General features: G+C 41.0%; 3 protein-coding genes across 3 annotated transcripts; 2 read left to right on the top strand and 1 right to left on the bottom strand.

Moving 5' to 3' along the window:
• Nucleotides 1-30,221: 30,221 nt before the first annotated feature.
• Nucleotides 30,222-35,868, top strand: UCN3 (urocortin 3). Its single transcript, XM_017676401.2, has 2 exons — nt 30,222-30,454; nt 35,001-35,868. Exon 2 carries the CDS (start codon nt 35,007-35,009, stop codon nt 35,505-35,507), a length of 501 nt encoding a protein of 166 aa, XP_017531890.1. The 5' UTR covers nt 30,222-30,454; nt 35,001-35,006; the 3' UTR covers nt 35,508-35,868.
• Nucleotides 35,869-42,114: 6,246 nt separating this feature from the next.
• LOC108383873 (tubulin alpha chain-like 3) lies at nt 42,115-52,719 on the bottom strand. The gene is made up of 4 exons (XM_073229447.1): nt 52,433-52,719; nt 48,747-48,990; nt 44,928-45,076; nt 42,115-43,510 (listed from the first exon to the last, which is right to left on the bottom strand). The coding sequence occupies exons 1-4, from the start codon at nt 52,433-52,435 to the stop codon at nt 42,566-42,568; spliced, it is 1,341 nt and encodes a 446-aa protein (XP_073085548.1). The 5' UTR covers nt 52,436-52,719; the 3' UTR covers nt 42,115-42,565.
• A 5,252-nt stretch (nt 52,720-57,971) lies between these two features.
• Nucleotides 57,972-125,114, top strand: LOC118966888 (neuroepithelial cell-transforming gene 1 protein-like). Its single transcript, XM_073229446.1, has 12 exons — nt 57,972-58,327; nt 81,564-81,630; nt 85,582-85,641; nt 115,233-115,340; nt 115,749-115,916; nt 116,313-116,375; nt 116,705-116,801; nt 116,940-117,016; nt 117,729-117,986; nt 118,422-118,592; nt 119,546-119,732; nt 120,868-125,114. The coding sequence occupies exons 1-12, from the start codon at nt 58,200-58,202 to the stop codon at nt 121,176-121,178; spliced, it is 1,695 nt and encodes a 564-aa protein (XP_073085547.1). The 5' UTR covers nt 57,972-58,199; the 3' UTR covers nt 121,179-125,114.
• Nucleotides 125,115-144,179: the final 19,065 nt, after the last annotated feature.

Raw genomic sequence — 144,179 nt, 5'->3', positions numbered from 1 at the left:
AGCTTTTACGGGAAGTTTGGAGTCCTCCCTGGTGGGGTTGGTGACTGACTGCCTCCCACCCACTCACATGCCCCTCTGTCTGGATAAATAATCACACAATAATCCAAACACTTGAAATAGATAAGCTGCATTCACTCTACCATGATCTTCACCACCAATATTTACTGAAACAAGCAAACAGACCCAAACTTTCAAGATGGGGTCTGGCATACATGGGTATCTCAGCATGAATCTATGCTTTCCTCTCGTGTTGGCTATGACATTATGTTAGCCCAGGGGCTTGACCATTAACAGTCATAAGTGTTTGAGGACACCTGGAGACCATTTTCAAATTCCCTTCCACTAGCTGACTTCACAAATAAGGAATCGAGGGGGCAGGTGTTTTGCCTGAGGCACATAGTTGATGACTGGCATAGAGGACAGCAGTGCAGGACCCCTGGTCAGCAGACAGGCAGGGCAGACACATGTAACCCAGGCCCTACACAGGGGGTGTGTCTCCCTGCTGGGCTTTTGGAAATTCATCAAACCGTAAAGCACAGTACTTGTCCTTAGGAACTGGCTGTCCAAAACAAAAGAGAAGATCGTGAGATAGCTCATTAGCTGTCTAACTATGACCAATAACAGGTAGAGAAGCCAACACAGCAGCTGGACAAGGCAAATACAGTCCAGCCATTTGCAAGGCTGAGGACTGAGGCCTCACTGCCAACAGGTTGTAGTTACTCGGGCAGGAAGGTGACCTCTATTCCTACTCAATCGAGCATGGGATAGGCCCTCTGTCTTCAAGCAGAGCTCAGTGAAAGGAAAACCAGAATATTAATGTTTGAATAGTTGAATCTCCTAATGGCAGTCACCAAATGCTTCCTTGTTCTCCCGAGGAACAGTCTGAAAATATGGAGTCCAGGTGAACTAGTCTGCCGCACCCAGCCATCACACACCTTTACGGGATGGGGAAGGGAGCAGAAACAAGCAGTAAACAAACAACCCTGGAAATGGATGCTGATTCTAAAATCCATGTGCACAGGAAGAGCTAAGGAAGTTCTGAGAAAACATGAGATGTGGAACTAGCCCTAAGATTTCAAATATTCTAGAACTATGTGACTAAAGTAGTGTGTTATCAGAACAGCAATCAGCAAATTTATCAGTGGAACAAAACATGAAGCTCAGAAATAGCACTGTCTTTATGGAATTTAGCATGTGGTAAAGATGTCATTGCAATCAGTGGCAGCAGGATGGGGGGCAAGGGGGAGAACTAGTCAGTAGCTGCTTCACACTATGGGCTGTGCTTTTGAGGGGTCAATTAAGTTAAATCTCTTCTTTACAACATTTCCCAAAACATAGGAGATGGATAACATCAATACAATTGGCAATATTAGGCAATATTTTTTAAGCGTTGTAAGAACATACAGGGAATATCTCTAGGAGGAAGATGGGATGCTCTCATAATTAAGGCACAAAAAAGCAAAAGTCAAAAGGGGAAAGATTGACAAATCTGATGACATCAAAATTTTAAATTCCTGTCTTAAAATAAATACCACAAAGAAAGTGAAAATCAAGGGAAAAATCAGGAGAAATATTACAAATATCTGGCAAAGGACTTAAAGCCACAAAAGATAAAGAATTCCTAAAATCAATACAATGACTTATAAAAATAGAAAAAATGGACAAAGGATATAAGCAGACAATTCAAAGAGGAAACAAAAATTCCAATCAATATATGAAAAGTTGATCGACTTGACTGGTGATCAGAGAATGCCAGTTAAAGCAAAATGAAATCTGTCTTCCCATTCATCAGCCTGGCAAAAATGTTAATGTCTGATGACGCTGAGCGTGCAGAACTTGTATATTCATACCCAGCTGATGAAAGCAGCCTGTGTACAGTCAGGTTGGAGAGCAAATTGGTAAAATATACTGAAGCTGAATTCCAAAATTTTCGTTTTCACATTTAAGCAAATGAATACATTAATTGTCATTCTTGTAGTAAAGTAGGTCACTTTGACCAAAAATTAGAGACCAGACATCAGCCTAGGACCCCAGGGAAAGGACGAATGTTTGCATTGGTCTGCATCTCAGCCCACAGGTGGGGCCAGGTTAGGGCAGGAGGATGATGGAGGCCACCCAAGGATCCCACTTCACCCCTCCTCCTTTAATGCCACTCACTCCCCTGGCTGTCCCAGACAGGGAAGACAGCTCTGCCATCAGGTTGTCTCACTTTCCAAACTTCACCAATGGATCTATTTCTGGTTGGCAAGTGAAGCAATTAAATTTCTAAGTGGAGGGGTCACTTAACTAAATGAAAAATCTGACTCTGTCCAGCAAGAGAAATGTATGTCATTAGTCATGGCCAGGTCCCCACAGGTCCACTGTCGTGCTCCTCGACCTTCCTTCCTTGAGCTGATTCATTCTTCATCTCACTTCTCAGTACAGAGTTGCCTGAAATGGTGCAATGAGGGCCCAGATAGGAAGGAGTGTCATTTGAAAGTTGGTTACCCAGGAAATTGAAAATCTGCCATGGTACTGGGCAAGTGCTAAAGAGGGAATTGATTTCCTGTACCGCCTGGATAAATGCAGTTTCTGGAGAAATAATAACAGAACCAGGTGGGGAACAAGGAAGGCTGAACAAGCAGAAGTTAACTAGCAAAGCAAGGAGAGTTGGTCAGGCCCCTGGCAGAATCAGGTGTTCACTTGCATCCCTTGGGAATCTGTCTCTACCTTTCTAGACTGTTCCAGTTTTAAACCTGGACCCTGGGGTCTCCTCTGTCATGCCTTGCTCTGATTCTTGCTGTCCCTGTGCAATATAATGTCATAAGAAATACTTCTTTGGTCATTCATATGACCAAATATATATTGCCCAGGTATATTTGGTCTTCATCCACAGTTTCTGAAAATGCTGCAGTCTTAAAGATGAAATGGGTGTCTTGTCCTTTTAATAAGAGACTTTTGGATCCCCCACCCAAGGGCAGGGACTGGAGGCTGAATCAGCCAATTGGCAATGATTTAGTCAATTATGAGTATGCAATGAAGCCTTCACAAAAGCCCCTGAGAAGAGCTCTCTGCTCTCTGCTCTGCTCTGCCTGTTCTGCTCTGTTAGTTCCTGCTTCTCAGTCGGAGAGACCTTCTATGCTTGGCGCACCAGAATGCCTTCACATGCCACCAAGCCAGGCACCAAGCTCCACAAGGATAGAAGCCTTTATCTGGGACCTAGGTCTATATCTCTTTATCTGGCCATTAACTTGTTTACAATATCCCTTATTAAACTGGTAAACATAAGTGTTTTCCTGAGTTCTGTGAGCAGCACTAGCAAATTAATTGAACCTAAGGGGAGGTTGTGGGAACCTCCAATCTGTAGCTAGTAGGTCAGAAGCACAGGTTAACTGCCTGGAGCTTGTGACAGGCACCTGGAGTTGGCGTGGAGGGCAGTCTTGTAGGATGGAGCCCTTAACCTGGGGAATCTGGTGCTGTCTCTGGGGAGATAACATCAGAATTGAGTTGAGTTTTCCAACACCCTGCTGGTGTTCAAGAATCGCTTGGTGTTATGTGTGGGAGACACCCTTCCACATATTTACACACATTGGAATTAGGTCCAATTACAACTGTGTATAGTATTGTTCTATATATATATATGTAGAAGAACATACCCTCACACCCTGGCTTGATGATCTGCTCCTCACTGTCCCTTACTCCACTTTCTATTTGTGTCCCAGGAGCACCCTGTCCGCTCCTTAAGCGATTCAGTTGTCATTCAGTCAGTACTAGGCTCATTCCAGTCACTTCACATGAGTTATCTCACTTAATAAACTCTGAATATCTGATTTCAGTAGAATGGCCACAGATCCTCTGGCAGTTGTGGCTACACCATCTCACCCACGGGTGTGCCTCAGAATCACCAGGGGACCTTTGTCAAAATATACGTACCAGGACCCATCAAAACTTTCTGAAATAGAATCTGTTGGGGTGGAGCCCAGGAGTTCCCCAGAGGGTCAGGGCAAGTTCTGTTTAAGAGCTGCTGATCTGGGCTCTGGGGAGCATGCTGGTTTGACCCACCACACCAGGAAAAAACTAGACTCCTTATGCCACTGAGCCCCCGCAGCCCTCACCTGGTGTGTCTAGCTTCTTTCTCAGACCTAATCCTACAAGCTACGGTCCAAACTTTCTTTAAAAAGTGATCTAGGAGTTAAGCATTGGTTCAGATAATCATACCCCTTTTCTCTTACACTGTGCTCTGAAACGCCTCTGGCAGAGACCACTGAATGCCCCAGAGACCTTTTGAGTATGTCACACTCATCACTCAAAAGGTCTTCAAAATGAAAATGCTAATGGAAACCAGAAATAGGCATGCTCTGCCCCCAGATTTCATGGTAATAAGGGAGAACCTGTGAATCAGCTAATCTAAAGAAAGGGCAAGGGGCGGGGAAGGCTGAAACCAAAGCGAGCTTGGAATCCACCACCTTATAACACCACCCAACCCACCAATCTCTAACTGAGCATTAAATAGGTAAGTAATTAAAAATCATAATAATCATAACTAGGCCATTGTGTTAGGGAGGAAATATGGGAGATGAGGAGGTGGTGCCCTTGACCTCATGCCCAAGAGAATGTGAAGCATCTTTCTAAATGTGGAAGGTGCCCACTAAGCAAAGTGCTGAGTGGCAACAGAGAGAGGAAGCAACTTTGGTCCTTGTCCTGGACAAAGGGAGTAAATGGCAGACAGCAGAGCAGAGCAGTCAGGAGCAATCAAGGATTCCCAAGACAGACCTGAATAAATCTTAGTTTCTCCATTTCCTTCCTATGTAACCTTCAGCTGTTAGTGGGAAATCACTGGGCCTGCATCACAGGGCAAATGTTGTGTGCTAATAACCAGAACACTTGGCTCATAAGAAGCTTTAATTCAGGTAATATGAGTAAAATATTTGTCCCAGGGCCTAGCTCTGGGGAAGAGCTCAACAGATGGTTGATAATTACTATGACCACATCAGTGTACCCCCTGGATTTCCACTCCTGATCCTTTAATGCATACTAGGCAGGGGCTTCATTACACAGAGCCTCATTTTCTCCACACACAAAAAGAGAATCATTACATCTGACTCCAGCCCTGTTTAAATCTTTATTTCCCAATGGGTTAAGACATGGAGGGCAATATCCAGGAAAAAGATATCGGTGATCTTCAGCCTTAACAAAGAAGGAAATCCTGCCATTGGAGACAACATGGGTGAACCTGGAGGACAGCATTCTAGTGAAATAAGACAGAGACAGGTGCTGCATGATGCCACTTACATGTAGAACCTACAATAGCTGATAATAGAATCGCAGTTGCCAGACCTGGGGATAGGGAGGAGGGATAGAGAGACACTGATGGAGGTGCACAAAGTTCAATTAAACAAGACAGATGCATTCTGCAGATGTAATGTGCAGCATGGTGACTATAGGTAAAAACTGATTTTTTATACTTAAAATTTGCTAAAAAGGTAGACCCCCCACCCCGTCCCACCCCCACCCCACAAAACCCAAACAAGCAAGAGGAAATGGTAACTATATGAGGCAACAGCTAAGTCATTAGCTTGATTGTGGTGATTTTTCACCATGTATGTGTATATCAAATCATCACAATGTACACCTTGCATATTCAATTTTAACTGCTAATTATACCTCAATAACAAAGTACTGATCTTGTGAAAAGGTGTCTCACCTAGGATTTCAGCCTTAGGCAAATTCACTCTGGATTCAGTGAGACTGAAAAATGACAAGGGAACATTTAGGGGTAAAAGGATTTTTACCAAGCTTTACTCTCATGGTGGCATGTCAAGCACTAGAATCCCTTCTGCCTCCAGGGCAGTCTGCGAGTCCATCTCCTTCTCTGCCTCCACTCCAGCCTCTGCCCTAAGCACTGGGCAGAGCTCTTGATAAAGCAACACAGGTAATAATGGCTTATTGCCAACACATGTGCAAGCATGCTTCTTGCAATCAACTAAGTATTACATCATTGCATGTGCACAGGGGGCGAGTAGATTAGGATCAGAGGAGGATCCTCACCATGGAACTTTCATATTCCCTACAAAAGGCATCAGCATTCCTGCCTTTATGTGACTTCCAGACACAAGATGTGAATCCCAGTGAGCTGGCACAGCAAAAATCATAGCACATCTAAAGGACCCGGCAGCTGGAGACATCCCTGGGGAACACTTGGAGTGCATGCCTGATGAGAGGCATCCCTGGAGGAGAATGAAAGACACCTGCCTACAAGGTAATAGGAGCATTTGAGGAAGTCAGAGATGAGCACAAAGACTTCCAGGGACTTGCCTGCAAATTGCTTTGAATTTCAAAATCTAGTATATAAATTAAAGTAGAGGATGGTCGTTCACTACCAAGACCAAGTGTAAGAAATGTGTCAAAGTACAGAAAAAATGAGATGAAAATCAGAGGGAAAGGGAAGATACTTAAAGGATAGCTTCATAAGACCTAATTTTTGATGAACAGGATTTCTAGTAGAAAAAGAAACAGACTATGAGAGAGTAACAGGGACCCCATCTACCCACCTGCCTTAAGCAGCTAGAACACCAATCAGAGCCCATGAAACACACTCAGACATTGGATAACAAACAGCACAGGTTTGCTGTTTCATCTGAGATTGCCCTTGATAAGATATCAATCATTATAAACCCTATCAAGTCTGTAGCATGTATCTTTTTGCTGTTCTGTGTGACGAAGTGGGAAGCATGCTCTGCTGTGTGCCATAGCACAGAGGTTGTTTTAAGGAAACACATTTGTGTGGCTGTCTGCAATGCAGGTTGAACACATACCTTTATCCACAGAGCATTATTCTTACTTGAAGGCGAACTGGCAGACCAACTATGGTTGGCTATTCAAACAGAGGCAAATGGCAGGCATCTTCTCATTGCAAGGGAAACAACTAACAATACTTGTTGCCAAGGATAGTGAGACTAGCCCTGTATTTATTAATGAACTTAACTTCACGGTTAGAAATCTTCATTTTATGAGCCAATTATTACCCTGATACCAAAGCCAGATAAAGATATCACAGATAAAAAACAGAACTACAGAATAACATTCTTTATGAATATAGACACAAACAACCTCAACAAACTGTCAGCTAATTGCATCCAACTATATATAAAGGGGACAACGCACCATGATCACATGGTGTTCTATCCTAGAAACAGAGAGAAAACAAAAATTTTTTTTAATGCCATTAAGTCTCATTACTTGTGGTATCTATGTTTGACAAGTCATGGTGAATATTGAACCATGGCTCCTAGGGGCAGACAGGGGTAGGTTCCTCTCAACATTTTCATCAACTGATCAATACATAACCTTGTTCCATGTGTGTTTCTGCTTAAGGAAGCCTTATTTAACACACATAGTTGGATCATTAATGTTAAACTCATGACCAGCAGTGCTGTAAGCCATGCCTGAAAGAAACTCTAACCCATGTGTTTTCTCTGTGAGGCACACCTCATTCTTCTCATAACACAGGACAGCACTTCAGCATTCTACTTGGGGGCCATTTTAAAAAGCAAAATCACCAACAAAAAGCACAGAGGCTAAAAATGTGGCAGTAAAGAGATTGTGAAAAGGACACTGTTCAGTGTGAAAGCTGAAACAGGAAGGCAGAGTGCCACCGTGTTCAGCTTCAGCTGAGAGAATCAGGTGACTCAACTGAGGAATATTCAGCATTAAAAAGAAGGGAGCCACCAGTCATGAAAAGACATGGAAGAACCTTAAGCACATATCCCTAAGTGAGAGAAGCCAATCTGAAAAGGCTCCAAACTGTGTGATTCAAATTATATGACAGCCTGGAAGAGGCAAAATATGGAAAAGTAAAAAGGTCAGTATGTCCAGAGAGGAGGGAGGAATGAACAGATGGAACACAGAGTGAGATAATTATGTATGCTATTGCAATGGAGGACACATGTGATTAGACATTTGTGCAAACATAGGATGTATAATACCAAGAGAGGCCCTAACGTCAACTATGGACTGTGGGGTGATGATGACATCAGTATACGGTCATCAGTTGTAACACACGTACCATCTAGTGAGGCTGCACATGTGTGGGGACAAGGGCATAGGAGACAGCGCTGTATTTTCTGCTCAGTTTTTCTGTGAATCTAAAACTGCTCTAAAAAACATTTTTTTCAGTTTTCAGGAGGAGAAAAAAGTAATTTTTCTTAAAGTTTCAATTTCTGTCCACTCCAGAGACCTAGTCATGTCAAATTGCATAAATGATCAGATGGAACAACTATGCACCTTATATCTCTTCACTGTTTTTAATTTGGAGTTCGACCCTAAACAAAAAACACCATGGCCAGATGTTGAATAGGCTAACTGAATGTCAAGTCACTTCCAAGTCATAGAACTCTCTCCTAAATAGAGATGAAGCATTAAAACAATGGTTTAGATAAAAAGTACCATTTCCTGAGAAAACTGTAAAATTCTAAAATGGGTAAACCAAGTAGAATGTGAACTCTGCTTCTCTAGACACTGATGAGATGTTTGGGAAATAAATGTTCACACAGAAAGTGCTAGACTCAGAAGGCCGAGGGTTTGCAGATTGCCAGGGGCCCTGGGATTCTGATACCTTCTGAGCTGCCTATGGAGTAAATGACAGGAGGTCTGCCCTTCTGTGAGCTAAGCAGCCTGGCTTATATATGTTTTATATATTAAAATTCTAAGTAAACTTGCATTTGATAAAATAGTTTTCACTGCTTTAAAGAAAAAATAGGAAAGGGGGAAATGGAAAACCACTTACAATCCCATCACCTATTTTTATGAACCTGAAATACTGATTTCTTTTTCAAGAACAAAGCAAAGGAAGTGCTGTGACTTTGCACAGTGGGTAGCCAATCTTTGGAACTTGTTTCTCTCACAGGCATTAAAGATTGAAAAAGTACAGTTTTCCTATCTTGCTCGCATATTTACTGAGTATCTACTCTGTGCCAGGATTACAGTGTCACTGAGATTTGCATGATTACTACTGCATGCAGCTTACATTTTTTAATTGAGTTGAAAGAAAATCATTAATAAAGAGGTCCACAATTAGTCAAGAAGAGATAAGAATGTCTTATCACAAAACATCTAGGTTGAGCTTCCAGAGATCAGAGGCTCCAACAGCCTAGCTGACTCTTAACTGCCCAGAACACCAATGGTAGAAGACAATTCCAGCAGTGTCTGAAATTGGAGCCATCCCTGGACAAGGGAAGCTGATCTGGTTCATCTTGCGTTCACTTTATCTCCCCTTCCTCATCCCAAATGGCTTTGTCCCCTCGCCTCCTGGCTTATCTGTTCCAGGCCTGCCTGCCTGTAATAGTTGGAGGAATTACTCTTTCCACAGCATTTGCCTCTAAGTCTGGGATTCCTGAAGACCAATAAGCCTCAGAGCAGAAAATCTATAATGGTTCAATTTTGGACACCATGATCAGCCAACGGATTGGACAGTTTTGAGCTGTGCCTTCTCCCTGGTCTCCTATAGTGGGGACACAGGGCCATATGGGACTGAGCATAGCACTAGGTGTAAACCTTGTGTGGAGGAGTAAGAAGCCATCCTGGGACTCCATTGCCACTCTAGGCTCTAGGCTCTTCCTGTGCAGCCTTATGGCCCTCTCTAGGCCTTCTGAACCAGACTGCTTCCTGCCCCGACTGAGTGATGGAAATGCCCAGCAAAGCTTGTGACTTCAGTGAGCTTTTCTGTTCCTCAGTGATCAGATCAGACCTGATTTGATTCCAAATGCAGGGAACACAGATCATTGTGCCAGGATTAATACCACTGAAGCCTTTATCTCATGTTGGAGCCACCTGCCTCCCACCCTCATTGGGATCCACAGCCCCACCAGAAGGTGGACACCAGCCTTCCCCAGAGACACGGGGCTCCAGCACCTCCCATCCCTCTGGCTGAGGGTGTAGGCACCCCATGCCTCTCCTGGCTGCTGGCAGCTTTGCAGTGTCTCCTGCCTCTCAACTCCTCCACTCTCACCACAGCTGGCCCAGGGGGTTCTGAATCAGTGGCCACTGGCAGCCACCGGACCCTCAGTGTTTTCCTGTTACCTTTCAGGCACTGTCTCCACCTCCTCCCAACCACTTCTGGCCACATTTCGGCCAAACACCGTAGCTCAAAAAGGACTGCCATGAGAAGCCCTGGTGCCCTGGGGTTGCTCTCTCCCTACCCCTGCTTCTTTCCTAGAACAGGAGAAGGTACTGGGGAGGCACAGGGGACACGAGAGGAGGGCTCTGCTGCCCTGCTGACAGTCAGCTGATCCCCAGACTGGTAACTGAGCCCAGGCTGAACCAAAAGAACCACCAGGCCAAATGGTGACCCACAGAGTTGTGAGCTAAATATATGGTTATGATTTTAAGCCAACTGAATTTTTGGATGTTGCAAAAGACTATTTTTGCAATCGATAACTGCTATTATTCACCAACATTATGTTCAGTGTTTGAATTAAATTTCCTTCTGTTTATAGGCTCCTTGACATCTTTCTGTTCTTATTACTGATTTCTGGACTTTTTTGTCTTCTTCAGAGCAGTAAGCCACACTCCTTTCCCCACCATCTGCCTTCATAAAAGGGCCTAATACAAGGTTCTGAGAATAGCTCAAGTAGCTTATAAGTAAAAACTACTTACTGTTTATATTGAGATTCAAAAGGGGGTCTGGCACTTCTGATCAACACAATTAGAGTAAAGAAATATATGACCCAGAACCTCAAAGGAGCTGAGAATCTGAGGAGCTGAAAATCTTAAAATTCAGGAAACTAAAGCTTGACCACATGAAATGATTATGCAACAATGGCAGCTGATTTACATAATATAGGCTAGATACACAATAGGGGTTTAAGGAGGAGCAACTGGTATATATTAGAATAAAGTGGAAGGCTGTTCTTTGAGCAAGGGCAGAAAAGGCAAGCATTGTTTGGGAAGTGTGGTGGGAACAGCAAAGTCAAAGGTGTAGAAACAGGAATGAGTTTCAGGACAATGAACCTGACGTGTGCTGTTGTCACTGGAGAGACTGTCCCTCAAAAGTACGAAGTACATGCTGGTGGACAGTGAGGACAGAGACTGATAGAAGGACACCAGGTTTCCTTGAGGCGTTTGTGGTATGCACAGTAGCCAACAAGAAAGGCAGATCAACTACAAGCCCTCGCAATGCTATGTTTTTGAACCACCAAACCCAACCTTGTGAATTTATACCCAAGCAATAACTCAAAAGCAGAACAAAGCTATATACTTAAAGATATTTTGTGCCAAGGCAGAAGAGAAAAAACTTTCAGTACACAATGCCCACTAACCTGAAGAGTGACAAAGTATAGCAACTTCAGGGAATATTCTACAGCCATTTAAAAAAGATACGTGAAGACAACAGATACACAGCAGTGTGCTTATAATGCAGTATTAAATAGAAAACAACTAAATGACATATATTCACATGAGAATAAATTAAAATAGTACTTCAATTATTGAAAATAGCTATATGTGAATTTGAGACAAATATTTAATTTTTTTAAATGTTATATAGTTTAAAAATGATGTAATAACAACCAAATTTTTAATTTAAAATGATGAGTTATACAGAAGAAGTGACATAATGAAAGTGGAAAAGTTTAGCTAAACTGATCTGGACAGCTCTGTGTTCATATTTTTTGAGTACTACATACTCATACTAATTGTGATTCAACTTTCCCACCTCTGTCCTTCCTTTTAATTACTTCTGTCCCCTTTCATTGCTCCCTTAAGCACTCTTAAAATATGCTGATACCACAGGACACTCCAGAACTGTACCCCTGAGCTGCCTATTCCTGGTGATGAGTTCAGAGGCACTGGACAACTTCACAGAACTGAATGTCTTTGGGAAGTTGCTCAACTTCTCATACTGGGTTTGGGATATAGGAAAGATTAATACTATATCACAAGCTTCCAATCCTGGAGACCATCCAGAAAGGAAGCAAGCTCCTGTGTCTACAGACAAGGAACTAAGGCTAGAGAAATAGCGAGAATTCAGGGCTACACAGCCAGGTAGTGGCCGGGGTGAGGCTGGCAGCCAAGACCCAGACTCTGAGGCTGGACTTATTCCCCTCTGCAGAGTCTTAGACTCTGGGACATGAGGCACTAAATCAATGCAAGGCTTTGTGCATAAGGCAATTCTGTCTGATGGCAAAGGCCTGTGACTGCGTACAGGGGAAGAGAACCAACAGGGCAGAAACAGGCATGCAGATCTCTCAGAAGGAAGCACAGCCACAGAAAAATACAGGAGGAGCACCGGGGACAGAGCCCTCTTTCTGAAGGTGGTCAGGCAGCCAGGTAACCCCAAACTGAAACAAGGGCAGATGTCTTTCATGTCTGTTTTTAATTCCTACCCATTGATTATTTCCCAAGAAGTCAGTTAGACTTGGCATTATGGAATGAATTATGCTCCCCCAAAAGTTGAATGCTGAAACCTAACCCCCACTGTGGGAAGATATTTGCATGTTAAATGAGGGATAAACAGTAGGCCAGTCTTCTTCCTTTAGTTCTTTCTTGTCTTATGGAACTGATATTTATACTGAATATTTATCTTAATTTAACAAGTGTCCTTGTAGGTAAAAATTTACATTCAATAATTTTGCAATAGCTATTGAAGTGATCATTTTATTCTTCAATCTGTGCATTGATGAATTACAATTCTCAATTTTTTAAAAAGATTCCAGATATATATTAAAGATCAAGTCTACAGGATTTGCTGGTAGGTCAAATGTGAATCATGAGAGAAATGGGAAGTCAGGTATAATGCCGAAAGTTTCAGCTTAAGCAAGTGAGTAAATAAACTTGCCATTAATCCAAACAGGAAAGGTATAAGAAGAACATTTGATTTGGTGGGGACAGGGAGCTTCCAAATCAGAAAGACAGTTTTGAATTTGTGAAATGTGAGATGCCTGAAAGCATTAAATGGAGATGTAGTCAAGGCAGTTGGGTAGATACATAAAACTAGAAGACAAGTGTGGCCACAGGTGGAAATGTGTGGAGTTGGGGCTCATCAGCATTTGAGGAAATTGAGCTGAAAGAAACATTCTTAAGAACCTACATACACAAGAGTAAATATGTCTCAAAATCGCTTGTAAAATGCTTGTCCCTTCTCTTGTTTAGGAGAAAGTGTGCACACAGACAGGACAGCCGTCATGGTATTATCCAGCAAGCCTGTTTCTTAGGGTGTCAGGGTGAGGGAGAAACCTCAAGCTGACAACCACACATGTGAGTTTTTCCTGTGAGTAGTGACTTTGTCTGATAGTTTGCCTTCAAGAGTACATTGATCTATAAAATGTGATGGAAATTTTGCTATTTGGCACTTGACTTGAAAAAGATCACACACGTACATGTCAGTATTACTCTAGGCAAATTTAAATTTTAAAATATTGTGAATGCCTCAACCTTACAAGTTCTGCCTTGGAAGTTTTCTAAAGGCACCAATCAGTCTAAAGAGAAGGAATGAACTCTTCGGGTAAAGAGTAGGTACTGGTATTTATAAAGCAGGGTGGCCTATGACTATGGGCCTCTCCTTTATAAATTAAACTACGGGGAGTCTGAGCCAAAGATAAAGTCCTCTCATCCCACAGGTTCTTGAATCTAACTTTATAGCATCAAAATTGAAGATTGGATGTGACCTCCAAAGATGGCAACTACCCAGAAGTTCACTCCATGTCCTGCCTCTAAGCGACACTGAGCCCTTGTAGACTGAACTGTGTAACAGTCTCGTAGAGTTAGAGCTGAAATCCAGAAGGATAGGCAACAGTTAGGGAAGGAATTCAGAGCTTTATACATGGAAGCTTTCTTTCTCATACCTCTTCTGTAGGTCCAAACTTCCTAACCATTCCTTCCATACAAGTAAGGGCCCAGGCCTGACAGTGCTGGGGGCCCCCCATGCCTCTCCAAGCCTCTGTGGGGCCCTTCAGGCCCACGCTGCGCCTGGCTGCAGTGGCCCTCTGTGCACTTTGTTTCCCAAGCCCAGCAGCTCTGCTGCATTCCTGGTGAGAATACTCTTCCACGCCTTTCTGTGCCCTCTGCTCTCCCATCCCTGAGTGACGTGCGACCTTTTTGGACTCAATTATTGAAATCTATTAGTGCTTTATTGCTTCTGATTGCTGACATTTGCCGATTGTGCTGTGGCGTTTGTGAGCCTGGCCAACGACCACTTCCGTCATTGATTTAAGCTCCAGGAACTAATTTTCCATAACTAGTATCAGCTCAACACCACTGTCCTGGCTAATAAGCTACTAATGAATTTGCATGGAGTTTGCAACAAAGGAAATACACAGAATTAGTGAGTATTTAGCAAAGTGCAAAAGGTATTGAGCTTTCAGAAGATGGGATCTTTCTCTACAGCCTGTCAAGATTTGGGGTGATAAACCCCAGTGGAGTCCAAAGCACTGTTCCATGCAGTCCCTTCTTGTGGGAAGGGCTAGGCTGGCAGGAAGTTGCTTTACCTCTGGGGTACAGAGGTCTCACATTCCCCTTCCCTTAACCCTAACCACCTGCTGTGCTGGAGTCTAAGATGACCTCTGGTAATCCAGAGCCCCAAAAAAGAAAGATATTTACATCAATGTGAAATAGCTGGGAAGTTGAGTCACTCCTGGGAGAAACCTCAAGCTGATCTTCTCACTTTACTGCTTAAGTAGTTTCAGAGAGTTTGAGAAAGAGCTTTGCCTTAGAAGTCAGAAGACCCAGGCTCTTACCAGCTGTTGGGAAAACCACCTATCCACTTAACCTTGGGTCCAGTTACATCTCCAGTAATAGTAAGGGTGCTAACCTTATCTGTGACCAAGAACAAAGTTTGAGCAGATGAGTTCCGCCCAACATCTGCTGGTCAGATATAAACACAGGCTATATGGCAAAGCTCTCAGACTGGGTGCTCCATGGCTAAAAGCTTTGCTTAACTCTCCACTGGCCCTTTTGCTGATTCACTTCCACCTGAAAGAATGACTGACCCATCTTTTTCTGCCTGAGTCCCTCAGTATAAGAAACAGATGAGCTTCTGACAAAGCTGACCATCAAGGGCGCCTGAGAAGAGGGACTCCGCACACACAGAAAGGGTGGCTGTGGAGCAGAGCTGGGGCCAGGAGCTTCTGGAAGGGGGCAAGTAAGCACAAGTCAGTTCAGCTACCTGATCCCCCTTTTCTCATCTCCGCCAAGCCCTGAGGGAGCCCCAGGCAGGGCATCTGGAAATGTTGAAGCCCTAAAACAAGGAATCAAAAGTTTTAGGTCAGTCCCAAAGTGGGAAAAAATTCAGCCCCCATGAGCCCAAATAAAGTGTGTTTAAAGGCTGGGAAGACCAACAACAAGCGCGATTTTTATCTCCCTGAAAGGTCTGTGCACCTAACTGAAATAATAGGATGAAAACAGATGTTGTTGCCTTTTAAAGCCATGGTAGGGAATCCATCCAAAGGACTCAACCCTGCCTAAGGATGTGGAGCATGATAGGTCAGGCCTGGGGGGTGGAAATGGTAGAAAAGGCGATGGCTCCCAACGTCCTGTGTTGGGGGGTCTTCCAATCCCATCCCAGCTACCTCCTCTCCTGTTTTCTTCAACTGGTAATCCAGATCTCCAAGTACTTTCTAGATAGACTGTGATTGATATGTTAAGCCCATGTCATTGTGTCACTTACCCTCTCTATCACACTGCTCCCTGCTTAGTTTTAGAACCAGTTTGAACCAAGTGTGACTCCTGTCCCCTTCTTTCACTCATCACTTATACCCTCATCCAACCATGAGGAAGGAGCCCATCTAGTTATGTCTCAAAAGGATCTCTATATGACCTGGCATGGCCCCCGGGGTCCTTATGTGATAAGGCACTAGGAGGGGCAGCATCTGCCACAGTCAGCCTGCTGTGGCCTGTGCTGAGGGACTGGGCTACTGGGAGCATCTCCTGTGACCCAGGACTGGGGACTGAGGTTTCCACCTGTGCTTTGCCATAAGCATCAGCATGCAGGTATGGAGCTACTTGGAAACAGTGTTGCTTGGAAAGTACTGGCACATGTAATTTTTTACATGGTTAGTAGGACTATATTATCAGTCAAAGTGCTTATATTATGGGCTTACTTGGTGGAAATAGGCATAATTTCTTCCTTAGGAATCCTGAAACAAAAAACCCATATGAAACTCATCTTAAAAGGAATGCTCCTGTCCACTCCCAAAGCCACTGCCCTAGTTAAGACTCTCATTACCTTTCATGAAGCCTGTGGTGCTCTCCTAATGGCTCCCTGCTTCCTGCCTTTGTGCTCTCCAGTATTAATCCTCAAAGTCATCATTCTGAAGCACAGCTATGACCACACCTCAAAGTCTGCTTCTTTGCTGTTAATATCCCCTGTGTTGCAGAAACTGCCCAGTCATCACTCCAAAAATTGGTCTGCAAAAAGAGGTTCTATCCCTCCAGCCCTGTCTATCCATCACCGCACCCTCTGCTTGTCCCAACACACCAGCCAAAATGTGCCATGCTGTCCCATGAACATAGAGCTTTTGTATATTTCCTTCTCTCCCCCCAAGAATATTTCCTATGACCCACTCACACAATCTTTGCCTTTCAAAATTCTTCCCAGATGTCAAGGCCCTGCAAAAACACCCCCACCATGAAGCTTTGATATCTTTTTATTCAAATGTGGTATTTTTTCCATTGAGTCCCCAGATCACTTTTTGGGAGGCTCTCTTGTGATCCTTCTCTTAATAGCTTTGTGACCTGGCAAAATCACTTAGTCATGAAGCAAGAATAACACCTACTTTACATTGTCATTGAGAACATTAGATGAGATTAAAAATAACTGAGTAGTGCCTGTCATGTAAGAGGTATCCAGTCTATAGTAGGAAGTACCCACTGTATGGTAGGAGGTACCCAATGTATGATAGCTTTTCCAGTAGTTACTTTTTTGTCTCTAGTATCAAACATACATACACACACACAACCATAAGCCCTCAAGGTGTCAACCTCTGTTAATATTTGTACCCTTGCAGAAACTCTCATGTGGTATGTCCTGAACTGAAAATGCCAATTCCCACACTGAGACTCCAATTTTTAAAGTCCAGATAAGGGAAAGTTATGAGAAGGGGACTAGCTCACTTACCTTGTCCATAACACCTAACATTTATAAATATATTTCTCTTTTCTCCATTTGTGGGTCAGGGAGGATAGTGGAGTAGCCCCATCATCAGAACCTGGTACAAAATTGTGTTCCAGAAAATTCTTTCTGAATATCATTGAACTAGATTCTCATTCACATTTCTTAGTGAGGCCATCAGGAAGGAGAAGCAATAGATTGGGCTTGGCATGGTGAGAGGCTCAGCAAAGCCTTGGCATTTTCCCTCTTTTTACTTCATTATCCTCAGGAATCTGGTCAGGTGTATTTCTGCATAGGCCAATTAAGGGCAAAGTTCTTGGATCTCTGAAAGACGTCAGAGCTGTATTAAGTAACTAATGTTTGACAGAACATATATTTAGAAGCAGACTTGTTACTCTTGTGTTCACAAATTTCTTCTGTTTACTCATCAACACACCAGAAACTTATTGTAGGAGAGAATATTAAACAGTCCATCACAGGTCTCTGTTTGAGGGAAATCAATCATAATGAATGTATTTGTTAAAAGTGCTTCTGTTCTAAGTACATGATTAAGAAAGGGGGAAAAAAACAATCCCTCCATTTATGCAGAAGACATGGAATCTTATTTTTGTCTAGAATCTGGGTGGAAAACATGAGTCTCCCATGAAACTTTACAGCCATGATCCCAGAACTCATGCTGATGTGGGATCCACATTCATGTACTCTATAGATATGCATGTCATCTGCTTATTTTCATGCATGAAATATGTCTGGGTAGAAGCACAAGAAATGTGTGAGTTTGGTTTCTTCCAGAGGAAAAACTGGATGGCTAAAAGACAAAGGTGGAAAGGAGACTTCTGTCTGTGTTCCTTTATGCAGCTTCTGTATTCTGAAACATGTGAGTTACTTATTCAAATAAACAAATTATTTTTAAATTGCATGTTATATTTGCTCATGATGCAAACAAGTAACACACCTTTAAGTCTGCCAAGAACTCTCACAAGACTTTCCCTGCCTTCTCTCTGGCAAGAAGAATTAAACACAGAAGCCCCTTGTGTAGAGAGGAGCTTTCGAGTCTGAACAAGACAGCCACATCTCTGAGAGCAAGTGGTACGTTCACTTCTGTTGGATATGGGGAATTCTTACTCACTCCTCAGTTCTCATAGTAGGTGTGATCTCTGATGTCTTAGAATCTTTGGGTGGTCCCCAGATTGGATGAGGGGCCCTGCAGGATACCCTCATGCACCCTGGTCCTCCCTCTGTGGTGGTTAGCCATCTCACGGTCCTGCCCATACCCTGTCCATCTTCAGCCCACTCCAGCTCACCCAGCAAGGGACAGACTTGGCAACCTTCACTTGCATTCTCATCTACTGCTGTTAGGAGGGCAAACTGGTGCAATCACTATAGAGGGCAATTGGTAATATGTTTCGATTATTACAATATCTTTTAAAATTACAAAAGTGCAGATCCTTTGATCCAGCAGTTCTTAGACATCTAACCTAACAGTGAACCTGAGAACTGAAGGATGACTAACATTATCCATTCTCAACAGGAAATTAGTTCATCGCTTATTCTGAGAGACACGGTTCAGAGGGCAAGATCACGACTGCCTCACTCTGTTTTCAATCACCATCCAAGACTGTCCCTCACACCAACAGGCATTCAGTAAGTATTTAAGTGAATAAATGACCTTGCCAAAAAATTCATATTTTTTTCATCTTGTAAAAGCTATTTTTAAAAACCTAGCGTGTTCCTCCTCCAAAAAGGACAATTAACCAGTCCCATAATTTTGAAATGACAAAACAGAGCATCTCTGAAGCACTTCCCTTGTTGAAAGTTGAAACATATTTACTGTTGGCATTTAGCTTTCTCCTACCTACTCCCCCCTTTGCAAATATTTCTGAAGAAAATCCCTTTCTGGATAGATTTATCCTCATTTACATCTAATTCTCTTCAGACTACAATCAGTGGAGGAGTGTTAGAAAAGGTTAGGGCATTGGAGAAACGTGACAGTCCAAGAATCAGGTAAATGCAGAGCTTCAATCCACAATTAGTCAGGATAAGAATGAGACAGAGGAACCAGATGCCTATCTGAAAAATCATGTTTTCTTGATTATTGATCATTTTTCTGATTAATACTGTCAACAACTTTGCCATCTGCCTGCTACCGTTATTCTTGTTTAGAGAAATGTCTGTTCCACTCTTTTGCCAATTTTTATGGAGTTTGTCTTTACTATTGAGTTGTAGGTGTTGTTTACATGTTCTGGCCTTTGTTGAATATGCATTTGCAAATATTTTTTCCAGTCTATGGCTTGATTTTTCATGTTTTAAACAATGTCTTTTGATAAGCAGAAGACTTTTTTTTTCACTTTGACTTCAGTTTATCATTTTTTCTATTATGGTTCATGCTTCTCGTCTCCTGTCCAAGAAACTTTTTCCCAATACAAGGTCATAAGGTACTCTCCTATGTTGACAGATAGAATCCTCATACTATATACTGCTGCTACAAGTTCTTTTTTGTGTCTGATGTGAGGTAAGAGCTCGCACTTCTTTTTCTCCATTTCTCCAGTTGCCCCATGTCATTTGTTGAAGATATTTTTTTTCTCATTTAATTACCTTTGTGTGCTTGTCAAAAATCAATTGGCCATACATATATGGGCCTATTTCTAAACTTTCTATACTGTGCCACTGATCTATCTATTGATTCATAACTATATCCAGTACTATAGCTGTATAATAAGTCTTGAACTAACCATATCCAGTACTATAGCTGTATAATAAGTCTTGAACTTGGGCAGTGTAAGTTCTCAAACTTTGTTCTTCTTCAGAACTGTTTTAACTATTCTCAGCCCTTTGCCTTTTCAAAAAAAAAAAAACAACATCAGCTTGTTAATTTCCACAAAATGCCTTTTTCAGGATTTGGATTAGAATTGCATTAACTATAGATAAACTTGGGAAGGACTCATTATTTGTTCAAACATGTTTCCTAGCTCTGTCCATAGAAAAGACCTAAAAACCATAATACCCCAGCAGCAAGAAGCATGCCTGGAGTTCCCCACTAAATACCATTTCTAAGTACCATTCTCCACTAAGGAAACACAGGGCTTCTTGGGGCAATGTTTGATCCCAGGCTTTCATAGTAAAATCATAAAGTAAATGTAGAACGTCTTGTTTTACCAAGAAGTAAGGATGTATATATTTTTTAAAAACTAATGGGTCATCTCAAAAGACATAGGAGCTAGGTTGAAGAGCCATTATTGGACACATTTTACATAACTTGAGAATTTCTAAAAAATCATAGTGATGGATTATAACACATGGAATTTTTAAAAGGAAAAGAATCTGAGTCTGTGGTGATATTCAGAAATGAGAGAGAAAGATAGAAAGTGAGGAGAGAATAGGAAAAGGTGGGGGTGGGTTTCCTACAGAAGAACACGAGCCAATAAATGTAGAAGGAATTATAGAATTAGAAAGTCACTGTTTGCAACCCCTAATGTTATCACTGATTCAATCAAATGTTATCAATAAATGTTAAAACCACTGGGAAACAGGATATTCACCTGCTTTCAAAATATCAACACACACTATTTACTAACTAAAAGGAGGAAAGGCACATTACAATGGAGACATCTAGCAATACCATCTTAACGAAGTGATCAAAATTAACACTACCAGTAATGGAACAAACAGACATCATACACTTCTTGATGTGATACAAGAAGCACATAACATCACTGAAGTAGTATTCTTGCCAAAAGCATTTAACCTGAATCAAAACATGAGGAAATGGACATTTCCAGACTGTGGGGCATTGTAGAAGATTCCTGACCTGTATTCTTCATACACACACACACACACACACACACACACACACAATCACAACATTAACAGTTGGTTAATTTAGGTAAAGAGTACACCAGTGTTCATTACACTTGTAATTTCTACTCTCCTGGAGGTTAGAAATTTTTCAAAATAAAAAGTTAAGATTAACAAAGGACCCATTTGGATGACTCCCTTGTTTTGCAAAGGGGATGGTGCAGTTACCGTCAGGGCAGGGCACTGACAAGCCTGCCAGCTCTTCAACAACAAAGTCTGCAAATAAACCTAGGAGAGAGATGAGCCTGTTGGGAATTATTACTTAGGGAAATCTTGTTTTCACGGTTGAGCTGCTGCAGAAAGACTTCAGAGAGCAGAGATATGTTCTCATTAGCAGCTCAGGTTCAACCCAGACTGCTCTGTGTTCTGTGCAGTATGACGTGAGTGATGTTCCCTGCAACCACCGGAGCCGAGCAAATGCCTGCTGCTCACTGAGATGACTGCTCAAACCTCCTTCCCCACAGGGGGACTTGAGGAACCCCAAGAAACTCAGCAAGCCATCTGTCTGACATACAGAGTATGAAATAATAATTGGAATGGCAGAGTGGGAGAACAAGTCTCAAATGAGCAGAAAGAGATGTAGCTTTCAAATCTTTGAAAATGCGGTGGGAAGGGGGAAAGGCAGAATATAAAATAATATGTATGTTTTAGCTACAAATACCTGTAACCCAAGTTTTCTGAGTCTACAAATCCAGGTGTACATGCCCTCATCTAAATAACATGGGACCAGTGGCACCACACACAATAGGCCCAGTGAGATATTTCAGAGGATTCTTACCAAAATACTGAAGGGTGCATTTAATTCTTCTACTCCCAGTGTCCCACCATGATAACTTGGAAGTCCTTCCCAAGGCTACAGACCCTAAAGTGACCAAGGTAACATATTTCCCCTCAGCTTTCGCTGGGGAAAGCTGCATTCTGCAAAGAGTCTAAAAGCTGATCATTTCTAATCTTCTTGAGAGGTTAACTTTCCATTCAATCACCTGGTTCCTCAAACTTGTCTGCAAAAATATCCTTCTAATAAACCCATCTGCTGGTGTTTCTCATAGCTGCTTTTCTCACCTGAGACTCTACTTAAAATGCAGATTCTAGTTCTTCAGGTGTTGGGTGAGGGCTGAGATCTGGCTTCTCTAACAAGCTCCTGGGGATGCTGCTAGTCCATGACCACACTGAGCAGCAGGCTCCTACAGTAGGTAGTACTAAGTAATATTGTACTTAACACCTACATTCCTCACACTTAGTAGGTACCCAATAAATGTGTTTTGGAGGGATGACACAATATATCAAATATTTCTACAATATCAGAATAAAGGAAAGAAGCTTTATCAAGGTACCTGTCTTTCATCCTACTCATGGTCCTCTTTTTTGGAGCAAAGAGGTGGGGGCATTGTTAGGGGAGGCAGAACTGGCAACTGGCAAAGGGATTATCATTTGACCTGTGAAGCAAAACAAGAACGAGCATCACTAGCTGAGGGCCTTGGCTGTCCTGCCCAGGGCCCTGGCATCACAGAACCAACCTGCTTTCCTACCTGTGGTGGCTTCCCTCCTCACCCCCACACCAATTACTGCAGAGGCATTTACTGCTTCCTCCCCACTGCTTTCCCTACCTTAAACACATATACAAACAAGCCTACTCCTTTTAATTTAATTGTTCCTTCTTCTTCTGTAATGAAAATTAACTGCAGGACCACACTATGTAAAGCAAGCTCTCAGTGGCATGACTGCCTTTTAACCTAGCCCTAGATCTGCATAGGGCAAAACACACATTCTTCACCCTTCCTTGATAAAATGTAATCTCCATGTAATCTGACTCCCTACATTTGTCTTCTTCAATAGCTAATAATCTCTCATTTTTATTTAATTTCAATTACATTATCTTCAATTATAGACTCCATGTCTGAAGCAATGACTCACTCTCAAGCAAAGTTCTGTTTACTCCTCTTGCAGAAATGCAGTAGCACAGTTTGCAGCCAAGATGACAATGGAGAACGTTCGTATCAGGAGGCCTGAGCTCTGGCAATAACCTGTGCGTGACCCTATCTGCGTGAGTGAACTAGACTCAAGGTTTCTTAGGCCAAATGTTCTATGAGTCTAGGGAAGTTCAAAGAAACAAAAGCATTTAAAATACCTAAAGAATATCTATTCAGGTATATGTGACTGATTGCAATTGTATATACATGTATTCAGTATATATAATTGTATATATATATATTCAATGTTCAGCTTAATTATATATATATATATATATGTACACACACAAAAAAATTGCTAGTTCTTCCTTGTTCTAGATATTACAGCTTAAGCAGATTAAAATATATCCCGCACAGGTAGTTCTAGGAGTCAAATGGTTTTCATTCTTCCCTCTCTCTGCCACAGCACTTCTACCACCACCAGCACCACCAGCACCACTAGCACCACCACCTCCACCTCCACCTCCACCACCACAACCACCACTACCAGCACTGCCAGCACCAGCACCACCACCCTCCCTTTAGCAATGTCATTTTTCAGACTTGTGTCTTGGGAGGGTTGTTTGGTTTACGTTTGGGTTTGGGTTTATTTTCTTTGTTACAATAATAAAAGCTTTGTTTTGAACAAAATTTTATGCAGGACCCCAGTATACAAAACAAGAAAAAAGAGACATTCTGGTTAAAGCGTGGAGGGCAATCTAAAACACCCCCGACTCGGTCATGCTCACTCTCATGCCCCCCACTTAAGAAACATGCCACGGAACCAAAAGTTTCAACATCCTGATGGATGGTTATTTCACTGTTGTTTACTCCTACCAGCAGGAAACTTGCTTTTTTGTTTTGTTTTGGTTGTATGAGAGGAACTCTTACAGCTTCAAGACTAAGAAAATTCTGTCCTTCAGTAACTCTTATTCATTAAACCTATTTCTATCAACTGGAATCACATTTTAAAAAAATCTACTCTCTTCTGTCTTCTCCTCTTCAGATAAAACCCCTATTTATTTGGCTGTTGTAGTATATTTTCAGGTGTTTCACCATCTTACTCAGCCTCTTCAAGTCAGACTCCAGTTTATCAACATCACTTTAAATACATAACACCCAAACCCAGTGATGTTCTCAGTATATATGTGTCTTCAATGGCATTCTCAAATAAAATGAATTTTGCATTTTTCATTATCCTATTATCTAGAGATTTTATCTCCTCTCTTAATTTGCCAAATTACACATTTGAAGCATTTATAATAGTAAAACTTTACAAAAAACATCCTGTCTATGGAGGACCTGGTGAGGATATCTTTGCAAGTAGCTATTCTGATACTTGTAGTGCAATTCTACAACCATCTTTCAGATAGAAAACTGAGCTCACTTTGCTCACTCACTGCGGGAGCAGGTACGTAGCCCTTAGGGTTCAGTGTTCAATCTGTGGTGAGCACACAGTCACAAGTCCTGCTCTGCTACTGCTGTCCTACATGCTTGTTTTAGAAAGTAAGGATTAGGGTATGCTAGTAAAAGATCCTGCTTCTATGACAGAGAATTTTCTCCATATCATTTCCACTCTACTGTCCAAATAATCAAGTCTTATATGGAATACAGTACATATTCTTTACCATAGTTACAAGAGTAAGGAAATTCATCACTCTGAAGTCAAATGAGATTTCTCTTCTTTTTCTTTTTAAAACAGGTAATTCCTACCAACATCCATCTGAACCCTCTCGCAGCTGGGTTCTGCTGTCCTGCTGGATTCAGGAGAAGCAACAGGACAATACTGATTGAAGGAAAAATGGCATCTCATGATAAAGAGCACAGATCACTATCAATAAACTAATATTTGGGCAAGAACTAACTACTAATATATGTTTAATTATATGTTAACCACCTGTCTGAATCATTTTATTAATATATCATGCATTATCATAAGCCATACAGAGAAGAGAGAAAATAAAAATAATTAGATAAAATAACATACAGCAAATGGGATTTCTAAGGAAGTGAGGGAGAGAGTTTACTGAGCAAAGGTCTTGCTCCCACACATCCATGCAATAGGTGGAGAGGGATAATATTTTGATGTATGGAAGTCTTTGTGTTTCTCAAGACAGTACATTCTTTCTTTCCCCATCTCCTATCTAATTGGTTGGGCTAGCCTGTTGTTACTCAAGGGAGGATCGGACAGGCAGATAAATGACAAGTGTTCTTGGCTTTGGTTTCAAAGACCCAAGCATAAACCAGAGCAGAGGGGATGCCTGGCACAAAGCAAAATGTTTGGGAGAATCACAGAGTCGAAGTAAAGGAGTAAGGGTCATTGTCACCAGGATTAAAGCGGGTGGTGAGTGGGAGGGAGAGGGTGTCTGGAGGAGGAGGGGCTGAGAATAGAAAGGTTAGTGGGGTCTGACATGAAAGAGAGGGACATTACAGCAAAGAACCACCAGCAACACAGCCTGGGCTTAAGTGAGCACCCGGCACCCCCACCCGGGCCACTCCGCTGCCTCTCTGGAGTGGAGAGCTCATCCACTGCTGGGCAGAAATAACATCCCAGTTCAACCTAGACTTAAACATTCTGACCTGACCTTAAGCATGGAGATTTCGGGGCACAGCCCTGTTTCGCAAACATGTGTCCTGGTCCTTATCTCTGACTTTTTTGGAAAAAGATTTGGAGAAAAGGATAAATGAACTTTCTGAAGATTCTTGATAAACTTTAGGAAAACATTTATACTACCAACAACAGTATCAGAAAAATGACCAGCCTCACTAACACGAAGAAAAGCAAATGAAAACAAACAGGGAAACATTTTTATAGTGTTAATGTTCAAAGCTAAGAGGCATCTGAAAAGTTAGTTTCTCTCATATACTATGACAGTATTGGCTTAAGTTTATACCATCTTCCCATGGCACAGTTTTGACCTCCCCAATATGACATCATTTCTCCAGAAGTGCACTGTCCAATCAAAATATAAGGTGATCATGCTATATGTAATTTTAACATGTTTGGTAGCCAAATTTTTAAAAGTAAAAAGAAATAATTGAAATGAATTTGAATAATATACTTTACCTAACCCAATACATCCAAAATATTATATTCTCTCATACTGCAAGATTGTCCATTTTATGAAAAAATTCAAAACATATATTTATTGTAATTTATTTGTAACTCCAAAGTTAATACCTGTGGCACTGGTGCAGTCATTCAGGGACATGTGCATGTGCAGAGTGGTGAAAAGTTTGAACCTCCCAAAGTGCACATTCCCAGTCACAGTGGAAATGAAGTGCTGCCCAGTGTTCCTACGTGCAAGAAGGCTGACATGCCTCGTGGAGAAAACACGTGCTAGATAAGCTTTGTTCATGCTTCAGGTATAGTGCTATCGGCTCTCAGTTCAATGTTAATGAATCAATGATATATATTAAATAGGGCATCTCTAAACAGAAGCACCTATAAAACAAGGTTCTGTATTGATCAGTTGATGAAATAATGACCACAGGCTTGCAGGAACCTAATTCTTAGGATCAATAAGGCAGTATTTGCTAATTCGTTGTTCCTGGGGACTTTACAGACCACAACCACTTGGAATAATTATAGCCAACTCTATTTCTTGACTCTACTGATGTTCAGATTCAGTGTGAGTTGTACCTTTCCTGGGGGCCCAGTGGTGGATAAAGCTCAGTGTCAAGCCACTGACAGATAACAGACAGAAATAGACCACAACCAGCTCCAAAGCCTAGGCTTGCCAAGGCAAACAGATTAAAATTCACAGCAGATAGGAAGAGACTGGTTTTATTTCTTATTGATTGATTGACTAATGATAGGGCATTGTACCCACTTAACCTACAGGCATGTGGACTAAGGCTCCAAAACACATTAAGTGGTAGAGGTGATGGCTAGAAGGGCAGGAGTGGCAAAGGTGAGCTTATTGCCCTTGGAAGGATTGTATCTTTTTGACCACATTACTACTGACTTCACTGCTCCATGGGGAACCATGGGAGAACTCACAAACCTGGACCTCTGTCTGGGAGCAGGCTGCACAGTCTGTGGCTTTGTGTAGACACTTCAAAGAGTTCCCATTTCCTTTGTCACTAGAGAAAACACATACCCTCTAAGCAGAACTGTTGGTATTGATAACTTTGTCTACACATCAAGCAAACAGACCAGTGACTGGGCCTGAGCGTAGGAAGGCGACAGAGGACAGCCATGCCAGTTCATCCAAGAAAGCACACATCCTCCCTTTCCGTGGGGAAAGAAAGAAAGCTTCTGATTCTGTTTCATGTGCCCCTGATGGAGGCAACTGCATCTTGCCCACGGCCCCCAGGAGCTTTGCTGTATGAATCAATCAGCCATCAAAGAGGACCATAAAATGCCTGATAATTCAGTTGTGCACCTGGCTGTGGAGACGCCCAGAACTTTCCCCACAGGTTTCCACTGCTGCTGGTTTCAAGGTGGATACAAAGTTCATGAAAACAATTTCTGATATGGAAGGAGGCATTAGAGAACCTGTATCAGAAAGGGCCGGAAATGACTGCAGGGTAATGGGTGTGTTATTTCTGCACGAATGCTAATTATGAGCCATTAACCCAGCCTGCAGGTTGGGAGAAACCCGGGTCAAGGCAAGGCTCTCTCCTACTCAAATGACTAGAACAATTTCACCCAGTTATAAGTGGGCTGTATTCATTTTTTTGTGGGATGCAATGAAAGCAGAGCTTAGAGGAGAAGTTGTAGCTTTAAATGCTTATGTTATAAACTAATAGAGGGAAAAATGAAATCGAAGATGAATCAATCAAGCAGAATACAGAAAAGGAAAACAGGAATAAATAGGGGGAAAAAAGGGGGCAAATAGGAAACAATTAAGATGACAGAAAGTTCAAATATATCAGTAATCACTGTTAGTTCAAACATGTTAGAGACCTTGATGAAACAGAGATTGCTAGACTAGATTTTTTAAATTTAAATATATACTTTTTAAATTATATTAAATTATATTTAAATATATTAATTTAAATTAATATAAAAGAATTTTGACACAGAAAAGTGGAAAAAATACACTACGCAAATGTTAACCAACAGAAAACTGGAGTAGCTATTAAGGCAGATTTTAAGACAAAAAGTGTTACTGGGCAAGAAGGGGTTTACAGCAAAATCATAAAGGGGACCATTTTTGTGTACCCAACACTCCAACTATAAAAAGCAAAACTGACAGATCCACAAGAAGAAAGTGACAGACCCACAAACAAAATGGAGATTCACACACATCCTCTAAAAACTGTCAAGTCAACTAAAAATCAGTCAGGGAAAATAAGGAGAGGTTGGAACAATCAGGGTGACAATAATAGTCTGTGTGCCTGTAAAACTTTACCAACTTCCTACAACTACTATCTTGACATCAACCTTGTTGGAAAAATTGGGGAGGTACACTAATCTACATTTTATAAAACAGGAAACAGGAGCGAAGAATGTGATAGTCACAACCAGATGACCAAGCCAGCAACAGAGGCAGAAGTGAGAACTCTTCCTGACGGCAAGGCAAAACCTCTCTCCTACAAATCAAGCCCTGTGATTCCCTAATTCCCTTTTCCTGTCTTTTTCTTTTACTGTCTAGCTCAGGAGTTGAGACAATAATTACGTTATTATGTGTAAGTGCTCTGAGCACTTTGGGGAAATGAGCCATTTCTATTCATATATGATGCTGATCAGCTTTCTCTTAAAACCTTGGCCCTCCACATACTCTCTGAGAATAGTCTCATCCCTAAACAACATTCTCTAATGCTGTCATAGAAGATACAATGGTTCACCAAGGCCAGAGCAGAGTGCCAGAGTAGCAGAACACCACATGCAGAGTGGGAAGGGAAATCATCATTTACTGGAAAGGCCACCCTAGGAGGTTTTGCTCACTAATCACTCTCTTTTTGTCCAAGACTCTTTCCAATCCTCCATCAGATGTAGCCAGATGCAGTCTTCAAATTATAAAGCAAATGGACTGCTTCTTGAGGCTTTACTCTCCAAGGAAGTTACTGTTAGGACCACACCTCACTCCTGGCCCAGCTCTGTGAGGGCCCCACGTGGAGCCCTGTCCACTCACACACTGACAGCACATGGGAACTTTTGCCAGTCCCAGAGCCAACCCAGGATGGGCCAAGGGGCTGAGGGCTCCCACCTCATCCATGTGAAGTCTCGGAGTCCTTCTCCACAAGGGCTTTCCATTTGTCCCGCAAAGTACCCATGAGTATTAGAGAGCTTCGATCATTCCAGAAGTCCACTCACCCTTTCATCTAAAGGGATTTCAGGAGATAAGAGTGCCCCTCTAGGACAGAAGCTGAGATCTTGCCTGAAGGCCAGGGGAAAACATGGGTTCAGCCCAAGGTTCAGGGTGGATAGGAAAAGAGCCCTGGGCACACCTGAGGCCTGGAGTTTCACTCAACTGTCCCCAAGTGCCTCTGTGGTACCCTGTGTGTCACTCCTCTCATAGTTCATGCCCTCTTCTGGAAAATCAGGGCATCACCTGCCTCAATTCCCCTCCACCTACACCATTACATTTGGAATGTAATCCAGATCCCCAGGCCCAGTTCTGGTTCTTTCCGGTGTGACCTGGCCTCCCAACCACCACTGCCCACCCTTCTTCCACTGGTGCCTCTCTTCTTCCTCTGTCTGAACCTCTGCTCTCCTCCCTGGCACATGCCATCTGTTCTGAGTCTCCAGGACAAGGGTACTCCTTCTGTAGGACGACACTGGCCATGCTGAAATTAGGCTGTTTTTACATATATTTCCAACTTGCAAGTGCCTGGGAAGAGCAGGGGTCTCAACTTACTTCTTTGAATCCCTGAGTGCCCTGGCAATACCTGGTATGCACAGGTTCTCAAAATATATTCATCAGATGGACGAACAAAAGTGGGTAAAATTCAAGTGATTTCCATCAAAAGATTAGGTACTTTGTGCCTGCCCGTTTGCGTGGGTAGCTTGAGATAACACTGCAGGTCAGGACCCATGAGATTTATAGGACAAGAGATAGCTTCAGGCTACCTTCTCTACTTTCAAAGGGGTCCTGGCTCCAGCTTTCTAAAGGGAGGTGTAGAGTCATGAGATGTAGGAAAGCTGAGATTAGTAGGAACTTTGATCAGCAGTGAAATCTTCAGAGGCTGCTTCTCAGTTTAATACTGTTCTTTCTGTTCATCAGCGAAGCAAGTTGCTGGGCAGGAGGGAAGGCAGGAGGTAATGGGAGGGTGGGTGGGGACGCAGGTAGGAGGGGTCAAGGATGCACAGTGCCTGTCATCTCCATGATACAGGCAGCTCGTGTGGTTGTATTTTAAACGAAATTGCATCCCCGTGTAGACACAACGTCTGGAATTACAAGCCTCCCTGTGATCTGTCACTTTTATATATATGCTCGAGGGAGCGGAGTGGTTTCCATAGAGAGGAAGTCTCACAGCCCACTTAGGAACAATACAAGAAGGAGCCGTGACCCAGCGGACACAGAAGTTCTGGGGGATGTCCCTGGGGCCCACCTCCTGGTCCTGAACTGCAGCCGCCTCATTGAGCATTTCCACTCCGGAGAGAAGGCCACACTCTCAGGTGAGTCTTGGCTGGGGAGTCTTCATGAAGGATACATTCACTTATCCTAACTGAGGCAGGAGGGGTTGGGGGAGAGATGAGGGTGTCCGCTGAGGGGCACAGTGCTGAGCACCATGGCTGCATGTTAAAGAAGGAGAAACCGGTCCCCAAGACACCAGGGAGATGCTTCTTAGGTGGCCAAGAGACCCTCCCTGTGTTGGGAGATAACTGCTGTGCAAAAGGTAGAAGAGGGGAAGCAAAATGGGCTCAAACAAATGCACTTTCCTGAGCAAAGTTTGGCTGTGAATATGACAAGCCTGTTTGCAAACAGACTTGGGGTGAAGGGTTGAAACTAGGGGACATTATTCCCCATGCTGGCAGGATGCCTACACTGGCCACTTAGCTGCAGAGCCTACAGCCAGAACATCTGCATTCCTTCCCTCCACATACCTGGGAGGCAGGTGGTATCTCCTTCCAGGGACATGGCAACTGGGAGGGTGGGGGGTTCTCCAACCCAGGTCCTCTGCCCCTAGAGCACAGAGTCCTTCCCCCTGGCTATGCTGGGGCACCAGAGGAAGGGGCCAGATACCTGTAATGAACAGGTACTCCCTGTGAAGGGAGAAACCATAACAAGGGATGTTTGACGTCCAAGCTTTCTGAGAAAATGTGTTTGCAGTGTTCTCAAATGTAGCAACCTGGCGCATGCACACACACAGGGACACACATATACACCCAGAATGGCTGAGATAAGGAAATGAATATGAAGACTGCCAACAATCAGTGTTATTTGAAACATGTCAACTTTCTCTGGCTGTTCCTCCCTCCCTAGGGGATAACTCCGTCATGTATGAGCCCTCACTGCTCACTTTGAGGATGAATTGTTAGAATTCTGTACATGTGTGTGTGTTACACATAAATACCTCCAGAGTCTAGAAAACAGCTCATTACAAGAATACCTGTTGAAATGCTTAAAGGTTCCCTAGGTCCTACAGCTAGGGTTTTATAAAATGTTTTTTAACTCAACTTCTTCCTAGTTTGCAGATGAACTGAGTAAAGTGGGGGATGCCTCTGGCATCCTCTGGCTCATGGCCCACCCTCTGCCCACCACCCTCTTCCCTCCTAGGTGCTCAGTTTCAGTCTGATCCCCACCAGCTTGCATCCTAGGGCGTGACTCTGCTGCAGCTCCAGGGAGGGAGTGCAAACCTCGGAAGCTCCTAGAGGCCCAAAAGCAAGGCTGAGCTTCAGGTTTCAGATGGAGCAGACTCAGTGGAGAGCTTCCCCTGGAAATCTAATAGATGGGGTCACCTCTTTGCCGCCAGCAACAGAAAAAGCCTTTAACCTTTGTGTTGCTTCACCAGCGATGATGGCAAAAGAATCCAATGAGTGTAAGAGGAAAAAGTGCCTAGGAAGTAGACTTCAGAGCACAGCAGAGCATGTCCTGTGGAGATGTTCCTCCTTTAACACTGAACCCTAAACAAAGCTAAACGAAAGACAGAGAGAGGATCTGGGACTCAGGCCCTGATACACAGATGGAAACACGGGGACCCAGGGCAGTTCATTGGGGAGCTAATGAGTGGGAGGCAAGACAGAGTCCAGTCTGTAAAAGGGACAGGGACAGAGGGACTAATAGAGAGACGGGCCTCTTCAAAGCTGTTCTGCCAGCATCAGCCCTTTCTCTGTGAATTGGTTTTTGTTTTTTTTTTAAATCCTTTCAGGCTGAACAAGCCCTTTGAAATTGCTCCCAAACTTTCAGAGCCTCCACAGGGTAAGACAGCTAGAGCCACAATTCACACTACGATCTGGATCCTCAATAAAACAGCAAAGCTTAACATCTGGTGATTGAGCACAGCATTTAAAGATAGGATAAGGCCATTGTTCCATAGAGACAGCCAACACCCTGTACAATGTCCTCTGAGAATTTGGCATGCAGTTCTGAGGAGCTCAGAGATGGACTGAATTCTGAGAAAGGTGGTTTGTGTTGCCCGTTAGAGACCCAGATTCCCAGGCCTCATCCCAAACCCACTGATTCAGAAACTCTGGGGATGGGGCACAGTAACCTATGTGTGAACAACCCCTTTACAGGATTCTGAAACTGAGAACTGCTAACTTGGACTGACATCAAGCAAGAAGAACCTGCCTGGGTTAGGATGGAGAAAGCGTTATATAGACAGAAATACAACACAACAAAGACACTGGCGCACAGGATCAAATTAGCTGCCATAGATACATATCTAGATGTAGATATAAATCATTTCAGAAATGGTTGTGTGTGAACCAAATCTTACCCTAATAGAACCTGAAGACTATTTATGTGTAAACAGATATGAATCAGACTTCTTTAAGTGTGGTTCAACCAAGAGCTTTTCCATTTTAATTCAGTTTTTCACTTTTTGAGATAGCTGTCATCCCCCTTTACCTCCATTTTTAAGCTCCAAATTTTTTGGGATGCAAAATAAATGAAGAAATAAAGCAACCTGGTTTCTTAAGAAAAAAAGTTAAAGGAAGGCAGTGGCTGTAATGTGGAGTACCTAGGAAAACAACAGGCTTATATAGACAAGCAGCCAAGTCAATGTGCAGATTGTGTCCAGGGTAAGGGAAAGAGCAAGGTGACTCTCCTCTAGAGAGAACTAGGGTCAGTTTTTTAAAGGGGCAATCCTAGTCCTATCTATTCACAGTATAAAGAAGGTTGGAAAGGGCTTGAGTTCAGTCCCATCCATTTTATGGGAAATGACCTGCTCAAGGCCATGTTGACAATAAGCTGCAGAGTGAGGTGAGACCTCAGCCTCTATCTGCCAGTCCCTCCTGGCCTCTCTGCACTGTCACCACAGAAAACGAAATGACCCTATGCTAGCCTGCTCTGCTTACTGCCCAGAAGAATCCCCAGATGACCCCAGGAATGTCCAGGTGGATTTTACTTACTAAAAATCCCAGTGTTTCTTATTTACTGCAAAACTGTATTAATAAAAGAACCCCCCCCAAGGTCCATAGCTAAAGTCTTTCTTGCTTCCTATTGTGGAAGATAATGATGCCTGAGGCAGAAAATAAATTTCAAGTCCAGGTGAAGCACCACAGTGAAAAAGTTCAGGCTTTCCCCTTCATGTGTCATCCTGACAACAGCACTTGGGAACAAGAGATGCAGGGACTCAGCCTGCTGGGCATGCAGGGCAACCAGCTCTGCCCCCTCTAGGAGGAGGAGACAAAATCCCACACATTCTGACCTCACATGTTTTCCACATGCATGACAAAGGGGGACAGCGAAGTTAATGATTTCATGTCTTTATTTCAGAGCTGGAGAGAGTGTGCCCACAGAACAGGCAAAGAGTCCATGGAGTGAGTTTGGTCCTGGGATACAGGAGATAAATTCTGCCCACTTCATAATTTTCCTAAGGCACAGTGACCAGAGACAAGCCAAATTCTGACCACCTTCTGACACAGTTATGAGCTGTTATTGAAAAGGAGGAGACTGGGCAGGCAGTGTGAATAGCCCAGCACAAGCCTCCGGGACCTGCAGGGAAAGCAATTGAAGTCCTGGTCTGCACTGTGGATAGGTGGCCCAGTGACTACTATGGCTTCAAGCCCAGTCCGTCCAAGTTACAGGAGGGCCACCGATCTGGCTGTTTGCATAGTCCCAACATAAATCATACACTGAGACTTAGATTTGTTTTCTTTTTTCCTTTTTTAAATAAAATAGTAGATTCAAATGGTCCCTGTAGACTATGATCCTTTCATACGGCTCAGTACTGCTGCTAGCCCTGGACAATTGCACAGCCTACGCAGTATCTGGAAACACCAGCAAACAAGCACCTGGACAAGGCATTGACCCACTCTTGGTTAAGCAAGTCTTTGAACATCAGTGTCTCTGCATTAATTCTCAGACCATCGTTCTCATTCAGAATGATGATAACCAGGAGCCCACATGTTCTCAGAGACAACCAAGAGTTTTAGATCGCGGTCCCATCAGCCCTAAACATGAGAGAATATAGGTGTTCTTTGTAAGATACTTAAAGTCCTACATAGAGACCAAATTCACTTTCACTTCATTTATCTCGTAGTGAAACCAACCAAAATAACAAACCTGAAGGTTTCTAAGAAACTCCCATGGCCTGGGGGGAACAAGCCTTAAAACTCTGCCTCAGGAACTCCACTGTGTTTAAGCACTAGAGACACATTCAGTCAGTCTTGCTAACGTTAAGAGAACTGAAATCAACCATTATAAGCTACTAAATGCTTACTTGGCACATGTGATGCTCATTTTGCAGGGCTGGTGGTACGTGCAAGACTGTATTAAATAAACACCAACACTTGTATTGGTTCTCAAGCTTTAGTGATCAGAATCATCTGAAGGTTTGTTAAAACACAGATTGCTGGTCCCAGAGCTTTTGAATAACTAGTTCTGGGAAAAGACCTGAAAATTATTTGCATTTCTAATAAACTTCCAGATGCTGCTGCTGGTTCAGAGACCACACTCTGAGAACTGTTGTAGAACATTCATAAAGCCCTGCTGAATTTAATCCATGTCCTCCTGATCCCTCGCCTCTGCCCCTGCCCACCCTCTCTCCTACTGCAGGGAGAGATGCTGGTGCTGGCCCACTTCCCACTGCTGCTCCTGCTCCTGGGGGTGCCCCAGGCCGGCCTCTCCCACAGGTCCTACAAAGCCAAGCCCCTCTCCAGCTGCATCGATGTGGCCCTGGTTGCAGCCACTAAGAGCCAGCTGGAGGATGCACCCCTGCTGAGCAAGAGGAGCTTCCCCTACCTGCCCGGCCAACACCCATCCTCAGGGGAGGATGAGGAAAAGGAGGAAGAGGAAGCAGACAAGGGGAAAAGGACCTTCTCTGGCTCTGGAGGTGGAGGCAGGGCTGGAAGCACCCAGTACAAATACCTGTCCCAAGGAGAGCTCAGGGGGAGGCTGTACCGGGACAAGGCCAAGAGTGACCGGCGTGCCAAGTTCACTCTGTCCCTCGACGTCCCCACTAACATCATGAACATCCTGTTCAACATTGCCAAGGCCAAGAACTTGCGAGCCAAGGCAGCTGCCAACGCCCACCTGATGGCCCAGATTGGGCGGAAGAAGTAGAAGCAGAGGCCAGCAGGGGGCACAGCACGGGAGGGCAAGGACCCGGGTTGCAGGCCGTGTGGACGGTGAGGGTGTCCTAGGGTTATGGGCTGCTGTCCTGCCTCCTGCCCAGCTCCCTCCTCCCTGTATATACACACCATTGCTGCGGTCACACACAGGCCATCACAGGCTCATCCCTCCTTCTGGGTCTTCTTCCCCATGACAAATAGCAAAGGTCATGCAGACCTGCACCCCACTTCTCCCTGGACCCCATGCCTAAGAAGAGGGTGCTCGGGGCCCCTCTCTGCATCCAGCCCGGCAGAAGCCAGGAGACCAGGATACACACTGCTCACCATCCTGCCACCAGCTCCCTTCTTCCCTCTCACCCCCATTAAAACCCATGGCTTCTTGAACCTGGGCTGGTTTCTGTTCCTTCTTGGCCAGCTGTGTTCAAGGTTCTGCATGGGAAAGGGGAGGCAGGTTAGCTAGGTTCTGGCCAGCGAGTCCTGCCTCTCCCAGAGGCATGGCTCCTGGAGGTCTGAAGAGGAGTAAAGAGCCTGGAAAAGCCAGGCAGGTAGGACTCTGTCAGATGTCCTTGCGTCCAGAGCCACCCAAAGCCTGATCCTACCAAGGGGGTGCTACCTGGGTTCTGCTGCCCCAGGGGATGCAATTATCCCCCTTGTGGCACCCAGACCCCTCTAGGCCTTGGCCGGGTCCTAAGCCTCTAGGAAGTGCTTATAGAGCCCAGCGGCCAGAGACACCCTGGCTGAGCCCTGGGTCAGTTGTTTCTTCACACAGTCACACTCTAGGCTCCCCATTCTCTCCTCTCCTCACACCTCCAGTACATCCTCCCCTATCCAGCCTTACCTAGTGACTTAATTCCTATTTCACTAAAAAAACTTGATGTTTCAGAAGCAAAATTTCACAGAATCCCCCATCTACCTTCCTAAAAGCATCTCTATTATATACTCTGCCTTCCCCCACAGGTCAGAGGAGCTGTCAGGCTCCCAAGGCCTGCACTAGGCTCCCGTCCCCTCCTTCCTCCTCGGGGCATCATGCCAGGACATCCCAACAGCAGCCCATTGCTCTGCTCCTTTTACGGCAGCTCCCGTTGAAGCTTTGCTTCCTACTTTCCCCTCAAGTCCACTGAACCCACCTGAGGCAGCTCTGCACCTATCACTGCACTGAGGCTGTTCCTCAAGGCCAGCCAAGACCTCCATGCTGCTAAACTCAATGGTTGAGTGACAGCCTTCAGCATCTGTGACACATGAACCACCACCTCCCCTTGATACATTTCTTTCTGGCCTGGTTTTCAGGACACTGTGCTATGTCCCTTCTTCTCAATGGCCACTCCTTCTAAATCTCCTTTGTGGGCTCCTTTGCCAGGCTTGTTCTCTCTCCAGATGCTGCATTCTCCCTGAATTCTTCCTTCAAGTCCTTGTCAAATCCTCTTTCTCATTGAGGTCATTTATTAGGTGACCACCCCATTAAAGCTGCAGCCTCCTTTCCCCCTTACCACGCTGTGTTCCTTCACCTTGTCACATGCAAAACAATTCACTTATTATGTTTACTGTCTCTTCCCCCCAACCCTCACCACCACATGAACTCCCTGAGGACAAACATGATTTTTGTTTCGCTCAATGTTGTATCCCCAAAGGCCCAAACGGTGAGTAGTACCTGACAGGCAGGCACTCAGTAAATAACTGGGGAAAATGAATAAATTCATCAGGGACATATTAAAGTTCTTGTGATAAGGAATCTGTACACACTGAGCATTTGAAGTGCAGTGTTTATAATACTTAAGACTATTTGGCCTAATAGAATCACATTCAGTTTTATAATTCCAATTTTAAAATATGTAAATTGAGTAAATAATTTACACTTGTGATCTTAAACAAAAAACTTATTAGTTTGTAGGCAGTTTGGAACACTTTAAACTACTTAATCACCTAATTCATAGTATATTAGATTTTGAAAGAATTACTTAGAGCACTTGGCAAGATTCATCAGACTTTACAAATAAAGAAAATATATTAAATTTGTCAGTGCAGTCCAAGATATTTAAGAGCATTTATCTAAGATTGCTCTTAAAAACCAAAAATTCCCTAATTTTTGCCATTGCAAAGGGGATTACAGAGGGGCCCAAAAACTCATGTATATGCCCTTTAGAAGTGATTAAATTTGCTAAGCTTAGAAATAACATAAGTCTCAAGCTGAATTCTAACAATTTAATCCATAATTATGTTTTTATCTTAATTTTAGTAGATTTTTAAAAACAAAACCTTTAAATGGTCTTTTCTTAGTATATGAATATGCACTCATAAATGCCCTCCAGAACGCCAAGACATATGAACTGAGCAGTGATTTAAGCATTTCACTAGTGCCCTCCAGTGTCTGAAGAGAGAAATAACACATGTACATAAAAGTGAAATAGTTCAAAGCACTATGTGGGAATGAATGCACATGAAACAAGCATATTTCATCAATGAGTATTTATTACAATATTTTCCATGGACAGAGACATTCAGAGTGTTTCTTGACTATCCCTAAATCCTGGGGTAAAAGTAAATGGAGTCCAAGGGGCTCCATGGAAAAGACAATGTTCGAACTGGGTTTGAAGTAGGCATTACGTAACATGGTCACAGAGGGAAAGCAGAGAGGAGAGCAGAGGCACGGGAGAGAGACAACTGTGACTTAGGGAATGGCGAGCAGTCTGGATGCATGGAATGCCGGACCACATGGTAATGGATGGGATTGGAAATTACGCAGGAACTGGTTGGCACAGGTTCTGCATGCCATGTGCAGGAGATCAGACCTTAGTCTTAAGACAATGGGGACTTTTAAAGCTTTGACTAAGTTAAAAGAATGATCCAAGTTCTGCTTCCGAATGTTCAGTCACAGATGGATCAGGAAGACAAAGTGGAAGGGAGAAAAGCATTTAGAGACTGGTATGCCACTTATAGAGAGGATTTGATGACCTGAGCTAGGACGACTGCACTGGGAAGAAAGGGGAGGCAATGGATGCCTGAAACATTACAGAAGTAGAGTTGACAGCACCTATTCTATGTTGAGAGCAAGAAAGAGACAACAATGAAAAGTGACATCACTTAAAATGTGCTTATGAGAGATGATGACACAAATAGACAAGTAAAGAACGCTAAAGGAAGAGTAGATTTCTTCTGAGGAAATTGGTAAATTCTTAGAGGTTTAGGTGTAGGCAATACATCTGGGAGGAAAGGTCTAGCAAGTAGGTAAGAATTCTAGTATAAAACTCAAGAGAGAAGGAAAACTTAGAGTTTACAATGTCCCCCACACAGAGGTCGTGAATAAGATACATAAGAGCCAGAGAAGAGGGCCAAGGTGTCTCCACTAGGAAAAGACAGTGCAGAAGAGAAGTCCGTGGAGATGTCAGATGGAGCAGAACCAGGTAGGGCCACAAGAGTCAAAGGACAAGTTTCAAGAAAAAAGAATAACCAAATGCTTAAGGTCAAGAAATCTGAAGGCTGAGAGTCATTGTTTTAATGAATAAAGTACAATCAGTGGTCTCTGAGATAACAGTTTCTGTAGAATGGCGGGCAAGAAACCAAGTTACAAAGCTTGAGGAGTGAGCAGAGGATGAGGCAGCGGTATGGAATGCATATCCTTTTGCAATGTTTGGCAGAGTGGACAGATGTGACAGCACATTATGGGAGCAGTAAAATCCAGCAAAAAGGGTTGATTTTTTTGAATGAGGAGACCTTGACATACTGGTAGGGAGAAGAAAACAAATCAATGAAGAAAAGGAGAGAGAATATACAAGGGAGACTGAAGGAGCAATCTCCTAGAAGGTAAGTCAAAGGGAGAAAGTTCAAAAGCAACAAATGGCCCTAGAAAGGGGAGCATTTTTCCTCTGCGTGGTAGAGGGTATATGAAGATCCAACCTAATTTTAGGGAGAGACTGAAGAGGAACATAAAATGGTAAAGTCAGATGGGTGGTATTCAATAAAGTAGTGGGTAAGATCATCTCCTGGCACTTTTCAATTTAAAAGACATTTGAGTACCTACCCATGCCTGACCCTATAGGTACCCAGTGAATAAGAGGGTCCCTGCCCCAAGGTCACATTTAATTAGCACGTAAACCCTCATCTCAGGCAATCTCACTCTTTGAATAGTCAAATGTCATGTCCTCTCAACCCCAGGTCCACAGTAAGAGTAGAAAAGGGAATTATTTTGACAGAAAGAAAATGACCCCAGATGGAAGTATGGTAATACAGGAAGGAATGAAGAGTACCTTTGACATAGCAGGTGGGCAAATCTAAGCAAACCATGCTGGTTAAAGCAATAGTAATCAACGTCTTTGGGGTTTAAAATACACAGAGCATCAAACCATAAAGTAGCAATACACAAAAGACAGAAGGGTAGTATACGAAGGTGAGGTGTTCTATGGTCTTTTCATCATCCAGGAAGTGGTAAAAACACTTATGTGTGGCAGATGCTCATAAGTTCAATTTCTAGGATATACACTAAAAGAATTTTTTAATGAATGTTTAATAAGCTAATAGGAAATATGAATAAAGAAAAATATTTGGTAAATCTAATATTTATATATGGCATGTAGAGGCAAGCAGCATCACACATTAATCAATAATTAGCTTGACAAAATCTTGAAACTGGAAAGAACCTTAGAAATATCCTTATCTGAGATGAGGACTTTAAGATATGGAGAGGTATATATTTCAAGATTATATCATTGTAACAGTGCCATGACTTGGATCCATCTTTCCTAATACCTAGTTAAATATTCTCTCCATGTTAGTCATTACCATTTGACAGTGATAAACTTTATTAAAAGAAAGAGCCTAAAGAAAAGTATTTGAGTCTTGATGACTACTCTTTAAGAGACCTAATCCTAAAACTCACAAGTATGTGAAATGTTCATATGCAGGGAAAATGGAAGTCCATGGCCAGGATCCTCACCTGGTCCTAATCTACTCACTGTGTACATGTAATGATGTAATACTTAGCCTACTGCACAGGTGAATGCTTGCACACCCACTGGCAATAGGCCTTTATTGCATTTGTTGCTATAAAAAGAGCTCCACCCAGTGCTAAGGGCAGAGGAAAGCAGCCAAGGAGGAGAACAGAGGCTGGAGGCGAGGGGAGAACCTGGACTGGAGGCAGCACCTGGGGCAGAGTCTACGACAGAGGCAGGATTCTAGCACTTGATCTGCCACCATGAGAATAAAGCTTGGTATAAGCCCCTTTTTACCCCCAAAGGTTCCATTGTCATTTCTCAGTCTCACCAAATCCAGAATGAACTTGCCCAGGGCTGAAACCCTCAGGTGAGACACCATAGTATTTAGGTTATCAAATACCTTTACTTACTACTGAATAAGAGACATGATTTTAAAATGCAAACATGAGAGACACAGGTGAATTGACAAATAGAGCCCCCAGGAATCTGGATACTAGCAGAGGCTCCTTCAAGCACTGAAACAGGTTTTCTTCTACCCTTATATAGAGCCAGATAGTACACTTTCAGATTTGGTGAAAGTGACAGTGGGGTTCAGCAAGTCACTCCTTTTATTTGAAGAAAAAGTATTTTTTACTTTCCTCCAAATGTTTGATCACAGCAAGTCAGAGACATGAGAGTGAGAATCATATTTCTTTCCCCACTGCTATACTGGAAGTCCAGGCAGACCTTAAGGTTAACAGGCCTCAGGTTCCAAAGTGAGCTCTAGCAAGAAGCTGTTTTCATGTCAGCAAAGATTGAGCCCTCGGCAGAGGGCCATGGAAGTAGAGTTCAAAGGGGATGCAGCCAAATGCTGAAAGTCTCAGGATCCAGCAAAGACCCACTGATGGTTGGGTAGGCTGGACAGCCATACCTTTATGGGCACTGGAGAGTACCTGAATATTATTTCTACCAAACTGTGCTCATTGGGTTCCACGGAGACAATGGCTGGGTCTAAAAACAGGCAGAATGGTACATCATGTGACTGGTGCTCTTGAGGCCACATGTCAGGGCGGTGGTTTTCATACAGAAGAGCAGCTAGCGGGAAACTGTTAAGGACAGAGCAGCATTTCTGGGGTCCAGGTCACACTTCTAGTAGGCAGTAGTGTTGCAGCTTGGTACACCTCACACAAAGACACCCAACTGCATGCCCCCAGCCAAGGTGTGAGAGCCTTTCCTCTGAGTGTCCACGGGACCAAAGCACTGGCCGTGCTGAGGCTACTGGTTTTAAGATATTAATAGCTCTTTGTTCTATTTTAAATTCTCACTTGTTTAAAAAATGGGAGAGTTTAATACCAAAAATTAATTCCATTAAGTGTTTTCTGAACTTGAAACTCTCAGGTCACACATGCCCCCTCCAATCCCCAGGGCTTGATGTTTAGCAAGTCTGTGGTGAAGGTCAAGAATCTGCAGTTTATCTAAACCTCTTAAATGGCTCTGAGGAGGGGTTCTGCTGGCCACACTTTGAGAACACCTCAAGGGCAGGGGAGCCAAAAGAGGTCATTTTCACCTTCTGGGCTGCAAGACACAGGTTCACATTTTTAAAAGACCAAGAATATTCCTGTTGTTTCTTTATTTGTTTGAATGAAAAGCAAACTGAGACGGTAAGGCCCACATCTGGAAGAAGGAGAAGAATCACACTGAAAATCTTCATTATTTAATCAATGTACAAAACATAGATATGGGGGAAATAACATTAATAATCAATATGTGCTGTGTTCTGCCTCAGGTGCAGGAAAGGGAAATCATTAACTTTAGGGTTTCATAGTCCCATGGTTAACAAAGTGAAGAATAAAGTTAGGTTTCTATCATGACCAAAAAAAAAAAAAAAACATAGACATAATCCAGAGGTTCAAAGGACTCCAAAACTTGCAGGCTCCCAAGTAGCAGTGCTGGATCCCAGGAACAGAGAAGGAAAAATGTGCTCTTTGTTAACAGTGCCCCTTTAATTTATGGTGGAGCTGGGGATCTTGCTTGATTTGATTTCCTTTTTCTTGCAATCAAGGCAACTCTACCCACTAATGTATAATGTCTTGGAAAGAAAGCATGACCCTTCAGCTTAATGTTCATTTCCATCAGTCACATTGCCTCAGAGACTTTGCCCTGCTTCCTCATAGTCCTTCTCCAGGGCTGCCAAATCTTCTCTGGCCTCTAAGAACTCGCCTTCCTCCATGCCTTCTCTGATGTACCAATGTAGAAATGCCCTCTTGGCATACATGAGGTCAAACTTGTAGTCTAGGCGGGCCCAGGCATCCACAATGGCTGTGGTGTTGCTGAGCAGGCAGACAGCCCGCTGGACCTTGGCCAGTTCTCCCCCTGGCATCACCATGGGGGGCTGAGGGTTGATGCCTACCTTGAAACCAGTGGGGCACCAATCTACAAACTGCACAGAATTCCTTGACTTGATGGCTGCAATTGCTGTATTCACATCCTTAGGGACCACATCTCCTCTGTAGAGTAGGCAGCAGGCCATATACTTCCCCAAGCGAGGATCACACTTGACCAGCTGGTTGGAAGACTCAAAGCAAGCAGCAGTGATGTCTGACACAGAGAACTCCTCATGGTAGGCACTGTCAGCAGAGATGATGGGAGCAAAGGTTGTCATGGGGAAATGTATTCTCGGATAAGGTACTAGGTTGGTCTGGAATTCAATTAGGTCCACATTCAAGGGCCCTTCAAATCGTAGGGAAGCCGTGATGGAAGATACCACCTGACCTATAAGCCTATTAATGCTGGCATAAGAGGGGCGTTCAGCACCAAGTTTATGATGGCAAATGTCATAGATCGCCTCATTGTCCACCATGAAGGTGCAGTCCAAGTGCTCTATGGTGGAGTGGGTGGTTAGGATAGAGTTGTAAGGCTCTACGACAGCAGTGGAGATCCTGGGGGCTGGGTAGACAGAGAACTCCAATTTTGTCTTTCTGTCATATTCTGCCGAGAGCTGCTTCAGTAAGAGGGATGTAAATCCTGATCCGGTGCCTCCTCCAAAGCTTCGGAAAATCAAAAATCCCTGCAGCCCACTGCACTGTTCTGCCTGGGGAAAGTGAATGAGATGTGAGAACTCAGCCAAGTTAACCAGAAGCCAGGGTGGTGGTGATACAAGTTCCTAAAAAAAACAAAAACCTTAAGAAAGGACTGGTTTTACCACACTCAAGTCCAGACAAATATCCATGAGGGAACACATTTGAGGGGCAAGTTCTGTAGTGGGGGAAGCACTTTAGAGTGTTACTCCAAGTTAAGTATAAACATTCAACTCTCTTTCGCTGCCCTCCATGGATTTACCTGTATGTGATGTAAAGCAAGGTCTTTATGAATAACAAAGAAGAGAAAATGACTAGCAAATGTTGAACTATCACTTTCCCTCCCAGTAGATGAAGTACATACCACTTCTACACCCAGCCTACTGGGCTTGTGTGAAGGCATGGCATCGCCTAAGGACTATGCCAAATGCCAAAATGTTTACCGGACAAGGAATTCTCCAGTCAGAGGTCCTTGGAGAGAAGAATTAACTGTTAGTAAACAGAGTCATCTTGAGGGGTGTGCCCTGAGCTAACTTTACAAACAGTGGTCACTATTGGAAATGACAAGTTTTAGCATGCTTTGGAAGTCTTGGATAACAAGATATACTATGAGCAGCAGAAGAGTAGATGGGGCACTGTCAATATGAAGGGGGAAATCCTGCCGTTTGCAACAACTCGGATGGACCTTGTGGGCCTGTGCTAAGTGAAATGGAATAAGTCAGAGGAAGACAAATATTGTACCATTTCATTTATATGTGGAATTTACAAAAGCCAAACTTGTAGAAAGAGAGAGGAGAAAGTAGTTGCCAGGGGCACAGGGGTCAGGGAGACAGGGGAATGTTGGTATAAGGGCACAAATTTTCAGCGAGAAGATGAATTGAGGTTCTTGGAATCTGATGTACAGCATGGTGACTGTAGTTGAAAACACTGTATTATATACTTAAAAGTTGCTAGGTGGGCAGATCTTAAATATTGTCACTACAAATAAAAAAAGAGAGAAAGGTAATCATGTGAGCTGATGGGTGGTTAAGTGTAGTATGGTAACCATTTCACCGTGTGTGTGTGTGTGTATAACACGTGTCAAATCATCACTCTGTACACCTTAAATTTACAGTGTTACACATCACTTATATCTCAATAAAGCTGTGAGGCGGGGAGGAAATAACACGGTTCCTCATAAGTCTAATGAGAGAGAAAAAGAAGATGGGGCTTTACAGTAAGTAAAGAGGGTTCTTTTGCACTTCGTAAGTAGCAAAGCCACTCAAAGCCAACACCAGGACGCCTCCCCACTGTGACAGCCTCAGGAGGCTCCAGGGTGCAGGCTGGGTGGTGTGACGTTGAGGCCAGAAAACACAGGGGCTACTGGGGAGGTGCCTGCAGACCCCCAGGCCCTTGGGTGTGGTCCTGCCTAAGGAGAAGGGAGCCACTCACCAGCTTTCGGATCCTCTCCAGCACGAGGTCAGTGATCTCTGACCCCACAGAATAGCGACCTCGGGCATAGTTGTTTGCAGCGTCTTCCTTTCCATTCACGAGCTGCTCGGGGTGGAAGAGGGAGCGGTACTTGCCAGCACGGATGCCATCTGCAGAGGGAGGGGAGGGTCAGTGTGCTTCACACCCTTCAGCTGCCAGCCCCCTGTTGATCCATGCATAGCCCTGTACCCTGACCCCCGGTCTTCCCCCACATGGTGGGAAAGGGATGGATTTAAACTGCTGACCCAGCCTTCCTCAGGCTTGTGCAAGGAACCAGCATTTGCCTATAAACTGACGGTATGTTTTCCCATCATGCCCCTTTCTTACTCTCTTAGGGCTGCCACAACAAATTACAACCCACTCAAACGAGACATTTTTTCTTTCACAGTTCAGGAGGCCAGAAGTCCAAAATCAAGGCATGGGCAGGGCTGGTTCCTTCTGGAGGTTCTGATGGAGAGACTATTCCATCCTCTGTCCAGCTCCTGGTGACTCTGACAGTCCTGTGGGTTCCTTAACTTACAGCCACATGCCCAGTCTCTGCCTGCACAGGTACCCCCTCTTTCCTGTCTTCTTCTCATAAGGACACAGGTCACTAGATTTAGGACTACCCTAATCCAGTATGACCCCATCTTAGCTAAGTACATCTACAAAGACCTGATTTCCAAATAAAGTCATATTCTGGGGTGCTAGGTGGAACTAGACTTTTGGGAGACACTATTTAACCCACTACACACCTGATGGTACCTTGGCATTCTAAGACAACTATTTCTATCTACAAACAGCCAACTGCACACTGGAAAGGCATGACAATCTGTATTATCCATATACTTTAAAAGAGGCTTTAACAAAGAAGGCCCATATGGCAACTCAAACGCCCACAAAACTCAAATGCAGTTCAAAATGTGTAATGCAGGGAAATTGGTGTTAAGATGTTGGCAGTATTGAATGTAACCAGTGCAACTCATGCTTAGTTTCACTGCCTTCAAACCCTGGGTAGCATGAGAAGACAGCAGAACACAGCGTGTCTGAGGCCTGGGTCCTAATCCCCCACCTTAGAATGCCCCGACAGCACAATTCCTCAGGAGTCACACAGCAGTGTTAGAGAGCTAAGGAGACTACAGTGGAAGTTCATGAATTAGTTTCCTGGGTTCACATCTTGCCTTCCTCATTTGACTACAGAGCAGTTACTTAGCAAATCTATGCCTCAATTATTTCATCTCACTAAGCAGGATATTAACAAGACCTGCCCTACTGAGTTATGAGGATTAAACAAGTTCTCAGGGCATGGTACATGGCCCACATAGCAACAGTTACACAAAGCAATAATAACACTGGCCTCATGGCATGTATTTATGCAGATCTGCCTCCCAGGCCTTGGCACCAGATATCTATAGTTAGTAGGAGAAGCTCACTGCTTAAGAACAAATGCTCTAATTTTCTAAGAGCAAGACAGTTTTCTCAATTCACCGTGCTCTCCTGCATATGACTGAATTCTTAAACCCAACTGTATACTCCCAAAGAAGCCTGCTTCATATGCACACCAAACTGCCACTCTAACTTCCTGCCATTTAGCACTTTGTTTGGAGACTTCAGTGCCTAGCCCAGCATCCTCAACCAGCATCTGCAGGGGCTTTGATGGTTTTTAAACACAATTATTGTATGGCTTTTTGGCTGCCTCACCTCCAATACCATTTAGCTCCTCTCCACTTGATTCTCCATCCCTTACAGCTGTCCCCTGCAAAGTCCTTTCTCTGTCCAAATTCCTGACTTCCCGCTACAAGGCCCATGGCCCAGACTCCTTTCTCATTGCCCTCCTGCCCACACCCTCCATTCCAGCCACACTGAACTATTAGGCTGCATGTTCCTCTACACCTCTGTGAATTTGCAAATTCTATTCCCTCAGGAGTAGACATCTGATGACTACCCAGTCAGCTTTCAAGCACCCTATTTGGCTTTTATAGGTCTGCACCTGACTGTGTGGGTTCTATGAACACCGAGACTATACAGGCCTCCAATGTCAAGAACAGTGCCTGGTACATGTGCTGGACAGAACAAGGAAAACCAGGGCCTCCTCCCTAAACCCTGGACCTTAGGCCTTTTTGTTTGGACAGCTCAGGACCCTCAAAATTACCCTCCTACCAGGCTATATTCTAAAGGATTAGGGAATTTCTTCTGGGTCTTGGCCTGCCCCTTTCTCTTCTCTTACTTGCTTAGCTTCTGATCTTGGGCCTTAAGCCTCCTATAGGCCTAGTATCTGTGCATTGGCACAAATTAAAATGTCTGCTACAATAATCCTAATACTGGGATGTGGCCTCTCACATGGCTCCTTCAGCTACATTTACTGAAATCCTCTGGGGACATATTCCACCTGTGACAGCAGACTCCAGCTAACTCCCATGTGTCTGAAACAAAAACTCAGATATTCTCTGATGACACTTATAACTCAAATCAGAACATACCACAATTGCTCTTCCTCACCTCTGTACTAGTCTCCTCTGTTCTTGAAGTTATCAACACCTCCTTATTTTTAATTCTTTCACAGCATCTACCAGAGTAAACACTAAATCTTTATTTAAGCATCTTGGCCTTGACAATTTGTAACTTCCACCTTTCAATAAAACCTCCTATCTTTTCCTTCACATTGACATCAATCCACTGTTCTGATGGATTGACTTCGTTTTGATAGGGAAATGGACTCCAATCAGTCCAGTATGTACAGATTGCATTTTCCAAAGAAGGCCACAACAAGATTTTTCATCTCACATGTGCTTCTAGAACCTATTTCCACATTAAGAGGTGAGGCTTATACCCCTTCCAGAGTAGATCTTTGTAACCACCTTGACCAGGTGAAAGTATCTGAAGTGACATCATGTGACTCCCAATGCTAGGTTATTACAGTACAATGAACCTCTGCCTTGTTCTCATGGGATGCTTGCTCTCACCATGCTGTGAGGAAGCCTAAGAAGCCCAGAGAGAGGCCCATGTCCTCCACAGCCCTGGCCTGGCTCTCAGCCAACAGCCTGAAACGGCCACCAAGGAGATGAGCCTTTTTCAAAGCAGATCCTCCAGGTCCCACTTGAGCCTTCCTAGCTGATACTACATGGAGCATAGAGAAGCTGTCCCCTCTGAGCCCTGTTCAAACTGCAGATTCATGGACAAAATAATGATCATTATTGTTTTAAACCACTCAGCTTAGAGCTAGTTTATTACACAGCAATAACTAATTAATACATAATCCCAAACCCAAATCCACCCTCCTCTCCACACTGGGGCCACTTCTCAACCCAGGATTGCTCCAGCTCCACTTCAAGTGTTTTTTGCAAAAGATACTACAAAGGCAGCCATTAATCATCATAGAATTGTATTGACTTTGCCCACAATTAGATTTATTTGGCTCCTTGCTTCTGTGGGATCATTTTCAAATATTCTACCCTTTATAAGAAGCTAATGTCAAATTTCAGGTTCTTTGTCAGAAGCTTCTAGCAATTGGCTTTCAAATCCAGGAGAAAATTTAAAGTTTTGTTTTGATAGATGTTTGTGGAGAAATGAAGAATTAATTTGCTTCGCCACACAGAAAAAGGCTCCACCAGTCTTCCCTCTGGGTGTGTTTGCCATGCTGCTCATCATAAGTGCCATCGAGTGATCCTCTAAATTTGGAAAAGGTCCACATGACGCCCTTTAGATAGATTTGTATAATCTGATAATCCCACCATTGGATACTTGGTGTGTTTGTTTTGATTGTGGGCCTGAAAAGTGCACTAGAATGTAAACTTACATTACCTATAACAGTTGGCTCCAGGTCCATGAAGAGTGCTCTGGGCACATGCTTCCCGGCTCTTGTCTCACAAAAGAAGGTATCAAAAGATGCATCCATATTATCCATTCTAGCACTTTCCAACTGATCCTTTTTACTGTTGAGAACAATGCCATCCGGCTGGATTCCATGTTCCAGACAATAGAGTTCCCAGCAAGCATCCCCAATCTGGATGCCAGCTTGGCCAATATGAATGGAAAGGCACTCCCTCTGAAATAAGCCACAGTAAGTTAGCACTGAGTGGGCCTTCTCAGATAACATGAGCTTCATCACTCAGCATTCAGACACCAAGCTAATCTAAGCCAACAAGAGAAATATATTATAAGGCTAATTAAAAGTGTCTCATGGAAGCCAAAAGCCAGGGTACAGGAACAGTTGAATTAAGGATAACAATTCCATTAAAAGGTTTCAACAACATAAACTAAGCACCTATTGTGTAATGGGCTAAGAACAAGTTAAGACTATGTATATATTATATACCATGTATGTATAAAATCAAGCTGTCTTACCCCCCAAAAAATTAGCTAGTTATTGGAAAGGCATAAAACCAAAATCAATGTACAGCCTTGACACAGTTTAAAACCCACTACAGATAAATTAAAGATGTTACTTTTTCATATCTTAAGATTTTTACATTTACTGTTCATATGTGCTCTTGATAAGGAAGGATGGCCTAAGCTTAAAAGTAGTGAAAAATTAATGGGGGGAATCTAGTAACCACAATGTTGCTCATGTGATTGTATATTAATGATATCAAAAAAAAATAAAAAGATTTTTAAAAGTAGTGAAAAATTCACCAAAGAAACATGCAATAGATTTGACAACTCCAAAATGTAAAAATTCTATACCATAATGAATACTGATGTATACAAAAATTGATTTATATACAGCCCTTCATATATAAGGGTTATATATAAAGCAGTTTTATATTCATCAGTTATAAAAGAAACACTTGCGACATCTACTAGATAAACAGGCAAACAACATAAACAAATGAATTACAAAAGAAAGAAATAATCTAAAACACAAAGATTAGGTACAATGGCATTCACAGTATTATTAACTATAAGAGTGAAAACATCTTCTTAACCATTCACCTACTGCTGGGCATTTAAAGGAAAATCATCAATACAGTAGTATGTTATGCATTATTACCCTTAATATTACCTTAATTAATATTATCTTAAATATTTACCCCCAAAAATGTATGAAGTGGGAAATGTTCATAACATATTAAGTACAGAGTACATAAGCTATATGTTGATTGTATATAAAGTATGTCAAATATATTTAAAACTAAGCATAGAAAACAGTCTTGAAAAATGCTAAGTATCGGCGGGGGGGACTTGATAATATGGGTGAATGTAGTAACCATAATGTTGCTCATGTGAAACCTTCATAAGATTGTGTATCAATGATACCTTAATGAAAAAAATGCAAAGTATTAACTCTAGTTATATCTGGGTAGTAAGTGGTCTTTTTGGTTTAAATTTCACGTTTTCCTTCACCCATATGAGCCCCCACATCTCCTATCCCACTTTTAAATCACTATCCACATTTTTTTTAATAGCAAACAACTCTTTTTGTAATTTAAACAGACACAGTTTTAGTAGACATCTAAGAGAGGGAAAGGAAAAGTTAAATCCTAAAAATCTAAAGGGATTACACTCACTGACTTTAATATCATTGAGCTTTGATTGCCAGGGTCATGGAACAAGTCTACACAGGTGGTCTTAGAGAGTGAGAAGGCCATTTTCTGCATCATCAGGGCCCTTCAGGAGGTTTGCCTGTTGATGTGCTAGGTAACCCTACCCCCTTTTCCCAAGGTCTGAGCGTCAGCTACAAAAAGCCTACCAGTCACGGGTGGGAGGGAGCTCTGGCTGGTCACACCCCTGCAATCTGACTTGGACTCTGTTCCTGCTCAGCCCCATCAAACCTTGTACTTGTCTCCTTGATTCTCAAGGTACAACACAGCTCTCTTTCCTCTTTGAAGAATTCAAGTTCACTGCTTGAGCAGAGCTCCCTCTTGTGTTACTTTTCTACAATTATCAGTCTTATGACAGTGGTTGTGAACTCAAATTGCAATGCACTTAGTACCAATCAATACTCCCACCTTTATCTGGCACATAAAAATCAAAACAACACATTCCATCATAAACAGGTTTCTACCACCCCTATCTGCAAAGAACAGTTTCATTCCTTTCACCTGTGGGACTTAAAATGATCCCAGTACATTGTAGGCTACTGTAAACAGATCAGACTCACCTAAATCCCTAGTTGTAGGTAAAAATTTAAAGGTTAGGGGGCATTTTGTGTCTCTACATCATTGAAACCATGTACATGTAGATTTCTCTCACAGCAGTCTTCCTCAGCTGTTTACTACCCAGTTGTGTGTGGTGCCCACATGCCATGTGCTCATAATACCAACATAAAAAAACAACTGCTGCTTTGCATGTGATCTGCTACCCACATAGTTCAGACAGAGGAGTGATACTGTCCTTTTTAATTTGGCAGGAATACTTGGCCCAGGAAGAATCAACTTTGCCCTTCCTGGTTTGAGAAGCAACTGAGCTTACAACATCACTCTGTTCCAAGGTAACGAAGGCGTCTTCACCTTATTCTTCCCTCCTTTCCAAACTATGTGTTAAAATATTAGTCACACTCTAAGACTATAAAATGCCCACTGAATATCAACATTGGTAAGTCACAGCACATTAATATATGCTACAACAAGCTTCTTTGAATTACTAGAAAGGCATAATCTTCTAGTTAACTCTTTTTTTGAGATATACAGGAACTGCAGATTCATACACAGTTGTAAGAAATAATACAGAAAGATCTCATGGGCCCCTTAGCCATTTCCCTCAATGGAAATATCTTGCAAGACTATAGTACAATATCACACCCATAATACTGACATTGATACACTTAAGACAGGATATTTCCATCCCTCATGTGGGAAGGCATAATTTTAAGAGCAAAACAATTTAAACATCTTTACAATGTCAAAGAGAGGGTCCAATGAGGTGAGAAGATCAAAGATGAAAAAGCAGTTTGAAAGGTTTCCATTTAAGAATTAAAAATTCTAAGATGTTAAACATTTGTATGACTGACACATAAGTGATTAAAGGGACAGTGGATCTTAAAAGGTGCCCCCGAACAGAATCACTGTAAGCTGTAAGTAACTATCATCATCATTGTCCCCAAAGAACTCCAGAGAGGACAGAGAAGATGTTGCACTTTACCCTGCCAGGCATTTATGAGCTTAGCAATGGAAACCTGGGTCTGAAGTCCCCAGAAACTCTAAAAGCATAGTTAAAAGTGAAATGATTGATTCCTATAGGAGAATCAGAACACCAGGTCTCAAACAAGCACAGAAACTGAAGGAAACAGAGGTGCTCACTTCAGCACTTCAATTAAGTGAACAACTTCAAATCAACAACTTTTCCAAAAGCAGCAAAAGTGAAGATGAATAGAGGAGAGCCTGTGCAGATCTGCACCCAACATGGATATTGCAAGAACCAAATGTCTTCTCACGTATTAAGAATTAAGTAAAGAATTGTTTGGTGGGAAGAGGGCCAAATATGGAGTCAAACCTGCTACAACAGCAAAGCAACACTGCCAGCACCCTAGGAGTACAGTAGCCACTTACCATGCCCTTGGGAAGGCGCTCCACTGCCCGCAGGAGTGACGGAGAAGTGCACCCAGGTAAGCTTTATCACAGGTCAGGAAATGACCCCACCTGCGGACTGAGACACCTGCTCCACTTAAAGCAGTACAGACTCTTCGCCATTTTGTCAGTTCAGTCTCAGAGTAGTGGAGGTGGGCCTGAACAACCTGAACTAAGTTTGTGCACGACTACAGATGAATTACTTCCACCTTATCCCTGGATTGAAAATAACAAATGCATTTTTAAAAAATTCACCTCATATAATTAAGAATGTACTAAGCATTTATGGGGAAAGGAAAGTGTCTGAGTAGAATCTGCTGTGCCAGCAAGGAGCTCTTTCTATTGCTTAAGTACTGTACGAATATCTATTCCTTAAATAAGATTCAAACAATCCCTAATACATAAGGCAAACCAAAAAAGTGGCCTTTTTACCTCTACCTTTCACCCATGCACCTGGACCACCACCACTTCCAAGTATATGGGGATAGTCTAGGTTTTTATTATTTATTTTATTTTTAATTATATCATACATTTTTTTTTGGTTCATTAATTTCAGAGAACATACTCTAAATAATTTCTCTCTTTATATACTTAAGACATCCTTTATATTCTGCTATATGGTCAGTTTTTTAAAATGTTCTGTGAATGCTTGAAAAGAATGTGTATTCTGGAGTTGTTGGATGCAATGGAGATATATGCATCTCCATTACATCAAACTCATTTATTGTGTAGTCTGAATTTTGAGTACTGATTGTTTTTAAAGATGTATTAAAATTTCCAATTATGATTGTTGATTTGTCTATTATTTCTTTATCTGACAATTTTTGCAGAATGTTATTAAAAGCATGTGAATTTTAAATTGTTATAGTTCCTGAAGAATTGAAACTTTTTGTACCATTTTTAAATAACTATCTTAACTGGATTTTTGCCTTAAAGTTTGTATTATTGAATATTAATAGTATTGAACTACAATTAATATTATTGAATATTAATAAAGAATTACTCTTTAATGTTGTTTTCTTGGTTAATGTTTGAATATCTTTTTCTACTTTTTATATTCTTACATTCTTTACATTTTTCATTGTTCTCACATTTTTTATGTGTCCTTTGTAAACACATTATGATTTTTTTCTATTTTTGTCTTTAACTTGAAGAATTTAGTCCATTACATTTAATGCAATAACTCATATAGTTGAGTTTAGATAGAGTGTTTACTTCTGTGCTGTTTGTCTTCATATCCTAGGTTATCTTTTGCAAGAAAAGGGTAGAGATATTGATTAAATTTAGATATGTAGTAATATCTTGGATAATTGCTAAAAATAGAAATGGAGTGTTTAGCTTTCAAATAGAATAAGGAAAAAGGAACAATAAAAATGCTTCACTACCCCAAAGAAATGAGAACATATGTCCACAAAAATTTGTAAACAAACATTCATAGCAGCATTTTTGTAAGGGCAAAAGTGGAAATAACTCAAATGTCCATCATCTGGTGAATAGATAAATAAAAGTGGTATATCCATACAAGGGAATACTATTTAGCAGTAAAAAGGAATGATAACGATATGTGGTACACCATGGATGAACTTTGAAAACATGCTAAGTGAAAAAAGCCAGACACAATGACCACGTATTATACAATTCTAAATTTTAGCAATTATCCAAGATATTACAACATACCTAAATTTAATCAATATCTTTACCCTCTTCTTGCACAACACCCTTTTCTTAGACCTTAGAATAAGTGAATTCCATTTATCATTCTTCTGTGTGTTTTTTTTGTTATTGTTGTCGTGTATTTGTTTGCAAGGTAGTATTGTTGGTTTAAACAATGTTTTAGATTCACCCACATATTTACCACTTTCTTTGCTTTGCATTCCTTCTCCCATTTCAGATTTTACTTTTCTTACTTGGGCCTGAAGTAAATCCTTTAGACTTTGAGAGCATCTTTCAGTTACAAACTTTTCTTTTTTTTTTTTTTGCTTTTGCCTGAAAATATCTTTATTTCACCCATATTCTTGAAAGGTATTTCGCTGGGTAGATTTCAATGCTGGTATTTATTCCTCAGTCTACTGTTGCATATGAGAAGCTGTCAGTATAAATCTTGTTCCTTTAAAGGTCTTTTCTCTCTGGCTCCTCTGGAATTTTTGTCTTTGTCCTTGGTTTCTTTGGTTTTACATAATGTGTCTTTATGTGGATTTCTTTATATTTGTTCTGCTTTGGATTCGCTGGGTTTAATGATCTGTTGGGCTTAATGATTCATGTCTCTCTTGAGTTTTGGAAAGTCCTCAGTCACTATTTTTTTAATATTGCTTTCTTCCCATATTCCCTTTCCTCTCCTTTTTGTTAGACCTTTTTTGCTGTACCTTGTAGAGTCCTTCACATCTTATATTTCCAATCTGAATGTCTATGCTACATTCTGGTTAATTTCTCCAACTATCATCCTGTTCACTCACTGTCTTTCTTTGGCTTTATATAATCTTTTAAAGTCATGCAGTGAGTTTTCTATTTTAATTACTGCATTTTTTTCATTTCTACAAGTTCTTCTAAGTTCTTTTTCAAATCTGCTCCATTATGCTTATTTTTTTGTAATTGTATACTTCCTGAAGATATTTTCCATCTTGTCTTTTATTTCTTTCGACATAGTAATTGTAAACATTTTTGTCTGATTATTCAGACAAAATCTTTGCAGGTCTGTTTTTTTCTGTCAGTTATGTCTTCTGATTCTTAACCAGCAGTGGTTTCTTTCCTTATCTGCTTGGTTTTTTCTGTGTGAGCTAGTGATTTTCCTTGAAAAATTATTTGAGGTAAGTCTCTGTAGTCTGGGATAAAAGTGTAGTTCTCCAGAGAGCATTGGCATTTTCAACAAGACACTTAAGGGATGTTTATTTGTTTAATTTTCAGACCATCCAAGTGATGTGATTCTGGATTGCCCACTGGTCTTAGTGCCAGCTTGTGGTCATAGCTTCTGAGAGACAGTCCCTCCTAATGCCCAGCCCTGCTCAATACCAAGGAAAATCCCCTTGTGGTCTCATGGGTGTTGTGGAGGTGGGTGGGTTTACCCTTATTCTGAAAGTATTTTGGTGGTTAAACTGTATGGTGAAAAGTCTCCTATTAAATTACCTCGGATCGGGCTCTAGGCATTGATTCCTCTCCCTTGCACCAGTTAAGTCCATGAACACTGAAATTTCCCTGTTTGGAAAGTACCTTTAACATAAAAGGAGTTTCTGGCCTCCACTTATCTTCTCATTTCCTCAAGATTTGGCCCAATAATTCTTTACTATCTGATTCATCAAAACCTCAAGATGATCTTTTGCACTTTAGTCAGCATTTTTTGTTTTGCTTAGTAATCAAAATGGTCTCAATAATTTATTGCATCATATTACTGGAGCTGGAACTCCATTTGTTTATTTTTAAATTTGTTTTGGATGTGTCTTAATATAGTGAGAGTCTCTGTCTTTCAATGGGAAAATGCAATATAATCACTTTTATTGTGATTACCTACATTTGGCTGGGTTTTCTATTAATAGAAGTTTTCTATTTCTTAATGCTTTCTTTTAACTATGCTTTTTTCTTTTTTCCATATTTTCCTCCTATTTGACAGATTGATTTTCATTATACCACAATTTTTCCTCTTGTGGTTTCAAAGTTGTAAGACATTTTTCAGTACTTCTAGCTGTTACTCTTAAATTTTTAATGTGTATACTTAATTATGTATGTTTATATACATATATTATCTCCATCATATGTATTTTAGTCCTTTAGAAATATTTTCCCTGAAACACACATATGCGTGCGTGCGCGCACACACACACACACACACACATTTTCAATACTCCCTTTTTAATCTCTACCCTTGCCCCCATTGCTTCCACTGATAATATTTTGGAACTTTAGTGCCAAAATGTTATTAAAATAAATTTTTTACCAACTCCCTAGTGGACATTTCTGTATTGTTTTACTTTAACTGCTACAAAGCAGTATTTCCTTCTTAATTTGGGGGGAAGGGTCTGATAAGGCAGAACAGAGATAGTTCTCAACTATGGGCATCTTACTCCCTAACTTCTTTCCCTTTTTAAAACTAAACATTCTTTACCTTGTGCTATAAATGTAATATAAGCTCAATACTTCACAATTAAAAAATTATAAAATATAAGTAAAAAAAATTAATACCCAAAGTCTGACCACATGGAGACATTTTAATTCATTTATCTCTTTTTCCTATTAAATCTCTTATAATTCATAACTCTGAATATACTAGATATACCTATACATTCCATGTTTTTATTTAAAAATTACAACATCTTATTTTATTCCACACTTCATAGTTAATTTTTATTGGCTGAAAATATTCTTTCCAGTGAATCAACCATAATTAACCATTTCCTTATCATTGGTTTTTAGATTGCCTTTATTTACTCTTTCTGATATCATAAACAACCATGCCATTAATATCTTCATGTTGTAGGAGAAACAAAACTTCAGTTCTACCCTGTTAGGGTGTCCAGCTGGGCATGACAGTTAAAATGACAGAAGACAGATTAATAGGAGAAAAGTAAAGGGATTTTCACACAAACAAGGGAGCTCCATAGGACAACGAAGACCCACAGGAGTGGCAAAATCTTAGTGCTTATTTATATACTAGAGTAGGTGAAGAGAGGCAATTGTGGGAAAGTAACTAAAATATATAAAGAGATCAAAGGAAGATGTTATTTTAATAAAGTCTGTATGTACATTATTCTCTCTCCCTTGACTTCTCCCCATCTCCAGGAATAAGAATGTTTCTTTCCTCCTGGTATAGAAAGGGCAGTTTTCACACCAGAACTTCATCTGCTTTCAGGAAAAAAAGGAGGCCAGAATGCCCTCCCTGCACCTGGTGTTCTTCAACTGTCTGTAGCGCAAAAATAATCCTAATGCCACAGTAGCATATTAGGATGGCATATTCTGCCACCCTTCAGTGCCTATGAAATTTTATTTCTTAGGATAGATTCCTAAGTGTCAAAGGAAAAGTTATTTTTGAAAGACTTTGATACCAAAAAAAGCAATATTTAAATTCAAAGAATGTGCTATTTAACAACTTCATTATTTGAGAAGGTCCATTATTTGACGTTGTGCCTTTTGCTGCCTTCTTATAATTAAGAGGATGAAGGCACTTTCACTCCTCCCCATTGGGAAGCAGGAGGGCTCAAAATTAGGTTTTACTGGTTTCCTAGGCAGCCCTGAGAACACATTTCCCTTTCCTTTGATAACTGGGATTTCTCTTACTTTAATAATTTGGTGTGTATGCGATCACCACCACCACCTCATATTCGTTCATTACTTTCTACCTCTCTTCTCCTCAAATACTGAAAAGGAATTAAAACGCTTGCAATTTGTCTTGGCCTATGATGAAAGCCCTAATAAACAGTGCAATAGGTATTGGGCTTTGGGGATTTAGGAACGGAGTTATTTTTAAACCAAGGCCATCCACTAATCTGGGGGACTGCCAAGGGCACCACCTCACTCTTTAAACTTCGGTCAGGCGCCGGAGAGCCTGGGCGGGTAGAGGGCGGGACTCCACGCATCCTAGCAACGACCTGCTGTCCTCTGATTGGCTGGCCCCTTCACGGCCACCATTTTCAAACCCCGGAAAATGGTGGCGGCGGCGCGCTCCTGACCGGAACTGCTGTGGGGGCAGAAGCGGCCGCGCGCGGTGCCCGTCCCTGCGGGTCTCCTGGGCGCGCGGCCACCTCCTCCCCCCCACCTCCGCGCCATGGAGCCAGAGCAGGCAACCCAGAAACAGCCCCCGCCGCGGAGGCGAAGCCGCCGGGCCTCTGGTCTCAGCGCTGGCGGCGCCGCGGGGCCTTCGGCCGACACCCCAGACCCCAGGCCGGAAGGCAGGTGAGAGCAGGAGCGGCAGCGACCAGGAACCCGGGCGTCCGGTCCGAGGCTCGGGGTCGGGGGAAGCCGGGACGGGGAGGGGCGGGCTGCTCACTCCCTGTCTCCTCCCGCTCCTCCTCGACCCCAGCCCTTTCCCCGCCGGGGGCTCCTCCTCCTTGGGCTGGGCGGGGACGGTGGAACGGGTCAGCCCGGCCCACCCCGCGCCTCTGTGCTGGGATGTGGGCGGTCCCTGCAAGCAAACCCAGGGCCCGAAACTGTGTGGGAGCCTGCTGGCGCGCGGAGAATTGTCACGGGAGTCGGAGGACTCCTAACATGCACCAAACTTTTAGCCTAAAAGCGAGCGTTAAATGTTTTGCCGAGGCCAGAATCCCACCTTTCCGAGAACCGGCCAAGTGGGGACGGAGCACACCGCACAATTCCATCCTCCCGGGCAAAGAGATGGGGGAGGACGGTCGCTGACTTTTTCGCTGTTTGTCACATTTCATATTCTGCCTTGCCTGTCTGGAAAAGGTCGACACTAGCAGAGGATTTCAGAAGGCTATATCTGGAAGCGGAACGGTGTAAAAATAAAAGTACTGAGGACATTGCTTCCCATTACAGTGTTGGAGGTGGTAGGTCCCAATGACTGGTTTTGGGACCTTCTGTCTTTAAAGCTATGTCCTCATCTGTAAAATGGGGTCATAATAGTATCCACTTCCTATGTATAAATCGTTGTGAAATTCATTGAGATAATGCATGTAAGGTGCATACACATACCAAGTGCTTGTACACAAAGAGCTCTCAATAAATGTTAACTGTTGTCGATTTCTATCAGTTAGATATCCGTATCTGCCCCATCTTTTTAAAAGTCCCTATGGTCCGTTTCACAATATTGCTTTAGATAAACTACAATCCCTTAGATAATTTGCATTCCAGTCATGCCTGGATATGCGATCCCTATTTGAGAGAGAGGAAAACCGTACTTTCATCAACAATAAGCCTATTGTAAGTTACTCTGCAGAGAGCTAGACTTATCATCATATACTGAGTCTTATTTTGAAGTTTAGAGTCATCCTTGCCTGACTATACCTTTGTGAAACCTTTATACTGATTATAGCCTATACTTTAGTAGTCAAAGAGCAGAGAAGTTATCATCTCTGACAATGAGAAATGGGAGAACCAGAAAAGGCTAGTGAAGAGAGAAGGAAAACATGTCAAAAACAATGAAGAGAGGCAGTGTTAGATTCTACACTAATTCAGTAATACTCTTCAGCTCTTGCCTAATGTCAGATATTATAGATACTGGGAGTTCTGGTGAGCAGAACAGATAAAGTCCCTGCTCTGATGAAGCTTAAATTCTGGTTGCGGAGAAAGACAGTAATCAAATATCTGCTGTGAAAAAAGTTAAGGCATTGTAAGGGGGATAGAGATAAGGGGAGGATGGTGTTGCTATTTTTAAAAGCTCACAAGGAAAAGCCTCTTTGATGATGATGACATTGGAGCAGAGATCCAAAGAAATTAAAACTAAACCACGGGACTGGAGAGAAGCACAGCAAGTGCAGAGGCTTTGCAGTAGAATCATCTTTGGTGCGTTTAAACTGCAGAGAGGCCATGGTGATTGGAGTGGAATGAAACAGAGAGGATGGTAGATGAGGTCATAGATATGGCTGGACCGAGACCATCCAGAGGACGTGAAATTTGAATTAGTGAGCTGGGAAGCAAAAGGAAATAATGTGATCTATATTTTAAAAGAGTCACTCTGACTGCTATGTGGCAAGGATAGAACAGGGACACCAATTATGTTATTTTAGTTGAGACATCATATGAGATGTGGATAATATTCATTTTGGGCATATATTTTGAAAGTAGAGCTAACAAGATTTGTAGATGGATTAAATGTAGGATTAAGAGAAAAGGAGGAATGAAGGTTGAGTCCCAGGGTTTTGGTCTGAGTACTACTAGAAGAGTAGGTTTCCATGGTGTCAGAAATGAAAGACTACAGAAAAGGTTTGCTTTGGGATATGTTATAAGACTTCTGTTAAGAGCTCATGACAATAGTTGTTTTTCTTTTTTCTTTTTTTAACCATTTATTGAAGTATAGCACTCAAATGAAAGAGTGTATGGGTCATAACTGTTTAGCTCAGTGAAATTTCATAAAGTGAACGCACCACATATAAATTTGGGAGTTATCAGCAAATACATTTGAAATCATGGTACTGGGAAGTCATATAGATAGTGAATATCAATAAAGAGTTTGAGGAATAAACCCAGAGGCACTCCCAACATTTAAAAGGTCAGGGTAATGAGAGTGTTCTGGAGAACCAGGTGAGAACAGTATCCAGGAGGCTAAATGAGGAAAGGATTTCAAGAAAGAGGACACGATAACTGTCAAATGTTATTTATAAGGAAGGACTAGAAAGTTTAAATTTGATGAATGAAGAGATCATTAAATCTGGTAATGGGAAGAGCATATTCATCTTAACTAGTTTCCATGGAGTAGTAAAAATATTGTATTTACAGTGTTTGCAGTGGGTATATGATTTATCTGGGAAATACATGAATGCCATACACTAGTAACATGGAGATGGAAAATACTGTCCTTAACTCTATAAGAACTTGTCATCTTTCAGGGAAGAAAGATAAGTTAATAATTATAATAATGTGTGATAAAAGTTACTATATAAGTATACACAGGATGCCATAAATGCAAATAAAAAGGATACTTAATCCTGATGGAGAACAGGAAACTCATCCATTTATGTTGCCAGGCAGCTGTGTCTGGGGAGGCCTTTCCCTGTGCACTAGGTGAAACCTCACCCAGACTAGGGAAGTGTCCTGAGGATGAGTGTAGATAAGGAAGGAGTTCATAAAGTAAGAGGATTAGTGGATGTTAGCAGCTATGCAGACAGTCGAGCACAGGAAAGAGCAGAGGGAGAAAAGGAAAGTTCACTGAACTGCTAAAAACTCCTTGGCAATTCCTAAAGCCAAGGTCACCTGGCATCTAGTGTCCACTTGATCTGCACAGTGTGGGAACTAAGTAAGCCCTTACTACTCCAGAATTTGAGGGAGCTGCAGAGCACTGGATGGAGTGAGATTTTGTTCTTAGAACTTCCCAAATCAAAGAACGATTTTTCAGGCAGGCTATAAAGAGCATGATCATGCAGCCACAGTTCTGTCAAAGTCACCCAGGTGACAGAAACTTGCAAGCCCAAATCAGAGATTTCAGTAGCCCTTTCCTACTTGTTTGCAGCAGAATAGAGAGAAGACTTGTGTTTAAGACTAGAAAATTGAATGAAAAAGCAAAGTGACAAAGACATTTACCTCCAGAGGAGGTCATTAAGTTCTTGTCTTTAAAATGAAGAGTTCAGAGAAGTGCAGCAGGCTTCTGCAGCAAGAAAGTTTGTTAAGACAGTGCACACTCCGGCGGTTGTGTAGGTGATCTCAGAGAGGAGGTGCACTTAAGTTTTAGGGTTTGGGTTTTTAAGGATTTCAAGAATAGGGCCAGGGGAGCATAGGCTGATGTGTGGTATCATGATGTTTGTCTCCAATGAGAGACATTACATCACCGACCATCATCAGCCCTCTGAATATTCTGTCAGATAAACTTAACACAAGGAATTTATTAATCCTGTTCTTCTGCAAGATAATGGTTACCCTCAAGCAGTGAAAACACATCACTGAGAACTGCTTACCTTGCATTAGGATGGGGTCTTTTGTTGACGAATCATGATAAAATATGTTAAGAATCTTACCTCCTAACTCCCTGGTTTTTAAAATAGAATCTTAGCCTTAAGATGGAGTCCCTCCTATTCTTACTATACTAACCATTATATCTTGGCATTTCTCATCACAGGCAGGAAAAATTAATCATGATACATGTCCCATGTCCCTGCTCTACCTCACTTTTGTAATCTCAGTTTAGAGAATAGGTTTGAATGGGTGATTTCATGTAGAGGAGGAGAAACATGCTAAAAGGCCCTAAAGCAAATGAGAGTTATGAATTCTAGGTATCCTAATAATTCACTGTAACTAGATGCTAGTAGTGTAGGGGAGAGGACTGAAATAGGGGTGGGGAGGAGGTAGGTAGTGATGAAATACTGTGCTAAAGAGGTAAGATCCACATTTTCATGGAGGGGTTTGTGTTTTGTTTTCAAGGTGATGGCGAAATACTGAAAGACAAGCCAATGACATGATCATTTCGCATTCTTAAAATCGCTTTGTTTTCCATAAGAAAAATAGGTAACATATTGGCATCCTAGCACTATTTAAATTTTATGAAAATGACTCCTGAAAAAAGTGCTCATATATGTAAACTTTCAAATTTGTGAAACCTTGCAGCCCACCTGTGCATTCAAATTAAAAATCTCAAGTATAGATGATAAGTTCGTGGCTAGTCAATCTGCAGTAGCCTAGATGAAAAATGATGCATGTTTAATCTGAAAGCTCATAGTGACATTGGAGAACAAGAAACTTTGTGGATTACGCTTTCAAGAGGTTTCACTGCAACAGGAAAGCAAGAAAGAATAATACAGGGAGACCACCCAGGTTTGTGGGCAGACTTTTCATAAGGGACAAAGTTGATATGCTGGGAGAAATAAGTAAGTAGAGAAGAGGTTGAAGAGATAGGAAATGGCAAGTGATTAAACAAGTGACCAAGAAGGCAGAGAAGTATCAAGATTCTCTCCAAATTAAGGGTAGAGAATTTAACCTGGGTAAGAGCTATGGATGGTCTAGTTTTAGGTAAGTTTGGGGAGTCAGGTAAGTTGTGAGCTGTAATTTGAGGGTTTTCACACCAGGTTTCTACTTTTTGTGTAAGGTTGGAAATCATGTCTGTCGGAAAAAGGGTGTTGACATAAGCAGCATGAGAGTACTGACTTGAATTAACAAGTCTTCTGTCTTTTTATCTTGGTCAATATGCCTAAAGATTTATCAATCATGTTGATCTTTACAAAGAACCAGCTTTGGGCTTTATTGATTTTTTTTCCTACTGTTTTTTCTATTCTCTATTTCATTTATTTCTATTTTAACCTTTATACTATCTGTTCTGCTTGGTTGAGGTTTAGCTTGCCCCCTTTATCCCAGTGTCTTAAGGTGGAAGGTTATTATTTGAAATTTTTTTCTTTCATAATATAGACATTTATAGCTATTAATTTCCCCATAAGCACTGCTTTAGGTGCATTCTAGAAATGTTGATATTTTATATCTTCACTATCATTCATCTTAAATTATTTTCTATTTCCCTTTTATTTCTTTTTTGACCCATTGATTATTTAGGTGTGTTGTTTAATGTCCACATATTTGTGAGTTTCCCAGTTTTTTTCCTCCTGTTGATTTACGATTTCATTCCACTGTAGTTGGAGAAAATAGTTTGTATTATTTATATCCCTTTAAATATATTAAGGCTAATGCTCTAGAATGTGGTCTATCAAGGAGAGTGTTCCATGCATTGAAAAGAGCATATATTCTGTTGGATGTCATACTCTATAGATGTCTATTAGATCTAGTTGGTTTATAAGATTGTTAAAGTCTTGTATTTCCTTGTTGATCTTCTATCTAGTTATTCTACCATTATTGAAAGCAGATTTTGAAGCTATTATTTTTGAAATGTCTATTTTTACCTTCCTGTATGTCAGTTTTTGCCTCAGGTATTTTATTACTAGGTACATATGTATTTGTAATTATTAAACTTTACTGATGAATCAATTCTTTTATCATTATAAAATGTCCTCCTTCATCTTTGATAAGTGTTTTTGTTGTTTTAAACTCTATTTTGTCTGATGTTAATGTAGCCAATCTAGCTTCTTGCGATTTGCTGTTTATGTGATACCTTTCTCTATCCTTTTTTCAAGCTGTTCCTATCTCTGAAACTAATGTCTCTATGGACAATATATAGTTAAGTCATCTTTCTCCCTCCCCTTCTTCTCCTCTCCCCTCCCCTCCTCTCCTCTCCTCTCTTGTCTTTCTGTCTTTTGACTGGGTTGCTTACACCATTTACATTTTATGTTATTATTGATGTAGTTTGATTCATACTTGCTATTTTACTTTTGTTTTATGTCTTTTGTTTCTCTATTTCTCCTTTATTGCTTTCTTTTGCCTTAAGTGAATGTTTTCTTATTTATAACATTTTTTTTTTTTTGCTGACCTTTTCATTTAAATCGATTTTATTGGTGCTCTCTTTTGTGTGGATTCAGATTACATCTGGGCTGACTTGCTTTTACCATAAATACTGCCTTTCGTACTTCTCCTAAGACAGGCTTACTGGCAACAGATTTTCTCAATTTTTGTTTATCTAGAAATGTATTTATTACACCTTCGTATTTGAAAGATAGTTCTCCTGGATATAGAGTTATTGGTTGATAGTTTTTCTCTTTGAATACTTTGGGTTATCCCACTGCTTTCTGGTTTCCATTGTTTCTTGATGAGTCAGCTGTTGATCTTCTTGGAATTCCATTTTAAGCAGCAAGCATTAAAGGTTTTTCTCCTATTATTGACCATTTTTACTGTTTAAGTCTGTGCATCTCTTTTTTATGGTACTTGGAGTTCATTGAGCTTTCTGTATGTGTAGGTTATTGTTTTTCTGTAAATTTGAGAAGTTTCCAGTCATTATTTCTTCACATTATTTTTTCTGTTCCTCTCCTCTTCTTCTAGTGCTTCTGTTACATAGATGTTGCAGGGAAATCTGGCAAATAAAACACATTTTTAATTATGTACTTAAAACCAAGCAATTTCTCTTAAGGTAATTGCACCAGCATATATGGGTGTATGTACATGGAAGTAATCATGTTTTTTATTAAGGTGTAATTGATACATACTCTTATGAAGGTTTCACATGAAAACATTGTGCTTACTACATTCACCCATATTAACAAGTCCCCCTCACACCCCATTGCAGTCACTGTCCATCAACCTAGTAAGATGCCACAGAGTCACTACTTGTCTTCTCTGTGCTGCACTGATTCCCTCATGACCCCACACACTATATATGCCAATGATAATACTCCTCAATCCTCTTTCCCCTCCCTCCCCACCCAGCCTCCCCTTTGGTAACCACTGGTCCCTTTTTGGAGTCTGTGAGTTCCTCTTTTTGAATCTAAGATCTTCTTTCCTTCGGATAAATTCCTAGGAGTGGAATTCCTAGGTCCAATGGTATATCTATTTTTAGTTTTTTGAGGAACCTCCACGTTGCTGTCCGCAATGGTTAAACTAATTTACATTCCTACCAGTTGCCTAGGACGGTTCCCCTTTCTCCGCATCCTCACCGGCATTTCTTGTTCCTTGTCTTTTTGATGTTGGCCATCCCAACTGGTGTGAGGAGATATCTCACTGTGGTTTTAATTTGAATTTCCATGATGATTAGTGATGTGGAGCATCTTTTCATGTGCCTGTTGGCCATCTGAATTTCTTCTTTGGAGAAGTGTCTTTTCAGATCCTCTGCCCATTTTTTAATCAGGTTGTTTGCTTTTTGGGTGTTGAAGCATGTGAGCTCTTTACATATTTTGGATGTCAACCCCTTATCGGATATGTCACTTATGAATATATTCTCCCTTACTGTAGGATGCCTTTTTGTTCTGCTGATTATGTCTTTTGCTGTACAGAAGCTTTTTAGTTTGATGTACTCTCATTTGTTCATTTTTGCTTTTGTTTCCTTTGCCCAAAGAGATGTGTTCAGGAAAAAGTTGCTCATGTTTATATTCAAGAGATTTTTTGCCTATGTTTTCTTCTAAGAGTTTTATGGTTTTATGACTTACATTCATGTGTTTGATCCATTTTGAGTTTACTTTTGTGTATGGAGTTAGACAATAATCCAGTTTCATTCCCTTGCATGTAGCTGTCCAGTTTTGCCAACACCAGTTGTTGAAGAGGCTGTCATTTCCCCATTGTATATTCATGTCTCCTCTATCATATGTTAATTGATCATATATGCTTGGGTTTATATCTGTGCTCTCTAATTCTGTTCCATTGATCTATGGATCTGTTCTAGTGCCAATACCGAATTATCTGGAGTACCGTGGCTTTGTCGTGGAGCTTGAAGTTTGGGAGCATAAACCCCCCAGATTTATTCTTTCTTCTCAGGATTGTTTTGGCTATTCAGGGTCTTTTGTGGTTACATATGAATTTTGGAACAGTTTATTCTAGTTTGTTGAAGAATGCTGTCAGTATTTTGATAGGGATTGCATTGAATCTGTAAATTGCTTTAGGCTGGATGGCCATTTTGACTATTAATTCTTCCTATCCAGGAGCATGGGATGCATTTCCATTTATTAATGTCTTCTTTAATTTCTCTCATGAGTGGCTTGTAGTTTTCATGGTATAGATCTTTCACCTCCTTGGTTAGGTGTATTCCTAGGTGTTTTATTCTTTTTGATGCAATTGTGAATGGAATTGTTTTCCTGATTTTTCTTTCTGCTAGTTCATTGTTAGTATATAGGAATGCCACCAATTTCTGCATATTAATTTTGCATCCTGCAACTTTGCTGAGTTCAGTTATTCCAGTAGTTTGTTGCTGGATTCTTTAGTGTTTTTTATGTTCAATACCATGCCATCTGCAAACAGTGACAGTTTAACTTCTTCCTTACCAACCTGGATGGCTTTTATTTCTTTGTATTGTCTGATTGCTGTGGCTGGGACATCCAGAACTATGTTGAATAAAAGTATGTAGAGTGTCTTGTTCCCAATCTTAGAGGAAAAGCTTTCAGCTTCTTGCTGTTAAGTATGATACTGGATGTGGGTTTGTCATATATGGCCTTTGTTATGTTGAGGTACTTGCCTTCTATACTCAGTTTGTTGAGAGTTTTTATCGTGAATGAATATTGATTTGATCGAATACTTTTTCAGCATCTATGGAGATGATCATGTGATCTTTGCCCTTCTATTTGTTGATTTGGTCTGATGTTGATGGGATTTTCAAATATTTGCCATCTTTGCATCCCTGAAATATATGCCACTTGATCATGATGGATGATCTTTTTGATGTATTTTTTAATTTAGTTTGCTAATATTTTGTTGAGGATATTTGTGTCTTTGTTCATCGGGACATTGGTCTGTAATTTTCTTTTTTTATGGTGTCTTTGCCTGGTTTTGTCATTAGAGTGTTGCTGGCCTCATAGAATGAGTTAGGAAGTATTCCCTACCTTCTACTTTTTGGAAAACTTTAAGGAAGATGGGTGTTAGGTCTTCTCTAAATGATAAAATTCAGTGGTGAAGCCATCTAGACCAGAGCTTTTGTTTTTAGGTAGTTTTTTGATTACCAGTTCAATTTTATTGCCAGTAATTGGTCTCTTCAGATTTTCTGTTTCTTCCTGGGTCAGTCTTGGAAGGTTGTATTTTTCTAGAAAGTTGTCCATTTCTTCTAGGTCATCCAATTAGTTAGCATATAATTTTTCACAGTATTCTCTAATAATTCTTTATATTTCTGTGGTGTCTGTAGTGATTTTTCCTTTCTCATTTCTGATTCTGTTTATGTGTATAGACTTTCTTTTTTTCTTGGTAAGTCTGGCTAGGGGTTTATCTATTTTGTTTATTTTCTCAAAGAACCAGCTCCTGGTTTCATTAATTCTTTCTCTTGTTTTATTCTTCTCAATTTCATTTATTTCTGCTCTGATCTTTATTATGTCCCTCCTTCTACTCACTTTGGGCCTCATTAATTTTTCTAGTTTCATTAATTGTGAGTTTACACTGATCATATGGGATTCTTCTTCTTTCTGAAAGCCTGTATTGCAATATACTTCCCTCTTTGCATAGCCTTTGCTGCAACCCACAAGTTTTGCAGTGTTGAGTTATTGTTGTTATTTGTCTCCATATATTGCTTGACCTCTGTTTTTATTTTGTCATTGATCCATTAATTATTTAGGAGCATGTTGTTAAGCCTCTGTGTTTGTGGGCTTTTTTGTTTTCTTTGCATAATTTATTTCTAGCTTTATATCTTGTTAAGGTGGTTGGTACAATTTCAGTCTTTCTGAATTTACTGAGGCTCTTCTTGTGGCCTAATGTATGGTCTGTTCTTGAAAATGTTCTCTATGCACTTGAGAAGAATGTGTATCTGCTGCATTTGGGTGGAGTGTTCTGTAGATGTCTGTTAGGTCCATCTGCTCTAATGTTGTTCAGTGCCTCTGTCTCCTTACTTATTTTCTGTCTGGTTGATTTGTCCTTTGGGATGAGTAGTGTGTTGAAGTTTCCTAAAATGAATGAATTGCATTCTATTTCCCCCTTTAATTCTGTTAGTATTTGTTTCACATATGTAGGTGCTCCTGTGTTGGGTGCATGGTTATTTATAATGGTTATATCCTCTTGTTGGACTGACCCCTTTATCATAATGTAATGTCCTTCTTTGTCTCTTGTTATTTTCTTTGTTTTGAAGTCTATTTTGTCTGATACAAGTACTGGAACTACTGCTGTTTTCTCCCTATTATATTTGCGTGAAATACCTTTTTCCATCCCTTTATTTTTAGTCTGTGTATGTCTTTGGGTTTGATGTGAGTCTCTTGGAGGCAGCATATAGATAGATCTTGCTTTTTTATCCATTCTGTAACTTTCTGTCTTATGATTGGTACATTTATCCCATTTATATTTAGAGTGATTATCCATCGATACTTATATTGCCATTGCAGGCTTTGGATTTGTGGTTACCAAAGGTTTGAGGGCAGCTTCTATACTCTCTACCATTTTAACTTAACTCGCTTATTACGCTATTTCAAACACAATCTAAAGGGCCTTTTTTTTCTTCTTCTGCCACTCTTTATACATTAGATGTCATATTCTGTACTCTTTGAATATCCCTTGACTGACTTTGGGAGTAGTTGATTTAATTTTGCATTTGCTTAGTTATTAATTGGTCTAGTTCCTTTACTGTGGTTTTATTTTCTCTGGTGACAGCTATTTAGCCTTGGGAGCACTTCTATCTAGAGCAGTCCCTTTAAAATATACTGTAGAAACGGTTTGTGGGAGGTAAATTTCCTCAACTGTTGCTTATCTGGAAATTATTTAATCCCTACTTCAAATGTAAATGATAGTCTTGCTGGATAAAGTATTATTGGTTTGAGGCCCTTCTGTTTCATTGCATTAAATATATCATGCCACTCCCTTCTGGCCTATAAGGTTTCTGTTGAGAAGTCTGATGATAGCCTGATGGGTTTTCCTTTGTATGTGATCATTTTTCTCTGTCTGGCTGCTTTTAATATTCTGTCCTTGTCTTTGATCTTTGCCATTTTTATTATTATATGTCTTGGTGTTGTCTTCCTTGGATCCTTTGTGTCACAAGATCTGTGCACTTCCATGGCCTGAGAGACTATTTCGTTCCCCAGATTGGGGAAGTTTTTGTGAATTATTTCCTCAAAGAGACTTTCTACCCCTTTCTTTCTCTTCTTCTTCTGGTACCTCTATAATATGAATATTGTTTCATTTGTATTTTCATTTTTAGAGATCCTTTTTTCTTTCTGTGCCTCAGCTTCTTTGTATTCCTGTTCTCTAATTTCTATTTCATTTACCATCTCCTTCACCTCATCTAATCTGCTTTTAAATCCCTCCATTATATGTTTCATTTCAGATACTGCATTTTTCAAAGTTTCTATGCCTCTCTTGAAATCCTCCCTGAGAACTTGAATATTTTTCTCCAGTTCCATTAGCATGTTTATTATTTTTATTTTGAAATCTTTATCAAGAAGATTGGTGATTTCAGTTGCACTTAGCTCTCTTACTGGTGTTTGAGGAATTTTGATTTGTACAAGATTCTTTTGCCATTTCATATTTCTAGTAATTACTATGGAATAATAACTTTGTGTAGGTGGCGGTGCCCTCTTTTACCCAGAAGCTCTACTCTCTGGACCTGCCCAGCACCTGGAGCCTTGGTAGGTGCACAGGCGAGCATTGCTGGTGCCTCCTGGGAGGAAAGAGCTCTTTCCTGCTCACCAGCTGCAGTGCGTGCCTTCATTGCCAGGGCCAGTGGGCTGAGCACACATGGAGGAGCCTCTGCATTACGCCCTTGTAGCTGCTGTAGGCGGGACCACCCTCTGGCTGGCCTGGCACGATGGTGGGGGCAGCAGTTTTGAAAACTGGTACCAGCCAGGAGGAAGGAGCGTCAGGCTGCATGTCACATTAGGGGGCCTCAGTGCGTTGCCTACCAGGGGGATAGAACACCTGAAGCTCCTGAAAGTTCCTAATCTGCTGGGCTGAGTGTGCCAGGACAATTTAGTCCACCTGTCCTTTCTCCTGAGCAGTAAGCTCTGTGTAATCCTTGCCCCTTTAGCAGCCCACGCCCCTTTAGCAGCCCACTCACTACTGGGAACTCTTTCAAAGTGCCCACCTTTCTTTTGTCCCAGAGCATCTAGTTGTGGGTACCTGTTCACCACAAGCGTCTGGAATCTCAGTCTCTCCATGTATTTTGCCTGTCTTTGCTTTCCAACCCCACTAATCTTCAGGACACTATGTAATGTGGGTTTGTGCTCCCAGAGCAGATCTCCAGGGGTGATTGTTTAGCAGTCCTGGCCTTCTATTCCCTCCCCACTCTGTTTCTCTCCCTCCTGCTGGTGAGTTTGCAAATGAGGAGGGCTTGGGTACTGCCGGATTGCAGCTTTGCTACTTACCCTTTTCTGTAAGGTCTTGTCTTTTCCCCAGATGTAGGCTGTCTGTTGCAGTCTTCTTTCCAGTCGCTTTTTCAGGATTATTTGTATTTGCTGTATTTTCATGTTATTTGTGGTTTTGGGAGGAAGTTTCTGCCTCACTTCTTACGCTGCCATCTGCCCTGATAGATTTTTAGTTCAAAAAAGCATGAAATCTTTAATAGTCTTTTCAGACAATTGTGGATAGTTTTCGTCGGTAATACGCTAGAACTGACAAGTGGTAGTTTCTTAATAGTTGGTGGCAGTTTGGAATCTGAAACTGGATTAATGAAGTTTTCATTCTCTGTTACAGTAAAATCCATTGGTCTTTTAAATTTTAAATAGATCTTTTTTACCAATGCATATTTTTGTGACATTATGCATTGATCATTTGGAAAATATTGGTGCACTGAGTTATGCAGGTCTTCCAAAGGTAAATACATACTGTTACGTGCCAGCAAAAAATCACTATTATTAATATCACCATCAATCTCATGTGAAAAACTTTTTAGTGTTGAGAAGATGTCATGCTTACAGAGATGGGTACAATTTTCAAAAATTCTGGTTTTCATTTGAAAGCTCAAATTTTATCACTGGCAGCAATGCGCCATTGTACCATTATAGAGTAAATGTCTGCAAAATACAAGTCCAAATAATGATGATAGTTTATCTGTTGACCACACTCTCACGTAAAAATATTGTACTACGGAAATGAACACGTAATATAGCTCACAATTCAATCACACAACTTTTTCCTCAAGACAACCTGATTACACTGTTACCTTATTCAGAAAGGATTTCCCCCTTCCTGGCAATTTGTATCTTTAAATTGGTACATATGATCCATTTACATTTAATGCTTAATTCTTGTTCTTTTGAAGTTAATGTGTTTTGTCTTTGGCTGCTTTTAAGAGTAGGGAAGAGAAGTTATGACCAAGTGTAAAATAGAGGTTTTGGCCTTAGATAATACATTACAAAAGAGAAAAGAAAAAGTTTATGGTATGTTGGCAGATTGGACAGTATAAGCATGTGGGATATGATACAATAAGATTCATACGCTGCAAATGAGGTGGGGATGAGGAAGGAATATTGAAAGAGTAAAGAGAGAAAGATTTGAAATAGTTATTTCAGAGGGTAGGTGAGGAAATGACAAAGAAAATATAATAGCTTTCCGGGCAGAACTCAAGACCCATCTGAAATTTGTGGTCAGGATTTTAAAGTGAAACTTGTCAGCTTTTGGTGGGGGTGTATATGTGTACATGTGCATGCACAACTACTTTTTACAGAGCCTGCCCTTTAATCAACCTGGCCCAAGTGGTTGGAGGTCATTGCTAGCTACACCCATTGCTAATTGTCAATCCTCCCATCCTAGCAAGAAATTGGCTAGACTAGAGAAGGAGCTAGGGAATAGAAATGGCTAGGATGTGTAGAACCTAAAAGAAATGACTTAGTTTTAAATCTGTACCAAGTTAAATAAAGAATTGTGAAGCTGATTTGCCTCTGCTAAATGTTCATACTTGAACTACTTCATGCTGAGGTAAAGAAAAAATTTTTGGACATAATGTGTGTGTGCTGACTGCTATAGAATAATAGCAAGGGAAAGATAATTAGAGGAAGAAAAGAGCAGAAACAACCAGAAACATAGAAACAACCTTTCTATGTTAGGCTTTTTATGTCAGGCTTCTGAACTGCATTCCCCTCTTAACTTCCTTCTCTGTCTGTTCTGGGTAGTAGGAAGGAGTTGTGTCCACTGACAGCCCTGAGCCACACCACGTGGTTCAGAGCTCAGGAGAAGGCCTGCTTTTCTGGCCTAGATTTCCTGACAGTTTGTTCTGGCCCCAGGTTTGAGTCAACTCTTTTCTCTGGGAATGTACATTGTTTTAGAGTGAGACCCACAGCCAAATAAAACATCAGTGTTTAAATAGTTTAGGCTTTACAATCACATTTCCTGGGTTCAAACTCTGGCTTTCAAGGACTGCATCTCTTTACGTCTGACTTCATAGTTTCTGTCTCATAAGGTTGTGAAAATTATGTGAAATAATTCATGTAAAGCACTAGAATAGTACCTAAGCATGCAAATAAATACTAGATATCATTTTCATTTTCTACAGGAAAACACTTGAGGTATCACTTATATACCCTTTATCAAAGAATATTTAGCAATTAGCTCTACAATCAACTTTTCGTAGAGTTGGTATATATAATAAGTAACAACACAATGCTAGAGCCAAATGAACTGGATATGAATCCTGATTCTGATAACAACACAATGCTAGAGCCAAATGAACTGGATTATGAATCCTGATACTTTGAGGCCTTGACCAGGTTAATTAATGCATGTCCCCCAGCTTCTTCATTTATAAAGTGGAAATAATAATAGTTCCTGCTTTATAGAGTTGCTATGAGGATTGTAAGTTAATGCATATAACTCATATCAGCACCTAAAATGCTTAGAATAGTACGTGGTACATAATAAACATTCAGTTAATTTTTTGCAGCTATTACACATAAAAAAACACTGGTTCATTCATTTTAGTACTGAAAGAGAGGGCCTTACAAAATAGTACAACTTCTTTTATATATGAGGCATTTGAAGCTTAGTGAAATTTCACAGTTAGATGCTGGAAAAATTTTGTCCTGTGTTTTCTAACTCTTAATTTAATGTTCTGTTTGCCATGCTTCCTCCACTGAATGTCTGTAAAGAGATGCATCAGTAAAATTAGTGGAACAATTACTATCACTCAACCACATTTAAGGAGCTCTTCAAAAATATTAAAATACTGCATATAAATAGCATTTAAATAATTCTGTTCCTGCCCTTTGGGATCTTAGGAGAATCCATTGACTATTAGGCATCACTTGTATGGCAGGAATCTAAAAACTGACCTTTATAAGGATTTTATATTTTCCTTTTAATAGATTAGAAGTAATGCTATATATTGGTAGAAAAATATTATGTCTGTGTCTATGGTCTACCAGTAGTGATGGAACTGACTCTTTCAATTTTGTTTTTCCAGTAAAATTGGTGAATTTGTAGAGTGGATATCCAGGGTTACGGGTACAGTCTTAAGCCGGGATAGCTGCTGTAGAAACTCAGATGGAGGATTCTCTTCCCTTTTAGGGAATTTAACTTTTGGGATGGGCTATTTTTCACAATATACTTTAACCTAAATCAGTGCATATAAACACAAATAGTTGAGTCAGTTCTTGATAACCCAGGATTGTCATTATTATTACTATTTATACTAATAGTTGCTAAAAGTAAAAGGATGCCCACATTAGTTCCTGCAGCTGTTTGTTCCCACATCAAATGACTGTACTTTTGATCAGTTTATTGACATACAACTTGAATATCATAGCACTCATTATAAGTGTGCAATTCAATGATTATTAGTAAATGTTTTGAGATGTGCTTCCATCACCATAGTCCACTATTAAAAGATTTTATCACCCCCAATACTTACTCCCCCACTAGTTGTCACTCCTTATTCTCACTCCCACACCTAGGCAGCCACTGATCTACTTTTTGTCTTTATAATTTTCTGTTTCTTGACGTCTCATGTAAATGGAATCATACAGCATACAGTCTTTTGCATCTGTTTTTGCAGTTCATCCATATTATGGCATGTGGGAATATTTCATTCCTTTTTTTATTGCTAAATAGTATTCTGTTACATGAAATGAATATATCACATTTTGTTACTCTTTTTACCAGTTGTTAGAGATTTAAATTGTTTCCAGTTTTGGCTACTATGGATAATGTTGCTATGAACCTTTACATTCAAGTCTTTGTGTGAATGGTATGTTTTCATTTCTCTCCAGTAGTTTCCAAGGAGTGGAATTGCTAGGTCTTAAGTTTAACTTTTTAAGGAGTTGCCAAAGTGTTTTCAAAGGCTACTAGGCTTTTAATGATGTATGCTTTTAGATAATTTTCTCTTGCCTCACAGTTAACTTGCTGTTTCCCCTCTCCTGAATTTGATGCTATGGCAAGGCATCCTGATGAATGTATTAAGTTTGCATAATACAAAGGCAGTGATAGTGTGGGTATGAGTATAAAGGACATTGTGATGTCTGGAATGTGTGTGTGTGTGTGTGTGTGTGTGTGTGTGGTTTCTAGATAGTCAGCTGTGCTCTAGACTAGAGATGTTCCAAGATGTATCTATTACTTGGGAATTTCAGATACAGAAAGCCCCCAGTGTGGAGGGGATATAGTCTACATGATTATCCACTCCTCTAGAATTTTTATGAGGCAGGAGAAGAGACTTAATAGCAAAGATGAGGGGCAATCAAAACAGATGCTATCAGATATCTGACCCAAAGAAATGAGTTGTGTCTGCAATAATTGTCATTATCTTTTGCCTGAATTGCGAAGAAATCAAGAACCTGAGCAACCCAAATATCAACAAATGTTAACTATGTTATTTTATACTGTTTTTTCTATACTCACGGTGCCCTTGGCATTTACAGATTAACATTTTTAATTTTAGCTATTTGTGAGTTATGCACAGTAGTTTGTAATTGGGCTGAGGCATTTATTTGGGTTGCACTGCTGATGCGTGGGGACAATTTACTTATTAGCCCATCAGCTACATTTCTTTACTACTGTATTCTTTTCTTGTTTTCACATAGGAAGTAATTCTTAACAAACCTGGAGGCATCTGACACAATTTTCAATTATACTTTGTCATATTTTGAGTGTCCCTATGCTTCAAGTCTTCTTTCTTGCCACTATCAGTGACCTACTCTGCTATATTACTCTAGTCCTTCTATTTTGCTTGCTTTTTAAAAACATTACTTTGCTAGGTCATTTTGGTTCTCATTGTAAACCCCTAACTAACCTACCTAGTAATAAGCTAGTATCTTTGTATTTTGTGGATTGTTTTCCTTTTTCATTGGAAGACTTATCTCACATTGTCTGCTATATTTTATGAAAATGTTCATTGACCTATCTTTCTGCCATTTATATTCCAGTTGAAGTCTTAATTATCTGCCATGATAGAGAAGGGCAGAGACACAAATATAATCTCTGAAAATATAATTTGGTTTAAAAATGAATCAAATTCTCTTTTTGAACATCAGCTTTACCATGGTAATTATGCTCTGTTTAGAGTAAAACTAGTTTAGTGTAAAAATAATTTACATTATTCAAAAACACACGAAATGACTGTATGTCTTTCCAAGATTTTTGAAAATTGGCACTGTCTTGCATACTTTCTGGGCACAGTTTGTTTTTTGGGTTTGTTTTTTTCATGGGTGTTCAAAATAAATAGATACTTGTTATTGAAATGGGAAAAAATAGCATTACTATAAAGCTGATTACAGTTAGTGCTGGAAAGAATCTTGCCCTCTGATTGGAAATATTTTTCCGGTTTGTTGACCTGCTTACAATTCCTAAGAACTATTTTTCTTTCCAACTTTCAGACATAAACCCATTCCGAGGTCAGTATGGTCGATTCTAGAGAATAAAGAAATGCATAACTTTGGTTTTGTGTTCTCCTTAACATTTGTCTTATACCTGAAAGGAAGTATCTACTGAATATTTTAAGCACCAACATGATTACCATCTTAAAATAAACATTTGTGCTAGATTAAAAATAATCTGAGAAATCATAATTGCTGCTTCTCAACCCATTCCCCCACTGATGGCTCTTTCTAACCATGTAGGATATGATAGCACTTCACTTACCTCGAGCAATGTTTTTTAAAAATGCTCTGAGAACTCATGTGATATGAAGGTCCTGTTGTCCCTATAATCTTTTAGCATTTGTTTATGATATATATGTGCATTGTTTAGTCATATGAATTATAATTTATTTCAGATGCCTTCTTTGTTTAACTTAAATACCTTACTCCATGTTTTGTCAAAAATCGTGCTCTTTTCTTCATTTTTGCTTGATTTTTCTGCAGTGGCAAGAAAAGTCAGTTCCTGAAGTTACTTTGCTCCACTGACAGGCCCTCAAAAAAAATCTGAACTCCAAGAGTAATGAAAAGCTTTTAATTACTTTTTATTTTAATCTTTCTCAAGTAACTATTTAGGAAATGTTTACTTTAAATATATTAAAATCTTTCTGCCTCTATTTCTAATTACTGTTAGTAGCATTATATTTCACTATGCCAAAAGCCTTGGTAGTAACTGATCAAGCATAGAGAGAAAAAAGAAAATGTCCTACCAGTTTTGTTGTTGACCCCTCTTTCTATTTTACTTTTCTCTGACCTTGCTTGCTGTTGCCTCAGCCCCTTATCATCTACTGTAAGAAATATTGGATCTATCTCCTAATCGGCCTTTCTCATTAGTCGTGCCTTCTTTCAGTCTGTCCTTATTGTTCCTTAGAAATCAATACCTGATAACTACCATACATATTCAGAATCAAGCCCCAGACTCTAAGGGTTCTATGTAAGGTCTTTGCTCATGATTTAGCCCTTCCTTATTTCTTTGGATGCTCAAACCAGAGGAACTACTTGCAGTTTCCTGAATATATTTCATTAATTTTTTAATTTTTTTTTTTGTATACTGAGAAAAAAACAAAAAAAATTTTATCAAATGTATATCACTGTGGTTCAACAATTCCCCCCACCACCTCTGCCCACACCCCTCCCCCATGGTAACTACTAGTCACTTCTCAGTATCTATGAGTCTAATGCTGTTTTATGTTTTTTCTGTTTTGCTTTGTTTTTATATTCCACAAATAAGTGAAATCATTTGAAAGACCTGAATGTAAGTCATGAAGCCATAAAAGTCTTAGAAGAAAACATAGGCAGAATTCTCTTGAATATAAACATGAGCAGCTTTTTCCTGAACACACCTCCTCAGGCAAGGGAAACAAAATAAAAAATGAACAAGTGGGACTACATCAAATTAAAAAGCTTCTGTACAGCAAAGGACACCATCAACAGAACAAGAAGGCATCCTACAGTATGGAGTGAAATTTGTCTTTTACCACCTGGCTTATTTCACTGAGCATAATACTCACTAGATCCATCCATGTTGTTGCAAATGGCAAGATTTCTTTTCTTTTTATGGCTGAATAATAATCCACTGTGTATATGTACTACATCTTTATCCATGCATCTGCTGATGGACATTAGGTTACTTCCATATATTAGCTATTACAAACAGTGCACGAGTAAACATAGGGGTGTGTATATCTTTTTGAGTCGGAGATTTTGTTTTCTTCAGGTAAATTCCCAAGAGTGGAATTACTGGGTCAACTGGTATTTCTGTTTTTAGTTTTTTGAGGAACCTCCATACTGCTTTCCACAACAGTTGCACCAATTTGCAGTCCCACCAAATGTGTATGAGGGTTCCTATTTCTCGGCACCCTGACTTTGTTATTTCTTGTCTTTTGGATAGTGGCCATCCTAACTGGTGTGAGGTGATATCTCATTGTGGTTTTAATTTGCATTTCCCTGATGATTAGCAAGGTGGAGCATCTTTTCATGTGCCTGTTGGCCATTTGTATTTCTTCTTCAGAGAAGTATCTGTTCAGGTCCTCTGCCCATTTTTCGATCAGGTTTTTTGTATCCTGGGTGTTGAGATATATGAGTTCTTTATATATTTTGGATATTAAACCCTTATCAGATGAGTCATTTACAAATATATTCTTCCATACTGTAGGATGCCTTCTTGTTCTGCTGGTGGTGTCTTTTGCTGTACAGAAACTTTTTTATTTGATGTAGTCCCACTTGTTCATTTTTTATTTTGTTTCCTTTGCCTGAGGAAGTGTGTTCAGGAAAAAGCTGCTCATGTTTATATTCAAGAGAATTCTGCCTATGTTTTCTTCTAAGAGTTTTATGGCTTCATGACTTACATTCAGGTCTTTGATCCATTTCAAGTTTACTTTTGTGTACGAAGTTAGACAGTAATCCAGTTTCATTCTCTTACATGTAGCTGTCCAGTTTTGCCAACACCAGTTGTTGAAGAGGCTGTCTTTTCCCCATTGTATGTCGATGGCTCCTTTATCATATATTAATTGACCAAATATGCTTGGGTTTATATCTAAGCTCTCTATTCTGTTCCATTTATCTATGGGTCTGTTCTTGTGCCACTACCAAATTGTTCTGATTACTGCAGCTTTGTAGTAGAAGTTGAAGTTAGAAAGCATAATCCCCCCAGCTTTTTTCTTCTTTGTTAGGATTGCTTTGGCTATTCAGGGTCTTTTATGGTTCCATATGAATTTTAGAGCTATTTGTTCTGGTTTATTGAAGAATTCTGTTGGTATTTTGATAGGGATTGTTGCTTTGAGGGCGGTATGGCTATTTTGACAATATTAATTCTTCCTATCTATGAGCATGGGATAGGTTCCCATTTTTGGTGTCTTCTTTAATTTCTTTCATGAGTGTCTTGTTGTTTTCAGAATATAGGTCTTTCACCTCTTTGGTTAGGTTTATTCATAGGTATTTTATTCTTTTTGATGCACTTATAAATGGAGCTGTTTTCCTGATTTTCTGCTAGTTTATTGTTAGTATATAGGAATACAATAGATTTCTGTGTATTAATTTTGTATCCTGCAACTTTGCTGAATTCAGTTATTAGTTTTAGTAGTTTTTTGGTGGATTCTTTAGGGTTTACTGTGTATCACATCATGCCATCTGCAAACAGTTACGGTTTAACTTCTTCCTTCCCAATCTGGATGCCTTTTATTTCTTTGTGTTGTCTGATTGCCATGGCTAGGACCTCCAGTACTATGTTGAATAAAAGTGGTGAGAGTGGACATTCTTGTCTTTTTCCCAGTCATTGAGGAAAAGCTTTCAGCTTTTTGCTATTAAGTACAATGTTGGCTGTGGGTTTGTCATATATGCCCTTTATTATGTATGTTGCCCTCTATATACATTTTGTTAAGAGTTTTTATCGTGAATGGATGTTGAATTTTGTCAAATGCTTTTTCAGCATCTATTGAGATGTTTATTTGATTTTTATCCTTTTTATTAATGTGGTGTGTGATATTGATGGATATACTAATATTGTACCATCCTTGCATCCCTGGAATAAATCCCACTTGGTCATGATGGATGATCTTTTTTATGTATTTTCAAATTCAGTTTGCTAATATTTTGTTCAGTGTATTAGCATCTGTTTTCATCAGGGATGTTGGTCTGTAATTTTCTTTTTTTATGGTTTCTTTGTCTGCTTTTGGTATAAAAGTGATGCTGGCCTCATAGGAAGAGTTGTGAAGTATTCCCTCTACTTCTACTTTTGGAATGCTTGAAGAAGGATGGATACTAGGTCTTCTTTAGATGTTTTTTTTTTTTGTACATTTTTTGTAGGCATAACAGCCATCTGTGGTGTTTGTGTAACTTATGGAAAGAACACAGCCCATGAGAATTAAGGATGAGAGGCAGAATATACCAATGGATAATATGCCTGGCAATCTAGGAAGCTAAACAATAAGAATTGACCCAAAAGGACCAGGACTTGATTGATAATTGCCGGCTTCCTTAACTTTTGTTCTTGCTTCCAACTTAGAACCCACCAGAGAAAGCCAAATAACACACATGATGCCTGCTACTAGTTAGCCTGCCTACAGCTTCCCCACCCAGCAGGCTCCAATCGGGGCACACCTGAAGCCTTCTCTTTTTTCCACTATAAAGCTTTTCCACCTCTCAGCCTGCCTTTAAGTCTGCCTAAATGAAGTGATGGTAGCTGACTCCCTTGCTATATATAGTAAGCTCTGAATAAATAGTCTTTGTCTCTCTTTTTTAGTTGGTCTTCATTTCCACAATGGCAGAAAAAACCTATTATTTTATTTATATCTGAAGTGATTAACAATAAGTATAGTTTTAAAACTGTTTTTAATTCCTGTGCTAGCTGTTTTATGATTTTCTCCATGTTTTGTAAACATAGAGGCTTATATTTTATAAAGGTGAAGACAGGTTTTGTCATAAGGATTCTCTTACTTTATTTCTTTAATTTAAAGATGACACAGAAGAAAAATCTGTCACTTAATAGTAGAAACAAAATTGCAGTCAAGTTTTAATCTTGAGGTCTTTGTCTTAGATGTAGTTATTCAAAGCTTTTCATTTGGTGTATTAAAGCATACTTTTAAAAGAAACCAGTATATGGTAGAGATTCAAACATGATAATTAAATGCATTTTAGGTTTTATTTCTTATGTTAAGAATATCCTTTCATTCTTTTAAAATATTAGGTATGAATGTTGAATTTTATCAAATAATTTCTTGCATTATTTACTGTTTTTTATTTAACCCATTGATGATATATATATATATATATATAAGGAAAATACAGAATTGCATTAAAAGCAGGATATTCTTGCTATGAACATTTTATTGACCAATTTGTGTATGTAATTGGTATAAGAGTAAAGATACATTGTACAGGAGTATATTTTTTATATATTTTTTCTATATGTAGATTTCATATAATTGAACCATGTATATGATCCAAAATAAACTGTTTGGTTTAGTGAATTATTATTTTTGCTTAAATAATCTTAACTTTATAAAGGGTCTCTCCCTTTTGTAAAGATTCTGAAAGTGACCAGAACCTATACCTTGATTTTTGTATGCCCTCCCTCTTGTTTCTACAACTGAATGACTAATGAGGCTACTTTAACTCTAAAACTATGGAAAGAATAGTTTTTTTATCTATCTAGTGTTTTATTTTACTGGTTACTGTCTATTTATTGTTTGCTTGTCTATTAACAGATATTCCCTTCGGAGAGGTAGCTCCTTCACATTTTTAACACCTGGCCCCCATTGGGACTTCACTTTGGTGAGTAGATAATGGGTTTTTATTTCAAGTCATTAGAGAGCATTCACTCATGGGCTGTCTTTCAGCCTGGTATACAGCTCAGTTTTCTGTAGTTCTCGGAATATGTTGAGGTACAGAGTTTCTTTTGCCATCTTTAGCAGCCTAATTTAATTTTTTCTGCAAACAAGCTGAACTTTTTCTTTCAGTTAAATATGAAACATATTTTGAAAAGTTCCAGATCTATTCATCTTTAGCTCAATGCAATCCTTTCTCTTATTCCTACCAGTGCTAAAATTAGGAGACTGTATCATGAAATATGAAGCTTTTTTTTTGTACATACTCTAATGGCTTTTTTCTTGTTTGAAAATATAAAAATCATTGCAGATAAAAATATATTGAATGAATTTTCTCTTATTAATCATCTTAGTATAGAAGGAGTGCATTATTTTTAGAATGAGACTTTACAGAGGCATCAACTTTGTGCAGAGTAACACTGGAGAATTGATTCTTTTTATAATTAAAAACTCATTACCTATTCTTACTACTCATATAAATAATGTACAAATAAAGCATGAGTCTTTTCTTATTTGGGGAACATAGCAAAAAATGACTGTTTCTAGTTTGCCAAACTATACTTGTCTACATATATTGATGTGCTAATGGATTCATCAATACATATTTAATTTGTATCCTGTTCTTTTGTGTTTAATTTATATATCTGTCAGGGAGTCCTGTACAATATTTCTTTACTCTTATACCAATTATATATACTAGTTGGTCAGTAAAACATTCACAGCAAGAATATCCTGCCTTCAATTCTGCATTTTCCTTTGAAACTTTCATCTTGGTCCCTTTCCTTTACTGGTTTACGAACCTAAACTTAAAATCTTTAGTGGAGAATTGTCTCCAAACTTGATTTTTCAAACATATCAGCAAACATATTTTGATCAAGTACCCCTGATATATTTATTTGTAATTTTTATGTATGTAGCACCATTATTAGCTAATATCTCAAAGCACAGTACTCACTTAGGGTAAGGTTAATGATAGTGACCATAAATCTTTATTTCAAATAGCCATGATAAATTCACAGTTTGAGGCTGACTTTTTATTGGATCTGATTAGATTGCTATTGTCTTTAACCTTATATTATGAGTGATGATTAACTCATCTGTATATTAAACATTATACAGCTTATTTTTAGGATTAAGAAATGCATAAAAATAGAAGTTCTAAGATTTTCCTTCTACACTTTAGGGAAGTTATCTTGCAAAAACACTTTTGTAGAGGTCTCCCATGACAAAGGATGGTTCATGTATTAAAACTTTGGAATGCAGTTAAGTACTTAAAGGAAGATATGTAACTTTTAAATACATAGTTTAAGAAAGAAAAAGCAAAAATTAAGCATATAACTCAAGAGATTAAAAAAACAACAATGGAGTAAACCAAAGAAAACAGAAAAAGCAAGAGTAGAAAATTATAAAATCAACACCTGTCATGATAAAATTCTTGACAAACCAAGAATGGAAAAGAACTTCCTTAGCCTGAGACCTGCCACAAACAGCATACATAATGATAAAATGATGACTGCTGTCACCATATCTATTTAGAATTGTACTAGTGCTCCTAGCCAACACAGTAAGACAGGAAAACAAGCGGAAGCAAATTAAAAGAGATAGTGTGATTTCATTACTTAGAGACAATATGATTGTCTACATAGAATATCCAAAGAATGGCAGTAACAGCTATTAGAACTAACAGGAATTCAAGCAAGGTTTACTGGCTATAAAAGCTATAAGAAGAAAAAAGTAGAATGTATATAGCCTAGCAGTAAACAGTTAAATTTTATTTAAAACAGTAATTTTAAAGATGCTTTTATTGAAATAAAAACAATTTTAAAAACTAGGAATAAACCTAATAAAAGATCTGTGAGACTTTTAGGGGAAAAATTGGAAAGCATTAGTAAAGAACAAAGGACACCTAATTAAATGATTATACTATAGTCATTCAAGAAAAGGCTTAATAGCATAAAAACGTCAATTCTCCCCAAATTAATTAATAAATTCAGTGCAGTTCTGATAAATCACGTTAGAGTATAATAGATCTCATTTTACACTTCATGTTGTTAAGTAGAAAAGCCTGAACAGTGAAAGTAGGATACAAGTCAGGGAACATATGATGTACTGTATTAGCTATTAAGACAACACCAAGGGTACAATAATTACACAGCATAATGTGGGTGCAGGTATAGACAAATAACTGATGGAACAAAATAGAGAACCCAGACACTGATCTACATATATATGAGAACTTACTGTATCATAAGCATTATGAAGGAATGGTGCTGTCAGTAAGTGGTATTGGGATGGGGGCAATTGACTGTGTTACCCCATAGCACATACATACAAAAGTAAATTCTAGATGGATTGAATATATAAATATGAAAAGCAAAACCTTAAAAAATTTGAAAGAAAACATAGGATGTTTTAAAATCTGTTAAATTTCTTCATACATATGTCCATGCACATGTATGATTTTATGTAAATGTATAAATATTATCATGTATGTGCTTTTTCCCTCAGTGCACTCTTCTTTTTGCCTCGAGGTGTCCTCCTTTCCTCTCGTCTCCTCTAAGTCTTTCCATCCCCCCAACCTCTACTTTAATCCATGTCAGCAACATTATATGTACCCTTCTCTGTTCTGCTTAGAGAATTATTTACATAGCCTCACAAATAACAGATGCGGGGTTTTTGCTTAGTTTGCTTTCAAAATTAGGATCAAATTATTCATACTTTTCTGCATCTTCTGAACATGACCTTAAGATGAGAAAAGATTTCCTCATTTTTTAGTTTTTTCCAATCGACTTGTATTGTTCTTTGCCATCTTATCATTTTCTTAGTGTCTTTTAGTTAAATTTAAAATTGTATGTTATAGTTTTGCTTTGCAGCCTTGAACATTTCTTTCTGAGGTGCTTTCCCTATAGGGATATTATTATGCCTTTATTCTCTTTTTTTCTTAGGATGGTGATTTTGTATTGGATTTGACTTGGAGAATTTTCTGCTCATTCTAATGTGAATTTAGTTTTCGTGAACTTTTAAAAGGAGCTTGGTTCAGATAGCTTCTCTTAACTTCATAGATCTCTCTCTCTTCTTTTCATGGTGGCTTGTTCCTGAGATGCTGTCTTCATGTATTTTCCCCACTTCCATCTGGACTTTATCTTCCCTTTTTTCTCCATTGTTCTGATCCTGCTCAATTTTGATTCCACTCCCACCAGTTTCTCCTCAGGGTGAGCTAGGACTTGGAAGGGAGCCCTGGCTCATCAGTTTTGAGAGTTCATTAAGAACTAGGCTGTACCACAAGTAATCTGAAGAGTTATTTGAGATGTGAGAGAAAGAAGTGTTACTTAAGGACTCCTCTTCAATATTGGTTAAAGACCAGAAGTTAAAGATACATACACAGTTTTTGCTACTACTAGCACCAGTAGTGCTGAATGAAGGGATAAATGGTTCCTGGAAGGTATGCCAGGGATGTGTATATTCATCTTCAAGTTTATAAATCCTGCTTCAAACAACAAATCTTACTTTGGGCCATGAGAAAAGTTTTATGGTAAAGATAACTCTCCCCATGGGAAAAATATATATGTTCCTTTAAAAAAAAAACTTGTTTCCCATTATGTGTAAAACATATTTTACTTTTTTTCTAATAGTCCTTGACTTACGTAAGAGTGGTGTCCTTACAAACTTTACATAAGTAAATTATTTAATAGGGTGGAATCACTTCACAAACACATGATTTGGTCAGGGGGCTCTTTAGACAGTATGTATGCTAAAGATAATTCATGAGCATCCCAAATAATTTTCTTATGAATACAGCCAAAGGCTATTTTTTTAAGTAAGTTTACTAGTTGTATGCACTCTGATGGGTAACATGCATTCCCCTCCATGTAAAAATGAAACCATTTTTTTCTTATAGAAAAGAAAACGAAGAGAGAATGATGATGATGTTGTAAGCCTTAGCAGCCTTGATCTGAAGGTAAGCCTTATACTACTCTGTCAAAGAAAAGCAATTTAAAAATACATAGGTAGAATTTTGTTTCTGTGCTGTAAGAATATGAATGCTGATTTCTTTTGCATTTTTAAAGTGCAAAACTGAATAATATTGGCTCTCATAGATAAATTGTTTTTTCTGCTCTACTACTTTGTTAAAAATTAAGAGAAAACCTCCCATAAATAATGTTAGATCATATCTAGTAATCACAAACTCAAATGCCTAAGAAGACCAGACATATATCTGCAAAGAAGGGAGGTATGGATATGAACAGACACTTCTCCGAAGAAGAAATTCATATAGCCAACAGGCACATGAAAAGATGCTCCACATCGCTAATTATCAGGAAAATGCAAATTAAAACCACAATGAGATATCACCTCACACCAGTTAGGATGGGCAACGTAGAAAAGACTAGCAACCTCAAATGCTGGTGAGGATGCAGAGAAAGGGGAACCCTCCTACACTGCCGGTGGGAATGTAAACTAGTTCAACCATTGTCGAAAGCAATAGGGAGGTTCCTCAAAAAACTAAAAATAGAAATACCATTTGACCCAGGAACTCCACTCCTAGGAATTTACCCAAAGAAAACAACTTCTCAGATTCAAAAAGTAATATGCACCCCTATGTTTATCACATCACTATTTACAGTAGTCAAGATATGGATGCAACCTAAGTGTCCATCAATAGATGAATGGATAAAGAAGATGTGGTACATATACACAATGGAATACTATTCAGCCGTAAGAAGAAAACAAATCCTACCATTTGCAACATCATGGATGGAGCTAGAGGGTATTATGCTCAGTGAAATAAGTCACAGAGAAAGACAAATACCAAATGATTTCCCTCATTTGTGGAGTATAACAATGAAGCAAAACTGAAGGAACAAAATAGCAGCAGACTCACAGACTTCAAAAAGGGACTAGCAGTTACCAAAGGGGAGGAGTGGGGGAGGACAGGTTGGGAGGGAGGTAGGGAAAAGGGGATTTTGGGGTATCATGATTGGTGCACATGGTGTGTGTGGGGTCACGGGGAAGACAGTGTAGCTCAGAGAAAACAAATAGGGACTGTGCTGCATCTTCTTACACTGATGGACAGTGACTGCAATGGGGTATATGGGGACTCGATAACAAGAGTGACTGTAAAAACCACATTGGTTTTCTTGTGAAACCTTCGTAAGTGTGTATCAATGATACCTTCATAAATAAATAAATAAACAAATAAATTAAAAGAAAGCAGGTATAGTGAAAGAAGAGTGCCATGTCCTCCCTAGAAGAGGTAGCTGCTGCTGTGCTCCAGCTATTGCTGTGTGTGGCACTGTCAAAATAAAGATTTTTATGTGAAATCTCCTGATTTTTAACTGTTGGCCCATGCAAGCCAGACAACTTGCCTGCAAGTCAGTTATAGCCCATGGGTTGACAGTGTGTGACCTACGATAAACTAAAATTCAGTGCACACTTAAAACTAATTTTGTATCCTTTTGTGTAAAATTGTAGTTAAGTTCAAACACCTGGTATCTTTGAAATTGCTTATTCTATTTTTGTGATTTGGCAAATTTTATAGAGCCATCTTGGTTTTAAGGAAACTTTTTAAAACATTGTTATGAAGAAGTTACATATTTTTCAGTAACTTTTTAAAAATGTTTGACATGTTTAAGGATGATAGCTGCTACTGCTTTGAAGCCAAGCTGTTTTCTAAAAATTAAATTTTTATAGGTGTGTCATCAACATTTTAGCAAATACAGGAGGCCAGATTGTGTGCGCACATGTGTGTGTGTGGTTACAACATCTTTATACAAGAATTATGTATTTAAGTGTTGGGCTTTTTTCAAAACAGTTTTAGTTGCATTTTTTAAATTTGTATTTAAAGGAAGAAAATAGCGTGAAAGGACAACCCTGGGTATTAAGATATGCTTCAAATCAAATACAAAAATAAGACGGTATTTGCAGTTTACCACAATAAAATCCATGGTCAAGTGTACTTAAAGATTATCCTCCTTTTGTTCACCCCAGCTCCAGCAATTATCAGTGTACCATCAGATCCATTTCACATCATCTATCCACTCACCTACCCTGCCCTAGATTACTTTTTAAGCAAATCTTAGACATTCTGTCATTTCATCTGTATCATCAAATTCAGTATTCATACATTTGGTTTTGTTCTTGTTCATCTTGTAAGTTTGATTAGAATTCATATAAGGTCCATACACAGTGATTGATTATATCTCTAAGTATCTTTTAATCTATAGGTTTTCTCTCTAGCTCTTTGTCTTCTTGCAATTTTTTTGTTGTTAAAGAAACCATGTCTTTTTTCCTATAGAGCTTTAACACCTGGATATTCATGAATATATCCCCCTGGTATCATTTTCTATGTTCCTCTATCCCTATATTTCAACTGATTGGTGGCTAGGAATGGAGATTCTTTATATTGACTGTGTGCTTCACACGGGGAGGTGTATCTTTTTGTGCTATTTTCAAAATTAGTTATCATTTCCTAGATCCATTTTTTCATTGGAGGTGGCAAAGCAGTGGTACTGTACTTTATCAGCCCTTCTGTTTACTAACTGAAACATTTCAGTAAAAAGAAAATTCCCCTGATAACCACTTGGTTACTACAAAGTACTAATTTATACTAAAAGCAGAACAAGTGCTTGATTCATTCCTTTACCAGTTTTTAAAATCATGAATTTTATTTATTAAAATTTTCTAATGAATTTCGGTAGGGCACAGGAAGTCAACATGACACATACCTTAAATTTATACCATGTGAATTATGCCTAAGAAAGCAGAGGGGGAAAGGACATAAGAGCCATCCTAAAGTAGCACCCAGTGGCCAAAGATGTGATGATTTGATCATAGTAAGAGTACTAATTGAAGTGGATCATGATACAACAAGTGTATTCATATCCATAAGTTTATAAAATAGTACAAATGAAAAAATCATAGCTACTTTCTGGGGGGTGAAAGCCATTGCAAGTCACAATGTGACCAAAGAAGATGACAGCAAATGTTCTTTTGGGGTGAAAAGCTTTATTACCAAGCTTCTTCCCCTAGAGGTAGGTCGAGCACTAGTGTCTCTGCCTCTACCCAGAGCACTGGGCTGAGGTTTCTATATAGTGCAATAATAGCTTATTCCATAAAGGTAGCCTAGCAACAGGCCAGTTACATCATGAGGTGGTTTAAGTTCCGTGAGAATCCTGGCCATAGGAACCCCAACTGGCCCACACAGCGAACTTGCCAGGGGCTGAAACCCTTTGACAAGAGAAGTGGCGAAGTCCACAGTGTTCATTGATTACTAAGGAGAAAGAAAGGCTGCCCTTAGGGGAGGGGTGCTTCAGCAGGCTGCCCATAGGAAGGGGCAGACAGTGGATTGTCTAAGGGAAGCACAGTAGGAGGTTGCACGAGAACGCCAGATGCGAAGAACTAAGGTAAAGGTAAGAGCTTCTGAAGACTGAGCTAGCATTGCTGTGAGGCACAGTAGAAAAGCTAAAGGTCATAGCAGAGAAGGCACTTGGGGCAGGGGAGAGAAAGATGCCATCAGTCCCAGAAACAGAGAAGCTGGGAAAGGATGAAGGTGTGGTGCCCGAGGCACTGACCCCTCCTGTATTGAAAGCACACCCAGTGGTTGTGAAGAAAATGAAGACCCAGCAGTTGAAAGTTCCCCTAGGAGAGGAGCAGTCCCCTCATGGAGCACTCTATGCCCCACCCCTATAGTCAGGCTGAGCTGGTGGACTTGGGCTCCCGGTTTAGGCAGAATCCCTCAGAGTCAATAACAGCTTGGCTCCTGCGTCTGTAGGACTTAGGAGTGGGTGAAATTGTTCTGTTGGGATCAGAGATGGGAAACCAGGAAGCGATTACAAAATGCACATCAGACCCCAGGGAATCACTCCCTCCTCGACTGCCTTATAGCTTGCACTTTGTGCTGTATGGCTCAATCAGGGTGATCTACCATCCTCTCCTGTTAGATGGCAGATGTATGTTGAGCTCCAACAGGTGTTATGAGAGCTAGGCATAAGACATGCCATGTATAGTCCAGAGAATTATGGCCGATATGAAGAGATTTTCACTACTGGGTGGAGAAATACTGTGCCCCAAACACCTCCCACATCTGTCTTTGGGTCTCTAGTGGCCATTCTTTCCCCTAACTTAGGCCAGCCCGTAAGCAAGGTAACACGTACAGTAGCTGACTTAGGAGAGGTTGAAGCAATGAAACACGGAGAGAAATAAGGTCTTCTCACAAGAAAAACTTAAAGGATCCCATGAAGGTTACCATGACCCAGATGTGCGTTGATTTAATACTGGCAGGAGCAGATGAAAGGAAATTAGACGGAAAGTCAAATTAGATCTTACTAGAGTTATGGCAACAGCTAAAACCAGAGCAGCAGTTTCGGCCATTAAGAACAAAGAGGCAGAGGTCAGAGCCAGAGCCACAGTCCGACCTGTGTGTTTGCAAGACTTCCTGCTGGAGAGCAAGCCAACCTCACTCGAGCCCGCACAGGAAGACAATTGGGGAACACAGTTTGACTGAGGGGAAGGTCAAGGTATCTTCCCTGAGGGACCAGGGGGAACAGGAGGCCACATGTTGAAGTAACTATCCATCGGTCCCCAGTGAAGTGAACATACAATGTGTCCTGGCTCTGGTGGACACAGGGGCTGAATGTTCACTGATTCATGGTAACCCTGAGCAGTTTCCCCGAGACCCCAGTATCATAGATGGATATAGGGATAAGGCTGAGTGAAACAAGCCCAAATCCTTTTGGGAATAGGGTGCCTACCCCAAAAAGAGCATACTGTGTTTATATCTTCTATGCCTGAGTATATTTTGGGGGTTGATATCCTGCAGGGTCTCTGGTTGCAGACCACTGCAGGTGAGTTCAGACTGAGAGTATGTGTGGTGAAGGCAGTTCTGAGGGGACATGGTATGCACCTGCCCATAGCTCTGCCTGTGCCTCGGCAGGTAACTAATACCAAACAATACAAACTGCCTGGACAACATAAAAAGATTGGAGAAACTCTCCAGGAGCTGGAAGAGGTGGGTATTATGAAGCCTACCCATAGCCCTTTCAATTCCCCAGTGTGGCCAGTAAAAAAGCCAGATGGCTCCTGGCATGTGACTGTGGATTACAGAGAACTGAATAAAGTCATACCCCCTATGCATGCTGCTGTCCCCTCTATTGCAGGCATGATGGATACCCTCAGCCACGAACTAGGAACATACCATTATGTGGTAGATCTTGCTAATCCCTTCTTTTCCATTGACATTGAGCAGGAAAGTCAGGAACAGTTTGCCTTCATGTGGGAAGGATGGCAATGGACTTTCACCGTCCTTCCACAGGGATACCTCCACAGCCCCACCATCTGTCATGGACTTTTAGCCCAGGATGTGGCTACATGGGAGAAACCGCCAGTGGTGTGGCTGTACCATTGTACTGATGATGGCATGCTCATATAAGATTCTCTTTCAGATCTAGAAGGTGTAGCATGTAAACTCCTGCAACATCTACAGGAGAAAGGATGAGCTGTGAACAGTACCAAGGTTCAGGGACCTGGTTTGTCTATCAGATTCTTGGGCGTCATCTAGTTGGGTGAGACCAAAGTTATACCAGAAGCAGTTATAGGTAAAGTCCAGGCTTTTCCTACCCCTACAACTGTAGCATTGCTGTAGGAGTTTCTGGATCTTCTAGGCTACTGGAGAGTTTATCCTGCACTTGGCACAAATTCTGAAGCCCTTATACCAGTTGGTATGAAAGGGCATCAGGTGGGACTAGGATGAGACTTGTGCATCTGCCTCTACTACAGCCAAATGGGCAGTCAAGGCCGTTCAGGCCTGGAGTGTGATAGATCCATCAAGGCCCTGTGAACTGGCTGTACATGTGACTGAAGACGGTGTCTCTGGCAGCAGCTCGAAGGAACTTGCCAACCTATTGGATTCTGGTCACAACTCTGGAAAGGGGAAGAGGCACGATACACTTTGATAGAAAAACAACTGGCTGCCTTATATCATGCCTTGCTGGCTACAGAACCCATCACTGGAATGGCCCCGATAAAGTTAATAACCAACTCTCCCATCTTGGCGTGGGTGTGAGACTGGACCCAAATGCCACGGAGTGGTGTGGCACAAACGCCCACACTGCCCAAGTGGGGTGCTTACCTACAGCAACGTAGTGCCCTCTCTAGTAGCCCCTTGAGTGAAGATTTCCCAACGCTTATTGAGGCCAGTGACATATACCAGTGAAAAGCAGGAAGAACTTGCTTTTGAACCATTTGCAGCCAAAAGTCCTTATCGGGCGGGAAGAGCCCCTATGCCCAAAGATGCATGATACACAGCTCCAGCTGTGGGCAGGCCCCAAAATGGAGGACCATAGCTTTCCATCCTAAGACTGAGACAGTATGGATGGAAGATGGTGAAAGGAAGAGCAGCCAATAGGCAGAGCTGTGGGCCACTGCACGAGTCCCTTCCTTGCAAGTCAGTGAACAGATTGCCCCTAAAATGCTGTCTGACCTAGTGCTCTTTTTTATTTTCCTTTCCACATCTAGTGCTTTCATTGTGTATGACTTTCTTTTTCTTCAGAATGAAAAATATGTTAAAATATTTCAGCCAACAAATCATTATTATTTGGGGTGCGTCTACCTTCTCTGCTTTGTCTGTGAAGTCATTGTGGTTTTTAAAGGTCTTTATGAACATTTATCAATATGTCATGATTTTTATGACAGTTATGGGATTTTGACTGTTAATATTTAGTACTACATGGGTTATTTTCTTTATACTGCATTGTACAATATATATATACTCCCTGCTTCAAATACTCTATAGTGTATACTATATTACTGCTTGCATGATAGATCGAAATAGCGCTCCTTTATTCAAATTAACTATATACTTCCTGTTTTGATTGTGTGATGGTTTTGTGGCTGTATGCATATATCAAAACTGACCAACTATGTTTTAAATATGTGCAGCTTATTGTATACCTCAGCGGCGCTGTGTGTCGTACGTACACATTTTGGTAGTTAAAATAGGTGCCATCTTTAGGAGGTATGCTTTCATTTGGTGTGGCTTAGCTTTGGTTTTTGTTTCTCTGTTTGATTTTGGGTTTTCTATGTTTCAGTTTTCTCAACATATATAAGCGTTTCCTTCGAGTAGAGCAAGTCCTACTTTGTTATTGTCAATACTGAAACTGATCATCTTTTGTACCATCAAGAACTAGTCCTTTTTTTTCAGTATCAGACACTGGTCATGTTTGTGGCACACCTTTATTCCAAAAATTATAAACACCAGGAATGTTGTCAGGCTTTTAGTACTAGCAATAGAACATAAATAAATAACTAAATTTTACTGTTTATATTACTAAGTAGAAAGGGAAGAAATCCTATGTGATCACAACTCATTTATATCTTTTTATAAATAAGTTTTTCTTTTCATTCTTATCATTTTAAAGTTTTTGCCAGTCAGTTAGAGGAGATTATTCATTAGCCCATCTTAGAGAAGAGAGATCGAGACTTGCCCAGTGTCACACAAGCCCCCACCCCAGGCACACATTTAGCAAAGCAGAGTCTGAACCTGCGTCTGACTGGCTCCAAAGCCCGCATCCTTCCCACCACCAGAGAATCTTCTTGGAGCAGGCAACCTGACACTGAAAGAGGCTGGCCTTGCAGGACTATGAGAGCTGTAGCAGAGCCGCCCAGGACACCAGCTGGGAGTGGCTGGTAGGAAAGGCCTGGAAGTGGAAACCACGTCTGGGCAGAAATTGCCAGGTGGGACCTAGAGAAGAGAAGGGAATTAGCAGTTGAGGAGGCCCAGGGCTTGAGAACTGCTGGATCAGGGTCGGGCTGGCTGCAGAGGGCATGTCATCAAAGCTTCCTGCGTTTCCAGGCCCCCTTGCCCTGGCACTGGTTGTCAGTAGGGGCTCAGGATGCCACCACCCATAGGAACTGGAGGCAGTCACCACAACCAGAAGAGAATTCGGCACTGCCCACATCCCTGTGACTATAGATGCTGGTCATCTGAGTCTCTCGGCTACTGTTGTACAGGGAGCCCCGCCACCTATCCAGACTCACACCACTGGAGCCAGAGGATGGGCAGTCAGGACAGACACATGTCCTCTGCTATGGGCTAAATTACATTCCCTCCAAAATTCACATGTTAGGGTCCTGAGCCCCAGAACCCCAGAATGTGACCTCATTTGGAAATAGGGTCTTCCTGGAGGTAAAATGAGTCCATTAGGGTAGGCTCTAATCCAGTATGACTAGTGTCCTTATAAGAAACAGAAATTTGGACACAGAAAGACGACCATGTGAGGACACAGGGAAGATGGCTGCCTGCAAACCACAGAGAGAGGCCTTGGGAGAAACCAGCCCTGCTGAGCCCGGATCTCAGACTTCCAACCCCCAGTATCTTAACAACATAAAAATTACTAAGAATGTCCGGGTGGCGACAGCAGAGCTTAAACCAAGCCTGGGCCCCGTGGTGGGCCTGCTCAGCAGTGAGTGAGTTAGGCGCCATTGTTGGCCCATCTCTGTCCATGCTCTGCGCTCCCCCTGAGCTGCCTCACCCACTTTTATGGCTTCATGCACCCGGGTACACAGATGGCTCCCCAGGTCTTCCACCCAGCCCAGCCCCAAACTCATTCTGCTGGCCATTGAGTACCATTACCTAAAAATCAACAAGACTTAAAAAGTGGACCTTATTATCTCGTCCCTCCTTCCCTGTCCTCCATCCATCAGAATAAAACTACCCTTCTTCTCAGCTCAATTTCGGACAAGGATGATACCATCAAGCCAGTTGTCCAGGTCCTCTTCACCTCTTCCTTCCCTGAATTTGCCCCAAGCTCTGTCTCTCCACCTTAGGAATCCATTTCCCTCTTTCTGTTACTTTTCACTCTCCTGTTGCCACAACCTTGTCTCTTCCCTGTCATCCCACTCATCCTCAGGTCCCACTTCCAAGGCAGGCTTGAAGCCCTAGGCCTTTGCCTGGGCTCTCTCAGCCAGGATGGGAGGTCTCGTGGGGAAAGAGGTCCCAACAATCCAGAATGCACGATCAGCCCGGCCTGAGACCCCAGGTTCTCCCCCAGCGGCCCCTCTGCGCTCGCCATCAACCCCGCCAAAGGAAGGCAAAGTGACTGTGTGAAGGTCTTTCAACTCAGAGAGGGACAGTAGGCAGAAGCTGGTAAGGACTCATGGATCATCTTTTCCAGTAAGACCTAAACCACAAGAAATGGTCTCCAATGTCTGCAGAGGAGATTTTGATTAGATGTGAAGAATTTCACAATAGCACAGATTTTGCCACGTCTGCAGAGGAGACCCAACTGGAGAGAATGTAGCCCAAACAGCGCCCCTCTCTGTGCTGTTGGGAGCGGGCTCTGCCTTCCAACCTCCCTTGTGGGCTCTGCATGGGCTGGCCCCGTAAGTGCCCCAGCTTATGCATGAAAACTCTGCTAGCTGTCCTGGAGACACCTGCAGCATGCCTGAGAACCAGGCTGTCCCTGTAAAACCCCCTGGCCAAAGTCCTCTGCCTCATTTTTGCAAGTAGAATTTTGGTTCTTGAATCCAGAGTCTTGCGGCCTTATGTAAGTCCCAGAGATAGCACAGTCATAACTTAGAAAATAAAACAGTGTTCCCAAAGGAGAGACCCTAGGATGGAGCAAGACTCTATCTGTACCCCAAAACCTGTGAGGAAATGTTAGTCTGTTCCCAAACAGACGTTTCCACTAACAGGGAACAAAACAGGCAAAGAGGTTTTGCAACAAACAAGCCCTCAGTTTCAAAGCTGTGGAGCATCCAGGACTCCATAGAGCTAACCCAGACTTCTTTAACCCAGAACGCAGGACAGTCCAGAGGCAAAGGAAGGGCATGTGGCATCTGACCCCATCCACAGCCTCACCTCTCACCAGCAGCCTGCTGGAAGGGAGGGCGCTACTGGGAAGAGAGGACAGCTCCCTCCTGTGGAGTTAAAGCTTTATTGTGATCAGGGCTCTTTTACAGCAAAAACAAAGCCATAGTGATGGCTTCTGGAGAATGAACAGCCAAGTATTTCTTTCAATGTGTATTTCATTCATCCATCCATTTAAAGTTATTTGTTGAAAGTCTGCTATGTGCCTGATACTGTCCTGTTTTCTAGAGATTGAGAAACTCCTGCCCTCGGGCAGCTAGGTGAGCAAGCCACACCCACAGGTGTGCTGCAGATGCCTCAGACCTCAGACCTCTCTGGTACTGGTGGTGCCATCCAAGTGAGAAAGAGGGGCGTGGCCAGTAGGTAGCCTAGCAACAGGCCAGTAACATCATCAGGTGGTTAAAATTCCGTGAGAATACTGGCCATAAGAACCCCAACTGCCCCACACAGCGAACTTGCCAGGGGCTGAAAGCCTTTGGCAAGACAAGTGGCGAAGTCCACAGTGTTCATTGATTACTAAGGAGAAAGAAAGGTTGCCCTTATGGGTGCGGTGCTTCAGCGGGCTGCCCCCCAGAGGGGGCAGACAGTGGATTGTCTAAGGGAAGCACAGGAGGAGGCACGAGAAGGCCAGATGTTGAGAATTAAGGTGAAGGTAAGAGCTGCTGAAGACTGAGCTAGCATTGCTGTGAGGCACGGTAGAAAAGCTAAAGGTTGTGGCAGCGGAGGCACTCAGGGGAGGGGAGAGAAAGATGCCATCAGCCCCAGAAATGGAGGAGCTGGGGAAGGATGAAGGGGTGCTGCCAGAGGCACTGACCCCTCCTGTATTGAAAGCACGCCCAGTGGCTGTAAAGGAAATAAAAGACCCAGCAGCTGAAAGTTCCCATAGGAGAGGAGTAGCCCCCTCCCCAGGTCGTAGGGCACTCTATGGACCACCCCTATAGTCAGGCTGAGCTGGTGGATTTGGGCTCCCGGTTTAGGCAGAAGCCCTCAGAGTCAATATCAGCTTGGCTCCTGTGTCTGTGGGACTTAGGGGTGGATGAAATTTTTCAGTTGGGATCAGAGATGGGAAAGCTGGCTTCCCTGACAGTGCAGCACACCTTGAGGCAGCAATTACAAAATGGAAATCAGACCCCAGGGAATCACTCCCTCCTCAGTTGGCTTATGGCTGCACTTTGTGCTGTGTGGCCCAATCAGGGTGATCTGCCATCCTCTCCTGTTAGATGGCAGACATATGCTGAGCTCCAACAGGAGTTATGAGACCTAGGCATAAGAAATGCCATGTATAATCCAGAGAATTGTGGCCCAGGTGAAGAGATTTTCACTACCAAGTTGAGAAATATTGTGCTTCAAACGCCTCCCACATCCCTCTTTGGGTCTCCAGTGGCCATTCTTTCCCCTCACTTAGGGCAGCCCATAAGCAAGGTGACACGTACAGTAGCAGACTTAGGAGAGGCTGAAGCAATGAGAACCCGGAGAGAAATAGGTCTTCTACTCCCACGAAGAACTTAAAGGATCCCATGAATTTTACGAGGACCCAGATATGGGTTGATTTAATACTGCCAGGAGCAGATGGAAGGGAATTAGATGGAAAGTCAAATTAGATCTTACTAGAGCTATGGCACCAGCTGAAACCAGAGCAGCAGTTCCAGCCATTAAGACCAAAGAGGCAGAGGTCAGAGCCAGAGCCACAAATCCGACCTGTGTGTTTGCAAGACTTCCTGCTGGAGAGCGAGCCAACCTCACCCGAGCCCACACAGGAAGATGATCGGGGAACACGGTTTGACTGGGGGGAAGGTCAAGGTATCTGCCCTGAGGGACCAGGGGGGAACAGGAGGCCACATGTTGAAATAACTATCCATTGGTCCCCAGTGAAGTGAACATACAATGTGTCCTGGCTCTGGCGGACACAGGGGCTGAATGTTCACTGATTCATGGTAACCCTGAGCAGTTTCCCCGAGACCCGAGTATCATAGATGGATATAGGGATAAGGCTGAGTGAAACAAGCCCAAATCCTTTTGGGAATAGGGTGCCTACCCCAAAAAGAGCATACTGTGTTTATATCTTCTATGCCTGAGTATATTTTGGGGGTTGATATCCTGCAGGGTCTCTGGTTGCAGACCACTGCAGGTGAGTTCAGACTGAGAGTATGTGTGGTGAAGGCAGTTCTGAGGGGACATGGTATGCACCTGCCCATAGCTCTGCCTGTGCCTCGGCAGGTAACTAATACCAAACAATACAAACTGCCTGGACAACATAAAAAGATTGGAGAAACTCTCCAGGAGCTGGAAGAGGTGGGTATTATGAAGCCTACCCATAGCCCTTTCAATTCCCCAGTGTGGCCAGTAAAAAAGCCAGATGGCTCCTGGCATGTGACTGTGGATTACAGAGAACTGAATAAAGTCATACCCCCTATGCATGCTGCTGTCCCCTCTATTGCAGGCATGATGGATACCCTCAGCCACGAACTAGGAACATACCATTATGTGGTAGATCTTGCTAATCCCTTCTTTTCCATTGACATTGAGCAGGAAAGTCAGGAACAGTTTGCCTTCATGTGGGAAGGATGGCAATGGACTTTCACCGTCCTTCCACAGGGATACCTCCACAGCCCCACCATCTGTCATGGACTTTTAGCCCAGGATGTGGCTACATGGGAGAAACCGCCAGTGGTGTGGCTGTACCATTGTACTGATGATGGCATGCTCATATAAGATTCTCTTTCAGATCTAGAAGGTGTAGCATGTAAACTCCTGCAACATCTACAGGAGAAAGGATGAGCTGTGAACAGTACCAAGGTTCAGGGACCTGGTTTGTCTATCAGATTCTTGGGCGTCATCTAGTTGGGTGAGACCAAAGTTATACCAGAAGCAGTTATAGGTAAAGTCCAGGCTTTTCCTACCCCTACAACTGTAGCATTGCTGTAGGAGTTTCTGGATCTTCTAGGCTACTGGAGAGTTTATCCTGCACTTGGCACAAATTCTGAAGCCCTTATACCAGTTGGTATGAAAGGGCATCAGGTGGGACTAGGATGAGACTTGTGCATCTGCCTCTACTACAGCCAAATGGGCAGTCAAGGCCGTTCAGGCCTGGAGTGTGATAGATCCATCAAGGCCCTGTGAACTGGCTGTACATGTGACTGAAGACGGTGTCTCTGGCAGCAGCTCGAAGGAACTTGCCAACCTATTGGATTCTGGTCACAACTCTGGAAAGGGGAAGAGGCACGATACACTTTGATAGAAAAACAACTGGCTGCCTTATATCATGCCTTGCTGGCTACAGAACCCATCACTGGAATGGCCCCGATAAAGTTAATAACCAACTCTCCCATCTTGGCGTGGGTGTGAGACTGGACCCAAATGCCACGGAGTGGTGTGGCACAAACGCCCACACTGCCCAAGTGGGGTGCTTACCTACAGCAACGTAGTGCCCTCTCTAGTAGCCCCTTGAGTGAAGATTTCCCAACGCTTATTGAGGCCAGTGACATATACCAGTGAAAAGCAGGAAGAACTTGCTTTTGAACCATTTGCAGCCAAAAGTCCTTATCGGGCGGGAAGAGCCCCTATGCCCAAAGATGCATGATACACAGCTCCAGCTGTGGGCAGGCCCCAAAATGGAGGACCATAGCTTTCCATCCTAAGACTGAGACAGTATGGATGGAAGATGGTGAAAGGAAGAGCAGCCAATAGGCAGAGCTGTGGGCCATGTGGCTTATGGTCAGCCAGGAGCCCTCCCCTATAGTTGTCTGCACTGACAGCTGGGCTGCCTATCAGGGCTTGACCCTGTATCATGCCAACGGCCTGGCTGTTCACCGACCCATTTGGGGACAAGAATTGTGGCAAGACTTATGGACCTGTGGTCAGACTAAAATAATTACAGTTTACCGTGTGACAGGTCATTTGCCACTGGCATCCCCAGGAAATGATGAAGCAGATGAATTGGCCCTGATACATTGGTTAGAAGGAAAGCCTGCCTCTGATGTAGCCCAGCGGTTACATCAGTGTTTGTTGCATGTGATGCAAAAGACAATGTGGGTTGTAGCCTGTCAGTGGGGCTTGTCTTTTCCTTTGAGGAAGTTAGTAGAGCCCGGCAGGAGTGTGTCGTGTGCTTCAAAAGGGACTTACACCAAGTTCCACAGCAACATGGGAAAATAACTGAGAGGGCTATACCCCTCGTCAGGTGGCAGATAGACTATATTGGGCCTCTACCTGTGTCAGAAGGATATCATTATGCCATGACTTGTGTGGACACAGTTACTGGACTTGTGGTTGCTTTTCCTACCCATTATGCACACCAGCAGACAACCAAAAGAAGCCTAGAGTGTCTTTGCCGCCTATGGCCCACCACAGGTAATTGAGAGTGATCAGGACACCCATTTTACTGGACATACACTGCAAGAATGGGTGCCACAGCTGGGAATCGTATGGAAGTTTCATGTGTCATACAATCCTACCGCAGCAGGCATGATGGAGAGGCACAGTGGCTTGTCAAAATCCGGACTCAAGTCAGATACCAATAGTCTGTGGGGATGGTCAGTCTGCTTATGTACCGTGCTACGGGATTTGAACAAGAGACCCCCGAAAAGGAGACCTGAACCCCGTAGACGTGTTAACACCTATGGCTGCCTCCCCTATGCAACTGCAAGTACAAACCAAGGAAGAATCACTGAAGCCGAGGTTTGTCCACCAGAATAATTTCTTGCTGCCAGCACCAACTTCACTGAACCCCAGAGACTCCATTGAGTGGACCTGGCCTAGGACCTTTCGACACATGGACCGACCATGGCTGGCTCTCCTGGCACCTTGGGGACAAGGCCTGGAAGCTGGCCTCCTGTCTATTCCTGGAATGACCGCAGAGTGGTCCCCAAAGGTCACAGTAGTATATCCTGAAAGGGCAGAAGGTAGGAGATTCTTACTGGGCAGTTTGTTTTATCATTATGGCCAGTGCATGAACCTCCAATAGCACTATATGTAGACCTGGAAGGGACCCCCTTCCTGCTACAGTCCTATGACAGAACCACTCTCTTGCATGCATCCTTCCTGATGGACAAGATTTGCCTATGTTGTTGTCATTAAACATGTGTGACATGTGTCTTATCGCCCCTAAGGTCTTTTGTGGATTTGGAACCTCCTATGACTTGAGGATTATTATAATTTTTGTTATTTGTGTCAAAATCTTGTTGTATCTTAATTTTTGTTAACCTCTAAATTGTTTTTATCGCCTCTTGCTGTTGTGGAATCTGGTTACAGTGCCCCAGCTTTCTCGCACAGGGACCATTGAGGAAGATTGAGAGCATGTAGATTGTAAGGCAAGAATCCTTGAGGGGTGGTGTCTTGCCAAAGGGTTTCAGCCCCGGGCCAGTTCACTATGGATTCAGTGTGACCAAAGAAAATGACAGCAAAATGTTCTTTGGGGTGAAAGGGTTATACCCAACTTTATTTCCAGGTGGCAGGTCAATCAGTAGAATCCCATTAACTCAGAGTGAGTCTGTATGCAGCAAGCCAGTCTCTGCCTCTGGGCCCCTTTGTCCGCACAGCCAACCTCTGGGCCCCTCTGTCCTCACAGCCATTCCCCGGGCCTCTCTGCACAGTCGTCCTGCACAGCCGCCCTCTGGGCCTCTTTCCTCGGCGCTGCCACCACTCCAGCCTCTTCTCTGTTCTCCAGCAGCCTTGCAGCCCTGCCACCGTGTTGCATGCAGAGCACTGGGCAGAGCTCTTTATATAGAGTCAACAGCCATGTATTGCCCACAGGTGTGCAGTGAGCTAGTCAGCCATGGCCAGGTGAGAATCCTGGCCACAGGAACTCTCATTTTATGCACAGGTGGAGTGTGGGGAAGTTAAGGTTCCTATGGCCAGGATCCTCACTGAACTTAAACCACCTGATGATGTAACTGGCCTGTTGTTAGGCTACCGCTTCCATGCCTTTAGGCAATGAGCTATTATTACACTATATAGAGAGCTCCACCCAGTGCTCTGGACGGAGGCAGAAATGCTAGTGGTCGACCGCTGTGATGACAAACCAGGTAATAAGCACTTTCACCCCAAAGCATGTTACTACTGTCATTTCTTTGGTCACATTGAATCCATAGCGTCTGAAACCTATTGGCAAGACAGACCCTCATCTCATATCTTAGAGCTTGTTTGATAGACCTTCTTTTCTTCCAAGAGCTACAAAATATATGTAATTTTTTTTCTTTGTAGTATATGCTACCATTTATCTAAGGGCTGAAATATAATTACATATTATGTATTTACTTTTTCTTGTTGTTGCTGTTATCATTAATCTACAATTACATGAAGAACATTATGTTTACTCAGCTCTCCCCTTCACCAATTCCCCCCCACAAACCCCGTTACAGTCACTATCCATCAGCGTAGTAAGATGTTGTAGAATCACTACTTGTCTTCTCTGTGTTTCACAGCCCTCCCCTTTCCCCCACCCCCCACATTATACATGCTAACCATAATAGCCCCTTTCTTCTTCCCCACCCTTATCCCTCCCTACCGTCCCATTCTCCCCAGTCCCTTTCCCCTTGGTAACTCTTAGTCCTTTCTTGGGTTCTTTGATTCTACTGCTGTTTCGTTCATTCAGTTTTTCTTTGTTCTTACACTCCACATTTGAGTGAAATCATTTGGTATTTGTCTTTCTCCACTTGGCTTATTTCACTGAGCATAATACCCTATAGCTCCATCCATGTTGTTGCAAATGGTAGAATTTGTTTTCTTCTAATGGCTGAATAATATTCCATTGTGTGTATGTACCACATCTTCTTTATCCATTCATCTACTGATGGAAACTTAGGTTGCTTCCATTTCTTGGCTATTGTAAATAGTGCTGCGATAAACATAGGGGTGCATCTGTCTTTTTCAAACTGGGCTGCTGCATTCTTAGGGTAAATTCCTAGAAGTGGAATTCCTTGGTCAAATGGTAAGTCTATTTTGAGCATTTTGAAGAACCTCCATACCGCTTTCCACAGTGGTTGAACTAATTTACATTCCCACCAGCACTGTAGGGGGGGTTCCCCTTTCTCCACAACCTCGCCAACATTTGTTGTTTGTCTTTTGGATGGTAGCCATCCTTTCTGGTGTGAGGTGATATCTCATTGTGGTTTTAATTTGCATTTCTCTGATAACTAGCGATGTGGAGCATCTTTTCATGTGTCCGTTGGCCATCTGAATTTCTTCTTTGGAGAATTCTCTGTTCGGCTCCTCTGCCCATTTTTTAATTGGATTATTTGCTTTTTGTTTGTTGAGGTGCATGAGCTCTTCATATCTTTTGGATGTCAAGCCTTTTTCGGATCTGTCATTTACGAATATATTCTCCCATGCTGTAGGGTACCTTTTTTTTCTATTGATGGTGTCCTTTGCTGTACAGAAGCTTTTCAACTTGATGTAGTCCCACTTGTTCATTTTTGCTTTTGTTTTCCTTGCCCGGGAGATATGTTCATGAAGAAGTCACTAACGTTTATGTCCAAGAGATTTTTGCCCATGTTTTTTTCTAAGAGTTTTATGGTTTCATGACTTGCATTCAGGTCTTTGATCCATTTCGAATTTACTTTTGCATATGGGGTTAGACAGTGATCCAGTTTCATTCTCTTACATGTAGCTGTCCAGTTTTGCCAGCACCATCTGTTGAAGAGACTGTCATTTCCCCATTGTATGTCCATGGCCCCTTTGTCGAATATTAGTTGACCATATATGTTTGGAGTCTCTATTCTTTTCCATTGGTCTGTGGCTCTGTTCTTGTGCCAGTACCAAATTGTCTTGATTACTATGGCTTTGTAGTAGAGCTTGAAGTTGGGGAGTGAGATCCCCCCCACGTTATTCTTCCTTCTCAGGATTGCTTTAGCTGTTCGGGGTTTTTGGTATTTCCATATGAATTTTTGAACTATTTGTTCCAGTTCATTGAAGAATGCTGTTGGTAGTTTGATAGGGATTGCATCGAATCTGTATATTGCTTTGGGCAGGATGGCCATTTGATGATATTAATTCTTCTTGGCCAAGAGCATGGGATGAATTTCCATTTGTTAGTGTCCTCCTTAATTTCTCTTAAGAGTGTCTTATAGTTTTCAGGGTATAGGTCTTTCACTTCTTTGGTTAGGTTTATTCCTAGGTATTTCATTCTTTTTGAGGCAATTGTGAATGGAATTGTTTTCCTGATTTCTCTTTCTATTGGTTCATTGATAGTATAGGAAAGCCACAGATTTCTGTGTGTTAATTTCATATCCTGCAACTTTGTTCTTTTCTGATATCAGTTCTGGTAGTTTTGGAGTGGAGTCTTTAGGGTTTTTTATGTACAATATCATGTCATTTACAAATAGTGACAGTTTAACTTCTTCTTTACCAATCTGGCTTCCTTGTATTTCTTTGTTTTGTCTAATGCCGTCGCTAGGACCTCCAGTACTATGTTGAATAACAGTGGGGATAGTGGCATCCCTGTCTTGTTCCCGATCTCAGTGAAAAGCTTTCAGCTTCTCGCTGCTCAGTATGATGTTAGCTGTGGGTTTATCATATTTGGCCTTTATTATGTTGAGGTACTTGCCCTCTATACCCATTTTGCTGAGAGTTTTTATCATGAATGGATGTTGAATTTTGTTGAATGCTTTTTCAGCATCTATGGAGATGATCGTGTGGTTTTTGTCCTTTTTGTTCATGTGGTGCATGATGTTGATGGATTTTCAAATGTTGTACCATCCTTGCATACCTGGGATGAATCCCACTTGGTCGTGCTGTATGATCCTTTTGATATATTTTTGAATTTGGTTTGCTAATATTTTATTGAGTATTTTTGCATCTACATTCATCAGGGATATTGGTCTGTAATTTTCTTTTTTGGTGGGGTCTTTGCCTGGTTTTGGTATTAGGGTGATGTTGGCTTCATAGAAGGAGTTTGGGAGTATTCCCTCTTCTATTTTTTGGAAAACTTTAAGGAGAATGGGTATTATGTCTTCTCTGTATGTCTGATAAAATTCCGAGGTAAATCCATCTGGCCCAGGGGTTTTGTTCTTGGGTAGTTTTTTGATTACTGCTTCAATTTCTTTGCTCGTAATTGGTTTGTTTAACTTTTGTGTTTCTTCCTTGGCCTGTTCCTCTCAGTGCCTCCGTGTCCTTACTTATTTTCTGTCCGGTGGATCTATCCTTTGGAGTGAGTGGCGTGTTGAAGTCTCCTAAAATGAATGCATTGCATTCTATTTCCTCCTTTAGTTCTGTTAGTATTTGTTTCACATGTGCTGGGGCTCCTGTGTTGGGAGCATATATATTTATAATGGTTATATCCTCCTGTTGGATGGAGCCCTTTATCATTATGTAATGTCCTTCTTTATCTCTTGTTACGTTCTTTGTTTTGAAGTCTATTTTGTCTGGTACAAGTACTGCAACACCTGCTTTTTTTCTCCCTGTTGATTGCGTGAAATGTCTTTTTCCATCCCTTGACTTTTAGTCTATGTATGTCTTTGGGTTTGAGGTGGGTCTCTTGTAAGCAGCAGCTTATAGATGGGTCTTGCTTTTTCATCCATTCTATTACTCTGTGTCTTTTGATTGGTGCATTCAGTCCATTTACATTTAGGGTGACTATTGAAAGATATGTACTTATTGCCATTGCAGGCTTTAGATTCGTGGTTACCAAAGGTTCAAGGTTATCTTCTTTAGTATCTTACTGTCTAACCTAACTTGCTTATTGAGCTGTTATAAACACTGTCTGGTGATTCTTTATTTCTCTCCCTTCTTATTCCTCCTCCTCCATTCTTTATATGTTGCTTGTTTTATTCTGTGCTCCTTTGTGTTTCCTTTAACTGCTTTTGTGGGTAGTTTATTTTATTTTTTGCCTTTAGTTAGTATTAGGTTAGTCTGCTTTCTTTGCTGTGATTTTATTTTCTCTGGTGACATCTATTTAGTCTTAGGAGTGCTCCCATCTAGAACAGTCCCTCTAAAATACCCTGGAGTGGTGGTTTGTGGGAGGCAAATTCCCTCAACTTTTGCTTGTCTGGGAATTGTTGAATCCCTCCTTCATATTTAAATGATAATCGTGCTGGATACAGTATTCTTGGTTCAAGTCCCTTCCGTTTCATTGCATTAAATATATCATGCCATTCTCTTCTGGCCTGTGAGGTATCTGCTGAGAAGTCTGATGATAGCCTGATGGGTTTTCCTTTGTAGGTGACCTTTTTCCTCTCTATAGCTGCCTTTAAAACTCTGTCCTTGTCCTTGATCTTTGTCTTTTTAATTATTATGTGTCTTGGTGTTGTCTTCCTTGGGTCCCTTCTGTTGGGAGTTCTGTGTACTTCTGTGGTCTGACCGCTTATTTCCTCCCCCAGTTTGGGGAAGTTTTCAGCAAATATTTCTTCAAAGACACTTTCTATCGGTAATTTTTTTAAGATATAATAAATCATGAATTTATACTGTTTCAAATTCAAGGCTAAGGGGTTTTCACATAATCTTGTCAGTCTTATTATCTAGATCTCTTTCAACTGCACCAAAAACTGGGTTCCTGGAGATACTGACTTAATTATTCACTTGGTTTCCCCATGGGTCAAAGACAGCAGCAGTCTACATTTTTACAAATTACTACGGCATTACTATAAATGTTAGATTTGTGGTTACCAATTTTATGTGTTACTTGTCATTTTCTTTTGCTTTTTTACATATAGGTCATAGCAAGGATGTACAAATTACCGTGTTTTCAAATTACTGAACTAATTATTTTCTGTGTGTAATTATTGCTTCTGTACTTATTGCTTTTGTGCTCTAAAGACATTATTCTACTCCACATTTTTTGTTTCTTTCGTAGTTTTCAATGGGGCGCATGACTTTCTTCTGTTACTTTTTAAGTGCAGTAAGTTTTCCTGTAATTTTAGTTAAGAGGAGTGGGCCAAATAGCCTGTTTTTCAGCTTTGTAACTCTGGAGTCCTCTCTTCTATTGTTTTCACAAAGTGATTTTTAAAAATACAACCCTCAGGCTATCTGAGAGCTTTCCTTTTTTTGCCCGACCTACTTCTCTTTTATCTGAACTTTTTCTTGTCTTTGTTTCTCTTATTCTGTTTTGCCCAATTTGGATCCTACTCCTTAAAGTTTTTCTCAGAGCAATGTTAGTTTCGAGAGTTTATAGAGCCCAGACTGCTTCAGCACCAATAGACCTTTACTGCGTAGCAGTGTTCTTACTCTCAGCCTGAGAAGTCAATCCTTGGAGTCCTTCCCAGGCTAGTCTCCTGCTTTCATGACACTGAGGGCCCTTCTTCTCAGGGCCACCAGAGAAGTCCAGTTGTCTTCTCTCCGCATCTTTGTGCACAAATGCTGACACCATGTAGGTCTCAGAGCTGTCTAACAAACTAAAGGTTTTTGGGGAAACACTGTCTCTTCATTTTGTTGTAGCTTGCCTTTCTGTTTTGCTATGCATTTTTTTTTCTTTGAAGAGTGAAGACCTGTTAAAGATTTAATTTACATAGTAATGAGTGAGCCAGCAGAACAGTGAAGCTGGTCAGAGTGCTGTGGAAACACTGAAGTATTCTAGTCACTGAAGAGTGATGGAATAAGGTTGCTAAATTAAGTGCCAAGCAGAATAATGGCCTCTGCATCTCTACCTGCTAAAGTATTTGCAGTACTATCAGTTTTCTGTAGAGTTAACATCTTACAGATGTAACCCTTATGGTTGTAATAAAAAACCTAATCAATAACAAACAGTGAATCAAATAAAAGGTACATGGCCCTAGAAAATGAGGTAATCCATTGAAAAGCATTCAGGCATCCTTTTTGTCTGATTTCAGGTTCTGTATATTTCTAATTCTTTCCTTAACTTTATCACCCTTCTGACATATGCTCTTTCATAGCTAATTTTGGAACACAGTTTTTTTTGTGAACATGTTTTTCTATTATGCTTTTTTTTTCTTTGTACGTATGTTATTTTTTTCCCTATACTTTTCTTCTTATGAAAACCTTGTAGATTTCACTGTTCTTTTCTGTTGCTCATTATTTTGTAAAATTAGTTTTAGAAAGTAGGACTGACATGATATATAAGTCTTAGGACAGGTATTACATTGTACTTTATTATAAACTAATACTCATCAAAAGACTCAGATTGCTAAAATCAGAAATGCAAATGGACATATTAATACCAATTTACAGAAATAAAATCTATTATAAGAGAGTACTATGAACAGTTTTATACTAGCAGATTAGATAATTTAGCTGAAGTTAACAAATTCCTAGAAATGCCCAACTTGCCAAAACTGAATCATGGAGAAAATCTGAATGTACCTAGAACTAGTAAAGAGATTGGATACATAATCAAAAACATCCCCAAAACAACAAAAAAACCTTGAGCAGATGGTTTCACTGGTGAAGTCTGCCAAATACTTAAAGAAGATTTAACACCCATCCTCAAATTCTCCCAAAAACTTGAAGAGGAAGAGCATTTCTTAACTCATTCTATGAGGACAGCATTACCAGACATCAAAGCCAGACAAAGATACTACAAGAAAAGAAAACTATAAACCAACATCTCTTCTGAGTATATGTACAAAAGTTTTCAACAAAATACTGGTAAAATAGTTGCAACAACATATTAAGCAGGATTATATACAGTGACCAAGTAAGGTTTATTCCTGGCATGCAAGGATGGCTCAACAAATGAAAACCAGTCAATGTAATAACACCGCATTCACAGAATTAAGGAAGGGAGGTGGGGAAATACATGGTTATTTCAATTGATGCAGAAAAAGGAATAAACGAAATCAAAATATCCTTTCATGATTTAAAAAATCCAACAATCTAGGAATAGAGAGAAAATTCCTCATGGATAAACAAGAGGTGGTATATACGTATATACATCGGAATATTATTCAGCCTTACAGAGGAATGAGATTCTGATACAAGCAAGAACACGGTTGAACCTTGAGAACATTACACTAAGTGCAGTAAGCCGGACACAAAAGGAAAAACATATGATTCCTCTTATATGAAGTATTTAGAATAGTCAAATCCATCGTGACAGAAAGTAGAATAGTGGTTACCAGGGCCTGAGGGGTGGGGAAGATGGGGAGTAGTGAGTACAAAGTTTCAGTTTTGAGAGGATGTCAAAAATTCTGGAGAAGAGTAGTGGATATAGTTGTACGACAATGTGCATATACTTAATACCTCTGAACCCTATAGTACTTTACCCTTTAAAATTGTCAATTTTATGTTACATGTGTTTCCTCAATTTTTTAAATGAAATAAACAGGGGGAAAATGTACTTTGAGTTCTTTATGTAGTATGGATATCAACCCCTGGTCTATTATGCATGTTGCAGAGTTTTTTCCAGTCTTTTGCTTTTGTCTCTCTGGGATTGTTTATCTAATATTCTTTTAGTCAGACTTTTTTGTTAAATTGTTCATCCTGGTAGGCATTCTTTGGACTATCTTAACTAAAGTGCCATATTTATTTCAACCTTATGAAATCTTCTCATTTGTTGGATTATTTTCACCCTCTTATATCTAATCTTTATTTCTAGAACTTGTATTAGCAAGATTTTGGAGCATGTGGAATTATTTTATATGTTAACTCTTTTATTCCTTCCACCTTTCTAGTCTTTTATGCTATTCTCTTGGAGAATTCCTCAACTTCATCTTCTACCTTGCTAATTTCTCATTAATATCTATTCTGCTATTTAGGCTAACTATTGACATTTTCATTTTGACAATTACATTCTAATGTGTTATCTCTGTAGTACCTTTCTGGTGATACATAATTTCTTTTAACATCTCCTTCTATTTGTTCTGTTAACTACTATAAAATAAGCCATAAATCAAATGAAATTATGCTAGCACCATTAAAGATTGTTTAGAGGTTACAAATGATCCCTGGAAAGAAAAGCCCATGTGCCTGTGTAGTGCTCCGCTATAGGGCTGACTTGGACGTTGCCGAACTTCCATGATTTTAAGGGATGCTTGTAAAGCATGGTGACGCACAATGAATGAGATTGGAGGTCTCCTACCTATTAAAAGGACTATACGAGTCCTCGATGTTAATAATCAGTCCTTCAGAGAACAAGAGGTAAGACTTTTAGAGAAAAATGAAGCCAGAGGAATGTTTTCTAACTCTATGGAACTTTTAAGGTTTTTAGTAATTTAATAACAATGTAATCTTACGCTTTTGATCTTACTGAGTGTTAAAATATATGGCTTTGGTTTATGTGCAAGCTTGAGATGTGTTTAGGAACTATGGTGTGAGTCTTAGAACTATGGTATCTATACATAGCATAGCTTGAGTGTACATAAACTTTATACAAAAAGAAAACTATTTTCCCTGTTTATGTTGCTCACTTTGATTAAATTGGTGACATTTCTGGTTTTTAATATAGTTGTGGCTTACTTTAACTTTCATTTTTATTACCTGGTCTTAGAAACCGCTTTATGAAGTGAGTGGAAAACGAGTCCCTTCCTTGCAAGTCAGTGAACATATTGCCCCTAAAATGCTGTCTGACTTAGTGCTCTTTTTTATTTTCCTTTCCACATCTAATGCTTTCATTGTGTATGACTTTCTTTTTCTTCAGAATGAAAAATATGTTAAAATATTTCAGCCAACAAATCATTAATATTTGGGGTGCTTCTACTTTCTCTGCTTTGTCTGTGAAGTCATTGTGGTTTTTAAAGGTCTTTATGAACATTTATCAATATAAGTCATGATTTTTATGACAGTTATGGGATTTTGACTGTTAATATTTAGTACTACATGGGTTATTTTCTTTATACTGCATTGTACAATATATATACTCCCTGCTTCAAATACTCTATAGTGTATACTATATTACTGCTTACATGATAGATCGAAATAGCGCTCCTTTATTCAAATTAACTATATACTTCCTGTTTTGATTGTGTGATGGTTTTGTGGCTGTATGCATATATCAAAACTTACCAATTATGTTTTAAATATGTGCAGCTTATTGTATGCCTCAGCGGCACTGTGTGTCGTACATACACATTTTGGTAGTTAAAATAGGTGCCATCTTTAGGAGGTATGCTTTCATTTGGTGTGGCTTAGCTTTGGTTTCTGCTTCTCTGTTTCATTTTGGCTTTTGCTTCTGTGTTTCAATTTTCTCAAAATATATAAGCATTTCCTTTGAGTAGAGCAAGGCCTACTTTGCTATTATAAATACTGAAACTGGTCATCTTTTGTACCATGAAGAACTAGTCTTTTTTTTCGGTATCAGACACTGGTCATGTTTGTGGCACACCTTTATTCCAAAATTTATAAACACCAGGAATGTTGTCAGGTTTTTATACTGGCACTAGAACATAAATAAATAACTAAATTTTACTGTTTATATTACTAAGTAGAAAGGGAAGAAATCCTATGTGATCACAACTCATTTGTATCTTTTTATAAATAATTTTTCTTTTCATTCTTCTCTTTTTAAAGTCCTTGCCAGTCAGAGGAGATTATTCATCCAGTAATCCAAACAATCTGTCAAATACTATTTTTTTAAGTGTCTTGATTTGGCTTACTATAGGCGAGACTCTCCTAAAACATTTCCTCTTACGTGCCATTACTAGTTGTGAAAAACTTAAAAAAAAAAAAACAGCCCCCAGCAGAATTTTTCCATATTGTTGCTTTTATCTGCAAAGGTAGTAGCAGTGAAAGACTTCAAATTGATTCTAACAACTTTCTATTTCAAGACATAAATCTGAGTACAAGTGGATTAGTAAAATAAATTGATTAAAAACTTGGTCTAAAGACAGAGTGCCTATAATCATGTGATTGCCTAGCTAAACCCAGGTAGTCTGGTTAAAAGCTAATAAGCAAAATAAACGATATGAATTTATATTAGTGGGTGTTGATATTTGTTCTCATCTAAGTGAACTTTAGTCCTGTTGAAAGGAGCATGTGACTCTAGTTGGCTTTTTCTGTGTTTATCCTCATAGATTTTCAGATTGTATTTTGAGGTACCTATAGTTTAACGACCTGCACTCATTCTTTAGGCTGCGTGTATGCATCATAACGCTGTTAACAACACTTCACAACAAAATAAACTCTAGCAACACCATTATGGGAACCCCACTTGGGTAACGGTAGGATGGGTCTCTCTTCCCTTCATCACCTCCAAACACTGGGTTGGCGAACCAGCAGATGTGGGTGCAACACCAGCTCTCAAAGAACTTTGTCTTTAAAGTGTGTTTGGTGACAGTGCAATGGTTAGGTTCTTAATAACCAAACCAAGATGATTTAAATGGTCCAGCTGATCCTCTACAGAAAAACTGCTTTTGGTTGTAGCTCACATGGGCCAAATCCTATCCTGTATTGCAGAACTGAGAAATTTTTGACCCATCCTTATAGGTGATCCATGAATATAAATCAATATCACTTTCCCACAAAAGCTTTCTGTATATTTTTCCTCAAATAGTGTATATGTATCCTGAATTGGTAGTGAACCATATCCAGTATTAACACCTTTATATTTTAATCACACTTTTTATGTTATTCATTAAAATTTTTCTTATTTATGAAAAGTTTGTGTTGTGTCTGGCAAACATTCTGCACACATATCCTGTTAGTAAGGCAATAAAGTTAGTATTGGATCCCCAGAAGCATATGTGAAAACTATGAAGGTGTCCTCCACCCCAAGCCATGTATTTCCCACCTTAGTACCATACTTTCCTACCAAGACGTTTTAAGATCTACAGACTGAGCTAGCCGGTTGCTCTTACGAAGACATTTTAGACTGGAACTCTTTAAGAATATCATACCTTGTGAAGAAGTGAGATTATAGATGAATTTCTAAATGTTAAATGCAGAACGTATTTAAACACCAAATACTACTGAACATAATATCCTGCCACCCTAGGGAGGGTGCATAAGCGAAGTCTTTATTAGTTTCAGAAAGGTGCTTTAAATATATTTATGTTTAATTATCTCAATCTAAATTCTGTAGTTTTTATTTTAAATATCACATAATGTTGAGTTACAGAGTATTACTTGTACAATACCTGATCCTATAAAGGTAAGGATTTCAAAAATTCCTTTCCTCCCAGCTAAACTAACTTTTTCCTTTCAAATTCGGTGGGAAGAGTACCTTTCCAAAGACTTTTAAATTGAAATTAAATGTTTTGTGATGTACTAGGAAGTCAAATTTGTTATGCTTTAAACAGGGAAAAGAAATTAACCTCTGTTTACAAAAAAGGAGAACACAACTTTCTGACAACTGCTTTCTTTCTAGTTAATATTGGCCAGTCTTCCTGTGAGGTAATTGCATCTCCATTCATCCAGAGGACTCTGTACTGTCTTTACTGAATAGAAAGGAATGCCTCATACTGGACCTTCTGCCCATGTGTGTGTCACCTCAGGCTTGCACGGATGTGTGTTATAAAGGCAATCACACATGTCTCTGGCCACAGTGTGCATTTTTACTATATATCTTGAAGGTTTCTTTCTCTGTCCGTTTAACATTTGCACTTTAGTGGCTTTATATTCAAAGTGTTTATTTTGGCAGAGCTGGGTTAGTCTAGAGCTCCGCCTCTTAATTCTTCAAAGGTCTGAATTCTCTGATTATTTTTAAAATTCTCCTTACTTTGCAGGTCAGTTCTTTCTGATACGTCTGTATACCCTGAGGGGCTTTAATGAGCCTAATTGCTTCTTTGAGTAATCAAGTCACTTAAGTCTCCTTCCAGAGAATGTTAACTCTTTCTGCCACTTTATTCTTAAATTATTCTAAGAGGATTATTTTTCCTCAGTATCCTCACCCCTCGCTCACTTTTTTATGTGACATTAGTCATATCAAACAAGTTTGAGGAAAAAAATGTGTCATCTGTCATTTTTAAATAGTAGTTTTTACTTTCAAATGGTAATTTTAATGTAATTTTTAATTATACGTCCTTCTGAAGTCTCATCAAAGTCATTTTTTCAAGAATGCCACAGTTGTCAAAGGCATCAAATACAAACAAATAACTTTACTGCGCAAACATTATAATCATAGGACTGCTTTATGATCAGCCTTCTTGATTTCACTAGCTGTATGAGTCATGTAATGGTATACCTCCATTTTCCTACCAGTAAGAGAAGAATAATGCAGTTTGCAAAGTTTGAGATCCTTGGACAATAAGTGATGGTTGCTATACTACTATTATTTTTGAAATAATACGTATAGAATTATAACTACTCTGAATTTGTGTTAATGAGTTAAATGTATAAGTGAGGCTCTAATTATTTATAAATCCCAACCTTTACTGGGAAGTGGGGATAACACATCCTGTGTTCTAAGCACTATTCTGAGCCCTTTCAGCATAACTTATTTAATCTTCATAACAACTTCGTAAGAGAAGTTTCAGTACTCACTCCTTCCTACAGAGGAGAAAACAGAGGCCCAGGGTGTTTCCCTGCAAGTGCTGGAACCAGGGCTGGAGCCCAGCCGTCCGGACTCCTGAGCACTCACTCCCTTGGCCACCGTCCTGCCCTGCAGAACACTTCCCACGACAGGGTCCTCCCTGCCTTCAGAACTGACCATTCCACCGTCAGACGTGTGCAGTTAAACACTAGTCTCTGACTGAAGTATTTAAGAATGAAATTATATCATGTCTAGGATTTGCTTTAAAATACTCCACCAGGGGCAGAGATGAAACAGATTATTTCACCAGAAACTACTGAAGCTGAATAATAAGTACATGGGATCCATTCTGCTGTTCTCCACTTTTGTGTATGTTTGAAATTTTTCATAATAGTGTGTGTTTTTTTTTTTTGAGAGGGCATCTCTCATATTTATTGATCAAATGGTTGTTAACAACAATAAAATTCTGTATAGGGGACTCAATGCACAATCATTAATCAACCCCAAGCCTAATTCTCAACAGTCTCCAATCTTCTGAAGCATAACGAACAAGTTCTTACATGGTGAACAAGTTCCTACATAGTGAATAAGTTCTTACGTGGTGAACAGTGCAAGGGCAGTCATATCACAGAAACTTTCAGTTTTGATCATGCATCATGAACTATAAACAGTCAAGTCAAATATGATTATTCGTTTGATTTTTATACTTGATTTATATGTAAATCCCACATTTCTCCCTTATTATTATTATTTTTTTAAAATAAAATGCTGAAGTGGTAGGTAGATGCAAGATAAAGGTAGAAAACATAATTTGGTGCTGTAAGAGGGCAAATTAGATGATCAGGTGTGTGCCTGTAGACTAAGTATTAATCCAAGCTAGACAAGGGCAACAAAACATCCACGGATGCAGAAGATTTCTCTCAAAACGGGGGGTGAGGTTCTAAGCCTCACCTCTGTTGATCCCCAATTTCTCACCTGATGGCCCCCCTGTGACTGTGCCTGTCTTAGGTTGTTCCTCCCTTGAGGAATCTTACCTGTGTGGTTTTTTTTAAGTTACTCTCTATGTTAAACTTAAAAGGTCTATAGTGTTCTAGAAGGTCATTTCTTTAATTTTAGTTTTTCTCGTGTTTAATGATAATTTTTGGTATGTTCTCAGTGATACTCAGGTATTTAACTGGAATTTTTTGCACCATTTATTTTTTTATACATTATTGCTACTCAATAGTGTTTTTAGTATTATAACAATGAAGAAAACATTCATTTTCAGAATCCCATAAAGTTCTGTACTTTACAATATGTAAATACTAGCTTTTGAGAGGGCTCAATTTTGTCCAAACTTGTTTAAAATCATTATACCGAGACACACATTTAGTATAACCTGATTTTGTTTTTATAGGAACCAAGCAATAAAAGAGTTCGACCTTTAACTCGAGGTACATCCTTGGCAAATTTAATCTCTCCTGTGAGAAATGGAGCAGCCAGATGCTTTGGTCATAGAGTACAGGTAAGGGGGAATGGGGCTGGAGGTGAGTAATGTAGTGAGGAGGCTTTTTTCTAAAAGCCTAAAATTGGTATTTTTTCCTTGAGGTATACAAACAGGTTTGCACTCTTACTAAACATAAATTTCCCTTTGGAATATGCTGGTAATAAATACCAGAACAATATTTATCTAATCTCACTATATTAGTTTATATCTTCTCTCAAAGCATGATCTTGGATAGCTTTTATTTCTAAAAAGTAGTTTTGGCTGATAATATTTTACAATGATAGATTGAAGCTTGGATAAATGCCTGGAGAAATTCTCTGAATTTTGTTTTCTAATTTGTCTATTTTTTTTTTTAAGAAAAAAAAAGAACAATTAGTGTCCTCCAAAGCTTTTCTCTTTTGTTCACTCTTTTATTCTTCTGTTAAGCCATTTACACATCATGGTGACAGCAGATCCCCAGCTTCTGCCCAAAAGTCATCACGCAGATCAACAGTCCCAACACCTGCCAAAAGGAGAAGTAGTGTCCTGTGGTCAGAGACGTTCGGCGTCAACACGAGAGAGTCTTTAACTGCCCAAGAAATCAAACGTCAGGAGGTAAGCTGCCATTCAGTAGCGAGACCATATATGTTGGCTTATACTAAAATAGTACCTGTTTTTTAAATAGGTGTTTTGCCAGAAGATTAGCAAACTAATGCCTAAGGCAAAATCAATTTGCATTTTTGTATTTGACAGTAATTCTTAATACACCTAAGCAACACTTTGTGATTAGTGGGGTTCATCGGATTGAACTCTTAATGGGGTAAAGTTATAAAACATAGGGCACTATATACAACATTGAGACTCCATTCTGAATTTTAGTTTTCAGACGGAGACACTTTAAAAAGGACTGTTTGAAACATCAGTTAAATAATGGTGAATATCAGTTGTACATAATTTTCCTTTCTCGGAGGAAGGGATGGTGACTTATGATGTCTGCTCCATTTTTTTTAGGCAATATATGAAATGTCCCGAGGTGAACAGGACTTAATTGAAGATCTCAAACTTGCAAGAAAGGTCAGTGTATAACTTTTTATCATACACTCTGCTTTTTAGAAATTATATTTAACAAATTCTAACATAGTTTTCTTTTTAGAAGCAGAAAATATCTACTAGTGAATACTTTTTTTTACATGAGCTTTATTAGACACATCTTCAAATATAAATGTCAGTGAGAGAGTCTTTTAGGGGGATTAGCAAAGATATACCTCAGTTTCTTCTATGTTTTACAGCAGAATCCACAGTGACGATTGTACAGTTACTCAAACTTGCATTCAAGTACAGATCTCTCATAATGTCGTCTTTGCTTGATCTCTCTGTGTGACGCATTTCTCCCCCTCTGGTAGGCCTACCACGACCCCATGTTAAAGTTGTCTATCATGTCAGAAGAGGAACTCACACATATATTTGGTGACTTGGATGCTTACATACCTTTGCATGAAGGTGAGATATGCTACTTAATTTTCTTTAGAATCTTGAACAGCAGGAATACAAGTAAGTTTAAATCTAAACTTCTAATTTAGTGCTGAATTATTTTTAAAATAAACCTGTTCTTGTTATTTCTTCTTTCTTTTGCTTCAGATTTGTTGGCAAGAATAGGCGAAGCAACGAAGCCTGATGGGAGAGTGGAGCAGATTGGTCACATTCTTGTGAACTGGGTATGTAGTGAGTATTTTACTCCAGAGAGTTTTTCACAAGTACATGCCACACTTGTCATTGTAACGAATATCAGAACCACGTGATCCAGGAACTGGATTATAAAAATAGATAAACAAGGCATTAAAATTGAACAAATTTTTGTAGCTATAGGAACTTATAGTCTCTGTTTAAAAACCTACTTGATGAATGATACAGTTTTATTTTTAAAATATTTCCTCCTTCTACAGAGTTCTCACATTATATGCCATTAATTTTCTGTTTCATTCCTTCAATTAATATTTGAGTGCCTGCCAGATGCTTAGCACTGTTGTGGGAGGGATCACTGGGAATTGAGAGATAAAAGGCAGTCTCTACATGAATAATCTAGTGAGGGACAGTCCAGTAAAGAAACAGTCTGAAGGTTGGTGATGAAGGTGATACAGGAAGGCTACGGTGTCCTGGGACTAGAGAAGACTAGCATCTAACTAGTTGGGGAAAGTAAAAGTCATGAGTGTTTGGCTGAATTTAGCTAAATTAGGGAAATTAGAAAAGGGTGTTTGGTGTTGGCCCAGAATACTCTACTCCCCCTAATATCACCTGCAGGACAGTGCTCACAGCTTGTCGGAGCTTTCCAGGACAGCTGTGAGCTTTATGTTTCATGTTCACAAGCTTACTAATGGACTGACCATGGCAGGAACTTACCGTACTTCGTTTTGTCTTGTCACTCTTCAGTTGCCAGGCTTGAATGCCTACAAAGGCTACTGTAGTAACCAGCTGGCAGCCAAAGCTCTTCTTGACCGAAAGAAACAGGACCCAGGAGTCCAGGACTTTCTCCAGCGATGTCTTGAGTCTCCCTTCAGCAGAAAACTAGATCTGTGGAGCTTCCTCGATAATCCCCGAAGTCGCCTAGTCAAATACCCTTTACTGTTAAAAGAAATTCTTAGACATACTCCAGAGGACCACCCTGATGTTCAGCTTCTGCAGGAAGCTGTAAGTAGTCCAACTAATGATTCTTGTGTTTTCCAAATTTATACATTAGTTGTCTAGAAAGTTATGCAGTGCTACTCTCAGTTATGCATAGTGACTCAGCATCGGGAGGTGTTTGGTGGATGTTTTAAGCACCCCATATGCTCGTGCACCACACACTGTAATAAAGAGGCAGGACACAATCTGTATTTATATTCTAATCAAAAGACTGGATTCTGGTCTTACCACTTCCACTAGCTAGCTGGAGAACTTTGGGCAAATTACCTAATTAGGCTGAAACTGTTTCTTCATCTGTAAAATGAAGGGACAGACTGAATTAACTGATTTCAAGAGTCCCTTCAAGCTTTAAAATTCTATCATTTTGATGTGGTGTTTTAGCCCTATAGGGAAACTGACATTATTATGAAAAGGCTCCATCAGTTTTCTGATAATTTTTAGGTATTGATAATACAAGGAGTTCTCTCTGATATCAACTTGAAGAAAGGAGAATCAGAATGTCAGTATTACATCGACAGACTGGAGTATCTGAATGAAAGGCAGAAGGATCCTCGAATTGAAGCAAGCAAAGTATTGCTTTGCCACGGGGAGCTGAAGAATAAAAATGGACATGTAAGTGTATCTTAGAACTAATAGGAAATGAGCCATTGCTTCCCTTTCTCACCCAGTTTGTTTCCACATAGATTATGAAGCAGGTTATAAAATAAACTCATCAAATAGTGAAAGAAGGTTACTGGTTTTTGTTCTTTGTTACCAGCTTTCATGACGCAAACATTTGGTTTCTGTCTTTACAGCATAACTTAGATGTCTCTGGAGAATCAATAATATTTTATTTTTTAGTTTTGGAGCATAAATCAATTTGACTAGCAGTTTTTCTGAATAAATTATTAGTTCCATGTTTCATAAAAAAATAACATATCCGTCAGAAGATTTTTCTGAAGAGTTGTTAGTGACGGAAGTAGTTTTACCATTACTAACCAGATTTCTGCAGCAGACTAACTGGAAGCAAACTTACTTTTAGAATTTTAATTGAAAAAGTACCTGCCAGAGCTGAGTATAAGCATGAGTGGTATTTTTTGTTTCATTACTTGCTTTTCAGGAGCATGATTAATAAGTTGAGGTTCTTTTTGGAGAAAGATGAAATCTGATGTCTCTGATTTATAGTTAGTCCCAGCTGTTCTATAAAGACTTAAATTTGTATGGGAGAAAGCAGAACCATTAACATTTTTACAAGCTTGCATTGTTTAAATCCTTACTTTGTTAGAAAACTTTGGTGTACAATCCTGGTCTTTCCAGTCATGTTCCTACTGATAGGTCTTTGTGGGGTGCAGTGTTTACTCTGCTGCTACCTCATCTAATGTTATATGCCAATAAAAAGTTTTTATAGTCTGAGATTAGACAGGCTCTCCAAGCAGAACATGCATAGCCTTAGAATCCTCCTCTTTCTGAGGTCATCTACAAGGGGAATCTGAAATAAATGTGATGAAATCAATCATGTCTAAATTCCAATCACTTAAAATCACAGGGTTCCACATGTAGGAAGTATTTGTTTCTCATTTCTGCAGAAATTTTACATTTTCCTGTTTCAAGACATCTTGGTTTTGACTCGGGCTGTTACACGAAATGAACGTCACTCTTACCAAGTTTACCGACAACCAATCCCCGTCCAAGAGCTGGTCCTAGAAGACCTGCAGGATGGAGACGTTAGAATGGGAGGATCCTTTCGAGGGGCTTTCGGCAGCTCACATAAAGGTAAAAATACAAATTGTAAAATTGTTTAAATTAACAAACTCAGAACCTAAGTGAATTTAGTTTTAATCTTTAAAAATTCTGTCTCAGATTAAAATATAAGATACATTTAAAAATTCACACAATTCAACCCCCCTCCCAAAAAAATCTGATTTAAAAAATGAGAACCTGAATGGAGATTTTCTGAAGATGTACAGATGGCCAACAGACACATGAAAAGATGTTCCGCATCACTAATCATCAGGGATGTGCAAATCAAAACCACATGAGATATCACTTTACACTAGTCAGAATGGCTAGTATTAAAAAACAAACAAATAACACGTATGGGCAAGATTGTGGTGCACTGCTGGCGAGAATGTAAATTAGTGCAGCCTCCGTGGAAACAGTATGGAGGCTCCTCAAACACTTACAGAGAGGAATACCATATTACCCAGAAACTCCACCTCTGGACACTTACCTGAAGAAAACAGAAACACTAATTCAAAAAGATATGTGTACCCCTATGTAAACTGCAGCACTATTTACAATAGCCAAGATATGTGTCCATCAATAGATGAATGAATGAGGAAGATGTGGATACATGTGCAATAACTCAGCCATAAAAAAGAATTAAATCTTGCCATTTGTGACAGCATGGTGGACCCAGAGGATATTGTGCTAAGTGAAAAAAGAGAAAAACAAATACCATGTGATTTTACTTTCATCATACAGCATCTGAAAAACAGACAAAACAGAACTCGGCTCATTCAGACAGAGAATAGGTGGTTGCCCTGGTGGGGTGGGGTAGTAGGCAAAATAGGTGAAGGGGATAAAGAGGTGCAAACTTCCAGTTACAAATTAGTCACAGACTGAAGGTACAGCATGGGGAAAATAAAAAAGAATTGTGTGTCCACACAAAAAATTACAAATGAAAGGATTCCATTGTCCTATAGCTGCTGCTGTCATCAAGTTGTGCTCTGACACCAGTAGGTGCATCTAATAAATACTGTCCTAAGGCTTTATTTAATGCCTCCACCTAACAAGCGTACATGTACAGAAATTCCGGCACCCATACTAAGATTATATGACCACTTCATTTACACAAACTGTTTTTAAGTCTGATTTCCTTTCTTTTTCCCAATTTTTCTTTTCCTAGCTAAAAATATCTTTAGAGTTCGCTTTCAAGACCCCTCCCCAGGCCAGTCTCACACTCTGCAAGCCAATGATGTGTTCCACAAGCAGCAGTGGTTCAACTGTATTCGAGCTGCCATAGCCCCTTTCCAGCAGGCCACCAGTCCAGCCAAGCTGCAGGGTTTGCCCGGACTCCATGAAGAGTGCGTTGAGAACAACCCGTCTGCAGGGAATGTCAAAACCCAGAGAAGGGCATCCACAGCATCCAGTGTGACTCAGGTCGAAGTTGATGGGGACACTTCAGTGTGTGCCTCCCCTGCGTGCACTCAGACATGAAGAGTGTCAGAGCGCACCGAGCACAGCCTGGCTTCCCAAAGCCAAGGGACAAATCTCCATTGGGTGGCGAATGGAAAGAGACTTCAGTATAAAGGAATTTCTGTGTATTACTGGTGCAAAGCGTGTTTATTTATAAATGTATACAGTTTGGGTTTTCTTGTAAGTGAGCATGGGAGCATTGCAGGGTTACTTCATACTAGTCAACATTTTCTGTTTTTGGTTCTTTTTGTTTTTTTTAATGGCAGCTAAAGATATATATACAGATTACTGTTAAAACTGCAACCTTTTTTTTAAGATATATTCTCATAATTTGGAACATGCAAGCCAGGTATTTTTAATCAAATGAAATATTTATGGAATGGGTTTCTTCTTCATTCTAAATTCATCAGGACTTTCCAATAACTACCTATTGTGATATTTGCAATAGCTACCAAACCTTAAAATTTTGCAAATACTGGGATTTTACCAGTGTTTCTTTGATAAACTGCATGTGCAGAATTTGAAATTTTAACATTGGCTCCTAAAACCTACACAGAATACAGGTGTGTAATACATTAGAATTTATACTGAAACATAAGTTCCTTTTGAAACAAAGTATAAAACTTTATACAGATTTTCCACTTTATCAACTGGAATACTTTATATTAGTTTTTGTCACTCCACATTCCTCATTTTCATTCACTTAACCTGCCAAGTATTTAATTATTTTTTATTACAAAGTAGTTTTTAGTATTTACTTCATTTATTTATTTTTTTTTACTTTGCCAGCTTTACAGATTGGTAGCCTTTATTTGTCCCCCTTGATAAAAATGTGTACATATGTGCATATATATATATGTGTGTGTGTGTGTGTGTGTTTTAAATCATATTACCTTTATCAACTGAAACCAAGCCATACTGTTTTTGAGCCAATGAAGAACGTTGTGACTTTTCCGGTGTAGCAGTGCAAGGTGGTGAACACACATGAACTGTCGCGGTGTATTCTGGACGACTGAAAGAAAACCACCTGAAGGATTTGGTTGAGAGCTTTAGTGTTGTCTGAAAAGCAGGAGCAGAGGCAGTTGGCTGCTAATACATAAAAAAGAGGGGAAAAGAGAGTAGTTTGGTCTTAAGGTAAAAATTGGTTGTGCTAGAACATGCAAGAAGATAGTAAAAGCTAAACTTGAGGGTGTATAGTAAGTTATAGAAGGCTTGGGGAAAATGAATTTTATTTGTGTTGGTTTATAATACCTGCAAATAATGAGTTTGAAAAGAAGCAGGTGTGTTGAAAATCTGACCATATTATATCAATTTTGGTGGATTTATTCATAAGAGGGAAAAAGTAATGAATCTTTTACTGTAAAATATTTCTGTTCAAATGAGATCATAGTCTTTAAGTGAAGGACTAAGTGCTCTGTGTCATGGGAGACTTATAATGTGGATCATTCAAGAAAATGTTGACTATTCTGTGAACTGTATTTGGCCAGCACAAGTGAAAATGGGGAAAGATTGTAAACAGATCAGTCCAAATGACTTCTCTGTATAAATTAATTATACAATTAAAAAAGTACACACATAATCAGCCCTTAAAAGCTTCTTGGCTGGTGAATGTTTGGAAGACATATGCCAAAATGTGTTGGTATGGCAAAGGAGGTCATGCCAAGGCTCACAAGGTTTTAAAAATCATAAATACTTAAACCTTTGAAATTTATTGGTGAGTAAGAGAAAGATTCAAGTAAGTCAAGTTTTGTGACTTATGAAACCATTTCGAAAGCAGTAGAGTCAGAAATAGCAATCAGATTGAAGAGGGGTGAACATCTAGCCGCTTTCTGGATACACTTGTAAATCTAATAGCAAAGCATCCTGATTTAACTAATTTACGGTTTTAATTTAGGGACCGAAGGTTTCTGAGTTTGGATATTCAAAGTCAAATGTGTAGATTATACCAACGTTCTCATCAGAAAAATCAGAAAGCAATTTTCTAACCATTTCTAGAGATGTTATATAGATTATCATTCCAAAGTTACCTTGATCAGCTTCTAAAATTACATAAGCAATTAGTACTTCAAACATTCCCTCCTTGGGTCTACATCTGGTAATCACTGACCTAGCCAACAGCCATTATGTAAATGATACATAAGTACTGACATACATCTACTGTCTTCAGCTTGCCTAAGCTGAGTTGAAGGTAGCCTGATTTTTCTTTTTGAACTTCATAAAAAACAGTGAGTGTGCTTTAATATTTAGGAGCAAAAGATAGTCTCCACCTGGCAAGGTCTTTTTAAAGCTATGCTCCATCCTGGAATGTGTGCTCACAAGGTGGTAAGGGAAGCGAAGGCATCTGATAAACTAGTAGTCAGTGGGGTCATAGTGTCACTGAATCACCCATGAATCAGCACTGGCATTTCCTCACCTGCCCCAGGAGCTGGGGACTGGCCACCTTTGTGCTGGCTTGTCTGCCTTTATGCTTTTCTGAATATGCAGATCCAGCACAGTACTTGGTTTTTAATTATATGTATATATATGTGTGTGTATATATATATATATATGTGTGTGTGTGTGTCTATATATATACAGCTACCTACCATGTTACTAAATTAATTTTACAAACATCAGCAAATGCCTAGTTAAGCTCCCATCTGTCAACCTTGATGACAGACACAGAAAGACTAAACTGAACATTTTATAGTTTGCCTTCATCAGACCCCTCAATTTTTTTTTTTTTTTTGGACCAGCTGGTAGCATTGCATCCATTGTTTAGAAGTTCTGGGAGTTGAAGGTAGATGATATTTCAACCTATAAATTTAGGCTTTTCTTAATCAGCATTGGAGAACACCAATGAAAAAGGTTATATCCCTTTGTCCATAGAACCTAATTCCCATGAGTGGAATGTTCTAGCAAAGAAAGTCTCCCTTGATACAAAAGCATCTAGAACTTCCTAGATCAGGAGTACTTTTAGTATTTGCACATTTGAGCAACTCCAGCCCTGACTGCAAGTCTGAAGACATCATGGGTGATTCCTTGGGTCCAGTAGCACATCATCTTATTTAGAGCATGATTATCTTGAGACTAATGATGAGCCCTCTCTTTAGAAATGCACAAATTAGGGGCCAGGGGTAATTCTTCAAAAGTGTCTATGGCCCCAAGTTAACACTGGCTACATCTGTTGTGATCACAACTTTTTTAGGGAAACATGCTGGAGAGCAAGGATGCAATTTTTTTTCATATGGATTCACAAAGCACTAGTTTCACACTTGTTTTATAAATAGTGGTTGAAAAGTACCATGGTCCAGACTTCTAGTCAGTCTTCTCACACTTGTACCACTTTTGACAGTTCTATAATTTTTTTGAAGTAATATGTATCTCTTGAGTGTGCTTTTTAGAAGTACTTAACTTTGGTATCACAAGTACCTGAGACAATGGGAGCATCAGTTAGAATAATAAACAAGTTTAAATCCATACCTTCAGAATGATTCTATTAAAAAAATTTTTTTTTGTTTTGGAGTGTCTCAGGAAACCAACTTACTTACTACCCGGAAAACTGATAAAGGAAAAAAACAAGCGTTCATTGCACCCTTGTCAAACCACGTCAGTGTAACCAAACTGAGCAGGGGAAGGTTTTCCTCACAGCAGTAGCCCAGCCAATCAGTGAAGAAGGAATGACAGAACATCATTTTGTAAGCCCTCACAAACACTTGGACCTAGGTGTTGATTTATATGGAACGCAAGACACAACTTGCCACCTGATGCAAGTGCACACTGCCACCTAAGCAATCTTGCCAAGATCAGCCTGAATTGCATCTGCAGGAAACTCAAAGACAAATGACATAATTTCTTCAACAAAATAAAACCATAAAAGAGAGACATCTATAACTTAACAGACATACCAAACAATTGCAATGTATGGACTTGGCTCCTAAAACAAATTTTTATATAAAATAAAACAATCCAAAAGTACCCAGTATTGACGATATTTGCAGTCCAGAAGTTAGGTTTTCATGTGTGATGGTAGTACTATGGTTACAGTCCTTTGAGAGACAAATACTGGAACATCAGTGGATAAAACTGCTGTCTGGGATGTCCTTCAAATAATGGCACAAGAAGAAGGGGTAAAAGTGAAACAAGATTGGCCGTAAATTAAGAATTGCTGAATCCAGATGAGATGTGATGAGAATTCATTATATTTTCTGCATCTTTTTGTGTGTTTGGAACTTCTCATTTAAAAAGGTTAAAAAGCAAAAGAGCTTATAGAATCTCAAGTATCTATAAACTTTCCAATCTCTCAACCTAATTCCCCAAACCCCAGCCATCATTTTTCAAAGTAAAGGCAGAATGTTCATCAAATACAGCAGCAGTTGCTATCTACCACCACACAGAAACTCAAACCTCTTTCCTCAAATCGATGCTCATACTCTGTCTCTTACAGCTTGGCAATCATTTCATTCATATGACCCCTTCCCTCCCTCTACTTTCCTTTTCCCTAAATCTCCCTCTGTCTGTCCCCTGATCCTTGGCCCGCCCCTTTTCCTCTGACACACTTTCATGCTGCCCTTGGTGAGCCGGGGCTGGGTGGCAGCAGGTATGTTCCCACTCCCCCAGTGAAGCAACCCCGTGCAGCCCAACCTGACAACTTCCAGCAAGGGCCAGTCTGTGCCTGCTTCTCAGGGAGGAAAAAGCAATATAATAGTGTTTGTGCTGTTGAGGAGACCAGAAGTTAGGCAAATTAACTACATTCAAAGAATTCGGATAATCTCCCGCAGAAGTCAGATTTTTCCACTGCTGCTGCCTGTCAGGGAAGAGCAGGTTTTTGTTTCCCTTCTCCCCTGGGCAAAACAGATGAATGAATCAAGTTAGGCCTAGACACTCAGAGCATTTAATCTCATCCCCTCTTTACCAGCTAGAGCAGCTAAAATCTAAAAATGTCCAGTGACTTGCCCAAGGTCACACACACACTTGGTGTGTGGCACAGCTGGGGTTAAAGGCAGCTGCTATGTGCTAGGCCTCTGTGTGTGCCACTGAAGGCACTGTCCCAGCTACCAGCCTGCTGTAAAGTTTGTCTTAGTTCACCTGCCTTGTCAACTTCTTCAGAGAGACCTTGAGGATGAGAATATCATGGATAGAGAATATTGGGGACAGTCATACCTTCCCCCACTGAATAGGCAGCTGGTAACACCCAGATCTTTAGACACGGCTCTAGAAACATTTCATTCTGTTTCCAGAAGCTAAATGCTTCTCAAATTAGAAACCAAAAGTCAGAGTTCTTTCCATCGCTTGAGCCCTTACACTTTTCAAAGCAAGCATCACTTTTACAGGGACTCTGAGATGAGCAGAATGCGCTCTGTTTTCCTGGCTGTACAGATGCAGGCTCAGACTCTAAGCCTTATCCAAGGCCACAAAGCTAGCAGTTCACAAAGATGGAACTAGACACTAGGCTCCAAACCAGTGCTCTTTTCCCCCAAGTTGTGCAGGTGGGAGGGGAGTGTTTTACAGCTGGTCTCTACAGCCCTGAGGGGAGACTGGCAGAGGGAGGTCCTCACAGCCCTACAGTGTTGTGCACTGACCCGTCCCTTCCAGGACAGCTGGCGGGCTATTTCTGTGTGAAATGGAGGAGAGTGGTGCAGGGTTGGCAGAAGCAGGGGTGAAGGGGAATGCATGTGACCCCCTCTTTCCCTGGTTTAGATCATGGGAGGGTTGGGCTGGACTGTGCAGCCCATTGTGGGAAGGATATTCCTGCACCCCCTGCCTTGCCCTGAGAAAGCCTCAAATTAGAGACCAGTGTGGTCCAGCCCTGAGACTACAGGGTATTACTGAGCACCAGAAGGAAATGAGCCCTCAGCCATGAAAAGACATGGTAGAATCTTAAATGCACATCCTAAGTGAAAGAAGCCCATACGGAAAGGCCCATACTGCACAGTTTCAGCTCTTTGACATTCTGGAAAAGGCACAGCTGTGGGGACAGTAAGCAGGTCAGTGGTTGCCAGGGATGGAGTTCAGAGTGGGAGGGAGGAACAGGCAGACACACAGGAGTTTAGGACATTGAACCCATAATGGCAGGCACATGCCATTATGCACTTCTCCAAACCTACAGAATGTGCACCACCAAGAGTGACCTCAGTGTCATGGCCTTTGGGTGACAATGAAGTGTCCATGTAGTTTCTTCAATTGGGACAAATGTACCATGTGTTGGGTAGGGTTGATGGGGGGCTGTAAGAGAGGGGGGACAGGAATGTCTGGGAAATCTACACTTTCCACCTAATTTAGCTATGACCCTAAAGCTGCTCTAAAAAATAATGCCTGTCCATCACGAGCAGAAGACGGAGCAAGTGCAGGACCCAGGAAGGAGGGTGACATTGTCAGCAGCACCCCAGTCTGGGTGGGGAGAGAAGCTCCTTGTTGCTTTTGGATCCCCCACTCAGTTGAGTGTCAGACTCTGGCCGAGGCCAACGGCCTTTGTATCTGCCCCTCCTCACCTCTGTGTCTGGTGGGACAGAGGCCAGGCCGCCTCCCCTGAGGTCAGGCACAGGGCCCCTCCTCTGCCCACCACACAGTGGCCCTGAGCTGCAGCTCCTGCCTTCCCCCCAGCAGGTCTGAGCCCTGAGATCTGAGGGCCAGGCTGCCCCTTTTGTCACGTGCATTTCTCTCTCCCTCCAGGCCCATCCTCTGTAATTCAAACTGTCCATTGAACATGACGGGAGAGGTTGGCGTCTGTCCTCCCTGCACTGCAGGAAACTGCTGCAGGGCTGGGAAACATTCTGTTATCTGACATCACCTACGTTTGCCAAACATCAAGCACAGACCTTGGCGGGCCCCAACACACCCTGCCCACTTGGCCTGTCTGGTTGCTCTTCATCTTGGGTGGCTTCCAGGCATGAGCTTAGCCCTCAGCTCCCCACACAACTGTCCAAAGAAAAATGTGACATCTATGATGATGGGGAGGGAGAAGGAGGAAGACTACAGGCGTAAGGGATGTCACGAGGCAGGGGTTAGGCTGATGGGCCCAACGGACTCAGTAGGTCCCAGGGGAACAAGGCACAGGGTGTAACTGCGTCTCTGTTGTCGACCCTTTCGGGCACACGTCAGGAGGGAAGCACCCACCCAGCACAGGACCTCTGGCCCAAAGGAGTGTGTGATTCTGACCACAGGATAACCCTTGCTGACCACACACAAGACAAACAGCATGTTACTTTTCCACAGCATCAGGGTCTAGTGCATTTGCAGGGCAGCACACGTAGCTGAAAACTCTGCACGGCCTTCACTCCCCGGTCCAGGCGGGCCCGCAGATGCTGCGTGCTCTCAGACCTACGAGGGCAGGCCAATGCCTGCGGGTAGTACACTTTTCCAAAACAAAGGAAAATGACACATAGGCCGAGAGATACACAGTCCTGCACACCCTGGGAGCTGCTGGGAGGGCTCCCTGAAACCATGGAACCATGTCTGCCAAGGGAACAGCATGAAACAATCTTTCCACAAATGGAATTAGTTGTGTCATTCTTACAGGCCGGCCCTCCAGGACTGCCCTTCCTGAGGACTTCCCCATGAGCTCCCTAGTTGGCGGTGACAAACAAGCCCAGCCCTGGCACCTCCTACCCAGCAGCACTCATTCAAAGGATGTTTCACATCCAGTGGCTCTGGGAGGTTCTGAAATCAGCACCCAGCACCTCGAGTCCCCGTGAGCCAGGCTGGGACGGCTCCACCTTATGCTCACATGCTTCCCTCCTGGAACTCGGTCCCTCTGTGTGCTGCCTCCCACTGCCTGGTGACCTCATGCTTCTTCTTCAGGACCATGTGGGGCCCCACCTGTTTTAGGAAGCCTTCTCTGATCCCTGTACACCCATTGCTCCCACTTGGCCCCTCGCCCCACCAGGTGTCTGTTTCTGACCCCATGACACTGACCTCTTCCCAGGCTGAGTGTCACCATCTCTGCTCATCTGTAAGCTTCTTGATCTTCGTGTCCCAAGTACCTACCACTTTCCTGACACACAAAATGTGTTTGCTGAACAAACCAGACAGGCTCACAAGGTGGTGAGGGAAGCTAAGTCGTCTGATAAACTAGTATTCAGTGGGGTCATAGTTTACTGGGTTGACTTCTACCTGAGGTTGGCTCTTAGGCCCTGAGTATATGCTCGGCCTGGTCGTGCTGAGAACATTTCTAGTTGCATGAGACGGAAGGCTTTTCTGCAGTACGAGAACTCCTACCACCTTTGAACTCTAACCTCTCTGAAAAGCATCTGTCCACAGCACATCATTTGGAAATCTCTTTTCCTTTTTATTCAGTCAGAACTGTCTGAAGCCATTTTCTAGATTAAGTGAAATACTTTTGTAAGTACTTCAAATATGAATGCCTTAGAAACTGTCTCTAATTCTCTTGAGTTAAAAAAATTTCTTCCTTAGGTCTTTCTTTAGGAATGAGGGGATTTCCAACAGTTCCTCTTCTTTTCAGGATCACCTTCTTTTGGTTGTATTTAGTGAAAAGTAGGCTTTTGAAAAATATTACTAAATTGAAATATAATTCATATATTGTATCATTCATGCTTTTAAAGATGGACTGCTCAATGGTTTTTAGTATATTCACAAAGTTGTGCAAACATCACTACAATCTAATTCCAGAACATTTTTATCAGTCTGAAAAAAAATGGTATATACATTGGTAGTCACTCTTCATTACTGGCTTCTCCCAGGTCCAGCAACCACCATTTCACTTTCTGTTTCTGTATGTTTGCCTATTCTGGACATTTCATATAAATTGAATCACGCAGCATGTGGCCTTTTGTGTTTGGCTTCTCTGACTCAGCATAATATTTTTAAGGTTCTTCTGTATTGTATCATGTCTCAGTACTTTATTCCTTCTCATTGGTGAATAATATCCACCTTGTTGGATATACCACATTCTGTTTATCCAGTCATTAACTGATGGGTTTGAGTTGCTTCTACTTTTTGGTGATAATCAGCAATGCTGCCATCAACATTCATGTACAAATTTTGTTGTAGATATATGTATCCAATTCTCTTGAATATATTCCTAGGAATGGCATGGAATACATTCCTAGGAGATCACATTGCACCTTTTTGTTTAACTTTTTGAGGAACTGTCAAACTGTTTTCCAAGTGGCTGTACCATTTTACATCCCACCAGCAATATATGAGGGTTCCAATTTCTCCCCATCCTCCCCAGCAATTGTGATTGTTGATCTTTTGATTATAGCTATCCTAGTAAGTGTGAATATATCATTGTGGCTTAAATTTCTTTTTCCTTAAAGACTAATGACATTGGGCATCTTTTCATATGCTCGTTGGTCATCTGTGTATTCTCCTTGGAGCAATGTCAAGAATTTTTTACCATTTTTCAATTGGATTGACTTTCATTTCTGAGTTATAAGAGTTCTTTATATATTCTTTATACGAGTCTCTTGTCAGACACACAATTTGCAAAAATTTCCTCCCATTCAGCGGATTTGTCTTTCACTTTCTTGATCCTGTCTTTTGAAACACCAAAATTTTCATGAAATTCAATCTCTCTGTTTCCCTGTTATTTGTTCTTTTGGTGTCATGTCTAAGAAACCATTGCCTTACCTCTAATCATGAATTTTTATGCCTATGTTTTCTTCAGAGTTTAATACTTTTGACTATTACATGAGGGTCTTTGGTCCATTTTGAATTAATTTTTGTATATGGTGTGAGATAGAATCCAAATTCATTCTTTTGCATATCTGAGTACCATTTGTGGAAAAGGTTGCTCTTCCCCATTAAATTCTCTGCCCTTCTTGAAAGTCAATTGACCATAACTATATGATTTTACCTGGTCTCTCAATTCTATTGCTCTTTATGTGTTTCCTTCTGTCAGTAGCACACTCTCTTGATTACTGTGGTTTTCTAGAAAAGTTTGAAATCAGGAAGTACTGCTCCCCTCCAACTTTGTTATTTTTCAAAATTGCTTTGGCTACTGAGGGTTCCTGATACTTCCATATCAATTTTAGCATCAGCTCATCAATTTCTGTGTAGAAGGTAATAAGAATTTTTATAGGGATTGTGTTGAATCTATAGGTCAATTTGGGGCAAATTGTCATCTTAATAATATTAGGTCTGCCATCTAAGCACAAAGGATATCTTCCCATTCAAGTCTTCTCTAATTTTTTTCAATGATGGTGTATTATTTTCAGTGTGCAAGTCTTGCACTTCTTTTGTTAAATTTATTCTAAGTGTTTTATTTGTTTTGATGTTATTGAAAATGGAATTATTGCCTTAATTTCACTTTTGGATTATTCATTGATAGTGTATAGAAATACAACTGACTTTTATATATTGACCTTATATCTTGCAAGCTTGTATAAGTTTTTTATTAGTTTTGATATTTTTATTGTGGATTCTTTAGGATATTTTATGTACAAGATCATATAATCTGGGAATAGAGGTAGGTTTACTTCTTCCTTCCCAACCTTGATGATACCTTTTATTAGTCTTGCTCACACAATGACCTCCTCCCTCCATCATGGCTCTTGTCTCCTCTGGAGCTATTGCCCTCTCCCAGGATCATGCAGCACAGCAAATAACTTTGAACTTGATATCAGGAATCACAGTCCTACAGGCCATTGACAATCTGTCTCTCTGCTGGGGATTTTCTTTCTGGCCAATTTTGTCTTCTTATGGTCTCAATGCATGGACATTTTGGGCCTCCTCCTCTCTCTAGGTGGCATTTACTTCTTCCACTTTCAATATCCCAAGCCCCTTATCTTCTTTCTTTGAGATTCCCTTGAATTTTTCACTTTATTACAGACAACTTCAACTTTCATCTTCTCACATACTCCTATCCATTTATGCTCTGAGACCTTTCACAATAACAGCAAAAAAATTAAAAGGTAAACCAAAATCAAGCCCCAAATAAAAATACCCCATTAAAATGTATCAAAGTATTTTTCTAAACTAAAGAATTGTCTCCTTTGAAGAGGAATTTTGCTTTCCCCTAGAAGTCAGAAGTAGCTGCCATCAGTATTGCTAAAGATAGTAGTTCCTCCCAGTCCACCAAGGGGAGTTGTGCAGTGAGGAGTTAAAAGCCACCTTTTTCTTTTTTGACAGGCTCTGGTCTGATAAGAGTACATGGGAAATAAAACATCCCCAGATCTCTGGGAGTCTGATGGTGCCACTGCCCACCTGTCTTCTCCTGAAGTGAAGAAGGCTGAGGCTCAAAGTGAGTGTGAACCTGCACAGTGCAATCCAGATCCTGTCCGTGTGGTTTGTGATAGGGAGTCAGGGGTATTCCATGTGAGCAGGTGTCTCTTCTTAAGCCTTAGGAAGAGAAAGTAAAATTAGTACTGCAGAGTAGTTAGGAGCTTGGACTCTAGAGCCAGACTGCTTGGGTTCAAATCCCAGCTCTGCTACTTAGTAAATGTTTGACCTTGGGCAAATTATTATAAACACTTGCTATGATTCTACCTTATGTTTATATTACTTTATTCATACCTAAGTTTTTTTTAAATTTTAAATGAGGATAGTAATAGCAACTTCCTCATAGGATTGTAATGAGGATTAAATGAGTTAATATATGTAAAGCTCTTAACACAGTTCTTGGCATGAAACTAAGAAAGTGTTAAGACAACAATCACTATAACAATACCCTGAAATGCATGAGGCCTTTCCTGCCAGATGGTGAGTTTCTAGGTGGGCTGGGACTGTGCCTTATTTATGGAATTTTGCATCTCAGTATCGGTGCCTGGTGAATAGAAAAGGCCTTTGTCAAATGTCTGTTCCATGAGAGGATGAATGAATATCTTTGAGGAACATTGAATATGTTCCTTTGAAGGGATGAATCACCCTCTTAGAGGGTGACTCCTTATCAGGCTGCAGATCAAAAGGAGAAGTTATCAAGTGTCTTCTCACATCTCAAAGGTACTGGGGAGTGTGTGGGTGAAATGTTAACAGAGAATTAAAATTCAGAAGTTAAAGAAGATGCTAAAATTTAGAAAGAACAACCCAGAGAGAAGAAATGAAAACATTAAGGGAAGAATAAAGGTCATTATTTGAAGGGAAGGAGAAGTCAGATGAAAAAACCCTAGTAGACCAGGGATTGGCAAACTTTTTCTATAAAAGGCCAGAGAGTCAATATTTTAGGCTTTATGGGCTATGCAGTCTCTGTTGCAATTACTCACCCCTGCTGTTGTAGAACAAAGCAGAGACAGTATGTAAACAAATGGGCATAGCTGTGTCCAATAAAACTTTACAAAAACAGGAGGTGGGCTGGGTTGGTTTGTGGACTGTAGTTTGATGTCTGCACTAGAATAATGTCAGGAATGAATAAAGGATTATCAGAGGTGAAAGGAAAGGAGCGACACATAGCAGCAATTCACTGGAGAGTTCTGCTTTATTAGGGAAAGGTGCTGGGTTATATAGGAAGGGGCATGAATTAATTGAGGTGTCACTTCTACGGGGCTGGTGGCTGTTGGCTGGGATTGGGAGGGGGGCGAGAGGTGATTGGGCTTCAGGTGGCGCCGGCGGGAACTGAGGACCCTGAAGAGAAGCTGGAAGTTTGCCATCTTACTGGTGGGGACCCTTCATTCCCCCCTTTCTCCTCTATGGGTTATGGATGTTGCTTTCTCTCTGGCTGCTTCCTGCTGAACAAGGGCGGAGAAGGGAGTGAGGGCTTGAGGATTGGGAGGAAAGGGTTGATAGGACTCCCCGCAGTAAGGACGAGTAGATGTGGACTTCTTCACGTTTGGAAATTAATGAAGGTTCCCTGTAACTATAGGTTGAGGACTTGTTGATTCCAATGGTGCCAAGAGGATATGGGTGTCAGGAGCCAGGTGTCTGCGGCCATTGTTTCCAGGAACAGTTTCCAGTGGAGAGAGGGGTCCATCTCAGCATGTGGTGAGGAGGTCACGTGAGGGTGAGGGATCTTCTGTGGCCAGAAGCTGGTAGTTCCTGAGTAAAAGCTGGTTGAAAGCTTGATTAGAGATTTTTCCGACTTGGGATTTGATGAACTTTATTATACAGGGTAAGAAGAGACAGGCGAGAAGAATGATTATTATGGGGCCTGCAATGGGTCAGAGCCAGGTGAGGAGGGGGTTTGTTAGTATTGAAGAGAATGGGTTGGAATTGGAAGCAGAGTGGAGGCTGGAGGCAAGGTCGGTGAGTTTGGTAATGTTAGTTTCTACAATGCTGGAATAGCAGCACTCTTCCCAGAGGAAGATGCAGGTGCCGCCCTTCTCGGCTGTAAGCAGATCTAGGGCCCGCCGGTTTTGAAGGGTGACTTTAGCTAGCGAAGTGACCTGTCTTTGGAGAGAGGCTAGAGAATCGGCAGTGGATGTCAGGGCTCCCTCAAGTTTGGCGTTGAGATCTCTAAATGCCCATAGAGAGTGACCCAAGGCTTCTCCTGAAAACCCTGCCCCAATGGCTGAGGTGATCAAAGAGCTACTGACCATGATGGGAAGGAAAGCAGCTCTTTTTGTGCGTGAGGGCAAGGGAGGTTGGAGCTCAAGGAATTCTGCTATGCTGTAAAGTGTAAACTGTGGGATTAGGGTGACGAGAATGCAGGGTGTATCAGAGTTGAGAGGCAGTGAGTTGAAAAGACTGCCATTACACTAAAAGAAGTATCCCGGTTGCGTAAAAGTCTTAGAGCCGGAGGTAGGGGTGTAGATAGAGAGGCAGTGAAGTGCGCTGGAGGGGGGTAGAGTTGGGCCTACACAGTGGTGGATGGTGAGATTATCTGCATATTCTGGTTACCATAGGGGTATGTCTGCCAGGGGGCAGAGGTGTTGTCTTTCTGCATGGAAGGAGTAGTTAGAAATATTAAGGGGCACGGTGGCCAGCAGTGGGCGCTGTAGTGATGTGCACAAGAAACAATTGGCTGTGTTAAGGGTGTGGTTGAGAAAGATGGTGTCCTGAATGAGCTGTAATGAAGAGTAGGAGAAATGGGAAGAGGGGCGGGGATAAGAAGATGAAGAGGCGCCGTCAAGAGTTTGGATAATGACTTTTTCGGAATGTCTGCTATCTGATGCAACTTGAGAGATCTGGGAATGAGAGGGAACATACTTTTGAGAGATATGAAGGGTACTGTGGGGAGTCGAGGACCCCCCCCATAGTAAACTGAGGCTGTGACTCTGGCAGCCCATCGAGAGTCCCAGGGATCTGGGATTGATTAGGAGAATGAGCCGTTGGGATATTTCATGAAGCGGTTGGAGGAGTAATACTGTGGGTACTGGGAGTTACTCATGTAGTGAATGGCGCAAGACTAGTAGGGACATCTCCTGTAGGTTCTGGCTATCACCTGCAATAGGCTTGTTTTTGGTCATAGAGGAAGCAGAGGTAGGGAGAATAAGGGTAGCTGCTAGTGAACACTTCGGTGGAGGGAGGAAAGTGGAGGTATAAAGGCTCAGAGCAGCTTTTCAGAGGGCAGTCTGGTGTGGCAATGAGGGCAGTAACTTTTGTTTGATCCTGTGTGTAAATCTCTCTGACTTTGAATCGCCATACAAAGGAGGCTGGGGTGGTGGGGAAGATAATAGGAATGAGGAAAAAAAAGCGAGAGAGCAGTAAAGGAGGAAAAAGTCATGATTTGGGTATGGATGTCAAAGGGGGTGAACGGGATTTTGGAGGAAAGAGGACAGTAAGGTCAGGAGTCTGTAGGGAGGGAGACTCTGTAAACTTTTGTAGGTTAAGAGATCTTTTAGGTGATGTGGGGACAGAATGGTAAGGGGCGCCCTGAATGTCAGTCTATGAGCTTCTTTCTGCAAGAGCTGTCTAGCGGCTAATGCTCGTAGGCAGGGTGCTCATCCCCGAACTGTGGGGTCTAATTGCTTGGAGAGATAAGCTACTGGGACAAAGGATGGGCCATAATATTGGCCTAGGACTCTTAGAGCTTGACTGGACCGCTCATGAATGTATAATGAGAAGGGCTTCAACAAATTTGGAAGATGGAGAGCTGGGGCTTCCACAAGAGCTTGACGGAGCTTAATGAAGGAGTGTCGGGGTAAGGAGGATAATGGTTTTTTAGGGGGGGGTTCTTGCTGAAGTCGTATAGGGGTCTTGCCAATAGGGAGCAGGGAGAAGTTAGGGATCTACGCTCTAAAATATTTAGCCAGGCTTAGAAAGGAAATGATTTCTGTCTTGGTTTTGGGAATGGGCAGGTCAGAGAGGAGCTATTTTCTGCTCTTGCTGAGGTCGTATAGGGGTCTTGCCAACAGGGAGCAGGGAGAAGTTAGGGATCTACGCTCTAAAATATTTAGCCAGGCTTAGAAAGGAAAGGATTTCTGTCTTGGTTTTGGGAATGGGCAGGTCAGAGAGGAGCCATTTTCTGTCTAAGGTAATGGACTTTCTTTGTTGAGATAGAAGGAATCTGAGGTAAGTGACAGGAGGGGAAGAGATTTGAGCTTTGACGGGGGATACTCGGTAACTTCTGGAAGCTAGAAGGTTAAGTAGGGAGGCAGTGTCAAGTTGAGACTGTTCCCACAAGAGACTGCAGAGTAGAAGATTGTCTATGTATTATAAGGTGGACTTGGAGTGATCATGATGAAACTGTTTGAGGTCCTGAGCTAAGACCTGTCTAAAAATATGGGGACTCTCTCGGAAGCTTTGTGGCAAAACTGTCCAAGTGAGTTGTTCAGAATGTCTTGTGTATGGGTCAGTCTAGGTGAAGATGAAAAAATCTTGGGAGCAGGGGCTTAGAGGGATAGAAAAATGGGTCCTTGATATCTAGGACTGAGAAGTGGGAAGCTGAGGCAGGGATCTGCGATAAAAGGCTGTATGGATTTGGAACTAAGGGATGGATAGGGAGAACGGCTATGTTGATGAGGCGAAGGTCTTGGACAAGGCGGAAAGATCTGTTGGTTTTTTTAACAGCTAATATGGGGGTATTAAATGGGGAGTGAGTGGGTCTGAGGTAATTTTTGTTTAAGAGATATTGAATGATGGGTTGGAGGCTTATGAGGGCTGAAGTGGTTAGGGGGTATTGGGCCTGACAGATATACTGAGAGGGGTCACGTAATTTGATAGAGGCAGGGAGACATAGGGCTACGGAGGGGCTTGTAATGTCCTAAACTTGGGGATTTACAGGGTGTATGAGGTCAGAACCGGAGCTTTCATTTGGTAGAGGGGGGTTGTTGGCTATGAGGGCCATCAGAAAGGGAGTACTGGGGGCTGTGGGAGTGGATATAGTTATGGAAATGTGGAGGAGAGAAAGGATGTCTCGTCCTAGTAAAGGGATGGGACACTGTGGCATAACCAGGAAGGAGTGGGAGAAAGGTATGGGATTGTCTAGGATTGTGCATAAAAGGGGGGGGTTTTAATGGGAAAATCTGTTTACTTCCTACCCCGACTATAGGAGTAATGGCTGGTGTGGTAGGGCCCCGGTATTCTCGCAAGACTGAGAAGGTGGCTCCTGTATCTAGGAGGAAGGAGATGGGGCGACTGTCTACTGTTAAAGTAACCCTGGGCTCCTGTTTGGTGATGGAAATGGTCGGGCGAGAAGCTCCCGGGCCCCATCAATCTTCTTCTGCCAGCCCCACTATGGCAGGCTTAGGATGGGGGTTGTTCGTCCAGCCTCCCCTTCGGGTGGTTGGGCAATCAGACCCCCAGTGGCCTTTTTTGTGGCATCTGGGGCATGGGGGGGTAGGAGATCTGGGGGAGGGGCACGCCCTTAACCAATGTCCCTCTTTTCCGCACTTGAAACAAGCTCCTGGGGGGGCTTGTTTGTAGAGGGGCGCCCAGGTTGTGGTTTTATCAGCTGGGCCAACATCTGGAAATTGGCCTTATCAGCCTTTTGTTTACGGCGTTCTTTCTCCTCCTCCCGGTTATGAAGACTTTAAAGGCCACTGTTAGGATCTCAGTCTGTGGGGTAGTGGGGCCCTGTTCTAACTTTTTGAGTTTAGCTTTAATGTCGGGGTAGCCTTGAGCTAGGAAGTATGTCATAAGAACATGTCTTCCTTCAGGTGTTTCTGGGTCCAGGCTGGTATACTGTAATAGGGCTTGAGTGAGTCTATCTAAGAACTCAGAGGGGATTTCGTCTCTCTTTTGAATTATGTCTTGGAGCTTTTGAAAATTGACTACTTTACGAGCTGCCTTTTTCAGACCTGCTATTAAGCAGGAGGCAAAAATATCTCGAGAGCGGAGACTCATGGCGGTGTTATAATCTCAGTGTGGGTCTTGTTCGGGGACAGCAGTGGGGCTAGGGGGATAGGTGGGGTCAGTCCTGTGGGTTTCGGTAGCCTGCGTTTGGGCGAAGTCTCAAACTCGTCTACGCTCTTCAGGGAGGAGAGTATTGGCCAAGAGCATGAAAATGTAATGATGTGTGAGGCTGTAAGACTGGAGGGTCCATTGAAACTCCCTGATGTATGTCATGGGATCAGTGGAAAAGGAACTTAGGCGTTTCTCTAGTTGGGCTAAATCTCCTAAGGAGAAAGGGATGTGAATGCACACGATGCCTTTGGATCCTGCTACCTCCCGGAGGGGGGTGATAATTTTGGGAGGCTCTCAGGACTGAGTCTGAGGGGGACTGAAGGGTTCTGGCTCAGTCTGTGGGGGAGTGACACGGTCTAGCCATGCCTAGTCGAGCAGGTCCTGAAGTGCAGAAGGGGGGCAAAGAAAATAAAGAAAGATAGAATCAGACCCACATGTCGCCAGCTAGCAGCTCAGCTGCTTACTTCTGCTGCTCTAGTTGGGCTTGAACTCATGACTCTGAGGTTAAGAGTCTCATGCTCTACTAATTGAGCTACAGCAGGGCTCCAGTTAATTGCATATGGAATGCATTGTTTTCTATTCTTGCCACATCGCCAAGTGGAGGAAGGGCATAGCTAGAAGCAGGGGCGGTGTTTCTACACATATTTAAGGTCTCCCTATTTTCAGAGTGAGGAGTCTTGGCAAGATATGTTTTTGTGGACAGGTAACTTCTAAGGACTGCACATGTTTTTGTGGACAGATAACTTCTAAGGACTGCACCAGTTTTTGTTTAGCTTGTGCTTTCCCATGCTGTGTTCAGACATGGGGGGAGGTGCTTTCCCATTCTCTCTACAAACATGTGAGAAGACAAAGGCGGTCCCTAACAGGGGGAGAAACAGGTGATGAGGGCAAAGACGGAGGAGGCCCCTCAGACTTAGTTAAAGGGGGGCTGAAAGGCTCAGGCTTAATGTGCAGGGAATGAAGGTGGAGGAGGTGAGATGGGGGACGAGATGGTTGGGGAGGAAGGGAGGAGGGCTGTTGTAGGAGAAGAAGGGGAAGGGAGTGAAAGGGAGGCTTCTGCGGGGGCGGCGGTTTGCAGGCTAGGAGAACTTGGGAGGGGGCTGGGGGAGGAGGAGGCGGAAAGCTTCCATATAGGGAATCTCCTTCCATTTTTTCAGGCGCTGGCAGTAGTTAAAAAGATCGCAAGTGATGTTAGGATTAAGAGTTCCCCCTGCGGGCCATTGGTTGTTATTGTCTAGGGAGTATGTCGGCCAATCTTGGGAGCAGTATTTATGGAGAAGTTTTGGTTTTATATCAGGCGTCAGGGAGAGGGTAGCCAGATGCTTAAGCAGGCATTCAAGAGGTGAACTTTCAGGGAGGGATGAGGAGGCTCCCATGGCTAAAGGACAGAGAAGGAGACAAACAGGGGAAGACGAACAGAGATCCTCGGACTGGAAGCAGACCGCAAGGAGACAAAGGGCGTCCCCGATGATCCTTGGTGGTCTGCGGAAACTCGTATACAAGTCGGAATTTCTTAGGAAGTGTGGGTCGTCACCCAGACTTCCCTAAGAAGGCAGAGTGCCGGAGTCACGAGGTACCTAGCACTAGGAGTTTTCGGCGGACGGAGCAGAAGGAGGAGGGGGGGAAAAGGGAGCGTTCTCATCTACAAAGGAGTCACCTCGTTTATGGCTGTTGGAGGGGGGTACCTGAGAGTCGGCCGCAGCCATGAAGGCCTGAGGCGGGGATTTATGGCTGTTGGAGGAGGGGCCTGAGGGTCTGCCGCAGCCGTGAAGGCCTGAGACGGGGAGCGTTCCCTCCTCATCCCCGAGCGTCAGGGCCTTGCCAGACGATCACGGTCAATGGCACTGCGATAGCTCGGAGAAGAGTGGCCCACTCCGGGGGGAAAACTTACCTAAAGGCCAGAGAGGAGTGGTGAGTGTGATGAGCCAGCGCCGGGAAAAGAGGACGAGGGCAAGCTGCTGCTGGTGTCGGGGGGAAGACGGGGCCCAGTTGGGGTGTCCCGTCTCCCGGGTTTCGGCACCAATGAAAGGAAAGGAGCGACACATAGCAGCAATTCACTGGAGAGTTCTGCTTTATTAGGGAAAGGTGCTGGGTTATATAGGAAGGGGCATGAATTGATTGAGGTGTCACTTCTACAGGGCTGGTGGCTGTTGGCTAGGTGCTGGGATTGGGAGGGGGGCGAGAGGTGATTGGGCTTGAGGTGGTGCCGGCGGGAACTGAGGACCCCAAAGAGAAGCCGGAAGTTTGCCATCTTACTGGTGGGGACCCTTCAAGAGGTACTGTGGCAGCTGGAGAAGCAAGTAGCATAGAATCTTTTATTAGGGAAGTAAGTGGCTTTTGCAAGGTCCTGGGGAATTCTCCTGCCATATGCGTGGCTCCAGGGAGCACTTCATATGACTACTTCACTCTTAAATGTAGCAAATGTGGAGCAGAGTGGACCACAAGATGTGCAGTCCCATAACTTTTTTGATAAGAAAGGGCACTTCAATTAACTTGAAGCTCAGTTATTTAGATTAGAAGTAGAGAATGCAGATAATTCAAAACTGAGACTCCTTAAATTATTTCTATTTATCTGCACAATAGATTTTTATATTTATGTTAAGGAAGAAACTTATGATCTGGGAATTCACAGAATTTCAAGCACAACAATGAAACCAAACTCTGAAAACATAGTTTTCAGGCCACCACCTCAGCCACCTGACTTACATCTCCATGCTCCAGAGATGCTTCAGCCTCTCCTCGGGCAGGAATGGGACTTACTCAGGATGAAATTGTTCATTGGTAGCCTAGAAATGAAGCCTCTCCTGGACCATATGCCCAGTCAAGAGCACATGACCTATAAACAAGCCTGGAAACCATCTCCTTATACCTGAACAAATTTCTTTCTATTTGACCTCATTTTCCTCTGGAAAAGGAATGGAGAAAGAGGAAATAGACTATTACAGAGGCAAGCTCTAACCTCCTCAACCCCATTCCATGGAATGGCCCTACAGCACTTTGAATGAAGTAGCTGAGAACATTTTATTTTAACTCTAATAGTCAATTCTGGTATTTTAGTTTCCTAACCATTGAAGCCTTCAATATAGTTACTAAGTTTGCTGAGTCACAGAAGAAAAATACCTGCAGCCTGTTGTACAATTATCTTAGAAATTATAAAGGCAATAAATGAATGATTGCTTTTTTATTAATACATTAAAACAGAGATGCATAATTGGCCCTTTAATGATCTGGTGGCTGCAAATTAGATAATAGTGTGATTACAAAATGACAGTTACTCCTGACAATCACTTGGCATCACCTTTCAATAACCTTTTTCAATACATTGTTGGGGACTCTCACTGCCAATGAGAAAAGGATCATTCTGAGACTGAACGTGAGCTTTGGGGAAGAGTTAAGATAATTACTCAACAAAGCAAGTGGTTGATCTTTATATTCTTGATCAATGGGTCTTGGGGGTTTAATAACAGCAGTAACATACTGTACCTTTTTCCCTGAATGGTGCCCAAACAATGTATAACTTTGTATTATAATTACCATCCTTAAATCACTTTATTTCTGAAATATGGTGGCTTTTGATCAGAGATTGCTTTCTCACAATCTCATTAGTTAAAAAAAGAAAGGGAAGAAAGTCTTCCCCTAATAGAGAGGCAGGGAAGGATGGAAAGTGATTTCAGTACATGTTACATGCTAATTGGCTGAGAAAGAAACAGTAATGTGATCATACATAGACTCAGATGTTTGGAAAGCACTTTCACATTCACAACTAAATTTAATCCTCATAGCTCTGTGTCTTGGTTGTAGTGGGTTTACATAAATCGTTCTAGAAAGAGTCCTAAAACATAAATCTAGTGATTTATCAACCAGGTGAAATCTCTATATCCTGTATATCTGATGGGGACATTTGAGTTGTTTTTAATAGATTAAAAATGTTATATGTAATATATAAAAAAATTCTTATAATGCTTTGATTAAATAATTTAATTATTGAGAAGTGAACTATGTTGAAATTGGTAATTGCAACATTATCCTCTGTTGCTGACTTGAAGCTATGTATTTTGTCTGTATTGAATTTCACTGTATTTCTCCTGTTCTCTCCTGAAACTGTATAATGAGATTAAGCATCCCTCAATAATGAAAGCAGTCACTGTATTGACTGATTTCTAACTGCTCAGCTCTATCTTTGATTCCTTTTTCTCTTAACACTTCTTTCTGCCTTTTAATATCTAGTAACAGAAACCATTTTACAAGACTGAGAACAGGGCAGAGAGCTGAAATTGAGGCCACCCCACAGGACCCTCAAATGCCATTTTGCAGGCTGGAGAAATGACTAGGTGACAGCCACTAGGTGCAAACCTAGGGACACTTGTGTCTGAAATTTCTGTTCCGAGCACCCAGAGTTGATGCATAAAATCAGCTCTGTATTTTCAAGTTCTTGGTTGCAGGGTGAATATTTAAGACTCTAGAGACATATGCAGCATTCATTTATTTATTCATTTGTACATTCTACAATTATTTACTACATAGCTATGATGTCCCAGGCACTGTATTAGTTATGGGCATAAGAACTCAACAAAGCAGCTATAGTCTTTGCCTTCACAGAGAATATAGCACAGAGAAGAAGACAGTCCCATATCAATCTGTTTATTGAATGATAAGCAAACTTTAATCCAAATGGAGTTGATTTCTTTCTCTTGTCTTTCTTTCTGTGTTTTCCCTCCCCCTCCCTTTTCCTCCCCTCTTCTCCCCCTCCTCCCTGCCTTTCTATCTCTTACTAATATTGGGGGTCCTAAAATTATTCTCAAGACGATACAGATTTGGTGTCATTCGGTTTATTGGATAATGTTAATTTGGGAATGTGAGATAACAAAGTTCTGGGGCCAGCCATGTTTCTATTCTAAAAGCTCACATTCTCTTTCTGTTGGGCTTTAGGTTTCCAGGCAGTATAAAACATCCCCCAGGAGGAATGTTAGTATTTAAGAAAGCCTTTGTTAGTTGCCATTCTCCTTTCATTCATTTATTTTTAACTAAGGAGGAATAAAAAGAAAGGCCAATATCTCTTCCACTAAGTAAGTACCATTCATTGAAGTCCTACTGTGTGTTGAGTACTTTCCACAGATAATCTCTTATTTCTCACAGGTAACTTTCGAGCTGGCATTGTTATCCTCTTTCCATAGATGAACCAATGGAGGCGGAGTGAGGTCTGGTAAGCTGGCGGGGGTCACACAGCTTGTGTGTGAAGGAGCTGGAGTCAGAACTCAGCAGCATGCGCGAACGAAGCCCTTGTTGCTCTCGCTGGTTGCTGCTGCTTCCAGGTCCCTAAGTGCCCCTGTGTCCACAGCCGCATGATTACTTGGGCTCCGCTTGTTTTCTTTAAGTAGGGGTGAGACACTGGATGCCTCTCCTTCTCTCTGAAGGCTAAGTTAACTACATTTTTGTATCAGATTATCATATGGTGATTTTAATTTTGGTTTAATCCTAGAAAGAACTGGTTCCAGTTATGGTACAAAGTCTGGCCATGTCTTTCAACCTATGAAGAAAAATGAAAATTTAATTTTCTCTCTTTCTGGGATAACAAGGGAGGTGACCCATCATTAAAGTTTCTTAGGAACATAGGCCTCTATTGGTTCTAATTTCACGTATCATTAGCAGCCACCTTTTGTAGGTCAAAACCCCAAGATGCAAAGGAATAACCAAATTAATTTTTTTCACTCTGAAATTGGGGATTAGTTGCAAGACTAAGTTTGCTTTGTTGGGGTTATCACACAAAGATGATAATATTTTTAAGGAAAAGGTCAAATTGGTTGTGTTGATATCTTTAGAAGTTTTACCCTCATTTAGTATTTCTTACAAGGTGGTTATAGAGCA

The sequence above is a fragment of the Manis javanica genome, chromosome 2, assembly GCF_040802235.1.
Source record: "Manis javanica isolate MJ-LG chromosome 2, MJ_LKY, whole genome shotgun sequence".
Classification (NCBI taxonomy): domain Eukaryota; kingdom Metazoa; phylum Chordata; class Mammalia; order Pholidota; family Manidae; genus Manis; species Manis javanica.
This window is presented reverse-complemented; position numbering and strand designations above follow the sequence as displayed.

Excerpts from the sequence above, each read along its gene's own strand:
- LOC108383873 (XM_073229447.1), bottom strand. Across the intron at positions 45,077-48,746 it reads CCTGGAGCCAACTGTTATAG|ATGGCATCCGTGCTGGCAAG; the intron begins GTAATGTAAGTT and ends CTCCCTCTGCAG. Across the intron at positions 43,511-44,927 it reads TGGAGAGGATCCGAAAGCTG|GCAGAACAGTGCAGTGGGCT; the intron begins GTGAGTGGCTCC and ends CACTTTCCCCAG.
- LOC118966888 (XM_073229446.1), top strand. The coding sequence starts at position 58,200 with ATGGAGCCAGAGCAGGCAACCCAGAAACAGCCCCCGCCGCGGAGGCGA. Across the intron at positions 116,376-116,704 it reads ATCTCAAACTTGCAAGAAAG|GCCTACCACGACCCCATGTT; the intron begins GTCAGTGTATAA and ends CCCCTCTGGTAG. Across the intron at positions 117,017-117,728 it reads GTCACATTCTTGTGAACTGG|TTGCCAGGCTTGAATGCCTA; the intron begins GTATGTAGTGAG and ends GTCACTCTTCAG.
- UCN3 (XM_017676401.2), top strand. The coding sequence starts at position 35,007 with ATGCTGGTGCTGGCCCACTTCCCACTGCTGCTCCTGCTCCTGGGGGTG.